The sequence below is a fragment of the Staurois parvus genome, unplaced genomic scaffold (genome assembly GCF_062004578.1).
Source record: "Staurois parvus isolate SC_StPar_1 unplaced genomic scaffold, SC_StPar_1.0 ptg000770l, whole genome shotgun sequence".
Lineage (NCBI taxonomy): Eukaryota > Metazoa > Chordata > Amphibia > Anura > Ranidae > Staurois > Staurois parvus.
This window is the reverse complement of record NW_028318566.1, coordinates 4,589-148,767: the sequence shown is the minus strand read 5'-3', so window position 1 is coordinate 148,767 and position 144,179 is coordinate 4,589. Positions and strand designations below refer to the sequence as shown.

Genomic DNA, 144,179 nt, shown 5'->3' with positions numbered 1-144,179 from the left:
GAAGTGCAGACTTTTAGTTTTAAATCAAGGGGTTGAACATAAATATCAAGTACAAATTTTAGAAACTGCAACCATTTTATACACAGTCCCTCCATTTTCAGGAGCTCAAATGTAATTGAACAAATAAATATAATCATCAACAAAATGTTCATTTTTAATATTTTGTTGAGAATCCTTTACAGGCAATGTCCGCCTGAAATCTGGAACCCATGGACATTCCCACAGACTGGGTTTCCTCCTTTCTGATGCTTTGCCAGGCTCTAACTGCAGCTGTCTTCAATTATTCTTTGTTTGTGGGTCTTTCTGCCTTTAGTTTTGCCTTCAGCAAGTGAAATGCATGCTCCATTGGGTTGAGATTAGGTGATTAACTTGGCCATTGCAGAATATTCCACTTCTTTTCCTTCAAAAGCTCCCGTGTTTCTTTTGCAGTGTGTTTTGGATCATTGCCCATCTGTACTATGAAGCGCCGTCCAATAAACCTTGCTGCATTTGGCTGAATCTGGGCTGACAATATATCTCTAAACACTGCAGAATTCATCAGGCTGCTTCTTTCTTCTGTCACATCATCAATAAACACCAATGACCCAGTATCACTGGAAGCCATGCATGCCCATGCCAACACACTACCTCCACCATGTTTTACAGATGACATTGTGTGCTTTGGATCATGAGCTGTTTCAAGCCTTCTCCACTAGTTTTTCTTCCCATCATCCTGATGCAGATTAACCTTAGTTTCATGCGTCCAAAGAATACTTTTCCAGAACTGGTCTGGCTTTTTTAGAAGTTTTTTGGCAAAGTCTAATCTGGCTTTTCTATTCTTCAGGCTTATGAATGGTTTGCACCTTGTGGTGAACCCTCTGTATTTTCTCTTGTGAAGTCTTCTCTTGATTGTAGACTTTGACAATGATACACCCACCTCCTGGAGGTCCTTCACTTGTCTAAATGTTGTGAATGGGTTTTTCTTTACTATAGAGAGGATCCTGCGATCGTCCACCGCTGTTGTCTTCTGTGGACATCAATGCCTTTTTATGTTGTTGAGGTCACCAGTGCATTCTTCTTTCCTCAGAATATACCAAACAGTTGATTTGGCCACTCCTACCGTTGCTGCTATCTCTCTGATGGATTTGTTTAGTTTTTGAAGCCTTACAATGGCTTGTTTCACTTGCATGGACAGCTCCTTTGAACATATGATATAGGTTCACAGCAATAGATTCCAAATGCAAATACCACACTTAGAATCAACTCCAGACCTTTTACCTGCTTAATTGATGAAGAAATAATGAAGGAAAAGCCCACACCTGGCCATGAAACAGCTTTTGATTCAATTGTTCAATTACTTTTGGTCCCTTGAAAAAGGGGGAATGGCTACTCTTAAGAGCTGTAATTCCTAAACCCTTCCTCCAATTTGGATGCTGTCAGCCCATATCCATTATATTACTATAGCTTGAATATGTTTTGGTAAATACCTAAAAAAATTAAAAATTGTGCCTGTATCCAAATATATATGTTTGACAAGTGTAATAATATACCTAATGATTCTGTCTGAAATCCCGTGAGCTGATAACTTCCTGCGCTCTCTGCCTCTGCTGACTAGCATTGTTTTCAGCTATCTTATTGGACTTCAGAGCACCCCCCCCCTTTTTATAGAGAATATTTGATACAGAGTATTCTATGAACCACCTGTACTAGGGTGACAACGCTAGTTTTCTATTGATACAGTACAGTGAGTGAATGTTGTCACCCTAGAACAGGAAGTGGGTTATTAGTAGGATCACCAAGTAAAAATAATGAAGTAAGGCATCATATTTAAGGACTGATGAGCTGCAATATATTACCTTTTTTTTGGGGAGGGGGTGTTAACCTTTCCTTTGTCTTTGTATCATTGCCCCTGTGTAGAAAGAATATATCAGCTTAACAGCCAGAAAGTGTTATAAAAGCTGTTTTTCTTTTCCCTCAAAATAACACAGTAACATGACCCTGTTAGGCTGTCCAAAGATGTCTTACTAGAAAGAACAGGCAGTAAGATATCTACTGGTTCTCAAATGACTTACACAGTGTCAGCACCAACCTCTCCCCAATTCAGCTAAAGGACAAATGCAGAAATTTTTTTTTCTTTTAATTGAGGGTGTTTTTTGGGGATCACTGTTTTTGGTATGCTGTTGGGTTGGATACAAATGATGTAGGCAAAATGGGCGCAGGTGGGTTTTTTTGCAAGTTAAAGAAAAAAAACAGAGCAGGTATGTTCAACGGAGAAAACTTTATTTCAGTTTATTAGTTGAATAGGAAACACTTGATTCCTGAATACAGATTTTACAGATTGTCCAGATTTTGTGTAATGAAAAAAATGTCTCCAATGATTAAAAATGCCTAATATTAGAAGACTGTTTCATTTTTTGCCTGATCGCCACAAGAAATACTTAAAATGGCATAATTGCTTGTTTTTATCAAATCCAGTCTAGCCAGCATTAGGTTGGGTATACAGTCAGGTCCATAAATATTGGGACATCGACACAATTCTAACATTTTTGGCTCTATACACGACCACAATGGATTTGAATTGAAACAAAGAAAATGTGCTTTAACTGCAGACTGTCAGCTTTAATTTGAGGGTATTTACATCCAAATCAGGTGAACGGTGTAGGAATTACAACAGTTTGCATATGTGCCTCCCACTTGTTAAGGGGCCAAAAGTAATGGGACAATTGGCTTCTCAGCTGTTCCATGGCCAAGTGTGTGTTATTCCCTCATTATCCCAATTACAAGGAGCAGATAAAAGGTCCAGAGTTAATTTCAAGTGTGCTATTTGCATTTGGAATCTGTTGCTGTCAACTCTCAAGATGAGATCCAAAGAGCTGTCACTATCAGTGAAGCAAGCCATCATTAGACTGAAAAAACAAAACAAACCCATCAGAGAGATAGCAAAAACATTAGGCGTGGCCAAAACAACTGTTTGGATTTTCTTAAAAAGAAAGAACGCACCGGTGAGCTCAGCAACACCAAAAGACCCAGCAGACCACGGAAAACAACTGTGGTGGATGACTGAAGTATTCTTTCCCTGGTGAAGAAAACACCCTTCACAACAGTTGGCCAGATCAAGAACACTCTCCAGTACGTAGGTGTATGTGTGTCAAAGTCAACAATCAAGAGAAGACTTCACCAGAGTGAATACAGAGGGTCCACCACAAGATGTAAACCATTGGTGAGCCTCAAAAACAGGAAGGCCAGATTAGAGTTTGCCAAACGACATCTAAAAAAGCCTTCACAGTTCTGGAACAACATCCTATGGACAGATGAGACCAAGATCAACTTGTACCAGAGTGATGGGAAGAGAAGAGTATGGAAAAGGAGAGGAACTGCTCATGATCCTAAGCATACCACCTCATCAGTGAAGCATGGTGGTGGTAGTGTCATGGCGTGGGCATGTATGGCTGCCAATGGAACTGGTTCTCTTGTATTTATTGATGATGTGACTGCTGACAAAAGCAGCAGGATGAATTCTGAAGTGTTTTGGGCAATATTATCTGCTCATATTCAGCCAAATGCTTCAGAACTCATTGGACACCGCTTCACAGTGCAGATGGACAATGACCCAAAGCATACTGCAAAAGCAACCAAAGAGTTTTTTAAAGGGAAAGACGTGGAATGTTATGCAATGGCCAAGTCAATCACCTGACCTGATCCGATTGAGCATGCATTTCACTTGCTGAAGACAAAATTGAAGGGAAAATGCCCCAAGAACAAGCAGGAACTGAAGACAGTTGCAGTAGAGGCCTGGCAGAGCATCACCAGGGATGAAACCCAGCGTCTGGTGATGTCTATGCATTCCAGACTTCAGGCTATAATTAACTGCAAAGGATTTGCAACCAAGTATTAAAAAGTGAAAGTTTGATTTATGATTATTATTCTGTTCCATTACTTTTGGTCCCTTAACAAGTGGGAGGCACATATGCAAACTGTTGTAATTCCTACACCGTTCACCTTATTTGGATGTAAATACCCTCAAATTAAAGCTGACAGTCTGCAGTTAAAGCACATCTTGTCCGTTTCAAATCCATTGTGGTGGTGTATAGAGCCAAAAATGTTAGAATTGTGTCGATGTCCCAATACTTATGGACCTGACTGTAGATGAGCAGATGTCTCACTTAGAACAGTGGAAGATCAGGTTGCCTTGAAGCCACAGGGCGGCACAGTGGCTTAGTGGTTAGCACATCTGCCTTGCAGTAAATGGGTCATGGGTTCAATTCCTGACCATGGTGCCTCCTGCATGGAGTTTGCATGTTCTCCCTGTGCTTGTGTGGGTTTCCTCCAGTTGCTCCGGTTTCCTCCCACACCCCAAAGACATGCTGGTAGGTTAATTGGATCCTGTCTAAATTGTCCCTAATATGTGTATGTATGAATGTGAGTTAGGGACCTTAGATTGTACACCCCTTGAGGTTTAGGGACTGATGTGAATGTTCAATATATATATGTGTAAAGCGCTGCATAGATTGAAAGCGCTATATAAGTACCTGAAATTAATAAATAAGCCAACTGCTGCTTTGCTGGGAACTTTTGTGACCTGGGTGATGGCTGTTAGCAGGGTATACATGGAGACACTTTCCTGCCCTATTCTTCCTTGACACGAACACAAAAGGTTTCCATCATGTCAGAAAATATCTCTGTGTACTAAGAAATACTTCTGACATTCAAACATCCTCCTTATTAAATGCCCCATTATAGATACTGTATGTAGTTGAATGCAATGCCACAGATTGTTAAATATATAAACTGGTTTTAGGTTTGTGGATTAAATTAGTTGGGTAAATTAACATATAGGTTATCATGTTTATTGATTACGTTTTAGCTATGTTATATAAGATTAGGTGCATTACCTAGTTTGTTAATTGTTTACTAGCACAGTTGATATGCTAATTTATTTAATCAATTTAAGTTGTTAATATCCCTTTATTATTTAATCCTGTGACTTTTTTAAATTGTCTTCCAATACAATTCAGAAAAAAACACAAAAAAGCCAGTATTTTAATAACAACACCCTTTCAACATCCTGGGGGGTCTTGTCAGCAGTGCCTGTTTTTTTGGTTTATTTGTAGTGCAGTTTCAGTGTTTTCTGTTTGGCATCCCTGGACCACTGAGAACTAGCAATGGTAGGCTGATGCAAAGGCAGGAGAGGTACCTACCCTGGGGTCTGGGATTGGGGGGTTCTGAATGTACTTACTGTTGTGGCCACTTGTGGTAATTCATTCCATGGGGCTATTCTATCAGTTTGAGAGCTAGTTGTCTCTTTCTGCTGGCACCCTGATGACGTGTCGCAAGCGCAGTGTGATGGATAATTCTCAGCACATGCGTAGTGTGGTGTTTATTGCCCAAAGCCTCCTGGGATGCCTTGACATAGGTATCCCAGAACATGCAAGCAGCTATGGCTATATCATTCTTGCCTAGAGAAAAAGGCAGAAGCTACAGCATTTTTGAAAACGGGTAAGGAGCAACATTAGATAAAGCAGTAAAGAAGAGTGAAGGTCCACTTTAATGTTTCTTTATTAAAGCATTTTGCAGAAAAAATTAATTTAATGTAAACACTCTAAAACTGCAAACTAAACCTTGCGCATGCATGTATACCAGGGGTATTACATTAAAATTCATGGAGGTCTGATCAGTAAAACTTTCTTCCAAAAGAGGTCCGAATTGCATGTTTGTGCGATGTCTCAGGTCCTTCCCATCACAACTCCATCATTTTATATCACAATCCCATTCTTATATAATTGTCCTCAGTCTCCCCGCAGTTTCCCCTTCACATTAGTGTCCACTGCCCCTTCACATCAAACCCCCCCCCCCAGCACTGCCCTCCTTTACATCACCCCCCCACAGCACAGCCCCCTTTCACATCACCCCTCCCTCCACAGTGCTGTCCCACTTCACATTACCCCCCACAGCACTGCCTCTTTACACATCACCTCCACCGCACAGCACTTGCTTTCCTTTACATCACATAACCCCCCACAGCACTGCCCTCCTTCAAATATCCTCCTACAGCACTGTCCTCCTTTCATATCACCCCTCCCTTCACAGCGCTGTCGCACTTCACATTACCCCCCACAGCACTGCCCCTTTTCACATCACCTCCCCCGCACAGCACTTGCCCTCCTTTACATCACATATCCCCCCTACAGCACTGCCCTCCTTCAAATATCCTCCCACAGCACTGTCCCCCTTCACATCCTACACCCCACAGCACTGCTTCCCTTTACATCCCCCCACAGCACTGTCCCACCTTTACATCTCTTCCCCTACAGCACTTGCCCCTCTTTACATCACCTCTCAGAACTGCCCCCCTTCACATCATGCCTGCCCCCCATAGCATAGCGTGTGAACACTTGTATTCATGGACATTGATTACCACTTGCACTTCACTCCCCTCCCCCCAATAATGTGCTTTTGTGCTCTGCCCCTTCACATCTGCCCCTCCTTCAACCCCCCCCCCCCATGCACACACAGCATTGCCTCCTTCATGTTACCCCCCCCTTCACAGCCATGTCTTCTTGCCGATGCTCTCCTTCCTATCGGAGAGCTAGAGGCACAGCTGCACTAAATGGAGGGTGGGAGCAGGAGCTGCCGGGGTTAACTTTTCATATTAACTAGCTGGTGATTGGTTGCTGTAATAGTGATGCTGGGTGCAGTTACTAAATACAAGTCATATACATGCACACAATCAACATGCAGGTACTTTTAATCAGCATTTAAACCATTACATGTTCTACGCATTGTGAAAGACCCTCTACCAAATGAATACCTGCCCTGGCACATCATAGCATTCACCCAGCACTCCAAGAAATAACAGAATCCAACTGCAATATTCTTGCACTGTCAAAATCTCCACTTTCATTATCACACGGCACACAAGAGGATATATCTTTTAGTCATTAAAATCTGCATAATAACACACACCAATAATAATGTGAGCATTACAGCATGAAATAAACACATAATTTGACAGCGTCACAGCATAGAATTAATACATTTGCTAAGCTATGCGGAAGCTGGGAGTAACAAATCCCATCGGAACCAAACTGCCCAGGGGGTCACAGAGAAGCCATAGGTGCGACCAGTCAATGAGTCCTCTGTCCACTAGGGGAGCTTCTACTGGTCTTGCCCGGACATCCGCCTTATAAACCCTTTTTCTGGAAGTGGTCCAATAGTGGCCGGCACCACACCCACCATAGGAGGGGTGGCAGAAGGGTTCCGCAAGGATAACAGTCATGTTCAACCACCATATTCGTTATCTGAAAAGTCACACTTTTGCTTCTTATCTACCCCAAAACCTCTTTTCATCTCCCCCAGACTTAAGGATTTCTAACTTAGATGTCCTTAAACAGGTTTTTATCTCCTAATGTGAGGTTACTAGATGTCACAAACACGGTTCATTCCATAAACAAGTTTTTATCTTGCTCTCAGCAGAATATCTTGTGACTCTGTTCCTTTGGTTAAGAAACGACATCAAGTCACTTCTCTTGCCCCTGACATTTGGGCAACAATACCTTATTGTAAAAATTACCAAAGAAACAAAGGGTCCAAGGCCAACACGTTTCATAGGCATTACAGTTGCTAAGACCGCCAGGGAGGTCTTGCAACCAATCACCTGCTAGTTAATCTGGAAAGTTAACTCATGCAGCTCTTGCTCTCTATCCAGTGTGGCTGTGCCTCCCATCCTTCATGCATTACTATCCTGCCTCCCGCTCTACGCTCTGCCTTGAAAATGGCAGCAACAATGGGCAGGTTTAAAGTGGCTCCTAAATGGTGCAACCGCGGGTCCAGATGGTACAGTGTCTTGGTCCAGATCTGGATCGTGGTCGGCATTTAGTGATGTCTGATGTATACTAACAAATCTGTTAGCTTTTGCATTATCTATATTTCATATTATCTATATGCCATATTGCCTAGTTTATTCATCAGGTTTAGAGGGAGGTGATGAAGGCAGTGCTACCACTTGAGAGAAGTGAGGTAATCATTCCCTCACAATACGTTTTCTGTATGAAGTTTTTTTCATGTAGCTGTCGGGGTTGGGGCAAAAGAGAATACCATAGAGTGATACTTGAGTGACAACTCTGAATCTGCTGAGGCTGGTTACATCACATCTGAGATGGTGACACCCAAAAAGCCAAAATTCTGAGGGTTTTTGGATGTCTACACATGGGGGGCTCTTAATAACATACATAAAATACATTATGTGCGCATATTCAGTGGTTTGACAGCAGGGTCACTTTAAAGTGACAGAAAGCTCTGGTTTACGTTCATTCTCAAAAACCTCACTGTAAATAAAAGCATAGCCACCTTATTTTTCTGACTCCTGAGGTAGACTAAGGGCTATGGACTAGAGACTATGGTATATGTAGTATGCGCACAGCAGTGCACTGCTCATTTCATACAAACCCTTCTGGCCCTTCTCACTCCAGTAAAAGTTATTTAGTGGCTTTAAAGCAGCCCAGATCACTTTTAAGCTGGGTGCACATAGACTGAAATTTGGCCAGTTCAGCAGGAACTGGACAAATTTAAATTTGTGGGTAGCTTTCCCCTTTCGACAGAACTTGATTATTAGATCAGCTTCTATCAAATTAACCTGCTGGAAAACCTGGTCAGCAGCTTGCAACCAATCAACTGCAGTGCTGATCAGTGTATTGTGACAGCAGAGAGTCCCCGCTGTCAAAATATAATGTACCGGCTCGGGGGGATTTCTGCATCCATCTCACTTGTCTGTATGCTGGAATCTTTGTACCCAGCTTTACTGAACAGATGAGAACTGACTGTGCAAAATGACACTAAGTTAATGGCTGCAAGTATTGCGCTTGTTATAACTAGGAAGTACAGTGTATGTATATATATATATATATATATATACACCGGACAGCATGTGGTTAAGTAGTGGATATGCATAGATTATTTTTAAAAATAAGGATATTATTTAGTGTTAGCTTAAGCAAATGTAGTGCCCTCCTCTAGATAGGCTATTAAGTAAATGTAGTTTTTGACTCAATTGTAGTGAATGGAATGGTAATTGATTGTGTAGGTCTGTTCAAGGTTTCCTGAGCTGAGAGTCTGATTACCCCCCCCCCCCCCAACCTCTGAAAGAAGTTTCCAGAGCATAGGGCTGCGAGATTCAAATGATCAGTTAAATATTTATTATGCCTCGGACAAACCCTGGTGGCTGGTGATAAATGTGCAGGAAGCCTGAACAGAGTGTTCTATCCCTCCTGGGAGGGTTCCAGGTTCTCTTGAGGCTACTGCCCCTTGAGGAAGCTCCATTAAGACAACAAGCTGCAGTGTAGACCTCAGCAGCTGCTGGGCTGAGGGCATGGGGAATATCACCTAAAGATTTCATTTGCTGGAGAGCACTGCACTGAAGCCCTGGGTCTGGAGAAGGATCTAGTTATAGTGGAATGTAATTAAAAAAAATGTGATGCACTAACTTCTCAAAATTTTAAAACATAAGCTTTAAAAATATGTAATATCAGTCCACAAAAGAACAAAATGTGAAGTTGTATTGGTCCAATCCAACATACAGTGCATCCAGAAAGATGAATGCAGTGATGTACAGAGACATCCTTGATGAAAACTTGTTCCAGAGAGCTCCAGACCTTAGACTGGGGCGACGGTTTATCTTTCAACAGGACAACGACCCTAAGCACACATCCCACAGAACAAAGGAGTGGCTACAGGGCAACTCTGTGAATGTCCTGGAGTGGCCTAGCCAGAGCCCAGACTTGAACCCAATTGAACATACCTGGAGAGATCTGAAAATGGCTGTGCACCGTCGCTCCCCATCCAACCTGATGGAGCTTGAGAGGTACTGCAAAGAAGAATTGGAGAAATTGTCCAAAAATAGGTGTGCCAAGCTTGTAGCAACATACTCAAAACATCTTAAGGCTGTAATTGGTGCTAAAGGTGCTTCAACAAAGTATTGAGCAAAGGCTGTGAATACTTATGTACATGTAGTTTTTTTTTCATTTTTTTATTTTTAATAAATTGCAAAGATTTCAAAATGAACTTCTTTCACATTGCCATTATGGAGTATTGTTTGTAGAATGTTGAGGAAAAAATTAATTTAATCTATTTTGGAATAAGGCTGTAAGATAACAAAATGTGGCAAACGTTAAGCGCTGTGAATACTTTCTGGATGCACTGTATGTTGTGCTATCATCCAACAATATCCAACGCCGTGCTTGAATTGTAGCCCCACTACCTGGCTCACCTTGAAGTTTGACCTATAAATTATAATAGGCCAAATGCACTTTTAGAAGGACTGTGTAGCCTCCAAATTTCTAATCCATGTAGTGTTCCTTCCACGTGCTATATCTTCATTGGACCTTTAGCTCCAAAACTGTGCAGAAAAAGCAAAAATATATACTGTAGTTCAACACCGTTTTAAAAAAATCGTAAATTATACACACTCAGATATGCACTCACATTAAAAGAAAATTTGCTCCAAAATGCAATAATCAAATGGTCACATTTCTCCACTGTGCAGGCTAATCCATAGTGTTTCCCATCACCAAATAGGTGCCCCATACACTCACCTTCTCCCTTGACCTATTAGGTAGGTCATGAACACTTAGGGATACTGAACGACTTCTGCTGGTCCACTGCTGGCCTTTAGTGGCTATTTCCTTGGCTCTGGCCCTTAAAGGGAACGGACTCCAGGATATCCAATGGGATTATGTGGTATATGATCAGGAGGGAAAAGAACAGATCATAGTGTAACCCCATAAAACATACACCGCTTTATTCAAGTAAATGTAAACTCACAAGGATAATAAAACAGCTAGCATGAACATAGCCATCAACCAAAATGGTTCCTCACATCGCTCGTGATGGTTTGCTCAGTACCTGGTGGAGAAATTTTCTTTTTTTCTTTTAATGTGAGTGCTAGAGATGAGCGAATCGAAGTATCCGAAGTGGAATTCGAGTCGAATATCGGAAAAATTTCGATTCGTGCCGAATCCGAAAAATAGCCTAATTCGGACGCGCGAATCGAAATTTTTCAGAAAATGGCGGCTGACATGTGCGGCGACGGAGCGGGGATGTCTGGGAAGGCGCGCAGACAAGGCGCGCTGACCCATAATGCATTCCTCAACTACATGTGATCGCATCAGCCTATCAGCAGCCAGCCAGCCAGCACTGTGTAATGGTCGAGCTATAAATAGCGGCCATTTTGGAATTCTTCATTTACCTGCAGTTATTGAACAGAGGCAGACCGCTCTGTACTAGGGACAGGGACAGAGTTAGGGCCACAGAAACGATAATTGGGGACAGAGAAAAGTTACTTAGGGACAGAGAACCATTACTCAGGGACACAGACTTGTTAATGAGGGCCACAGAATCGTTATTTAGGGACAAAGAAACGCTAGTTAGGGCCACAGAATTCATAATCAGGGACAGACAGAATTGTTACTCAGTGCCAGAGAATTGTTACTTAGGGCCACAGAAACGTTATTAGGGCCACAGAATTGTTACTCAGGGACAGACAGAATTGTTACTGAGTGCCAGAGAATTGTTACTCAGGGACAGACAGAATTGTTACTGAGTGCCAGAGAATTGTTACTTAGGGCCACAGAAACTTTAATTAGGGCCACAGAATTTTTACTCAGGGACAGACAGAATTGTTACTCAGTGCCAGAGAATTGTTACTCAGGGACAGACAGAATTGTTACTGAGTGCCAGAGAATTGTTACTTAGGGCCACAGAAACTTTACTTAGGGCCACAGAATTTTTACTCAGGGACAGACAGAATTGTTACTGAGTGCCAGAGAATTGTTACTCAGGGACAGACAGAATTGTTACTGAGTGCCAGAGAATTGTTACTTAGGGCCACAGAAACTTTACTTAGGGCCACAGAATTGTTACTCGCACAGACACAGAATTGTTACTCGCACAGACACAGAATTGTTACTGAAGGCCACAGAACTGTTACTTAGGGCCACAGAATTGTTACTCGCACAGACACAGAATTGTTACTCGCACAGACACAGAACTGTTACTGAGGGCCACAGAACTGTTACTTAGGGCCACAGAATTGTTACTCACACAGAATTGTTACTCAGGGCCACAGAACTGTTACTTAGGGACAAAGAAACGCTAGTTAGGGCCACAGAATTCATACTCAGGGACAGACAGAATTGTTACGGAGTGCCAGAGAATTGTTACTCTGGGCCACAGAAACTTTACTTAGGGCCACAGAATTTTTACTCAGGGACAGACAGAATTGTTACTGAGTGCCAGAGAATTGTTACTCAGGGACAGACAGAATTGTTACGGAGTGCCAGAGAATTGTTACTCAGGGCCACAGAAACTTTACTTAGGGCCACAGAATTTTTACTCAGGGACAGACAGAATTGTTACTGAGTGCCAGAGAATTGTTACTCAGGGACAGACAGAATTGTTACGGAGTGCCAGAGAATTGTTACTTAGGGCCACAGAAACTTTACTTAGGGCCACAGAATTGTTACTCGCACAGACACAGAATTGTTACTCGCACAGACACAGAACTGTTACTGAGGGCCACAGAAACTTTACTTAGGGACAAAGAAACGCTAGTTAGGGCCACGGAATTCATACTCAGGGACAGACAGAATTGTTACGGAGTGCCAGAGAATTGTTACTCAGGGCCACAGAAACTTTACTTAGGGCCACAGAATTTTTACTCAGGGACAGACAGAATTGTTACTGAGTGCCAGAGAATTGTTACTCAGGGACAGACAGAATTGTTACGGAGTGCCAGAGAATTGTTACTCAGGGACAGACAGAATTGTTACTGAGTGCCAGAGAATTGTTACTTAGGGCCACAGAAACTTTAATTAGGGCCACAGAATTTTTACTCAGGGACAGACAGAATTGTTACTGAGTGCCAGAGAATTGTTACTCAGGGACAGACAGAATTGTTACGGAGTGCCAGAGAATTGTTACTCAGGGACAGACAGAATTGTTACTGAGTGCCAGAGAATTGTTACTTAGGGCCACAGAAACTTTAATTAGGGCCACAGAATTTTTACTCAGGGACAGACAGAATTGTTACTGAGTGCCAGAGAATTGTTACTCAGGGACAGCCAGAATTGTTACGGAGTGCCAGAGAATTGTTACTCAGGGCCACAGAAACTTTACTTAGGGCCACAGAATTTTTACTCAGGGACAGACAGAATTGTTACTGAGTGCCAGAGAATTGTTACTCAGGGACAGACAGAATTGTTACGGAGTGCCAGAGAATTGTTACTCAGGGACAGACAGAATTGTTACTGAGTGCCAGAGAATTGTTACTTAGGGCCACAGAAACTTTAATTAGGGCCACAGAATTTTTACTCAGGGACAGACAGAATTGTTACTGAGTGCCAGAGAATTGTTACTCAGGGACAGACAGAATTGTTACCGAGTGCCAGAGAATTGTTACTCAGGGACAGACAGAATTGTTACTGAGTGCCAGAGAATTGTTACTTAGGGCCACAGAAACTTTAATTAGGGCCACAGAATTTTTACTCAGGGACAGACATAATTGTTACTGAGTGCCAGAGAATTGTTACTCAGGGACAGACAGAATTGTTACGGAGTGCCAGAGAATTGTTACTCAGGGCCACAGAAACTTTACTTAGGGCCAGAGAATTTTTACTCAGGGACAGACAGAATTGTTACTGAGTGCCAGAGAATTGTTACTCAGGGACAGACAGAATTGTTACTGAGTGCCAGATAATTGTTACTCAGGGCCCCAGAAACTTTACTTAGGGCCAGAGAATTTTTACTCAGGGACAGACAGAATTGTTACTGAGTGCCAGAGAATTTTTACTCAGGGACAGACAGAATTGTTACTGAGTGCCAGAGAATTGTTACTCAGGGACAGACAGAATTGTTACTGAGTGCCAGATAATTGTTACTCAGGGCCCCAGAAACTTTACTTAGGGCCACAGAATTTTTACTCAGGGACAGACAGAATTGTTACTGAGTGCCAGAGAATTGTTACTCAGGGACAGACAGAATTGTTACTGAGTGCCAGAGAATTGTTACTTAGGGCCACAGAAACTTTACTTAGGGCCACAGAATTGTTACTCGCACAGACACAGAATTGTTACTCGCACAGACACAGAATTGTTACTGAGGGCCACAGAACTGTTACTTGGGGCCACAGAAACGTTAATCAGGGACACAGAATTGTTACTGAGGGCCACAGAACTGTTACTTAGGGCCACAGAATTGTTACTCGCACAGACACAGAATTGTTACTCAGGGACACAGAATTGTTACTCAGGGACACATAATCGTTTAATTAAAGAGTATGTCAGACAACATGCAGAGGAGTGGCAGAGGAGGCAATGTTTTAGGAGCGAGCAGACGTGGCAGCAGAGGAAGGGGTCGAGGCAGCACTATTCGCAGCCAGAGGCCAGTGCTCCCGGTGTCATCCAGCGGTCGTGTCTCCACCGACAACCCTGCCGTCGTCGATTGGTTGGCTCGGTCGTCTTCCTCTTCCCAGGTCACCTCTGACACCTACAGCCAACGGTCGGTGGGTACGTCAGACACAACCGTTAGTTGGCATGGCCCGGGAGCAAGCCCACTGAAATCACGTGTCCTCTACCTGCCCCTGTCCTTTGGTGTTCCCTCACCAAGCGAAGTATCGCATGCTGTGGGCTCAGCCCCACTGTACAGTGAGGAAGAGCTAACAGAGGGCGGTCAGGAACGGGGGGAGACATCCGCCTTTTCAGCAGCCAGGCGAAGAAGTAGTGGCGAGGAGAGTGGCTCGGTAGCCGGTCTAGAGACAGGTCTGTCTCCTGACCCAGACGCAGCCGAGGGGGCTAGTAGTGAGGCGGAGACCCTACTTGATGATGAGGAGGTTGATCGCACTTGGCAGCCTCGTCGTCATCAGGCAATTTCTTCCGCATCATCAGGAGAAGAGGGTGGCAGCTTGGCAGCGACAAAACAGTCGGTGGGTTGCCCAGGAGACAGCAGCAGGGTCGCAGCAGTGTCAGTGGAGCCAAACGTCCACGGAGTAGAGCACCAGCTCCACTGCAGCCTACCACCACGGCCAGTGGTGCCGGTGTGCACGGAGGAAGCAGCAGTCAGCCAGTGAGGAGTATCGGGGGCAAAGTTTCCTACTCGGCGGTGTGGCAATTTTTCGTCAAGCCGCCCGAGGAAGTAAACGTAGCCGTATGTCGACTATGTGGCCAGAAAGTCAAGCGTGGCCAGGGGGCCCATGTTGGGACTACAGCGTTGCGGCAGCATATGCAGCGTCGCCATTTGGTGGCCTGGGAAAACCGTGATAAAGATACGGCGGTTCTGCCCGCCCCAGCCCCTGCTCCATCACCCGCTCCGTTACTTGCTCCGTCACCCGACGTCAATCGCCCTCCATCAGCCAGTCAAGGCTCCAACACCTCTGCTGAGGGGAGTTGTCGCTCGTTGGCATCTTCCGCTCGTTCAGATGCTCCTTCTCCTGCTACTCCTCTTCACGGATTCCGTCAGCAGTCTTTCTTGGAATCCGTTTCCAAGAGACAACAGTTTGCGAGCACGCACCCGACGGTGCAAAAGCTGAACGTCCTCCTGTCCAAGTTGCTGGTGCTGCAGTCCCTCCCTTTCCAAGTGGTGGACTCAGCACCTTTCAGAGAAATGATGGCTTGTGCCGCGCCGCGGTGGAGAGTGCCAAGCCGTCATTTCTTCGCCAAAAAGGCAGTGCCAGCCCTGCATTCACATGTAGAAGACATGGTGGGCCAGTCTTTGAGCATGTCGGTCTCTGCCAAAGTGCACGGCAGCGCCGACGTGTGGAGCTGTAACTATGGTCAGGGACAGTACATGTCATTTACGGCCCACTGGGTGAACGTGGTGCCGTCACAGCCGCACCAGCAACTTGGACAGGTCACGCCGCTTTTGCCTCCACGTTTGCACGTCCTTGGTCCGGCAAAGATGTCCGCCTCTACCACCTCTTCTTCCGCCGTGTCCTCAGCCGCCACCCCCGTGCCAAGTCCCATTACCCGACCGGCATATCACATGTGCAGGGCGCAACGGTGTCACGCTGTTCTGCACCTGGTATGCCTTGGCGAACGTAGTCACACAGGGGAGGAACTTCTGAGTGTAATAAACAGAGAAATCGACAGATGGCTGTCTCCGCGCAAACTGAAAATCGGAACCATGTTGACCGACAACGGAAAGAACATGGTGTCTGCTCTGCGTCAAGGAAGGTTGTGCCATGCGCCATGCATGGCTCACGTGTTCAATCTGGTTGTCAAGCGGTTCTTAAAATCCACCATCCCACTGCAAGACATCCTTAAAATGTCACGTAAACTTTGCATGCATTTCAGCCATTCCTACACCGCAAAGCACACCCTCCTTGAGCTGCAGCGGCAGAACGGAATTCCACAGCATCGCCTGATCTGCGACGTTGCAACAAGGTGGAATTCAACCCTACACATGTTAGACCGCCTTTACGAACAGCGAAAGGCCATCACCGATTTCCTGATGTTACAAGCGGATAAAGGTACTCCCCTGTGTAACTTCGATGTCAGCCATTGGCAGCTCATGCGTGACACCTGCCGCTTGCTCAGGCCCTTTGAGGAGGCCACGCTATTCGTGAGTCGGCAGGACTATGGGATGAACGACGTCATTCCTCTGTTGCACGTCCTTGAACAAATGCTGTTAACAATGGCTGGTCAGGGTGCGGTAGACGTGGCGCACAGATCTCAACGCCACATGACCCCTGTGGGGGCAGGACAGGAAGAAGAGGAGGAGGTAGAGGAGGACATTTGTGCTCAGGAATTATTGAGTGAAATGGGTGGTTTTTCCACTCAGCGGACAGGAGTGGAGGAGCAGGAGCATCTGGTAGAGGAGGAGGAGGAGGAGACAGAGGACCCAGACGCACCGTGGCAGTATGCTGTGGAGATGGAGGCAGGGAGTCCCTCGCATTCCTTGGCACAAATGGCCCATAGCATGCTCGGTTGCTTGCGTAGCGACAGCCGAATAATAACCATCAGACAGAGGGATGACTTTTGGCTGTCCACCTTGTTGGACCCTCGCTACCGTTCCAAAATGGTGGCCTTTTTCACACCTGCTGAGAGGGAGGCCAAAATAACGTACTATAAAAACCACCTATGTAGTCAGTTGGTCTCTGCCTTTGTGCGCCAACGTCCATCCTCAGACACTGTGGGCCCTGTGCGCTCGCGTTCCGCTGCCATGGCAGCAGGGGAGGGGTGGGGTGGTAGGAGCAGTGGCAGCTCCACCAGCAGCAGCTGCCTCAGTCTGCAGTCGATGATGAGTAGCTTTCTTCACCAGCGCAGTGAGGAAACTACTAACCAGCCGCAGCAGCAGCAGCAGCATCAGGTGGACCTGGAGCAGGACCTCAAACAACAGGCTTGGGCCTACTTGGACAGCACCCTGCCAACCGAGGTAGACAATCCCCTTGACTACTGGGCAACGAAACTTGACCTTTGGCCCCAACTAGCTGAATTTGCCCTTGAAAGGCTGTCATGCCCGGCCAGTAGCGTGGCATCGGAGCGCGTGTTTAGTGCGGCAGGAGGTATTGTAACTCCGCGGAGGACACGACTGTCCACCCAAAGTGTGGAGAGACTCACGTTTGTGAAAATGAATCAGGCGTGGATTAGTCTGGATTTCAAACCACCAGTTCCTGACACAACTGACTAAATCCGCCATGAATCATGCCTCAAACATGTGCCACTTTGAGGTCTCCTCACACACTGCTGGTGTGTAGAATTTTTTGACATAGGGTGCTGGCAGATTACGGGCCTCCCATAGCTGCTGCCAGGCCCCTAATCTGCCATAGGCCCCTATATACCGCCTCCTCATGCTGCTGCCAGGTCCAGAGTCTCTCATGGGTCCCTGTACGGCCTCCCATTGCTGCTGTCTCCATCGCCACACTCTGCCATGTGCCACTTTCAGGTCTCCTCACACACTGCTGGTGTGTAGAATTTTTTGACATAGGGTGCTGGCAGATTATGGGCCTCCCATAGCTGCTGCCAGGCCCCTAATCTGCCATAGGCCCCTATATACCGCTTCCTCATGCTGCTGCCAGGTCCAGAGTCTGTCATGGGTCCCTGTACGGCCTCCCATTGCTGCTGTCTCCATCGCCACACTCTGCCATGTGCCACTTTCAGGTCTCCTCACACACTGCTGGTGTGTAGAATTTTTTGACATAGGGTGCTGGCAGATTATGGGCCTCCTATAGCTGCTGCCAGGCCCCTAATCTGCCATAGGCCCCTATATACCGCCTCCTCATGCTGCTGCCAGGTCCAGAGTCTGTCATGGGTCCCTGTACGGCCTCCCATTGCTGCTGTCTCCATCGCCACACTCTGCCATGTGCCACTTTCAGGTCTCCTCACACACTGCTGGTGTGTAGAATTTTTTGACATAGGGTGCTGGCAGATTATGGGCCTCCCATAGCTGCTGCCAGGCCCCTAATCTGCCATAGGCCCCTATATACCGCCTCCTCATGCTGCTGCCAGGTCCAGAGTCTGTCATGGGTCCCTGTACGGCCTCCCATTGCTGCTGTCTCCATCGCCACACTCTGCCATGTGCCACTTTCAGGTCTCCTCACACACTGCTGGTGTGTAGAATTTTTTGACATAGGGTGCTGGCAGATTATGGGCCTCCCATTGCTGCTGCCAGGCCCCTAATCTGCCATAGGCCCCTATATACCGCTTCCTCATGCTGCTGCCAGGTCCAGAGTCTCTCATGGGTCCCTGTACGGCCTCCCATTGCTGCTGTCTCCATCGCCACACTCTGCCATGTGCCACTTTCAGGTCTCCTCACACACTGCTGGTGTGTAGAATTTTTTGACATAGGGTGCTGGCAGATTATGGGCCTCCCATTGCTGCTGCCAGGCCCCTAATCTGCCATAGGCCCCTATATACCGCTTCCTCATGCTGCTGCCAGGTCCAGAGTCTCTCATGGGTCCCTGTACGGCCTCCCATTGCTGCTGTCTCCATCGCCACACTCTGCCATGTGCCACTTTCAGGTCTCCTCACACACTGCTGGTGTGTAGAATTTTTTGACATAGGGTGCTGGCAGATTATGGGCCTCCTATAGCTGCTGCCAGGCCCCTAATCTGCCATAGGCCCCTATATACCGCTTCCTCATGCTGCTGCCAGGTCCAGAGTCTCTCATGGGTCCCTGTACGGCCTCCCATTGCTGCTGTCTCCATTGCCACACTCTGCCATGTGCCACTTTCAGGTCTCCTCACACACTGCTGGTGTGTAGAATTTTTTGACATAGGGTGCTGGCAGATTACGGGCCTCCCATAGCTGCTGCCAGGCCCCTAATCTGCCATAGGCCCCTATATACCGCCTCCTCATGCTGCTGCCAGGTCCAGAGTCTGTCATGGGTCCCTGTACGGCCTCCCATTGCTGCTGTCTCCATCGCCACACTCTGCCATGTGCCACTTTCAGGTCTCCTCACACACTGCTGGTGTGTAGAATTTTTTGACATAGGGTGCTGGCAGATTATGGGCCTCCCATAGCTGCTGCCAGGCCCCTAATCTGCCATGGGCCCCTATATACCGCCTCCTCATGCTGCTGCCAGGTCCAGAGTCTGTCATGGGTCCCTGTACGGCCTCCCATTGCTGCTGTCTCCATCGCCACACTCTGCCATGTGCCACTTTCAGGTCTCCTCACACACTGCTGGTGTGTAGAATTTTTTGACATAGGGTGCTGGCAGATTATGGGCCTCCCATAGCTGCTGCCAGGCCCCTAATCTGCCATAGGCCCCTATATACCGCCTCCTCATGCTGCTGCCAGGTCCAGAGTCTGTCATGGGTCCCTGTACGGCCTCCCATTGCTGCTGTCTCCATCGCCACACTCTGCCATGTGCCACTTTCAGGTCTCCTCACACACTGCTGGTGTGTAGAATTTTTTGACATAGGGTGCTGGCAGATTATGGGCCTCCCATAGCTGCTGCCAGGCCCCTAATCTGCCATAGGCCCCTATATACCGCCTCCTCATGCTGCTGCCAGGTCCAGAGTCTGTCATGGGTCCCTGTACGGCCTCCCATTGCTGCTGTCTCCATCGCCACACTCTGCCATGTGCCACTTTCAGGTCTCCTCACACACTGCTGGTGTGTAGAATTTTTTGACATAGGGTGCTGGCAGATTATGGGCCTCCCATTGCTGCTGCCAGGCCCCTAATCTGCCATAGGCCCCTATATACCGCTTCCTCATGCTGCTGCCAGGTCCAGAGTCTCTCATGGGTCCCTGTACGGCCTCCCATTGCTGCTGTCTCCATCGCCACACTCTGCCATGTGCCACTTTCAGGTCTCCTCACACACTGCTGGTGTGTAGAATTTTTTGACATAGGGTGCTGGCAGATTATGGGCCTCCTATAGCTGCTGCCAGGCCCCTAATCTGCCATAGGCCCCTATATACCGCTTCCTCATGCTGCTGCCAGGTCCAGAGTCTCTCATGGGTCCCTGTACGGCCTCCCATTGCTGCTGTCTCCATCGCCACACTCTGCCATGTGCCACTTTCAGGTCTCCTCACACACTGCTGGTGTGTAGAATTTTTTGACATAGGGTGCTGGCAGATTACGGGCCTCCCATAGCTGCTGCCGGGCCCCTAATCTGCCATAGGCCCCTGTTGTCGCTTGTTGGCATATTCCGCTCGTTCAGATGCTCCTTCTCCTGCTACTCCTCTTCACGGATTCCGTCAGCAGTCTTTCTTGGAATCCATTTCCAAGAGACAACAGTTTGCGAGCACGCACCAGACAGTGCAGAAACTGAACGTCCTCCTGTCCAAGTTGCTGCTGCCAGGCTCGTAATCTGTCATGCGCCCCTGTACCGCCTCCTCATGCTGCTGCCAGGTCCAGAGTGTGTCATGGGCCCCCGTACCGACTCCAAATGCTGCTGCCAGGCCCGTAATCTGTCATGGGCCCCTGTACCGCCTCCCCATGCTGCTGCCACGTCCAGATTGTGTCATGGGTCCCTGTACGGCCTCCCATTGCTGCTGCCAGGCCTGTAATCTGCCATGGGCCCCCGTACCGACTCCTCATGCTGCTGCCAGGCCCGTAATCTGCCATGGGCCCCTGTACCGCCTCCTCATGCTGCTGCCAGGTCCAGAGTGTCTCATGGGTCCCTGTACGGCCTCCCATTGCTGCTGTCTCTATCGCCACACTCTGCCATGTGCCACTTTCAGGTCTCCTCACACTGCTGGTGGTTTCCATTTTTGTCATAGGGTGCTGTATGGCCTCCCATTGCTGCTGCCTCCACCGCCACACTGTGGCTCCACACTCTGGTTTTGGCCCCGTGACTGGCCAAATGAGTGAAGTGTGCGGTGATTCTAAGATCGACGGCACTCATCTGCATGTCATACTGCCTGACAGTATTATTTCTCTTCCCCAGCAGACTCCAAGGGCATTTAAATTAAAGGTACAGTGTTCAGCACTAATATTAAGTCTCTCTGAAGCCTAGAAACACCCTTTTTTAAGTTAAATTCACAGCGAATATATTCGACTCGAATCGAAATTTTTCTACGAATTCGCCGAATCAGTTGAATCGAATTTTTGAATACTTCGCTCATCTCTAGTGAGTGCATATCTGAGTGTGTATAATTTACAATTTTTAAAAAATTAGGTTGCACTATGGTATATATTTTTGCTTTTTCTGCACAGTTTTGGAGCTAAGAGTCCAATGAAGATATAGCACGTGGAATGAACACTACATGGATAAGAAATTTGGAGTCTACACAGCCCTTCTGAAAGTGCATTTGGCCTATTATAATTTATATGTCAAACTTCAAGGTTAGCCAGGTAGTGGGGCTACAATTCAAGCACGGCATTGGATATTGTTGGATGATAGCACAACATATGTTGGATTGGACTGATACAACTTCACATTTTGCACTTTTGTGGACTGATATTGCATGTTTTTAAAGCTTATGTTTTCACATTTTGAGGAGTTAGTAGCGCATCACATTTTTGTTTAATTACTTAATGTAAGCGAGAGTACACTTGATCAGTAAGTGTAGCAATCTCCTCCTACCTTTATTGCATTTGGGGTGTAGCAGCGCACAAGCCTTTACTATTTGCTTTATAGTGGAACGCAACCCAAAAGGGAAGTTCCACTTTCACTTTTCCATATCCTCCCCTCCTATACTTTTAGAACCTTTTTTTTGGGAGGAGGGGGGTAGGTACCTGGTTTTGACAGGTACCCAATCCCACTTCCCAAGTGGAAGTTCACTTCCCCTCTGCTTGCAGCCTTCTGGGACTTGTCACAGATCCCAGAAGTCTGAGGGTCCATTCACAAAGTGCAGTGCGGCTTGTGCATGTGCAGTGGAAAGCTGGCTGTGAAGCCACAAGCTTTCCTAAAATGCCAGCGCCGGGGACCCAAACATCAATAAGGAGGATGAGGACAACACTAGATCCCTGGACATATAAGTGTCCTTATAATAAGACTGAAGCTCCTCTTTAATCTCCTTCACTTAGGATCTACCTGCAGATGGTGAATGGCAGGCTCCTGGGGCACTGTGAGTAAAGACCTTGCTGGAGACTATTAGTTGTGCAAATGCCAGAAGGCAACTAAGTGTAGCACACCTTTGGGTGGAACTTGGCTAGATGTATAGGTTCAGCTCCCACCTGAATTTGGTGACACCTCCGATTATACCCAGAACACTTCGACACTCTGAGAATATTTTTTATGGGTTTTATTGAAGAAGACAAACCCTGAAAAAGAACTAGCTGATTTAACACAGGTAATGTACATAAAACACAGATACCACTTTGCATAAACAGTTAGTAAGAAGTCACAATTCACTTGCCAAAGACTCCAAAAACTGACTAGTATCACACTGACTAGAGTGACATATGAGAGTGACATTGACACATGAAACAATGACTGCTAATGAGGTTTAGCAGCTTATTGACATTTGCTATAGCAGTACTATCTAGAGCAGAAATGTCCTACCCAACCACTGGCCAGTGGGATGAAACTTAAAGTCTCTCAACGTTGGGGCCCTTTAATCAATGGAAGAGAGCTCACTCTCTGCATGGGAGAGTATTTGTAATCCAGGGGTAGCAGGATAGCACAGTCTCCTTTAAGCAGAATCTTCCAGTGAACATTGCAATAGAAAAAAACAACACTTCAACAAAATCTTTACCATACGGGTGAAATCCTGATATACTGACACTTGCTCAGTATATTCAAAGCAGCAAGCTTCTGTGGGGATTTGGAACTAAAACACACTCTTCAGCCACAGCACAAGTTTTGAGGAGACAATCACCAGTATTATACAGAGACAGAGTTCTCTCATCAATCAGCAGCAGAAATAGCTAATTCTGAGCAGCTTGGGCTTTCCAAGATCTGTGTCACTCTGAGAATTAGAGATTAGGCTTTCTCATGACCATTCTCCAGAGATGGACAGCAAATGCAGCAATATCAAAATCCCCTTTCATCACAAAGTACTCACTGTTTCTGGATTGTCCACTAGATAGCATTAGACAGTAGTAGAAATCCTCTTTCTTACAGCAGCTCCAAACTCTGAGAGACACATGCACTTGAGTGGCTGTAAATCTGAGTGTCAGGCAGGACAATCCTTGGTTTGCACACTGTCCTCCTGCAACAATTCCTCTGCTACACACTCCCAGCCCAGCCCATGGGCTCTAGCAGCACAGAGAGTGAGACTCCGTGACTTTACACCAGGAGCTCTTGCTCCATGCGGTCCCCTGAAAATGTCTCCCTCCCCACATGTGCTTCTTCCTTTTTCCTCTCTCCTTTTCTCCACAGCCAATCATAAGTCCAGCTGCAACAGTGCTGCTATGGGTGGATCCTTCTCAGCTGTAGCAACAACCAATCAGAGCACAGTCCTGCTTTCCCTGTCTGTCACTCACAAAGAGAGAAAAGAAAAAAAAATGCTTTGCAACTGCTGTTCAACATTTAAAGCAACCAGCACATCTCTACATAAGAATCAAAGGTTGCTATATGGACTGCTGCTCTAAGGTCCTAGATATACTGGCCATTCCCTGCTACTTCCAGAAAAGCTGCTATCTGAAGACTAGAGAGAAGTTTGCCCTCCTATTGTTGTTACTGATTGTTTTGGAATATCATGTGATCCCACACCCCTCTCCTATTGAAATCCTTTAGCAAAAAAATCCTAAAAAAGACATCCCCTAGACCACGTGTCAAACACAAGGCCCACCGGTTAGGTCTGCTGCACAATGAAGGTTTTTACCTTCATGCATAGAATGTATGAAGATAAAAGAACCTTAAGCCTTTACAATCACTTTAATTGTTGGTGTGCATTGGACTAAGCATGTGTGACTGGCAGCCTCTGTACTATTGTGGGAGACCTCAGTGGTGTATTTAGATTTTGTGCTGCCCTAGGCAACACAAAAAGTTTGCCCCCCCCCCCCCCAATGAGAGAGCGAGAGAGTCAATAAGTGTGTGTATGTATATATGATTCTCTCTCTCTCTCTCCCTTTCTTTTGCTCTTCCCTCCCTCTCTCTTTCTCCCTCTCTCTTCCCCCATCTCTCTTCCCTCTCTCTTGCTCTCTTCCCTCTCCCCCCCTCTCTCACTCTCTTCCCTCTCTTGCTCTCTCTCCCCTCTCTCTGTCTCTCTCCCCTCGCTCTCTCTTCCCTCTCTCTCTCTCTTCCCCCTCTCTCTCTTCCCTCTCTCCTCTCTTTCCTCTCTCTCTTCCCTCCCTCTTCTCTCTTCCCTCTCTCTCCTCTCTTCCCCCTTTCTCTTTCCTCTCTCTCTTCCCTCTCTTCCCCCTTTCTATTTCCTCTCTCTCTTCCCTCTCTCGTCTCTCCCTCTCTTTTCTCTTCCCCCCCTCTGTCTTCCTTTATCGGATAATATGGGGCTGCACACACACACATATCCTCCAGGGCAGCAGAAAGGAGGGGGGGGGGAGGTGCGTGCAGTCCCATACGATCTGTCAGTGTAGGGGGGGAGGCAGGGAGATCACATAGAACACAACACAGCTCACCTCCTCCGGTTTCTTTCATCTCCACCTCTTCTCTCCCTGCTCCAGGCTGTCCCCTGGTCCTGACTCATCAGCTGCTGGAGGGAGAGGTACACAAGCATCACTCTGTAACTGCCCTCCCCCACGCCCCACCACATTGATCCTCCTGCTGTCTGGGTCACTGCAAGAGTACCGAAGGTACCCCTCTGATGTCGGCCCTGCATGGCTCTGTCCGCCGCTGCTCAAAAGGTTCCTTCTTCCGTGGGGGCGGTGCCGCCCCCCCTAAAAATTGCCGCCCTAGGCAAATGCCTTGTTTTCCTTGCGGTAGATACGCCCCTGGGATACCTGAGTACATTCTCAGCAGCCCCTACAGGGGTGATCATTACACAAATACTGGAGAATAATGACATGCTAATAGGTGGGTGTGAAAAGCTTATGACCTCTGGGTTGTTTAGCCAGAGGAGATGAAACCAAGTGGCCATAAAGAATCCCTGGTCATACAATGGAAAAGATAAAAGACAAGTGTGCATGTATGTGCTACTTTTAAATTGCAGTTTCAGAGTGTTTGCATAAAAATTGTTTTGCTTTAACATTCCTGGTTTGTTTTTTGCCTTTTTTTTATTCCCCACTTACAAAATCAACTTGGGGTAATGCTTACTAATCCTAATCAGCCCTTTAAAAGAAAAGTGTGGGCTTTTTTCCCCCAATTATACTTACCTAGGTAGATGCAGCATCAGTACGATGCTGCAGCTGTCCCCCTCTGACTCTAAGTGTGAGAATTCAGTGATCACATGACCGCTGTTCGCTAATGTCTCACCGCTGCTCTGAGAAGAGGGTGAGACTTTCAGTCACCACTCTCTGCTCTACCCCCACCCCCCGGTGAGGGGGGAGGGACCGGCTGGCTCAGGGTCTCAGCAGAGGCTGAGTCAGTTACTGCTCCAGACATTGGGGTGGATCCTACCTTTAACGTCAGGATCTTTCCCCAGCCTGGACTGGCTGAATGACATAATACCACTGTCAGCTGAAAATGGGTCACAGGAGTGCAGAATGAACTTCTCCCCTATGATTCACAGGAGAAGTACACCTAAAAGAGCTTTGGCTGTACTTCTCTTTTAACAGAAGCCTTAATGCGGCCGTAGATATCCGATTTTCTTGCCAAATTATCGGCCGATAAAAAAATCCGCCGATATTGGTACCGTTAGTGGGGAAAAATGGTGGCCGTTTTTCTTAATTTTATGAGATTTTGAAAATCGTCCAAGGTGGAAAATCCTGGGACGATTTGTTAGATCGGCCGATTTTCACGGTAATTTATGGTCAAATCGGCCGTTCTTCTGGCCGATTTGACAATAAATTGGCTATGAAGAAAAAGAAGAAATAGAAGAAATAGATTTTGCAGGAGAAGAAGAAATAGAATATCAAGAAGAAGAATAGAGGAGAAGATGAAATAGATTTTGCAGAAGAAGACGGAGAAGAAAAAAAGTTGCAACATTGTATCTATTTGTATGCATTTCGGATACAGATGTTTCTATTCAAGTACAAATAGATACAATGTTGTTTCTCTTCTTCTTCTGCATAATCTATTTCTTCTGTCAAATATAATAGCGGGTCTCTATGCAGGGACACCGCTATTATATTAATTGACGGCCGTAGATGGGAATAGAACCCGCTGAATTTATTTTTTAATTAGTGGCTACGGCAGCTGTCTGAACGACCGATTTACGACTTTTAAAAAAAAGAAATGGCTGATTGTCCCCACGTCTATGGCCTGCTTTAGGGAAACACCAGGATCTCTACAGTGCCTATGACTTGTGTAGAATGTATATGTACATGGGACACTCATCTTTCATCAGCATTGTGTTTCAGATATGTGTGTACTTTATCCTTTTAACAGTGGTTAAAATAATTAAAAAGAAGAGAAGAATGTCACTGGTCAAGTGAATGTCATTTCCAGTATATTAATACTTTCTTTATTTGCTGTAGGTGGACACAGATGATGTCATCACCAGGGATGAACAGATATTCTTGCTGTCCCAAGCAATGCGCCACTGCCAGACACAGATGTTGGCTCACAATTCCCAATGGAAACAGAATTCTTCAAATGGTTAATATTGTCTTACCTAGAAAGCCTATTCAAAGAGAAATAAGGAAATTGTTCATTCTGACCTGTGCTTCTAAAAATGCTAGTTGCTTTGCTGTCATGCTGACCCTCTTGCTTTAACACTTAAGTCAATACTTCTACATCCATTGACACATCCATTGGTACAGATAAGGATTTCTTTCTTTTGAGATCTGCATACTTATTTTGGATTAGTGACACAGGAAGTATTACAGCCATAGGGTCATGGTAACAACAATTCACTAAATGTTTTCAGAAGGAGATCAATAATGGCAGCCTCCATATTTTCTTGTGGTTTAGAATGGTAATTGAAATATGTATGTCTTTGTATACACATGTTTGTTTAGTCAGTAGTAGAGACATAGCTATACATATGTAATACATTGCTCAATGCTCAAAGAATGGCACACTCTATTTCATATCAGAAAACCCAACCTTAATTTTTCAGGCTTGATAATAGGTAATGCTTTGACTAGAAATTAGCACTGGGAAGGAGGCCATGGTTGGCCTGGCATAAGGCTTACAATTGTACCATTCATTGATTGGGAAGAATAAGAAGTCACATGAATAGTGTTTAAAGTTTTTAGTGTAGGAAATGTTAGTGAAGGTTAAAGGATAACTGTAGTTTTAACACAGTTACAGTTTACCTGTTAAATGCCCCCCCCCACCCCAACAGGCCTTCTGGCAGTTCTTTGTCTTACTCCTGTAACCTGTCTTCTCAAAGTCACCCGGCTTACCTCTTTAGAAATCTTCATTGTGCAGCCAACTGGACCTCACCATAGCAATGAATGCTGCTTCTTCTGCACATGTGTGGAAGACGAAAGTTCTGTGAGAGACATCTGCAGCACCAAAAATTATAGAGGAATGTGGACAGGTAAGTATAAGACTAGCAGGGTTTGCTGGGATGTAAATTAAAGAATAATTGTTCTAACACTACTGTTATCCACTAAAGAAACCAAGGAAACACATGCTAACCCCCATAAAATTCTATAGAGGCAAGGGCTTGCTATTAACTAAAATTAGAACTTTGGTGGTGCATGTTTGATGACCAGTGGACCAGATTATTAAATTTTTCAAGTTAATAAATTAAACTCAGTATACATATCTTATAATTTTAGGGTGTGCTCCACAATGGGATGGAATAACCTGTTGGCCGCAAGGATCTCCCAACCAGCTGGTTTCAGTTCCCTGTCCAGGACACATTTATGACTTCAACCACCAAGGTGACTATATCATAAGTAGTTGGGAACAAAGACACGGCAACCTCAACTACATCATGGCTCTTTAAGCATCCTGTTTCCCTTGTTCTGAGATAACCCTTTTTTGGCAATGATTTCAGGATTTGCTCATAGAAAATGTGGCTCTTCTGGCAAGTGGCTTCAGGCACCAGGAGTCAACAGGACCTGGGCCAACTACAGTGAGTGCCTCACATTGGTCAGTCCAGGGAGAAGGACCCAGGAGAAGGTATGAAGAAACTGCACAAAACTGGTAAAAAAATAAAATGTGTATACATCATTTGCAACAGTCAGTTAGACGTTAGATGTATTTTTAAAATTTAGCTTACAAAATAAAGTAGTTGCCTTACTAGTTGCTCATGATATATTCACCATATTCTTGACTATTTTGTACTTTAAGTAAAGTAAATTGCATCTTTCTACAGGAAGTGTTTGAGCGTTTGTGGCTAATATACACTGTAGGATATTCAGTCTCCCTGGCCACGCTTCTGATTGCCCTCTGCATACTCTGCTTCTTCAAGTAAGATCTTAGCTTATAAAACTATTAGCATTAATTTTGTAGCCACCTATATCTTTCAGTAAAAAGAACCCTTCGTGTTTCAGTCATCCAACATTAACAGCTGTTCGTGAATTGTTTGTTTTGTACTTACTTCCCATTGTGGTAGGCGCTTGCACTGTACTCGGAATTACATCCACATCCACCTCTTCACTTCATTCATCTGCCGGGCAGGGAGCATATTCCTAAAGGACGCGGTGCTCTATTCCAGGGAGGACGAAGGGGTAATAGAGGATGAAATGGGAGAGATTTCATTGGCTAAAGCATCAGAGCTCCAGTGGGTGAGTCAGTATTTTGAGTGTTTGTAAGTACCTGAAAGAAAATCTATCTAATCAGGCCCACCAACATGACTCATTACACAAGATAAAGAATACTTGGCTTCTGAGATTTGCTTCTCCCGCAGAACTTTCCAATGGAGGCCTTCTTTGGACCCACTCACCCAGACCAAGTGGTCGGAAAGGTGGTGGAGTTGGTTTGCTTCTATGCCCACTGAGCACCTTTCAAGTCCTCCATAACCCTCCCTCTCTATCCTTCTCTTCTTTCGAGACTCAGTGCATTCGGCTGTTTTCTCCCATTTCTCTGAGGATTGCAGTGATCTATCGGCCTCCTGGACCAGTGTCACGCTTTCTTGATGATTTCTCCCCTTGGCTACCCTACTTTCTCTCCTCTGAACTACCCACTATCATTCTTGGAGATTTTAACATTAATGTGAACAACCCAGCTACATCCCAACTCTTTAACCTAACCTCATCTTTTGCCTTAACACGATGCTGGGAATATATTAGACCTTGTCTTCTCCCATCGTTGCACTCCCTACAACCTCACAAACACCCCCTTTCCTCTGTCTGATCACAATCTCATCACCTTCACAGTGTCCTCATCTTTAAACACTTATCCCTCCAAGCAGCAAACAATTACCCGCAGAAACCTTCACAACTTTAACCCTTCTCTTTTCTGCTCTGCAACTGACCACCTCTATGATAGAATCTCTCCCGTCTTGCCCTGACCTGGCCACTGCTGTCTACAACAGTTCTCTTTCATCCACACTAGACTCACTTGCTCCTCTAACAACACGAAGCACCAGGCCACGACCATTACAACCTTGGCAGACTGACGACACCAGAAATCTTAGGCGACATAGTCGTGCGCTGGAGCGATTGTGTCGTAAAATCAAATCTCACTAAGCTTTCACCCTATATAAATCTGCTTTCTTAACATACAATTCCTCCCTCCATGCTGCCAAACAAGACTACTTTGTCACTCTCATCAATAGCTTGTCATCCAGTCCTCATCGTCTCTTCTCTACTTTCAACTCTCTACTTTCTCTACCTCCACCCAGTACCTCACTAACTGCTTACGAGATTGCAAATCATTTCAAAAACAAAATTGATGCAATTCGTAGGGGCATCTCCACTGCACAGACATCCATCCCACTTAGCATACCTTATACTAAAACCTCCCTCAACACTTTCCTCTTTTGACCTTGCTACTACCGAAGAGGTCACTAAGGTTTTCTCAGAATCCCATCTCACTACCTGCCTCCTGGATCCTGTCCCCTCACAACTACTATGGTCACCCTCTTCTTCCACTCTATGCTCCCTCACTCACATCTTCAATCTCTCCCTCTCTAACGGTGCCTTCCTCTCCCCTGTAAAGCATGCACACATCACTCCCATACTTAAAATGCCCTCCCTGGACCCCACCAACCTGAACAACTTAAGACCCATCTCCCTGCTCCCAATTACCTCGAAACTCTTGGAATGCTTAGTCTACAATTGCCTGAGCTCCTACCTCACTGACAACAACCTTTTTGACCCTTTACAGTCTGGCTTTCGCTCACTCCACTCCACTGAAACTGCCCAACTAAAACTCAATAATGATCTACTAACTGCTAAAACCAATGGCCACTACTCCGTACTCTTACTACTTGACCTCTCTGCGGCTTTTGATATTGCTGAACATCCCCTCCACCTCAAAAAACTCCACTCTCTTGGTCTCCGAAACTCTCTCCTGGTTCTCCTCCTACTTATCGCAGCACTCCTTCAGCGTTACCTATAACTCTGGCTCCTCCTCTCCACTCCCTCTTTCTGTAGGGGTCCCTCAAGGTTCTGTCATTGGACCCCTACTCTTCTCTATCTACACCTCCTCCCTTGGTCACTTGATAGACTCCCATGGCTTTAAGTACCATCTCTATGCTGATGACACACAAATCTATCTTTCTACTTCTCACCTCACCCCTTCAGTCTCCTCTCGCATTACTAACCTACTAAGTGACATATCGGCATGGATGTCCCTCCATGTCCTCAAACTCAATCTTTCTAATAGTGAGCTCATACTATTCCCTTCAGCCCGTGCCCCCTCCCCTGACTTCTCCATCAAGATCAATAACACAACCATCAGTCCCTTCCCTCATGCCAGGGTACTAGGTGTAATCTTAGATTCCCATCTGTCCTTTCAGCCCCAAATCCAATCGCTGTCCAAATCTTGTAGACTTCACCTCCACAACAGGCTATCCCCTCTTCAGTCTATCATGAATGCTGCTGCCAGACTCCACCTTACTAACTGTTCCATATCTGCCACCCCTCTCTGCCAATCCCTCCACTGGCTTCCCATTGCCCAATGGATAAAATTCAAAACATTAACATATATAGCCAATTATAACTCTGCCCCAAATGACATCACCAATCTTGTCTCCGAATATCACCCAAACCGTACTCTCCACTCCTCGCATGACCTCCTGCTCTCTAGCTCCCTTATCTCCTCCTCCCATGCTCATCTCCAGGACTTCTCCAGAGCTTCCCCCATCCTCTGGAACTCTCTACCCCAATTTATCAGACTATCGCCTACTCTGCTCACTTTTAGGCGATCCTGCCCTCAGCTAATAATGTAATCTTCTACTCCGCCTACCAGTCCATCCCCCACAGTTACTTCCTTTTGTACCACTAGCCCCTTTCTCCTTCACTGGTGTGTGTTGATGAGGCTGCACTTATAGGCAGCACTGATGGGCACTGATGAGGTGGCACATATAGGTAGCATTGATAGGCTGCACTTATGAGACGGCAGTGGTGGGCATTGATGAGGAGCCACTGATGATGCTGCACTGGTATGCAGTAATGATGGACACTGATAGGCGGCACTGATGGGCACTGACTGATGGCACGTATGGGCGATACTGACTGGAAGCACTGACTGATGGCACTGACTGGCGGCACTGCTGGATACTGATGGGCACAACTGCTGGGCAGCACCGATGGGTGGCACTGATGGGTGGCACTGCTGGGCACTTATTGGCGGCACTGCAGGGCACTGATCATCAGGTGCCCTGATGATCAGTGCCAATCTGCTCTGTGACAGCTGCCAGTTATCAGCAGTACTTTCCTCATGCTGTGACAGCGTGAGGAAAGTGCTGCCGGTAACCAGCAACTGTATTTACTCCGTGATTTGCTGTGTCAATGAATTTGAAAAAGAATCTAAATTTGAAATGGAAACATATTGCAATAAATACAAGTCATAAGAGTGAAATATCAAAATGATTCCTACATAGGCTTCAGAATAGAATAGGATAGAATAGAAAAGGGTAGAATAGAATAAAATAGGATAGAAAATAAAGGAATAGAATATAAGTGATAAAAAATTGTGCGCTGCCAAATAATTAAATAAATGGTGAAACAATTTTGAATATGAGCTGCTGCAAACACATAAAATGTGTGTTCGTCACATGTGAAATAATAAACCAGTGTGTAGTTCTGCACTGCTCAAACTATAACATATAAATAAATCCAAAAATCATGTAAAAAACTCAACAATATACGTCCAAAAGGAAAAGGAAGGAAAAACTCTTCAACAATGTAGGTGGGAAGAACGTATTCCTACTGGAGAGAAAGCCCACTATTCCGGTGCTGTAAGTCTGAAATGATCATGCTTGATTAGCGTCATTCAGGTCCATAGGTGACAATAAAGTTAAAGAAAACCTGTCATTGAATCTGCTGTTGCTGACCTCTTATTCTGAAAATACTAGTCTTGCTCTTATGTTAATCCATTGGCTTCTATACTTTGAGCGACTGATTTTAGCAGGCCATAGATGATTCAGTTTTCTTTCCTTCCACCACAAGTGGCAGGAAAGAAATTCACTCAATTCCCTCCTCAACACACTCAGTGTTGATGGGGAATGCCTTCTGTGGGACTATTGTGTTTTGCAGGCAGGGAGCCTTCCCTGCTGGCAGAATGCAATGATCACTGCTAGTGGCTATAGTCACCAGCAGTAATCGCACGCAAAAAATCTGACAGGTTGGTTCTACTAAAGTCAATTAATAGATTAACTTCAGTACAACCAGCCTACCCATAGATGGACTGAATCTCGGCTGGTCCTTGCTTAATCAGCCGAGATTCAATCCATCTATGGCTGGCCTTAGAACAAGTATACAGATAATAATAAACTTTATTTATTCAGCTATCTGAATACTTGTTTCAGGTTAGTGATTCCAAAAGTACTGAATCCAGGACATCAGCATAACAGACAGTTAAGTAGCAGTTTTAGGAGGAGATCGTCAATAGTATCCCTCGATGTTTCTTTTATGCCAGGTATACTTTAATTAAAGAAAATGAATGATCATTGGTAATAGTCTTTCAGGTTGTTTGGCACCCATAAAAGTAAGGGATTGATATGAGGTGCAGTTAGGGTGGTACGGGTTGGTTTGAATGCAGGATGTTTTTTGTGAGAAAAAAATACAATGCTACTGATCAATAAAATGTGGAGAAAAGGGAGTGTAAGGTTGTTGGTAGCAATCATTCAGGTGTTCTTTTTATTGCATAATAGAAAAAAGTTCTTGATTTAGTTATCTGATTGGTTGTTCAAGGGTACGCATATTTTCTGTTCTGCTGTTGAAGCTAGTCAGCCTCTTTTTTTTTTTTATTGTAGGCTGGCTGCAAGGTGACGGTGACCCTCTTCTTGTATTTCTTGGCCACTAACCACTACTGGATCCTAGTGGAAGGTCTCTATCTGCACAGCCTCATCTTCATGGCATACCTGTCTGACCGCAGCTACTTCTGGGCGCTGACAATCATTGGCTGGGGTGAGATAAGTGGTGATGTTTCCAGGGCATATACTGTATATGAAGGGGGCAAAGTGATATCTTGTAGTTTTTAATGCGGTGGATATTTTTTAAGTGATATTCTTACATCTTTTTTCTGCATGCTTCTGTTGCTTATCTGGTCATTCAGCTAGTGCAAAAACCATCCAGATTTTTTTTTTACATTTGTGTCTCTACTGGTCTTTAAGACCCTTTTGGAAAGATGCCCCCTATTTCTGATTGTCTTGGAAATTCGCTTTACCGAATTTCTCCTTACCGTGAGTACTCGCAGTTGGATGCGCAGAAATCCCCCATAAAGCTGTGCGAATCTCGCTTACCACGACTGCAGCCAAACTACACGATTCCTGCCCATCCAAATACTTTGGTTCTGTTGAATTTGTGGGTGATGGAGCTCCGTTACCCTGGAATGATCACACGACACTCTAAGGCTGGTTGCAACTCACATAAGGGCTGATTTTAGGCTCAGCTCTCTGTTTTATTAAGAATACACACATGCCCCCCACATGAATAAAGTCAATCCCTCCCACCGAACAATACAATGGGGATTGCTTATACAGAGGATGTACATTCCAATTGGAGCATAGCCTTTGCTATTATCTATCACTGGTCCTCCCCCATGAACCTTCTGAGGTCAGCAGACTTCCTCCCCTTCCCCCCTATGAGCCATCTGAGGTCATATTTCCTGTCCTACTAGCTTCTATTGGTATGTAAATTCTCTGCACAAGCACTCCCTAAAAATATCAGTCTGTACCTGGATGGGCCCGATACGATCTTTATTAAAACACATCCATCCCAGATACAGTTTCAAGTTAGTAATGGGTTGTAAGATATGCATAAGCCTACACGTGGAGTTCACACCGCTTGCGCATTGCGTTATGAAGCCCACGTGGTACCATGCTGCTGATATGTGGATACAGGCCCACGGTCTACTGACAGCAGCATTCGCATGGAATGCCGTGGTGGTATACACGCCGGTCTATAAGCGCAGATCTGCCATCTCATCCATTACCAAGCTGAGTACTGTAATACATACATTGTACATGCGCATGGCCCAATTGCAGCCTTCAGAGCTTTAATTAAGCCACACGAGAGACATATGAATAACACTCATATATGACACATTTAAAGTTCGACCAACAATACAAAATTTCCATGACATTCCCTCCTGTTTTATCATATTCTCCTCGTGTCCCTTCTTGATCTTCTTCAGCTTGATGGGTGTAGTCTCAAACTTCAAAGAGTTCCTGTAGTTGTCCCTGAGAATAAAGCTCCACGGGGTACCTGAAACAACAAGACCCGACGCAGACTCGACGCAAACAGGCTTGATTGAAGCGATGATCCTCAAGAGCGTTGGAACCTTCACTACAGGAAGGCTCTTGCAAAAACCACAAACAGACTTGTGGTATGAATAAAGCTTGTGATCCCACGGTGGTCTGGGGAGATCCAGCAACAGATTCTCAAATTGCCCCTGCAGACGGGGCCACACAAGGCTGGTCTCGACCCAGACAGTTTTCCAAATCGCAGACACAAACCATGATGAGGCTTGAAGCTTGCTTGAAGGTCTTGGAGAATGTGGTCTTCAGAGAGATAAATTAGAGGGAAGCCAGGACGTAATCTGTAGAGAAGGTGGATGGTTGGTGAGGTCTTCCTCCGATCAGTGGTTGGAGTGGGATCCCAGGAGCGGGCATGGAGATGTGGTCGTCTGCCCGAGCTTGGTTTACACGGTCGATGAGGCAACAGGAACATCTCACCGCGGCATATAAAAGGCAGATGAAAAAGAGAAGCATCAGGATATACACTCCCACTTCCTTCAACCAAGATCCGATGGAGAACAGGAAATCTCCCAATCCTCCCAAACCCTTGAACGGATTCCAACCCTCACTAGCTATAGCTCTAGCTTTTCCCTGTAGTTCACTAACTTTGTCCATATGGGCCTGGACCTTGTCATCGGTGTCTTCTATCCAAGTACAACAATCCTCTCCGATGAACTCACAGAACCCCCCTTTGGCGGCTAAAAGGTAATCAAGGGCCATCTTCTCCTGAAGCACTAAAATTCCCATCTGCCGTTGTTCTTGGGCAATTTCTCTGACAGCCTCTACGGTCTCGTTAAACATACTATCCACGATGACAGAAAAATTGTTCAGGCGCTTCATAAGTTCTATTCCCCATCCTGTCCATGAGGGGAACCAAGCCCATGCCTGGTCGCCCTCAGAGAACAGTTCCCTGCGAACTCTCCCTGCCATCCTTACCTTCTTGTGGACCATCAACTCTTCATGGTCCATCACTACATAGGATGCGGGGACTAGCTTTATGAGGGCACACGAACCTTTCGCGTTCTGGGGAAATGTTCTATAGGCTGCCGAACCACACAGAAAATAGTATGGACCTGTCAGAGCAGAGCAGGAGGAGTTCCTCGTTCGGCCTCTGGCACTGAGCAACAGTTGCACAGACTGGGGGATTGCTCCCTCAGTCTGCACATCACATCCGTCCTTCCAACACACGTGGTCTGGTCGGTCAGTGTGGTTACTCAGAAGGGAAGTCTGGTTAGTCAGATTGACAGTTATACCTCCCTCGCAGGTGGTAGTCCCAACAAACTTGTTACCTGTGCCAAAGCTGATGTTAAAGCACACCTGAGGGCTGCCTAGCTGCCCAGTTACCCATAATGGACTGACGAGGGCCCTACAGGAGCTAGAGCTAATATTGGTGCTGAAACTGATGTTACCTGCTAAAAATGTGTCATTAAGTTCTACCGACAAATGTCTACGTGGGGGCTGACCAGGGGTCCCTTGCTTTTTCATGCCGACGCGGATGTCATATAGGGCATGAACAGCGGCCATTGCGGACATGTGATGACTGGGTGGGGGCTTTGAGCATACCCAACAGTTGGTTTTGTTGGCGGTTCTGGCTAAACGCAGGTGCATTTTAAATAAAAGGTTGGGGTATCTGCCATCTTTTCCTCCGTTCACACACATGTAAGACATACAAACAAAAAGAAAAAGGAAAATGACACCCCTCATTCTCTGGTGTAGCTGAGAAGCTTCTTGCAGTGGCTTGCGTGCACCCAGTTGTCTCGTCCCTCGAGCTTGAGTGAGGTAGGTGTCGTCAGCTGGACTTGGTATGGTCCGGTGAACCGTGGCTCGAGTCCGGTTCTTTGATGTTTCTTTAGGACGACCCAATCACCTGGCTCAATAGAAAGAACACCTGTTATTGTATTTGGATCGGGGAGCGATTCGCGAACCCGATGGTGTATCTTCTGCAGCTCCCGTTGCAGAGATTGCACATAACCTGTAAGCTGTGAATGCAAAGACAACAACTGTTGAGGAAAGTACAACCCTGTTTTGGGAGGTCCCCCAAACAACACCTCGTAGGGTGACAGCCCATGTGGTTGCCGAGGGGCATTCCGGATGGAATAGGGGGCAATGGGGAGACATTCAGGCCAAGGTTTTTGGGTATCGGAAGACGTTCAACCTTACCGCTACTCTCGGGGTGATATGGGGTGTGTCGCCGCTGACTCCAGTTCCACCAAAGAGATGCAGTCGTGTCCTTTGGAAGAGAGATTAGTAGTGGACAAAGAAGACATGTTAGCAGAAGAGGTGTTAGTATTGTTAGTCGTGTTGCAAAATTCAGCACTGTCATTGCTGTCCTCCCCCCCCTTCTCATCTTCCGACACAGGAAGAAGAGAAGCTGGGTTAAGAATAGTGCATCGTTTGATAGTGAGGTTAGTAGGGGTTAGGAGGGTTTTCCCCTGAGAGGGGTACCTTGCCTTGGATGTCCTGTTTTCGCAGGACCGTTCTTGCTGCACTGGTGTCGGTGAGGCAAGGGAGGGGATATTTTAATTCCTCTAGAAAAAGATGGATCTGGGCCGACACCGATTTGTCAACTTCCTATGAGAATTCATAGGAGTTACTTACCATGGTGGTCATAGGGGCGGAGGACTCATCAGGAATGAACTGCCACCGACCTTTAGGTAATTGGGGACAGCTCCTCCTCATGTGCCCCGTTTGGTGGCACTGGAAGCACCTGGGTGGGAGCCTATCCTTCCTGTGACCCAGATCCCTTGGTTTTTCGTGTGGGGTCTGGGACATAAGAACTTTGGCCTTGTCTTGTTTTCTTCTATCCATTTCCCTCTCTATTGCCGCAAGAGTGGAAAGGATAGCAGGGATAGACATCTCATTATATTCGGGTCGGGTCAGAACCAGCCTTTCCCGAATTTTAATATTGATGCCTTCCAAAAATTTGGCCCGCAACAGAATGTGCGTCGCGGTCACCTTTACCCCTTCAGTTGGAGCATCAGGTCCAACTTCCAGATCCGCATCCAGTGCCGTCTGCTTGAGACGGCGCCAGAAGCAGGCGCTTTCCTCATTAGGACCCTGGGTGAGCTTCATCATGTCCGTAGTAGAGGTAGCACCATACATTTCTGGAAGCTTTGCCTTTAGCTGTGTACAGAACTCTTTGCCCCCTGAAGTCATCTCCTCATGCGTGGTTATAGAGCACCCTGCAATCACTGTACTGGCCACTTCCATGCCCACCTTTGCCCGTAGGATCTGTGCACAATCTGACCCGCTCATACCATAGCTGAACTGGTTTTGTCCAAACATTCGAGCAAATCCTCTCGGATTGACTCGATAGTCCGGGAGCTCAGCCAGAATAGTGCGGATCTCTGCCGGGGTGAAGGGGACATGCCAAACTACCCGTTCCCCTAAAGTCCGTTCCCCCCGTGCATTGGGAGGACCTTCAAATTGCTGCACCCTGACTGGATAGGCCTCGGTCCGGGAAGAGTGCAAGGGCTGACCCAGCATCATCGGTGGGCTTAGATTAACCACCTCGCTTACTGCACCTTCAGGTTTGAGGTCCCTCAGATCAGGGTATAGCTGGGGGGCAGGGGTCTGATCAGTGGTTCGTAGCGCTTTGATGCAATCCGCCCTGTTTTTTAACCGGGTGTCTATTCCCCTTGATTCACAGATAGTCTGCAAATCGGTTGTTGAGTAGGCTTCATAGTTGGAAACAGAAGGAGCTGGGGTGAAGCAGGGAGAAGGGAGAGGTAGAGGCAGAGGCTGAGGCATAGAGACAGAAGACACAGAAGGTATGTCAAGAGTGACGTCACTAACAGAAGAGACAGGTGCAGTTATACTTATCTCAGCCACTGTTGGTTGTTGGGGGACCCCAGCAGACCCTGATCCTGCCTGCCTTAGTAGAGTCAGCCCTGAAAGAGCTTCCTCCACCTCTGACACCGGATCCTCCTGTTTTATTCCCTCTGGAGGCCAGGTATACATCACCTGGTTCTTCCGGACAGACACCAGTTTATGTATGCCTTGCTTCCCTAATCGGATTGACCTGTGAAGCCATAGCTGTGCGATCTCTAGTTCTGACGCCTGCATCCGTGGTCCAAATTCAGAGATGAATTTTTCCCACCTCCATGCGTCAAATGTACCTTCCCGGGGAATTTCCCATCTGGTACCCTTCGACCATTTATTCCACCTTTTGAGGGGTTCTGTAGACTTCCCCCCCAAACTCACCTTCATCAGTTGTGCAGCTGTCCTTACCCTGAAGAGGGCTGGTTCCCCCTCTCTCTTCATGGACTGACTACTGCCCATCGTGACTAGTCACTGGTATATATCCCGCGTCCGGGTACCTGTTTACCCCCTGGAGCACTCGGTGGGATCCTACCGAGAGGCCTGATTCCACCACTTTCCCAGCACAGCGTAATTTATGTGATTCTTATCGATCACCCGAAGCGCATCAAGTGGCGGTCAGACTGAGAGCACACCTCCCACTCCCACAGCGCAATTTGTGTGATCCTGACCACCCGAAGTGTTTGTGGTAACCAGGATTTCCCTGGACCGCCCACTCACACAGCGTAATTTATGTGGTTCTCATCACCCACTGTGTTTGGCAGGCCACACCGCACAATGATGAAAGTGGCTTTTCTCTCCCTGCACACAGTAGCTAACACAAGTCAAAACAAAAAGAGGGGTTCTTGGATGTTACTTAGGGGTCACTGGTTGGGCAGAAACCTGCTAACTGACCTTTAGGAAATTTGTGTAAAGAAAAAAACTTTCCTAATACACACAGAAAAAAAAACTCTTTTCAACCTGAAAAACTGTTAAAAAGGACAAAGTGGATCCTTATGAAAAACACGGGACGTTTCACAGTAAAACAATTACACAGAGGTAAACCGAAAAACTGCGCCAAAAGTAACCTTGTTGCTGACTCAAAAATCACTCCTATCAGCACCGCTAAACGATCCACATTATACACGCAATCTTTACTGCAACCACCTAGAACCGTTTACACAAAAAGTCTGCTGGACGTGAAACACGCGACACAGCAGCTTAAAACAAACCCGCTTTACAATAAGGAACTACTTTTAACAGGAAAAACACAAGAAAAACATAATCACTATACAAGAAATCTATGTGCAAAAACCCAGACTACACCGCGCTCATTAAATGTGGAACACGTGAAGGGAAAATTCGCTTAATACACTTTAAATTGGCTGGCAATACGCAAATTTAAAGCTAAAAGCAAACAAATGAAACTGTAAAAAATTTGGATTAAAAACACAATATGGGTCAAATGCATATAGGAAACTTCATGCACATTGCATAGAGATTACTGCACATTTGGTAGCCAACGAAATGGCCACCAAACAAAAGGAGTCCATGTGGTTTAGTCAAGAAAATGACCCCCCACAGAGGAGCACATGGCAGATACTAGAATGACCCCCCACAGGGAAGCACATGGTAACGCTAGAATGGCCCCCCACAGGGAAGCACACGGCAGCCTCTAGCCTCAAAATTGCCTCTTACATAAAACAGACGTTTGGACAGAACATACACTGGACAATTACACAACAATATGAAGCACACATACAACACAATTTGGGCACAATCACAGAACGGACATAAAACACCAACATATCACACTAACATGCACATGTAACAGAAAGGACCCCCTGCTGCATGCTTGCTGGGAGCAGTAATACCACAAAACATTGTACAGATCACATACACACAGAGATCTTACAACAGTTAACAATTAACCTAAGCCTTTCAGCACTGTAATAATTACCTCACGTGGAGGGGGGTAGAGCAATCACCACAGTACCTACAGCCCACAAATACTTACCTAACACTATGCAACAACTTTTACCCACTAAAACATATACCCGTTTAATTTTTGGTTGGAAGATTTTTAAACTTGACCAAATCCAGCCAACCAAAACCCACCCCTCTGCTGCTCTCCGCAGAGACAAACCCTCGTCTTTCACCCACAAAATCAAGAGTTTAGGACAAAAAACGAGGTCCTTGTTAAGCGGTATTTCTTGTTAGCTAACAGAGAGCGAAATCAGCCACACGAACACGCAAAAAGCGATCCTCTTAATGGCAGAGAGACCTGAAATGTGCCGGCATACTTTTTGCTAGTTCATGATGGCCATTCCCCCCTCGTTCTAGGTTAGCTACGCAAGAATACGCGTTAGTATCCACCAGGCTCGCCAAACTGTCTTGGAAATTCGCTTTACCGAATTTCTCCTTACCGTGAGTACTCGCAGTTGGATGCGCAGAAATCCCCCATAAAGCTGTGCGAATCTCGCTTACCACGACTGCAGCCAAACTACACGATTCCTGCCCATCCAAATACTTTGGTTCTGTTGAATTTGTGGGTGATGGAGCTCCGTTACCCTGGAATGATCACACGACACTCTAAGGCTGGTTGCAACTCACATAAGGGCTGATTTTAGGCTCAGCTCTCTGTTTTATTAAGAATACACACATGCCCCCCACATGAATAAAGTCAATCCCTCCCACCGAACAATACAATGGGGATTGCTTATACAGAGGATGTACATTCCAATTGGAGCATAGCCTTTGCTATTATCTATCACTGGTCCTCCCCCATGAACCTTCTGAGGTCAGCAGACTTCCTCCCCTTCCCCCCTATGAGCCATCTGAGGTCATATTTCCTGTCCTACTAGCTTCTATTGGTATGTAAATTCTCTGCACAAGCACTCCCTAAAAATATCAGTCTGTACCTGGATGGGCCCGATACGATCTTTATTAAAACACATCCATCCCAGATACAGTTTCAAGTTAGTAATGGGTTGTAAGATATGCATAAGCCTACACGTGGAGTTCACACCGCTTGCGCATTGCGTTATGAAGCCCACGTGGTACCATGCTGCTGATATGTGGATACAGGCCCACGGTCTACTGACAGCAGCATTCGCATGGAATGCCGTGGTGGTATACACGCCGGTCTATAAGCGCAGATCTGCCATCTCATCCATTACCAAGCTGAGTACTGTAATACATACATTGTACATGCGCATGGCCCAATTGCAGCCTTCAGAGCTTTAATTAAGCCACACGAGAGACATATGAATAACACTCATATATGACACATTTAAAGTTCGACCAACAATACAAAATTTCCATGACATGATTGAAACATGTCAGGTATTAATTAATTAAGGGCCAAGCTTTCTGGTTCCCCTGCAGAAGCTTGCTGCACAATGTACACCTATAGCAAATCCATAGAGGACCGGTGCTATGCAGATGCCTGGAATATGTCCATGGGTATGTCCCCCTACTGTATATACAGTTGCAAGAAAAAGTATGTGAACCCCTTGGGATTACGTGGAGTTTTGCATGAATTGGGCATAAAATGTGTTCTGAACATCATCTAAGTCACAACAATAGAAGAACACAGTCTGCTGAACATAATACTACACAAACATTAGATGTTGCCATGGTTTAATTGCACATAACATGTAAACATTCACAGTGCAGGGAGGAAAAAGTATGTGAGCCTTTGGATTTAATAACTGATTGACCCTCCTTTGGCAGCAATAACCTCAACCAAACGTTTCCTGTAGTTGCAGATCAGACCTGCACAATGATCTGGAGTAATTTTGGACCACTCCTCTTCACAAAACTGTTTCAGTGTAGCAATACTCTTGGGATGTCTGGTGTGCCATTTTATGCCCCATTCATGCAAAACTCCACGTAATCCCAAGGGGTTCACATATTTTTTCTTGCAACTGTAGCTAAACCTGACTTTGTTTCTCTTTTTGCATTAAGTGGGAAGGGTTAGAACCTCTTACCCACATAGGTGTTAATTGATGTATGTGTCACTGTTTGGAAGATTGACCCTCTCTTTAATTCTGGTGATAATGGTAAAAAAAAGAATATTTTACAGTCAGCAGAAAAAAAGAAAAAATGAAATCTTCTGATAACAACACCAGTTCTGAACACAACTGTCTATAAAGATTAAAGGCTGTTGTGACTCCAGCACACAAAATGAAGAGAAATTTCCCCAATGGGACACGTTTACCTTTACTGAGTGATATATAGCAATTGCCATTACTATTAAAATGCTAGTTATTTGTCTATCTTTTTCAGGACTCCCTGCGGTATTTGTCTCTGTGTGGGCAAGTGTACGGGTGTCTCTAGCAGATACACAGTATGTACCATTTGTGTTGTCCCTTTTCCCTTTAAAGGAGTGCAGTTATGAGTAAAACTTGGAGACTGTCACTATTAATCTCTTCTTGAAATGATAACTGCGCAGTGCTCATGCTGATTTGCTGGATTTAATATTTCAAGCCACTGCCCTGGAATAGGTACTGTATGTAAAGATGGAATGCTGACTTTTGTCTGAGTCAGTTGATCTGAGTACTTGTTTCAGGATGGTGATTCAAAATATTAATGCCAGTGGGTCAGAACAATAGCCAGGAAACTAGCCTTTTCAAAACGAGGCAAGTGCACTGTAAAGTGGTATTAAACCCAAAAGCAAACATTTACAGTATTGTATTGCAGCTTAGATATGATGGCTGTATTCATTTTCTTTTTTAGGCTTTCTATCTTCTTTTTTTTGTCCAGTTAGCAAGTCTGCTGTTTTTCAAAAGAGCAAGCTCTCTTGCAAGATGCATTGATTTACAGGGGTTAGACAAACCATTTAACACTGACAGGGTTGCTTACAATGATCAGTTTTATTTATGTATGTAGCACCCTGCTAGTTAGAGAAGGCTGCTAGGAAAGTTTGGCTTTCCCGTAATCAACAGAGCAAGAGATTGATTACTTACGGCTGCTCAGTGTTTCACAGGCTGCTGCTCTGTTACTTCCCCCAGCAGTTGTGCAGTGCAGTGCAGCTTTAAGTAAAGCAGTCCTCAAGTTGTCCAAGTTTGCACTTCCTGGGTATCCCATGCTCTGACTCTATCCAAGTTCATCATTCCCAAATAGCAACCTAAAAGAAACCCCTACCCTGTTCTTTGGAGCCATTGGAAAAATGCAGAAAATGCGGTGTGTCTGGCTGTGTGCTGTAACGGGAAAATAGGACTTTGCGGGGGGTGCGCTACACGTAAAATCTTTATCCCAAAAGGAAAAACTGTAACTGCTCCTACAGTGTTAGGTGGAGTTCAGCTTGAATTTGTTGGTGTATCTTAATCTGATAGTACTCTAACACTCCCCTCCCCCAGACTGACAATACTGCTGTCTGCTGTGCCTCCAGTGCTCCTTCATCCAGAGGGGGGTGCTCTAATACAGGAGATGTGTTGCTGGCCAGATCACCAGGTAAAAACAGAGGGGGAAAAAAGCCTAAAAAAGAAAAAAAATGCATATATTGCATTTTTGGTTTTCAGTTTAATACTACTTTAGGAAAGGACTACAGTATGATGGAACTGCAGAATGTTGTTTTAACATGAGGATCTGCTGAAATCACTAAATACATACAGATATCACTTTCACCTTCATGTTATGAGGGAGCAACCAATATACAGCCCAGTGCTTAATGCCCTCACAAACAATGCATCAGGGCTCACCCTCTGCATCTCTGTAATTTATAACAGTAGAATACTGTAGAATAGGAGAAGATGATGTTGTATCAGAGGGGAACAGCTTTTTTCTGATTCAGACTTGTTCCACTACAAGGAGGGGTGATCACAATCACGTTTTGGTTTTCTTACATTCTTCCGCAAGTGGCTGAATATTAGAAGCTTGGGGACCTCCAACAATGACAGACTCCAAAAATGTTGCCAACTTCAGTTAGAGGACTTGGGTATTCCTTTGACCTTGCAACTTATCACTAGGTGCCACAGAAACACAGCAAAATAATTTGTTGGTATACAATGCTCATGTATTTTATGCAACAACTACATCAGTATACAGTAGAGATATATTCATCAACTAGTATATGGCAGTGTTCATATGTTTGTAGCTGCATCTATGGTACTGTAAACTCTATGTCTTTTCACTGAAATAAGTTTCCTGGTTGCAGAGAAGCAGATGAACAATTGTGGACTGTACACTGTTTGTTCTGTAGGGCTATATACAGAATTTATAACAGGTTATGAGCCCAATTTCCCAGTCATAGCCTGCTACAGCAAATAGGTGCAAGATACAGCAACAGAAAGAAGACTGCAACAGATTAAAAGAAAATGGCCAGTAACATAGCTGTAACAAAGCTTTCTTTTGCAAGCCTGACAAACCAGAACTACCAGTCTTGGGAATTCAAAATGAAAATGCTGCTAATAAGGGAAGGTATGTGGAAATGTAAAGTATAAATGAAGTCATGCCAGAACAGTCTTCAGATGAGTGGACATAGAAAGATCAGAAAGTTCAGAGCACAATCTCTCTTAGCATAAAATATGATTAAATCATACATGTATATAAGTGTGAAACTTGTAAAGAAGTGTGGGAAGGGTTACAAAAGGTGCAAAAAAGAGCTAATCGGTTAAATCGGTGAAATCAGCAATAAACGGTTTGATTAGAAAATTATGCCAAACCAAGATGATGAAAGGCAAGGATATGTAGGATTACATAAGGCCCACCCTGGAAATGGTTGAACGCCTGAGAGGTACAGGAGAAGAAATAAAAGATTTTCATGTTGCAACACTATTACTTAGTGGTTTACCAGAAAGTTATGAAACGCTTGTCACAGCACTTGATGCAAGTCCAGATGATGAACTGACATTGGAATATGATAAGGGCAAGCTTATTGGTGAGAATAAGCGTAAAACAGAAAGCATTAATAATGACGGTGCCTCTGTGGCAGAGTTTGCTTTAAAGGCGAAAAATAGGATTACAAACAGTAACCTGCAACAAAAAACACGTAACTGCTTTGTGTGCAAGAAACAAGGTCATTTAAAAGAAAATTGCAGAATCTGGAAAGCTAGAATGCAAAAACAAACTAAACTACAAAAGGCCAAATGTGTGAGGGAAGAAACTAATTTTTCTTCAGATAATGAACATGTAATCAGTCCAAAAACTGGACCTTATCTTTGCAGCCATAGTGTGTTGATTAAGGAGCTGTGAGTCACATGTCTTTATTCACTTTGACCAGAGTAAAACAAAAAGTAGAAGTATAATTGTCAATGAACCTTCAGCGTATTCAAAATTTCATGAACTAACACAAACACTTCAAACTAAAGGAAATTCCACATCAGTATCACTTGAAGATAAACAACGGAGTAACACATAGAAATTTACGCAGACAATCCAAACACTGTTTAAGAAGATACCAGGCCACAAGAGGCTTCAATCAGGAAATACACTAGAAGCAATAAAGGCATCCCAGCCAAATGCCTGTCCTATGTTGCTTGCGTAGCATTAAAACCAGAGCCAGATTCATGGGATGAGATGCAAAGACTTCCAACCCATGAGAAATAAAAGTGGATCAGATGCTTTGACAAAAAGGCTTACAAGAAACAGATTTAGAGAAGTAAGATCTGAAATAGGACTAATATAAGGAGTAGTTGTTCTAATACAATGTTCATGTATTGTATGTTACAATTACATTGGTATTCAGTAGAGATATATAATTCAACCAGTAGATGGCAGCGTTTATAAGTTTGTAACTGCATCTATACTACTGTAAACTGTATGGGGTTGGTTTACTAAGAATAAACTGAAGCAATAGATGTTAGATACCAAACTTCACCTAACTGAAACAATTAAGACCTTGCCGTGGTGAACAGAAAAGCATTTAGGAAAATTGCTTTAGTAAATGTTGAATTGGCATAGTCACGTTTACATAGTAGACAATGCTAAATTTGGTCCCTAGAGGGTGTAGGAGCATAGGACTAAGGCAAGATCCCATTTCTTTGTGTGTGTGTGTAAAAAGAATCAGTTGGCAGTTGTGATATGTTGTTTTGCTTCTTTTGATGCTAATTTGATTATTAACTCTCTTCTTTTGTAGTGTTTTTTACATGTTCTGCAAACAAATGCATTTTTGAATGAATGTTACAGAGTAATGCATGCTATTTTCTAATGTTAAACATATATCTAAAAATTACAGTAATACTCTGTTATATGCCAAATAATTTTCAATGTCTAATTCGAATTTTCTTATATCTACTTATAATTATTTATCTTTATTCTTGAATAATGGTATTACTATATACTGTACAGTATGGTTAACATCATGACTTAGTGGTTAGCACTTCTGCATAGCAGCACTAGGGTTGCTGGTTCAAATCCCAACCATGGCACTAAATGCATAGAGTTTGCATGTTCTGCCTGTGTGGGTTTCCTCCCACACTTTAAAGACATGCTGGTAGTTGTTTTGGCGCCGGTCTAAATTGTCCATAGTATATGAATGTGAGTTAGGGACTTTAGATTATAAGCTCCTAGAAAGCAGGGCCTGATGTGATCTACAATATATGTCTTTGGGGGGGGGGGGGGATTTGCTCTTCTACCCCTCTTTCCTGGCCTGCAGGACTGTATGCTCAGATAAGGGTATGTTAGTGATTTTGGAGGGAAGCCACACTTTTATTTTATTTTTTGGCCATGGGGTTCCCCTTCAAATCCATGACAGTTCTATTTCTGATTATATGACATATAATTTTTAATGTCATATTCACATTTATTTAATAATATCTGCTTATAATTATATATCTTAATTCTTGAATCATGGCACTACTATATATTCATCATAACATTAAGGGCAACATAGTAGCTTAGTAGTTAGCATATCTGCCTACCAATACTAGGGTCACTGGTTCAAATCCCAAGCATGGCACCACATGCCTGGAGTTTGCATGTTCTTCATGTGCCTGTGTGGGTTTCTAACACACACTCCAGAGACATGCTGGTAGGTTAGTTGATACTAGTATGTGGGCTCATAGAGATGTTTAATTGCATCTTCCCTAGAGTACTGCATGTTTTGTAAGTATATACTTGGTGCAAAAAAGCTGTGACTGGCATGCCTCCTCCCTGCTTTGCAGAAGGCTCTTGCAAACATAGCCAGATCCAGCAGAAGCTCCTCTTCAGCCATGATTGCAAGAAGTGAGGCAGAAGTGCTTGTTGGCACAAATAAATACACCCAATTAAAACCAGTTTGGTGTTCCTGCATTTTTGAGTTTGGTAAGTGTCACCTGCCTCCAGCTGCTGTGTTTACTTTTGTTCAAGGAACTGATATTTCTTGCTCTTTGGGTGCATGTGAACGTACTTCCACAAATGTGATGACACCATTCCGGTCTGAGAGCTGGTCCTGAGACCATTTGAGTGTGATAACTAATTTTTATGTGCGCTCATGGCTCATGCAAATAGATTTCCTTTTGTGTGCAATACATTATGAAAACTATGTCCACCATCCATGTCCCAACATTTCTGTCCACCACCCATGTGTCAGGGAATGAGAAGATCACCCCAGCGATCAAATCTGCACATGCGTAGAATCCTGACAAAACATACAGGCAGGCGGGTACTAGGACCCAGGCGCGCCTGTCACCAATGACTGCGCCGGGCAAGCACTAGGACCCAGGAGCACCTGTCAGGAGTCTGGTGGGCTATTTAAACCCGGTTCTTGCAATGCTCAATTGCAGTATGGTCTTATCTGTGTTCTTGAGAGTAGATTGTTTGTTGCCGACCCTGCCTGACCCTGATTTGCTGTCCGTCTCCTGTTCTGATCCCTGGCTTTGCCTGACCATTCTCCTGCTTAACCCCGCACGTTCTGACCTCCTGTTGACGAACCTGGCTTGTGACCCGTTTATCCCTCTGCCTGCTGATTCTGTACTACACCACCACCACTGTTACCGACCCGGCCTGCCCGACGCTGCTCTAGTTACCTCCTCACATCAGACTCTTACCCGCTATACACCTTTTACGGTGCCTCTACCACAGCTGCGTAAACCCAGGGGCCGCGACCTGGTCTCGGCCTGCTCCAAGTCCATCCCCACCATCAGGGGCCCTGGTGAACAAGCAGGTCGGAGCTTAGATTCCGCGCCTTGGGGGATTCCGGTCCGTGGAGTGCTAGAGGCTACCGCGGATTCCTGACACCATGTTTCCGCCATCTCTGTTCGCCACCCATGTGTCCGCCATCCATGTCCCCGCCATCTCTGTCCTCCATCCATGTCCCTGCCATCTCTGTCCACCATCCATGTGTTCACTTTCTCTGTCCACCATCCTTGTCCCTGCCATCTCTGTCCACCATCCATGTCCCCACCATCTCTGTCCACCATCCATTTCCCCGCCATCTCTGTCCCCCATCCATGTTCCCGCCATCTCTGTTCACCATCCATGTCCCCACCATCTCTGTCCATTATCCATGTCCCCCTGATCACATACCAATGCTCTGTTCTGCCTTTCACATATCGCCAGTGGGTTAGCTGCATCTGTGGCCAGCATATGTGTCCCCCTCACAGCATACCTCCACTCTGTTCTCCGCTAGAGTCCTTCCAGAAACGTACCCGAGCGGCAGCATCCAAGCAGGAATCCACAGAAGGCGAAGGTGGACTGTAAGCTCACAGAAGGTCTCTCTGCATTCCCTCCCGCTTTCTGTCACATAGGAGGCATGCAGAGCGGTGCTGTCCTTTTGCCTGCGATCCAGTATGGAGATGTGAGGGAATTGCAGACATGGGGGTCAATTCACTAAGAGTTAAATAATGACTGAAATAATGCAGTAAAATAACGCATCCGGTAAATCTTTTGCAAATGTGCAATTCACTAAGAATTTTGCGGTAAATAACTATTGCTGTAAAATATCTGTATTGCGGCAATGACCGCATATTTTTATGTGGTAATTTATCGCAGAGTAGCTGGTTGTTAAGGAAGCCATAATAACGGATACTCATCAGCAGTCATCGGGAGAATGAAAACAAAACATGCCAGCAATTACAAATGATGAAAAAAACAGTGTGGGGCTCCCCCCATCCATACCAGGCCCCCTGGGTCAGGTATGGATTTTAAGGCAAACCCCACACCAAAATTAAAAAACAAAATGGCCCTTAGGTCTGGTATGGATTTTGGGGGAACACCACACCAAAATAAAAACAAAAAAAAATGGTGTGTGGGTCCCCTCACAATCCTAAGGGATTTTGGGTCTGGTATGGATCTGGTTCTCCTTTATATCCATACCAGACCCCTAGGATTTGAGGGGGACCCCCTCACTGCATCTGAAAAAATACTGCACATGATATCACCAGCAAAACCCTGGTGATAAATATTGCATCTTTTTTTTTAGTTTGTTTTGTTTGTGAATTAGATTTAACAGTTTACTGCATATTTTTTTTTCAATTCTGCGTTAAATATTGCAGAAATTTTTTTTTGTATGAATTGGACATTTTATTCCCGCATGCGATGATTTATGCAAATGAGTCACGTGACAGTGTTATCTCATGTGGTAACCTTTAGTGAATTGACCCCGTGCTGCATAATCCCACACAGCACTGCACCAGACATCACACCTCCATTTTGGTGTGAGCGAGACACATAGGAAACCATGGTTTCCTGTGTGTCTTTTAGAGACATGCGGTTGTCTGTTCAGAAAACTGCAGGTCTCTGCAGATGGTGTGCCCGAGCCCTGAAAAAAGGCAGCTGTGTGATGTGCTGAAATATGCATTACACCACCCCTTACTGCAGGCTCACTGCAGCCAGAATAGACAGGTGCTGCACACTAAACCACTGAAGTTTAGTATGGCAGCTATCCGGCGCATTATGAATGGGCCATAATACTTTCATGTGTCGAAATGGAATACCCATAGACAGTAGTGGAATAGAAGGAAATGCCCATGGAGAATAAAGAACAACAAAATATGAACTAATTTGCTTGCAAATCTGAGAAATACAGCAATTTAACCTTTCCCACAGGTGTTCCTCAAGTAGAGTAGCAGATTGTAAACTTGAAATTATTTGGAATTATAGCTGTTTTCTAGGCAGTGACAAAAGGGCATGCCCATAGAGTATAATAGGAAGCAAGATGTGATTTGGAGTCAGAACCCTTCAACATATATTTGGGATTATAGCTGTTTTCTATTGAATGAAAAAGGTGATCACTGGAAGCAAGATGTGACCTGGAGTCAGAACCATTAGACATATCAAATAAATCCTTAGGAGACATACTCTCCAAATTCAGTGGTAATGGTTAAAACTGAGATTAAGCAGAATTGCCATTGTTTTATGTGGAAAGATAAAGGTGATTGACAGAAGGGAATGCCCATAGAATATAATGGGAAATAAAATCTAAACTAATTTTCAGGCAAATCTAATGGACACAGCAATTACCCTTTCCCACAGGTGTTCCTCAAGTAGAGTAGCAGACTGTAAGATTGAAATTATTTGGGATTATAGCTGTGTTCTATGCAATGACAAAGGTGATTGACAGAATGAAATGCCTATAGAGTATCATAAGAAGCAAGATGTGACTTGAAGTCAGAATGATTAGACATATCACACAAATCCGTAGCCAACATACTCTCCAAATTCAGTGGTGATGTTTAAAATTTAGATTGAACAGGATTATCAATGTTTTCTATGGAATGGCAAAGGTGAATGACAGAAGGGAATGTCCATAGAATATAATGGGAAGCAAAATATGAATTTATTTGCAGGAAAATCTGAGAAACATAGCAATTTAACCTTTCCCACAGATGTTCCCCAAGTAGAGTAGCAGATTGTAAGATTGAAATTATTTGGGATTATAGCTGTTTTCTAGGCAGTGACAAAAGGGAATGCCCATAGAGTATAATAGGAAGCAAGATGTGATTTGGAGTCAGAACCCTTCAACATACCAAATAAATGTTGATGTTCCCCATCAACATGGGGACAAGGTGCTTTGGGGGGGAGCCCCCCTGCCCCAAGGCACCCCCTATGTTGAGGGCATGTGGCCTGGAATGGTTCAGGAGTGGGGGGCACTCGCTTGAGCCCCCCCTTCCTGACCTGCCGGGCTACATACTCATATAAGGGTCTGGCACGGACCACGCTTTTTTTTTTTTATTTTGGCATGGGGGTTCCACTAGAAATATATACCAGACCAGAAGGACTTGGTATGGATGGAAGGGGGGACCCTATTTGTTTAAAAAAAAAAAAAAATTAATTGCTGGGCAATATCGGCAATTCTTTTTACATTCAGCTGTCAGCGGGAACCCCACTGACAGCTGAAACAATAAAGAATGTTTTTAGAAGATGTGTGGTATCTTACCACACACTAAGATGGGGGGAGTTCAGCCCATCACTAGTTTTTCCTACAGGTCCTATCTTGCTTCCCATTATACTCTTTGGGCATTCCTTTGTGTCATTCATCTGCCTTTCCATAGAAAACAGTTATAATCCCAAATAATTTCATTTTTACAATCTTTTTCTCTACTTGGGGAACACCTGTGGTAAAGGTTAAATTGCTATGTTTCTCAGATTTACCTACAAATAAAATCATATTCTGCTTCTATGGGCATTCCCTGCTGTCATTCACCTTTGACATTCCATAGAATACAATACTAGTAACACTTATTCTATATTTTAAACATCACCACTGAATTTGGGGAGTATGTCTGCAAAGGATTTATTTAATACATCTAATGGTTCTGACTTCAAGTAACATCTTGCTTCCCATTATACTCTATGGGCATTCCCTTTTGTTGTTCACCTTTGTAAATCCATAGAAAACAGCTATAGTCCCAAATAATTAAAATTTTAAAATCTGCTACTCAACTTGAGGAACACCAGTGGGAAAAGTTAAATTGATATGTCCATTAGATTTGCCTGCAAATTCATTTATATTTTGCTTTCTATTATATTCTATGAGCATTCCCTTCCGTTCCCCTTCTTTATTCCATAGAAAACAATGATAATCCTGCTTAATCTCAATTTTTGACATCACCAAGGAAGTTGGAGAGTATGTCAGCTAAGGATTTATTTGATGTGTCTAATGGTTCTAATGTCAAATCACATCTTGCTTTCCATTGTACTCTATGGGCATTCCATTCTGTCACCTTTGTCATTCCATTGAAAACAGCTATAATCCCACATAATTTCAATCTTAAATTCTGCTATTGTACTTGGGGAACACCTGTGGTAAAAGTTAAAATGCTATGTTTTGCTATCAGATTTGCCTTCAAATAAATTCATATTTTGGTTCCCATTATATTCTATGAGTATTCTCTTCTGTCAGTCACCTTTTTCGTTCATAGAAAACAATAATAATGCTGCTTAATCTAAATTTTTAATATCACCACTGAATTTGGACAGTGCCAATAGGAAATGCCCATAAAATATAATGGGAAGAAAAATATGAATTTATTTGCAGGCAAATCTGAGAAACACAGCAATTTAACCTTTTCCACGGGTGTTCCCCAAGTACAGTAGCAGATTGTAAATTGAAATTATTTGGGAGTATAGCTGTTTTTATGGAATGTCAGATGAATAACACAAAGGAATACCCATGGAGTATAATTGGAGGCAAGAAGTGACCTGGACTCAGAACCAGCTTCAACATACCAAATAAATCCTTAGCAGGCATACTCTCCAAGTTCAGTGGTGATGTATAACCACTTGCCCTCCTGAGAATTTACTTCCTTTCCTGACCAGGCCATTTTTTGCGATACGGCACTGCGTTATTTTAACTCACAATTGTACGGTCATGCAACGCTTCACCCAAATGAAATTTATGTTCTTTTTCCTACAAATAGAGCTTTCTTTTGGTGGTATGTGATCACCCGCACGTTTTTTATTTTTTGCAGTATACACAAAAAAAGATCAAAAACTTTGAAAAAAAACTATGTTTTTGACTTTTTTCTATTAAACATGTCCAGTAAAAAAAGTTTAAAAAATCATTGTCAAAATTTAGGACAAAATGTATTTTGCTACATGTCTTTGCTCAAAAAATCCCAATACGTGTAAATTTATTGGTTTATGTGAAAGTTATAGTGTCTACAAATGGTGGTATATATACAGTGGAATTTTTAAAAAAAATTTTTTATACTAGTAATGGCAGCGATAAGCGACTTATAGCGGGACAATGATCAGTGCTAATAAAAAGCACTAACACTGTACTAATTACGCTGAGCAGGAAGGGGTTAACATGTGGGGAGATCAAAGGGTTAACTGTGTGCTGTGTTGTGTTTTACATTATGTGTTGTGTGTGGTTTACTATGTAGACAAGCTGCTTTGTATTGCTCTGCTGTTTCTGCTGACAGGGGAGAGATCTGTGTTGTTTGCACACAGACCTCTCCCCTGTCACTGTTCCTCAGCAATCGCCGGGTGCTGGCGGAGAATCTCTGGCCAGGACCCGATGATTGACAGCTGTAACTGCCAATGGCGCACGCGCACGCCTTCTACCCGGAAATGCAAAATCATGTATATATACGTGATTTTGCACAGCCCTGTCAACCTGTAGCAGTAGTTCTGCTATAGGGCGGAGGGAAGCAGTTAAAATTGAGATGAAGTGGGAATATTATTGTTTTCCATGGAATGACAAAGGTGAATGACAGAAGGGAATGCCTATAGAGTAAAATGGGAAACAAGATGTGATTTGGAGTAAAAACTATTACGTGTAAAGAAAAAAGCGTTAGCAGACATACTCTTTAAATTTGGAGGCAATGTTTAAAACTGAGATTAAGTGGGATTATTATTGCTTTCTATGGAATGACAAGTGTGAATGACAAAAGGGAATACCCATAGAATATAATGGGAAACAAAATATTAATTTATTTGCAGACAAATCTGTGTCACATAGTAAATTACCTTTCCCATAGATGTTACCCAAATAGAGTAGCAGATTGTAAAATTGAGAATACCTTGGATTATAGATGTTTTCTGTGGAATGACAAAGGTGAATGACAGAATGGAATGCCCATAGATTATATTGGGAAGCAAGAGGTGAATTGACTTCAGAACCATTAGACATAACAAATAAATCCTTAGCAGACACACTATCCAAATTCAGTGGTGATGTTTAAAATTGAGATTTAGCAGGATTATTATTGTTTTCTATGGAATGACAAAGGTGAATGACAGCAGGGAATGCCCATAGAATATAACGGGAAGCACAATATAAACTAATTTTCAGGCAAATCTAATGGACACAGAAATGTCTCTTTTCCCACAGGTGTTCCTCAAACAGAGTAGCAGATTGTAGGTTTGAAATTATTTTGGATTATGATGGTTTTCTATGGAATGAAGATGAATGACAAAAGGGAATGCCCATAGAGTATAATAGGAAGCAAGATGTTACCTGGAGTCAGAACCATTAGACGGGACATACTAAAAGGAATGTTGCTCATTGCAGAGTAACGGACCTTAGCTGTGATGGCATATTAGTTTATTTTTGCTGGCTTTTCTGTTCCTTTAATTCACATGGTGATCCTGCCAGTAGCATACTGCCTGTCATATAGTAATAAAACATACTCTCTCTATGTATGGTGGAGCTGCATTGTTTCCCTTGGCTACTCCCCTGATGAAGACTACAAACATCTCTTCTGATCTCCATTACATAAGGAGGATGTTTTTGTAGTCCCAAGGAGATGGCATTGTTTGAGATTTCAGTCCAGTGCACACTAATTTAGTTTGATGTAAGATCAAAAGGTATTTTCTGGCCTTTCAGAAAATGTACTTGGCTGGAAAAACTAAAAACAAATGCAGCCACCACATCTAAGGACTGGTAAGCTGCAATATATTTTTGTTCTTGAATTTAGGTATCCTTTAATTATTAATTACTGTCTGATCTCCACCTTTCTCAAGGTGCTGGGACCTGAGTGCTGGCCACATGAAGTGGATTTACCAGACACCAATTCTAGCTGCAACTTTGGTAAGGAAAAACATATTCGCAGTGATAACAGGGGAAAAAAGTATGCATTCTATGCAAGTCAAATTAACAAACAATTCCGGTTTATTTCTTGTTTTTCTAAAAATATGGGGAATGACCAGCTGCTTTTTTTCTTGTGAATGCATCTTGAGATAGGGAGTGCTTCTACTCTTTATTTTCTGCAGTAATGTCCTGATGTCACTGGGAGAGATTTACTAAATTTGGTGCAGCTGTGCATAGTAGCCAATCAGCTTCTAACCTCAGTTTGTTCAATTAGGCTTTGACAATAAAACCTGGAAGCTGATTGGTTTCTATGCAAAAGTGAGCCTGATTTTGCACTCTATAGCTTTAGCCTAGGTTCACATCTGTGCTGGTGGTGATGCTACGGATTCGCACGAAAATCTGTGCAGCCGCAGCACCCGCACAGAGAATTGTGGACCCGCGGGCTGGTGCCATTAGTTCTAATGGCACGCCGCCCGCACTGGAAAACGCAACCGTACTGGGAACCGAGGTTCCCCTGTGGGCTGAGTTTTCCAAAGAAGTGCAGGGACTTTTTCCCTGCGTGTCACGGGCATGGGAGTCCATTCAAATGAATAGTCTCTTGTGCCCGTTCAAAACGCGGCCCGCACAGCCATGGAGATGTGAACTGGGGGTTAGTATTTAAATCTTATAGATAAGATCAATCTTTTTTAACCTTTTTAACCAGGAGAAACCTTTGAAATAGTTTTCAGGTCTCAGGGAACCTATGACTATAAATCCTTTCCCCCTTTCAATAAAAATCCAATTTGTGCAAAAAATACATGTAAAGTAAAGTGCCCGCCAGATATTTCAAACATATGTGCAAAAAAGTCCCAATACAGTTCAAATAAAATACAAACCGTGACTCCCCTCCTTTCAGGCGAACACTCTTTCTTGGGTGTGAGTCTCACTCACCAGATAGATATGACCCCTTAACTTAATAAGTGAGTCCTTCTGCACTTCCAATCTCCTGTACGTTTCTGAACACACCAGAATGGCAAACCCCAGAATCAGGGTTGATTGGCCACCACTCGTTCTCCTCTCCAGTTTATAGCGCCCAGGTAGTGTTTGGGAGGAGACCAGGAAGGTAGCAGGCAATAGTGTAATTCCACTTTAATTAAATCATATAAAAACACATTACATTGCGCTTACATACTTGCAGAAACACAGTGCTGTACACAGTAAGGAAGCTCTAATTCCTGTGGAACACTTCCTATGTTCCAAAGGCTGGAAATGAAACAGTGGAAGTGATGTAAGAAGCTGCACCCTACGCGTTTCATCACAGATGGTGCCATTCTACCTCACTCCACTGTTTAGGTATACTTCTAATTCTGGCAAACATTTTAACCCCTTATGTACCTGGCTGCAATTCACTACACAAGCATCGATTATATACTAATTATACTACATGTACAGTTGTGACCAAAATTATTCAACCCCCAATGCTGTAAAGGGGTTTAGGGACTATAGTGTACATTTGGAATTGTATTCAGAATCAAATCCTACAAGGACGTTGTAACTACCCAAATGCAACTAAAATGACATCAATTGTTTATGTAATACAGTAGTAAATGGTTCTTATGTGGTTTCTTCATTGCCACAATTATTCAACCCCTTAAAGACTACCACTCTGAAGAACAGAGGTTCATACAGGTGCTTTCCATCAGGTATTGAAAACACCTGTGGATGTCACCGAGCAGCAATCAAGCATAATAAGCACCAATTAGGCAGCTTTAAAATGACTGTGATACTCAGCTCCTTCTAGACATTTACTGGTGTGGTTACAAACATGGTGAAGGCAAGAGAATGGTCCAGGAAGACAAGAGAAGAGGTGATTTCTCTTCACAGGAAGGGCAATGGCTATAAGAAGATTGCAAAGATGTTAAACATACCAAGAGACACCTTAGGAAGCATCATTCGCAAATTCAAGGCAAAGGGCACTGTTGAAACGCTACCTGGTCGTGGCAGAAAGAAGATGCTGACTTCGACTGCTGTGCGCTACCTGAAGCGTAGAGTGGAGAGAAGTCCCCGTGTGACTGCTGAGGAACTGAGAAAAGATTTGTCAGATGTGGGTACAGAAGTTTCAGCCCAGACAATAAGACGCACACTGCGTAATGAAGGCCTCCGTGCCAGAACTCCCAGGCGTACCCCCTTGCTGTCTCCAAAGAATAAGAAGAGTCGACTGCAGTATGCCAAAAGCCATGTGGACAAACCACAAAAGTTGTGGGATAGTGTTCTGTGGACTGATGAAACAAAATTAGAACTGTTTGGGCCCATGGATCAACGCTATGTTTGGAGGAGGAAGAACAAGGCCTATGATGAAAAGAACACCTTGCCTACTGTGAAGCATGGTGGAGGGTCAATCATGCTTTGGGGCTGTTTTGCTTCTGCAGGTACAGGGAAGCTTCAGCGTGTGCAAGGTACCATGAATTCTCTTCAGTACCAGGAGATATTGGATGGAAACGTGATGCAGTCCGTCACACACCTGAGGCTTGGGAGACGTTGGACCTTTCAACAGGACAATGATCCCAAGCATACCTCCAAGTCCACTAGAGCATGGTTGCAGAGGAAAGGCTGGAACATTTTGGAGTGGCCATCGCAGTCACCAGACTTAAATCCGATTGAGAACCTCTGGTGGGACTTAAAGAAAGCAGTTGCAGTGCGCAAGCCTAAGAATGTGACTGAACTGGAGGCCTTTGCCCATGAAGAATGGGCGAAGATACCCGTAGATCGCTGCAAGACACTTGTGTCAAGCTATGCTTCACGTTTAAAAGCTGTTATAACTGTAAAAGGATGCTGTACTAAGTACTAAGATTGAATGTCACTTGGGGGTTGAATAAAACTGATAATGCTGTGAGCACAGAAAAGACATTTGTGGTTATTTCATTATAACTGTTATGTTATATTTGTCTGACCTACAAGTGCCTCTTTAATGTAAATGTAAGCAAGATGACTGAATGATCAAAAGCAATGTCAAACTGGCCAAAACACTCAATTTCAGTGGGGGTTGAATAATTTTGGTCACAACTGTATATGCAGATATTCCATTGCAAAACCTAATTAAATATTGATTCTCTATATAATCAATGAGAAAAAACCACTGTGTGAGAAAATAATGGTGGCTATCATTGTTCACATCTAATGAAAACTATTCTCTTACACTTTTGATCTGTATACATGTTCTTGATTAGTGGCTCAGAAGAGAACTGATGCCACTACTTCATTAGCCAGGCAAATAGCATTTTGAGAAAAATATCACCAAAGGAAATCCCTGTATATATGCTGTGTTTACTTAAAAGTGAATGCCTTCCATTTTTTCTCTTTGATGTAAAGCTTTGGGCAACACAGTTTTGGCTCCACCAGTTTTTGCAACAAAAGGCAATGCTGTACATAGATGTTCTCATTGAAGTGACATAGGTTATACTTTCAGCGTTCAGAAATGCAAACTGTCTTTCTCTTTCTAGGTCAATTTCTTCCTTTTTCTCAACATCATCAGAGTTCTGGCATCAAAACTGTGGGAGACTAAAACTGGGAAACTTGATCCACGACAGCAATATGGGTGAGTCGATGAAACATGCTCTTCTTATTTATTTAAGTAGGGAGTATACACTATCTACAGTATATATAAGTATTCATGTATATGTACCAACCTACCTATATGAGTTTGTTGGACACCCCACTCCAAAGCCATGACTCTTTTTGCAGCTGTAATTGCACACACTTTTCTGGGGGGGGGGCTTTCCACAAGATTAGGCATTATGTTGGTAGCCATTCAGCCAAAAAGAACAAATGTAAGAGATCAGGTACAGAAGATGAATTAGAAAATATGGTTTGTAGTCAGAGTTTCAGTTCTTCCCAAGGGTATTAAACAAGGTTGAGGTCAGGGCTCTGTGTACTGCTTGCTTGAGTTTCTCCAGTTAAGTCGTGTCCTTTTGGACCTGAATTTGTGCACAGGGGTACAGTCATATTGGAACAGAGAAGGGTCTTCTCCAAACTGTTTCACAGGGCTGGAGGCAAATAATTGTCTAAATCACTGTCCAAAGCCTGCCTCCTCAACATCTCCAAAATACGCCCCTTCTTAAATAATGACACCACAAAGCTTCTAATTCACTCTCTGGTCATCTCTTACCTCCACTACTGCAACTCCCTCCTCATTAGATTACCTTTACATAGGCTATCCCAGCTTCAGTCCATCATGAATGCTGCTGCAAAACTTGTCCACCTTACCAACTGCTCAGTGTCTGCTACCTCTCTCTGCCAATCTCTGTATTGGCTGCCACTCACCCAACAAATTCAATTCAAAATACTAACAATAACTTACAAAACCATCCACAACTCGGCCAACAGCTACATCACTAACCTAGTCTCAAAATACTAACCAAATCATTCTCTTCATTCCTCCCAAGACCTCCTGCTCTCTAGCTTTCTTGTCACTTCCTCCCATGCTCGCCTCCAGGACTTTTCCTGTGCCTCTCCCATCATATGGAATTCCATACCCCAATCTGTCCGGCTATCTCCTACTCTGTCCACTCTTAGGTGATCCCTGAAAACCCTTCTCTTCAGAGAAGCCTATCCTACCTCCACTTAACAACTATATTTCCACTTTCTCCATCAGCTCATCCCCCACAGGACCTCTGATTCCTCCTGTATTGAATTGTATTGTAACTGTACTGTCTGCCCTCATGTTGTAAAGCACTGGGCAAACTGTTGTCATTAAATAAATCCTGTAAATTCATAATAAAATATTTTTGTATGCTGGAAACACCTGAACTCAATCATTTGGAAAGGAGGGTGTTGTCCAAATACATTTGGCCATATAATATATGTATAGTAGTGACATACAAAATTATACTGTGCTTTACAGAGTACAAAAATAGCATTCAAATCAACCTCTGTGCCAATGAAGCTCATGGTCTACTCCCTCTACTACAGTCTTGCATCCATCAGTCATTTGAAACAGGTCAACAAACTTTCCTGTACATTTTTGAATTGTGGGAAGTAAAACAAGCACCCAGAATGAACTCCAACAAACCCTGGGAAAGCACTCAAACCCCAGGCAGCTCAAATCCAACCAAAACATATTTTTTTTTTTTTAGTTTTTGGATAGAGAGGAGAAAGGTAAGAACCTGTCAGGTTATAAATGCTGCCTGTCTCCACTGGCAAAATAGATAGCAATAACAAAATGAGAAATGTTCTAAGCCTTACACATTCCATTAAGATGTTTATACTGTTAGTGTCTCTGTTGGAGAGATTTCCACCACTTCCTGTTCAATATGGCAACCTTCAAAAAGACAAGAAGTACAGGGATATTTCTTCACTGAGGAAAAGGGCTGCACAAAAACCCAACAAAGGTTGCAGCCTTTCCTTACTCAGTCCATCGCTGTACAATGTTTTGGCTTAAGTTGGACTTAAAACCCGAGACCACCTCATCTCCATTGCCATATATAAAATGTATTTTGTCTCAGGAAAAGTTTATTTTAAGTCTGTGTAAAACACTCATCTCATGCTGCATCAACCTTTGCATTTGTTGCAATATGTCTTTTAGCAAGCATACTGTTCTGTTACATATTATTCATATATATGATGAATCTATTGTTCCAGTCATTTTACACAATGTGTACATGTTAATAAATACTTGCATCTTCTATACAGGAAACTGCTGAAGTCCACCCTGGTCCTGATGCCACTTTTTGGGGTACATTACGTCGTCTTCATGGCCATCCCATATACAGAGGTGACAGGGTTATTGTGGCAGATCCAGATGCATTACGAAATGTTCTTTAACTCTTCCCAGGTATTAGACAAAAATGTTTTCTTGATCTTAGCAATTTTTTAAAAGTATTTTTAAAGTAGACTGTGCACAAAACTGCAAGGTCCGCATATTTCCTAACCTCCACCCCTGGAATAAAAAAAATGTTAATTTAAAAAACAGATTATTGGGAAAAGACAGGAATAGAAACACTTGGCACTCGGCCTCTGGTATGGTTGCTTAGGTGAAGGTGCTGTCATTCAGCCTTCTCATGTGATCTTGTGAGCCCTAAGGGCCTCAACTACAATCAGAATGTACTTCTGTACTGACTGTGGTCGGCTTTAAAACCTAAATTGTTTTTCAAAGTTTCAGATACAGCAGGGAAAGGTCGGTGTGAACAATAGGTCATACGGCAAATTGCTAAGTCTGTGTATTGGTATTGCATTGTTCAGTGTAGCCAATGGCGCCGGTGTGAGTGAGTCCTTACTGAGTACCAAGTGTCAATGGCAAAGCATTGCATTAATTTCTGCTCTGCTTCAGGACTATGACTCCAGATGCAAAAGAGATCCTAATGGGCAGGACAATGAAGAGCTTAGTGTTGCGGGCTTAAAGCTCTGATGTCCTAGGTTCAGTTACTTTTAGGGATGATTTCCACAGCAAGTTTTTTTTGTTCCTGCACATTGGTGTGACTTTCCTTAATTTGTTTTTCACCTACATCAATCCAAGAGAGTGTGTGTATGACTGTGGTAGAGAGATCATCTTCAGGTTGATGTGGATGGCTCAATGTACTCTATGCAAAACTCGATAGACTGCTAAAAATCATTCCAATATACAGAAACACAGGAATGTTTTTGTCGCCACATGCCACATTATGTGCAATAGTGATGTGGGACCTAAAATGTTTTCCATTATATTATAAATGTTACAATATCATATTATATAAGAGCTGATTCACACTTGTGAATTATTGGCTCAGATTTCACTCAATTTCAATTGACACAGTAGTTGTTCAGCGGTTCAGGTCAGATTTACATCAGATTCAGGACAGGATCAGGTCAGGATTTTATCATGTTCACACATGTGGTTTAGAAACGGTTCCCATAGAACTCAATAGCCTGTAATCCACACCTGAACCGGACCACGCTGCTCAGAAATCATATGGGACTCTTTTTCAATCCGCACTGAATCTGCATCTCCAGTGAACCGGCACCATGGGAAGCAATATAATTGCACATGTCAAGCGGATTGGATGCGGGTCAAAGCACATTCAATCCGCATATATGTAAAGCGACACTTAAGGGTTCTTGTGCATAAATAAACAGATCCCAGGAAAATCCCACTTTGAACAACCATAGAGTGAATGTGGACTGTAGTATTTGCTTGTGTGTACTTTGAACCCCTGTTCATTACAATGGCTGCCCTAAAGGATAACATCATGTATACATATGCAACTGCTTCTCCTTTTCTACCAATCCTGACTTTTCCTATTTTCTGTTTTTAGGGGTTCTTTGTGGCCATTATCTATTGTTTCTGCAATGGAGAGGTGAGAGGCTTGTTGTGTGATGTGTTTATAGATACAATGTGTTTATTGTTGGTTTTAAGAGTGCAGTGGGTTTCAAAAGGCTACACTGCTCAAAAAAAGTAGGAACACTTTGAAAACACATCAGATCTCAATGGGGGAAAAATATCATGCGGGATATCTATACTGAAATGGACTGGGTAATGTGTTAGGAATGTTAGGATGCCCCATCGTTTGATGGAAATGAAAATTATCAACCTACAGAGGACTGAGTTCAAAGACACCCCAAAAATCAAAGTGAAAAAATTATGCAGCAGGCTAGTATATTTTGCTGAAATTTCATTGCAGCAACTCAAAATGGTATTCACTAATTTGTATGGCCCCCACGTGCTTGTATACATGCCTGACAACGTCGGGGCATGCTCTTAATGAGATGATGGATGGTGTCCTGGGTTTTTTCTCCCAGATCTGAACCAGGGCATCACTGAGCTCCTGGACAATCTGAGATGCAACCTGGCAGTGTCAGATGGACCAAAACATGATATCCCACAGGTGTTCTATTGGATTTAGGTCAGGCGAGCATGGGGCCATTCAATAGTATCAATTCCTTCATTCTCCAGGAACTGCCTGCTTACTCTCGCCACATGAGGCCGGGCATTGTTATGCACCAGGAGGAACCCAGGACCCACTGCACCAGTGTAGGGTCTGACAATGGGTTCAAGGATTTCATCCAGATATCTAATGGCAATCAGGGTGCCATTGTCTAGCCTGTAGAGGCTGTGCGTCCCTCCATGGATATGCCTACCCAAACCATCACTGACCCACCACCAAAACGGTCATGCTGAATGATGTTACAGGCAGCATAACGTTCTCCATTGCTTCTCAAGACCCTTTCACGTCTGTCACATGTGCTGAGGATGAATCTGCTCTCATCTGTGAAAAGCACAGGGTGCCAGCGGCAGACCTGCTAATTCTGTTGTTCAGTGGAAAATGCCAATTGAGCTCTATGGTGCCGGGCAGTGAGCACAGGGCTCACTAGAGGACATTGGACTCTCAGGCCACCCTCATGAAGTATGTTTCTGATTGTTTGGTCAGAGACATGCACGCCAGTGGCCTGCTGAAGGTCATTTTGTAGGGCTCTGGCAATGCTCATCCTGTTCCTCCCTGCACAAAGGAGTAGATACTGGTCCTGCTGATGGGTTAAGGACCTTCTAATTGCATGTCTCCTGGAATCTCCTCCATGCTCTTGAGACTGTGCTGGGAGACACAGCAAACCTTCTGGCAATAGCACATATTGATGTGCCATCCTGGAGAATTTGGACTGCCTGTACAACCTCTGTAGGGTCCAGGTATCACCTCATGCTACCGGTAGTGACACTGACCCTAGCCAAATGCAAAACTAGTGAAAAACAGGAGTAGGGAAAAAGATGTCAGTGGCCTCAACCTGTCAAACCATTCCTGTTTTGGGGGTTGTCTCAATGTTGTCCATCTAGTGCACCTGTTGTTAATTTCATTAGCACCAAAGCAGCTGAAACTGATTAACAACCCCCTCTATTACTTAACTGACCATATCAATATCCCAGGAGTTTAATTGACTTGATGCTATACTCTGATTAAAAAGTGTTCATTTAATGTTTTTGAGTAGTGTACTTTAAACTATCCTGGGCCTGTTCTACTGCCATAAATAGCCCCTTATTAGGCCCCTTTCATATGGAGCACACTCTGTTTTAATCAGGAGGGAATCTGTCTGCGGATTCACTGCTGATCATAGCAGTGAGGGTTGTAGACAAGTCCATGTCGCTCAGTTTATGCAGAGTTGACATGGACAAAGCTTGCTTTGCTCTGTGGGCAATCAAGTGTTAACGGCACCAGACTGCCCTCCGATCCGATTCTGCTTTTTTATTTGGCAGACCGAATCAGATTGGAGGTAGCCAGAAGTAAGTGGACACAAATCAGATTACATCCACTGGTCCATAGGGGTTGAAGGAGGGTCCGATCAGGTCGGCCTGAAAAACTAACAGGTGGACCTGACCAGAACTTTCATAAGAAAAAAAGTACCTTTTCTTTTTTTTCAAACAAATATCACCTAAGGGTCAGCAAAATTAGTAATTTCATAGCAAAATTATATTGCCAAAACCTCTCTACTCCACATTTCCTTGCCCTATTATAGCTGAGAATAACAGAAAGGGTGACTTTGCTAATCAGAGCTGACCATGACCATATACGACTTGAATTACGGCCAATTCCTGGTACCGGATAGAAAAATCTCGGCCGAACTGTTGCTGGAGCAAATCAGATGCAGTCACTGTTCTGGTTTTCTGACAGGCATGGGAGCAACGGTTGGTGGATTACATTAGGAAACAAAAGATCTTCCTCTCACCCAACCTGCAGGCCTAATAAGAGAAATCTAATCATATATGGCTAGCCTTACTGACTTCAGCCAACATCCTGAACTATGAAATGGCACCACTATATGTCATCCCTGTGTTCTCCTTTTTCAGCTGTGAGTGTCTGACACATTATTATGACAGTATATACCATGGCTTGACAAATTGCTTTGAATCTAGGAGCCAGCTAAAAAAGTTCTTGTTAGTGTAGCCTAGGTTGTCAGCATGCAGAGCAAGGCAACTTTTGGGCGAAAAGCTTCACACAATGCAATTTGCCATGCAACAATCACGGCAAAACTGCACCACATACTATGTGCCATTGAAAATAATGGCACCTGAACCTGCATTTTGTGATCGCAGTGATTCTGCTGCGATCCCAAAATGCCCCGGTGGGAATAGAGCCACCCTGGTTTACACATATGTGATTTTAGATGCGTTTTCAAGGTTAGATTTGCATGACAGGCTAGATATTATGTGTTCCTCTTGAGGTAGTTCACACAGATATGATCCACACACATTGCGTTTTGATTGCCATTACAAAAAGGGTCCTGTGTGTTCCAGACTTGCAAGTGATAGAGAAGAGTGGCATGTGGAGATAAGTGAGAGAGAGAATGAGAATGAATCGCACCTGTAATGAAAGTGAGATGTGAACCCAGGAGCCAGGATGCAATTCCTGTTCTCCATGGTGACCTGGAATTTGTTGAGCCCTGGTATATACAAAGCAGGCTATTCTGATAATAGTATTTCATTACAGAATAATGACTTTTGGAAAGTTCAACTTTTTTCTCGAAATATTGTGCAGTAAAGTGAGTCAACTTTAGGATTGTTTTCTGCAGCTTTGTGTATGATGTTCAAAGAAAAATTCCAGGCATTGGTTTGCTATACACATAATTACATTGGCCCAGCTTGGACCAATGTATCTATGTATATACCATACCAGGCCAAAGCTGGAAATCACTGAATTAGACACCGCTACTCCAGTGATCTCCATTTGCCTCTGGGTCCTGGGTGAGTGGTTGCTTTCCTGCGTTGTAAACACAGGAGGCCAGCAGCTTGGCACAGGTACCATTCAGAGAATGCTGTGCATTTGTCAAATGAATGTAAAGTGTTTTGATTGGATGAGGTGGAAAGTATGACTCAGTTGTCAACAGTCCTGAAATGTCTGGGACATTTACAAATTTTTAACAGCTGTCCTGATCAGACCTTGTCCCAGGCTGAATCCCTGAAATCAAGGTCTGTCACAGAAGACAGCTGAGCTGCTCGCTGTTCAACTTTAGTGCAGATGGCACCAAAAACACATGCTACCACGTGGGGTGGGTATTAACAGCCACATTATTAAAGCCCTGATCCCTCTCCCTACCTTTATCACCTCCCCCCAGCAGCAGAGCTGTTCAGCGGTTCTGTATTGGGGAATGTCTGACTCTGACTGAGATACCAAGAAGTCAGGTGGTGCCTGCCTCTGCCCCGTGTGATTGGTCGGGACTCCTGAGGGGGTCAACTCTTACCTTAGGAATGGATTCATAATTGTGCACACCAATCCATCCATCTTGTCAAGCCTCTGACTTAATTGGTGACATCTCCTCATCTGATCTCCATTCCGGTACACACAACCATCTCCATCTGGTACACACATTCCTTTCCATCCAGTACACACATTCCTCTCCATCCAGTCCTCTCTCCATCCTGTACACACAGTCTTCTCTCCATCCTGTACACACACAGTCCTCTCTCCACCCTTTACACACACAGTCCTCTCTCCACCCTTTACACACACAGTCCTCTCTCCATCCTGTACACACACAGTCTTCTCTCCGTCCTGTACACACACAGTCCTCTCTCCGTCCTGTACACACACAGTCTTCTCTCCGTCCTGTACACACACAGTCTTCTCTCCGTCCTGTACACACACAGTCTTCTCTCCGTCCTGTACACACACAGTCTTCTCTCCATCCTGTACACACTCAGTCTTCTCTCCATCCTGTACACACACAGTCTTCTCTCCATCCTGTACACACTCAGTCTTCTCTCCATCCTGTACACACACAGTCCTCTCTCCATCCTGTACACACACAGTCTTCTCTCCATCCTGTACACACACAGTCTTCTCTCCATCCTGTACACACTCAGTCTTCTCTCCATCCTGTACACACTCAGTCTTCTCTCCATCCTGTACACACACAGTCCTCTCTCCATCCGGTACACACAGTCCTCTCTCCATCCTGTACACACACAGTCTTCTCTCCATCCTGTACACACACAGTCTTCTCTCCATCCTGTGCACACACAGTCCTCTCTCCATCCTGTACACACACAGTCCTCTCTCCATCCGGTACACACACAGTCCTCTCTCCATCCTGTACACACACAGTCCTCTCTCCATCTGGTACACACATTCCTCTCCATCCGTTACACGTATTCCTCTCCATCCAGTCCTCTCTCCATCCGGAACACACAGTCCTCTCCGTTCAGTCATCTCCATCCAGTCACCTCTGTCCTGTACAGAGTCATCTCCATCCTGTGCACACAGCCATTCCATCCTGTACAGAGTCAACTCCATTCTGTCACCTCCATTCGGTACACACAACCACCTCCATCCGGTACACATAGTCATTTCCATCTAGTCATCTCCATTCTGTACACAGTCTTTTCCATCCAGTCCTCTCCATCCCTGTACACACAGTAATCTCCATCCTGTAAACATAGTTCTGTCTGTTCTGTCATCTCCATCCTGTACACACAGTCATTTCCATCCAGTCAACTCCATCCTGTCCACACGGTCATTTCCATCCAGTCAACTCCATCCTGTACACACGGTAATCTTCATCCTGTAAACACAGTTATCTCCGTTGTCATCTCCATCCTGTACACACAGTCATCTCCATCCTGTACAGAGTCATCCTGTACAGAGTTGTCCGGTACACAGAGCTCTCTCCATCCAGTCATCTCCATCCTGTACACAGTCAACCTATACACAGATTCATCTCCATCCTGTACAGAGTCATCCTGTACACGGTCATCTCTATCCAGTAATTTCCATCCAGTACACAATCATCTCCATCCCATTTTCATTTTGAAACTATCAAATGCAAGGGCTTACCCAGCTGGATAAAAATTAAATTTATGTAGCCCATATACTACATAATTTTAGGCAAATCTTAAAAAGGTGATTGTATAGCAATTCCACATTCAGTTTGCAGAGTGTGATTTCAGAATTATAGAACAGATTATTGTATATCCCTGCCATTTTTTCTATACATGTTGAAATTATCGTCTAGGTTAATATCAATATATATAAGGATTAATATGTGTATAAATAAAGAGTGCGCTAATTATTCACAAAAAATGCAAGGATAAATAATAGAAACAACAAATAAAATCCATAAATATAAACATAAATCCAGCCACCATAAACAGTGATAATCCAATATCAACTTAATGTCAATCTTGAAACAAACATCCATGTGCAAATCCGACACCAGATGAAATGAATACACTCACCAGAGCTATATGCTGATTAAATTATAAACCAGCATGATAGCATTTTGCTCTGGGAGCGATGATCTGCAGGATATCCCAGTAGAGCAGTGGTTCTCAACCTTCCTAATGCCGCGACCCTTTAATACAGTTCCTCATGTTGTGGTGACCCCCAACCATAAAATTATTTTCGTTGCTACTTCATAACTGTAATTTTGCAGTGAGAGGAGTAGTGCCACATCATTGGTGTCAGTGAAAGGAGTAGTGCCCCATCACTGATGTCAGTGGGAGGAATAGTGTCCCATCGTTGGTATCAGTGGGAGGAATAGTGTCCCATCACTGATGTCAGTGGGAGGAATAGTGTCCCATCGTTGGTATCAGTGGGAGGAATAGTGTCCCATCATTGGTATCAGTGGGAGGAATAGTGCCACATTGTTGGTGTCAGTGGGAGGAATAGTGCCCCATCATTGGTGTCAGTGTGGGAGGAATAGTGCCCCATCATTGGTGTCAGTGGGAGGGGGGGGAATAGTGCCCCATCATTGATACTAGTGTAGGGGGGAATTGTGCCCCATCATTGGTGTCAGTGGGGGGGGATAGTGCCCCATCGTTGGTGTCAGTGGGGGGAGGAATAGTGCCCCATCGTTGGTGTCAGTGGGGGGAGGAATAGTGCCCCATCGTTGGTGTCAGTGGGGGGAGGAATAGTGCCCCATCGTTGGTGTCAGTGGGAAGAATAGTGCCCCATCATTGGTATTAGTGACACCAATGATGGGGCACTATTCCTCCCACTGACACCAATGATACTTACTTTGCTGACTCCTGCTCCAGCCTGGGCTTGCTCCCTCCCTCTCCCATCTACAGCCAGCAAACCTGGCTGCAGCAGCACCATCTGCATGCTACAGACACTTACCTGCCAGCTGTCTTCCTTCTCCGGCCGCTCCTTCGCTCGATCTTCTTTGATCTTCGCGCTGCTGCTCGGCGCCTCCTCTCCAAGCTCCACCTCCTCGCCGGTAATTGGCCGCCTGTGTGCCTCTCCTGAGCTACAGTTCCGGCGGCCAATCACTGGCGAGGAGGCGGAGCTGTTGAGTGATCCCGGGGATGTGGCCAGATGACAGGGGCGGCATGTCATCCCATGCACACATCGCGGTCCAGGGAAATGTGGACGTATCTGCATGTAGGCGGACCCGCCTGGAGACTGATAGAGGAGCGGTGTCTCGGTTCCTAAGACCATCGGAAATATGTGTTTTCCGATGGTCTTAGGAGACCCCTGTGAAAGGGTTGTTCGACCCCCAAAGGGGTCGCGACCCACAGGTTGAGAACCGCTGCAGTAGAGGAACAGCAACCAATAGTGATCCAATCAGCACATATGGAACAGCTAAGCAGCAAATGGTCTTCCAATAACATGGGCAAAGCTCGAGGAATCAGAAGAGATATGATGGTGTAGTACCCGACGTCACGTCCAATCTGATTCATAACAGCTTTGCTTTTCTTCCTGGTGAGCTGTGATTGGCACATGGTACATGTGGCCAATCACAGCTCCCTCTACTAGGTGACTAGCTGGACACTATTATTTTGAACTGTCATAAACCTAACCCACTCATGATAGATCAAAGCAAGCACTGCATTGCAGGAGCAATAATCTTCATTGCTCCTGCAATGCTAAGTGTAAAAAATAAAAAAACAAATCCCTGATCACCCCCCCCCCCCCAGAGTAGTACAATTTTAGCATGGTAACATTGCACTATTCTGATGAAAGTACTTTTTTTAAAAAAATCGTAAAAAAAAAAGAAAACATTGAGAGAATGTATTTGTAACTACTTGCTGTCTGCCTGCAGCTGGGCAAAGTGATGTACCCTTACGGTACTTTGTTTCGGGGTTTGCGATTAGCACATTTAACCCTTTGTTTGCCCCTATCAACCCTTTGATCTCCCAGTCACCCAGCCAGTGCCATTAGTACAGTGTCCGTATATAGAATTTTTCACTGATCCCTGTATTATTGCCACTAGTGACATCAGAGAGCATCAGGGTCAGCTAGTGTTAGATTACCTGCACATGATCGCACTCACCCTATAGGTTGCTGGTCACTCCTATTACTAGAATAGTGTTTGTACGAATCAATATATTGATCATGAACAGAACTATACTTGTGCCTTCTTAGTAGAATGTTCCCAAAAATACAGTGTTAGCAGGATCAGCCCCATTCGCTACCAGACCTAGCATTTAGCCCCTCCGCTGTTTCTCACAGATTTGTGTCAATTGATTGTGGGCCAAAGCAATTTATACGCACAATATATCGCCGCCTAAATTCAACTCTTGCCAGACAATTCTCATGGAAATCTATCACGGTTTCCGATTTTAAAACGTTTTTGGGCCTAACCCTCAACATTGGCATTATAAAGAAGAATGAATTGCGGTAATATTGGTCCACAGATCTTACTCATCATATGTCCATATTCTCTGCTTCTATATACAGGTGAAACTCGAAAAATTAGAATATCGTGCAAAAGTTCATTTATTTCTGTAATGCAACTTAAAAGGTAAAACTAATATATGAGATAGACTCATTACATGCAAAGCAAGATAGTTCAAGCCGTGATTTGTCATAATTGTGATGATTATGGCTTACAGCTCATGAAAACCCCAAATCCGCAATCTCAGAAAATTAGAATATTGTGAAGAGGTGCAATATTCTAGGGTCAAAGTGTCCCACTCTAATCAGCTAATTAAGCCATAACACCTGCAAAGGGTTCCTGAGCCTATAAATGGTCTCTCAGTCTGGTTCAGTAGGAATCACAATCATGGGAAAGACTGCTGACCTGACAGTTGTGCAGAAAACCATCATTGACAGCCTCCATAAGGAGGGAAAGCCTCAAAAAGGTAATTGCAAAAGAAGTTAGATGTTCCCAAAGTGCTGTATCAAAGCACATTAATAAAACGTTATGTGGAAGGGAAAAGTGTGGAAGAAAAAGGTGCACAAGCAGCAGGGATGACCGCAGCCTGGAGAGGATTGTCAGGAAAAGGCCATTCAAAAGTCGTTGGGGACTTTCACAAGGAGTGGACTGAGGCTGGAGTCAGTGCATCAAGAGCCACCACACACAGACGGATCCTGGACATGGGCTTCAAATGTCGTATTCCTCTTGACAAGCCGCTCCTGAACAAAAAACAACGTCAGAAGCATCTTACCTGGGTTAAAGAAAAACAACCTGGTCTGTTGCTCAGTGGTCCAAAGTCCTCTTATCTGATGAGAGCAACTTTTGCATCTCATTTGGAAACCAAGGACCCAGAGTATGGAGGAAGAATGGAGAGGCACACACTGCAAGATGCTTGAAGTCCAGTGTGAAGTTTCCAAAGTCTGTGTTGATTTGGGGAGCCATGTCATCTGCTGGTGTTGGTCCATTGTGCTTCATTAAGTCCAGGGTCAACGCAGCCATCTACCAGGAGATTTTGGAGCACCTTCATGCTTCCTTCCGCAGACGAGCTTTATGGGGATGCTGACTTCATTTTTCAGCAGGATTTGGCACCTGCCCACACTGCCAAAAGCACCAAAACCTGGTTTAATGACAGTGGGATTACTGTGCTTGGTTGGCCAGCAAACTCGTCTGACCTGAACCCCATAGAGAATCTATGGGGCATTGCCAAGAGAAAGATGAGAGACATGAGACCGAACAATGCAGAAGAGCTGAAGGCCGCTATTGAAGCATCCTGGTCTTCCATAACACCTCAGCAGTGCCACAGGCTGATAGCTTCCATGCCACGCCGCATTGAGGCAGTAATTGCTGCAAAAGGGGCCCAAACCAAGTACTGAGTACATACAGTGTGGAACAGAAGTATTTGAACACCCTGCGATTTTGCAAGTTCTCCCACTTAGAAATCATGGAGGGGTCTGAAATTCACATTGTAGTGCATTCCCACTCAGAGACAGAATAAAAAAAAAAATTCAGGAAATCACATTGTATGATTTTTAAAGAATTTATTTGTCTTGCACTGCTGAACATAAGTATTTGAACACCTAAGAAACAGCAAGAATTCTGGCTCTCAAAGACCTGTTACTGTGCCTTTAAAAAGTCCACCTCTACTCATTAATCTAACTTAGTAGCACCTGTCTGAGCTCTTTAAAGACAAATGTCCACCCCACAGTCAGTCAGATGCCAACTACTACCATGGGCAAGACCAAAGAGCTGTCAAAAGACACCAGAGACAAAATTGTGGACCTCCACAAGGCTGGAAAGGGCTATGGAGCAATTGCCAAGCAGCTTGGTGAAAATAGATCAACTTTTGGAGCAATTGTTAGAAAATAAAAGAGGCTAAAGACGACTGTCAGTCTCCCTCGGACTGGGGCTCCATGCAAGATCTCACCTCGTGGGGTATCACTGATGATAAGAAAGGTGAGGAATCAGCCCAGAACTACAAGGGAGGAGCTGGTCAATGACATGAAGAGAGCTGGGACCACAGTTTCAAAGGTCACTGTCGGTAGAACACTAAGCCGTTATGGTTTCAAATCATGCATTGCACAGAAGGTTCCCCTGCTCAAGTCATCACATGTCCAGGCCCGTCTGAAGTTTGCCAATGACCATCTGGATGATCCAGAGGAGGCATGGGAGAAAGTTATGCGGTCAGAGGAGACCAAAGTAGAACTGTTTGGTCTAAACTTCACTCGTCGTGTTTGGAGGAAAAAGAAGGATGAGTTGCATCCCAAGAACACCATCCCTACTGTGAAGCATGGAGGAGGTAACATCATGCTTTGGAGGTGCTTTTCTGCAAAGGGGACAGGACGACTGCACTGTATTAAGGAGAGGATGAATGAGGCCATTTATTGTGAGATTTTGAGCAACAACCTCCTTCCCTCAGTCAGAGCATTGAAGATGGGTCATGGCTGGGTCTTCCAACGTGACAACGACCCGAAGCACACAGCCAGGATAACCAAGGAGTGGCTCCGCAAGAAGCATATCAAGGTACTGGAGTGGCCTAGCCAGTCTCCAGACCTAAATCCAATAGAACATCTTTGGAGGGAGCTGAAACTCCGTGTTGCTTAGTGACAGCCCCGAAACCTGACAGAACTAGAGGAGATCTGTGTGGAGGAGTGGACCAAAATCCCTGTTGCAGTGTGTGCAAACCTGGTCAAGAACTACAGGAAACGTTTGACCTCTGTAATTGCAAACAAAGGCTTCTGCACCAAATATTAACACTGATTTTCTCAGGTGTTCAAATACTTACAGTACATGTTTGCTTTGGGATTGTTGCCTACACCCCGAGTGCTAGCAGCTACTATATACTTATATTTATTTTCAATTAGCTCTCGCTTGCATATTCTTATTATAATTAATATTGTGACATCTTCTCAAACCTACAGTTGTGTTCAAAATAATAGCAGTCAGACATCACTAACCTGATCAATCACTGTTTTTGGTAGAAATTATATTTTTAAATGGCAAATAATTTACTAGCAGGTGTAGTAGAGTAATAGAAATCCAACAGACCCAACAGTCATGACATGCATTCTGCTGATTCTGTGTAATTGAATCACTAATTGAAAGGGACATGTTCAAAATAATAGCAGTGTGGAGTTCAATTAGTGAGGTCATTCACTCTTTGAAAAACAGGTGGAATTATTGCCCTTATTTAAAGAAGGAAGGCAGCAAATGTTGTACATGCTGGTTACAGTGCATTTCTCTCTGAAATTCTGAGGAAAATGGGTTGTTCCAGACATTGTCCAGAAGAACAGCGTACCTTGATTAAAAAGTTGATTGGAGAAGGGAAAACATTTATTTATTTATTTCAGGTACTTATATAGCACCGTCAATTTACGCAGCGCTTTACATATATTTTGTACATTCACATTCAGGTCCCTAACTCACATATTCATACATACACATACTAAGGCCAATTTAGACAGGATCCAATTCACCTACCAGCATGTCTTTGGAGTGTGGGAGGAAACCGGAGTGTGGGAGGAAACCAGAGTACCCGGAGGAAACCCATGCAGGCACAGGGAGAACATGCAAACTCCAGGCAGGTGGTGCCATGGTTGGGATTTGAACCGACGACCCTAGTACTGCCAGGCGGAAGTCCTAACCATTTAGCCACTGTGCTGCCCAAACATATAAAGAAGTGCAGAAAATTATAGGCTGCTCAGCTAAAATGACTGTAAATGCTTTAAAATGGCAACCAAAACCTGAAAGACGTGGAAGAAAGCAAAAAACTACCATTCGAATGGATAGAAGAATAGCCAAAATGGCATCAATCAGCTCCAGGAAGATCAAAGAAGGTCTAAAGTTACCTGTGAGTACTGTTACAATTAGAAGACGCCTATGTGAAGCCAAGCTATCTGCAAGAAGCCCCCGCAAAGTCCCACTGTTGAAAAAAAGACGTGCTGAAGAGGTTACAATTTGCCAAAGAGCACATTGACTGGCCTAAAGAGAAATGGCGCAACATTTTGTGGACTGATGAAAGTAAGATTGTTCTTTTGGGTCTAGTGGCCGGAGACAGTTTGTCAGGCGACCCCCAAACACTGAATTCAAGCCACAGTACACTGTGAAGACAGTGAAGCGTGGATGCGCAAGCATCATGATATGGGGATGTTTCTCATACTACAGTGTTGGGCCTATTTATCGCATACCAGGGATCATGGATCAGTTTGAATACATCAGAATACTTGAAGAGGTCATGCTGCCTTATGCTGAAGAGGAAATGCCCTTGAAATGGGTGTTCCAACAAGACAACGACCCCAAACACACCAGTAAACGTGCAACATCATGGTTCCAGACCAACAAGATTGACATTATGGAGTGGCCAGCCCAATCCCCGGATCTTAATCCAATAGAAAACTTGTGGGGTGACATCAAAAATGCAGTTTCTGAGGCAAAACCAAGAAATAGAGAAGAACTGTGGAATGTAGTCCAATCATCCTGGGCTGGAATACCTGTTCACAGGGGCCAGAAGTTGGTTGACTCCATGCAACACAGATGTACAGCAGTTCTCAGAAACAGTGCTTATACAACTAAATATTAATTAAGTGATTCAAAGGAAAGCAAAATCTTCAAACATTTTTCAGTTTATATAGTGAATGTTTGAGTTTGTAAAGAAGAATACAAACACTGCTATTTTTTTGAACAGTCTAATATTCACTTTTCTTCAATTTTTTTTAGCGGAACAACATAAATTTGATATATTTTTCTTCATGTTTTGATTTGGAATAGAATGTGTAGTGTTCCCAATGCATTTGTGTGTATGGAAATAAAAATTATTAGAAGGATTTTGAGCTTTATTCACTTTTTTCAACACTGCTATTATTTTGAACACAACTGTATATCCGTGTTCTTATGAAACTATGCACATCTTCATATTCCAATATCCATGCTCCTTCAGCAAAACACCACAATTGTGCCCTCACCTGAATAATTTGACCTCACATATAATGCTTGGTCATAATGCGCTTATGTCCTCTTAATGGACTGGGATGGTGATGAACCATGAAGAGGAATCTTCTTTCAAAATAAACAGATCACCTTCTCCACATGTCTCTTACTACTCCTTTCTCCTCCGATCGACATAAAAAATGAAAGACTATTAGTGTCTTATCTTTATAAAAACATCGATTTATTTAAAACTCAAAATGGCCACTCACATAAAAAGGTGCTGAATGGCACCACATATATTCAGCGTAATATACATAACATGGTCCAGATGGTGGGGATTCACATATTGGTTTGTTTTATTTTATGGATCCAGATGTCTCACTCATCTTGTGTTCCTTGATCCTCCAATGACCGCAAGCGTTGGGATGTCACAAGCCCATCCCCTACACGCCACAGGGTTACATGGCTTTTTTAGGGGGACAAATTCGTCACGGTGTATTATATTTAGGCACATTGATATGAATATATGTAGATGTGAGCTACTTCTCTATTGAATTGTTTTGCATTGTGCAGATGAGAATGCTCTTGTAGTACATTGCAGTGTGCTACCCAAACAATGTGTAGGTATGTTATTGTTGTTCATTACAGCTTGTTTAACCATTTGTGGACCGCCTACAGCAAATTTTACTGCGGTAGAGCGGCTCGCTGCACTGGATCATGTATATGTATGTGATCCAGCATTTCCGAGTAGGGTTCACGTGTGCCTGCCACCCAATCTGTTCTGTTATTCGCTACAGCACAAATCAGTCAGAAGGTCCTGGCCAATAATTTATGGTCGGGGCCTACTGATCGGCTTAGCAAATGACACTACAGAGCTCTGTATTTACTAAGAACACAGGGCTTTGTACATGGGAGCAGGGATGGGTCTGTTTTTCTCCCTGCAAAGCATCAAGTAGTAAAAGCAGCACATTATACACATTGCTAGGCACACAGTAACCCTTTAATTGCCCCTAGATGTAAACTCCTTCCAAGCCAGCATCATTAGTACAGTGACAGTGTATAGTATTATCACCGATCATTGTACTACTGTCACTGGAGATGTTAGTCAGTTCCAACCCAGTGTCAGATTGCCCGCTGCACACAATCACAGTCCCACTATACTTCACTGATCACTGCTATTACTAGTATAAAAAAAAAAAAAAATATATATATATAGATAGATAGATATATACACACACACACCATCGTTTGTAGGCGCTATAACTTTCACACAAACCAATTAATATACACCAAGACATTTGATTTTTTTTGGTCTTTTATTGTGTATTTAACCACTAGAGGACCGCCTGCAGTACATTTACTGCTACAAGGTGGCCCCTGTGCGCAGGATCACGTACAGTTGCAAGAAAAAGTATGTGAACCCCTTGGGATTACGTGGAGTTTTGCATGAATTGGGCATAAAATGTGCTCTGAACGTCATCTAAGTCACAACAATAGAAGAACACAGTCTGCTGAACATAATACTACACAAACATTAGATGTTCCCATGGTTTAATTGCACATAACATGTAAATATTCACAGTGCAGGGAGGAAAAAGTATGTGAGTCCCTAGCTTAATGACTTCTCCCAGAGCTAATTGGAGCCAGGAGTGAGCCAACCTTGACTCCAATCAGTGTGATGATATTGGATGTGTTGCTGACAGCTGTCCTGCCCTTAAAAAACACACACCTGTTTTGGGTTTACTGGTTTCAAGAAGCACTCTCTGATGTGAACCATGCCTCGCAGAAAAGAGCTCTCAGAAGACCTATGATCAAGAATTGTTGACTTGCATGAAGCTGGAAAGGGTTACAAAAGTATCTCCAAAAGCCTTGATGTTCATGTGTCCACGGTAAGACAGACTGTCTACAAATGGAGAAAGTTTAGCACTGTTGCTACTCTCCCTAGGCGTGGTCGTCCTGTAAAAATGACTGCAAGAGCACAGCGCAGAATGCTGCATGAGGTAAAGAAGAATACCAGAGTGTCAGCTAAAGACCTACAGAAATCTCTGGCACATGCTAACATTTTTGTTGACACATCTACAATAAGGAAAACATTAAACAAGAATGGAGTACATGGGAGGACACCACGGAGGAAGCCATTGCTGTCCAAAAAGAATATTGTAGCACGTTTGAAGTTTGCAAAAGAGCACCTGGATGTTCCACAGCACTACTGGCAGAATATACTGTGGACAGATGAAACCAAGATTGAGTTGTTTGGGAAGAACACACAACACTATGTGAGGAGAAAAAAAGGCCCAGCACACCAACATCAAAACCTCATCCCCACTGTGAAACATGGCGGAGGGAGCATCATGGTTTGGGGCTGCTTTGCTGCCTCAGGGCCTGGACGGATTGTTGTCATTGATGGGAAAATGAATTCCAGAGTTTATCAAGACATTTTGCAGGAAAACGTACGACCATCTGTCCACCAACTGAAGCTCCGCAGAGGATGGGTGATGCAACAGGACAATGACCCAAAGCATACAAGTAATTCTTCAAAACAATGGCTGCCACAGCACAGAATACGCCTTCTGGAGTGGCCCAGTCAGAGTCCTGACCTCAACCCGATTGAAATGCTGTGGCATGACCTTAAGAGAGCGATTCACACCAGACATCCCAAGAATATTTCTACACTGAAACAATTTTGTGAAGAGGAGTGGTCCAAAATGACTCCAGATCATTGTGCAGGTCTGATCTGCAACTACAGGAAATGTTTGGTTGAGGTTATTCCTGCCAAAGGAGGGTCAATCAGTTATTAAATCAAAGGTTCACATACTTTTTCCTCCCTGCACTGTGAATGTTTACATGTTATGTGCAATTAAACCATGGCAACATCTAATGTTTGTGTAGTATTATGTTCAGCAGACTGTGTTCTTCTATTGTTGTGACTTAGATGACGTTCAGAGCACATTTTATGCCCAATTCATGCAAAACTCCACGTAATCCCAAGGGGTTCACATACTTTTTCTTGCAACTGTATATAAATGATTCGCACTCCTTCTGTTTTCGCAGGCCGGGGGGGAAGCGCGTGTGCCCCCGCCGACCTGCAGGTGTCATGATTTGATCCCTGAGGGATCAATCATTCGACTTCAGCCAGTTATGTCTGGCCAAAGTCGGATGATCGGTCCCTGCCCTATCCTGTCCTTTGTTGACAGTTACAAAGTACAGGATATGATGTCAGTCTTCTCTGCCTGGACACATTTCATCCCAGAAAGAGAAGACATAGAAAACGTGAGTAAAACAGCACATTTTTACAGGTATAACACACCTAGGTCACATTTAACCCCCTGATTGCCCCCCCAGTTAACCCCTTCACTGCCCTGTCACCAGTGTCATTATTTACAGTGTACAGATTTTTTACTGATCACTGTATTAGTGTCGCTAGCGACTTCAGACAGCGTTAGCATCAGTTAGCGTCCCTCCCAGATAACGTCGGATTGCCCGTTTAGTACACCAGTACTCACATTTAACCCCTTGATTGCCAAGAACACACTCACTTACACACTAAACCTCCATTGATAGTATAGTGTCTGAACGGATCAATATCTTTGATCAGATCAGCACTATACCAACGTGCACATTAGTGTAGCGTCCCCAAAAACGCAGCGTTAACGAGATCAGCCCCGACAACTGCCAGTACCTGCGTTTAGCCCCTACATTTACCACCCCCCCTTCTCCTCCAGCAAGTGCAGTGTCAGTAGATCACTGTCACTTGATGCCTTACACACAAAACCGCAGTGTTCACAGAATCAGGGCTGATCTCTGTTAGTACTTGTCAGTACATTTTTTATAGCGGTTCAAGCAGTCTCTGACAGCCAGGCGCTCTTTTACCCGTGAGTCGCACTAGGTACCTATCAATTTAGTGGCCAAAATGTCCAACCAAAAGGTACACTAGTGAAGAGGTCTACAGGATTCTGAGCATGTCAGGTGAGAGTGAAGGGGAAGATTCACTGACAGAATCAGCCGCAGAATGCAAACCTGTAGACCGTGGTGGCACCCTGATAGATAGCTCAGACGACGTAGAAGTCCTTGCTAAGATCAAGCGTACCCGACCCCATTTCCAGGTTGCTGAGATGTTACAAACGCATGATGATGCGCTCTACCTTTTTGTGAACTGGCGAGCACCAGCGGCCTAGTACATCCTGGTCTTTTCCATACCAGCACTGCAGTATCACTTGGTGACATTGCGAGTCCCATTAGTGCAGTACAAGCTGGTGCGGTGGTAAGCACAAGTAGTGTCCCACGCCACCAAGAATTTTCACACAGGCCCATAGAGCCCATAGTGTCCTTCCACAAGTGCTTGCAAATACCGTTTGGCAGCCCACAAATTCTGCAGCACCCGTACTTCTCCCAACCCGGAATTCAGGTGGAAACAGCAAATTTAAATAGTCCCCTTGATTTTATGGAGCTGTTTTTCACAGAAGATCTGTATGCATTGATTGTGGATCAAAGCAATTTATATGCACAACAGTTTATTGCTGCCAACCCAAATTCAAACCTTGCCAGACCATTCACATGGAAACCCATTACGGTTTCCGAATTTAAAGTTTTTTTGGGTCTAACCCTCAACATGGGCATTACTAAAAAAAAGTCAATTGCGGTTGTATTGGTCCACAGACCCAATTCATCATATGCCTCTGTTCTCTGCTGCCATGGCCAGGACTAGATATGAGAATATAATGCATTTTATGCATTTCAGCGACAAAACACTCAGTCATGCTCGGGGTGACCCTGAATTTGACCGGCTCCACAAAATTTGGTCCCTCGTAAATCCCATTAACCAGAAATTTGCAGATGTCTATACTCCCCAGCAAAACATCTGATTTGATGAGTCCCTCATTAATTTTTCTGGCCGCCTTGCATTAAAACAATTTATCCCCAGCAAGCGTGCCATATATGGGGTCAAGATGTATAAGACCTGTGAAGGGGCAACAGGCTACACATCTAAGTTTAGGTAAAAGATAGTCACGTGGAGCCCCCCGGATGCCCAGACTACATGGGGAGCAGTGGCAAAATAGTTTGGGACTTGGTGTCACCCCTTTTCCAGGGGTACCACTTATACGTGGACAATTTTTATTCAAGCGTGCCACTATTTAGACATTTGTACAATTGTGGAATTGGTGCATGTGGCACTGTGCGATCTAATCACCAGGGCTTCCTGTAGCAATTGTGCATACAGAGATGGACGCGGTCACCCATCTTGCTAAGGCTCCTCCATCTTGTATCATTTCTACTCCCAAACCAGCCTCCCTCCAATTTCCCCACTCCCTCAGGAATGTGGTCTGGATGATGCCAGAGATCACAGGCTCAGCAGGAGAGCTTAATGGTTATAAATCCCACTAGCAGGTGCCTGGGTGTTTGTTAATAAATCTTACTTTCTGAAAGCGTTGAACTGTTTCTAAAGCTCTTTAATGCAAACTAAGAACCCCTGTCTCTGAAGAGCGCTACTGTGTGTTTTAAAACGTCTGCATACATCTGTCTGTGGTGACATTGTGTATACAAACAATTATTTAAACATCATAGTGTTATTGCTAATATTGCAGAGTTTCCTCTCTCTCTGTACAAAATGGAGGTGGTGGCAGTGTGAAGGGATAATTGCGTAATTAACCTGACCCAGTAACAATTGCTCCCAGGCTGCAGGTACACAGATTGTTGTCCATTAGCTGGAAAATCTTTGTCCTGGTGCAGCTGGGTGTGGCATTGTTACACATGTGACAGTGCAATTTTAGATTGACTAGTCCTTCGGTCCCAAGTTTGGTGAGAAGGGCTGGGGTCTGACGCCGCGATCGTCACACTTCCCCCAACGGCTTGTAAATACCCATTTTAGAAAGGGGGAAAAAGCCTGCTTGAGAAATGAGGAATTGCTTGCAGTGAAGTGGAAGGACCAACAGGATATTTTCGTCCTGTCTTCCATTCACGTAGATACAGCCATCCAAATTACCACGGCAACTGGTGTTGCTGAGAAGCCCCTCTGTGTCCATGATTATAACCTTAACATGAGAGGGGTGGACTTCAACAACCAGATGATGAAGCCATACTTAGTTTCCCAAAAAGCCAGACACTGGTACAAAAAAAGTGTCAGTTTATTTCAATTGGCTGTATATAATGCTTTTGTGCTTTACAAAGCAACTGGACATAGTGGATCCTTCCTAAAATTCCAGGAAGAGATCATCACAGCCCTTTTGTATCCAGAAGGTGCTGTGGCCCAAACCCCCAACCCAGATGCAGTTAGCTGGCTGCATGAGAGGCATTTTCCCCGATGCCATTCCTGGTACCTCAACCCAGAGGAACCCCCAAAAAAGATGTCTTGTCTGTAGCAGACATGGAATTAGGCGTGACTGTAAGAATTGTGCACACAGAGATGGACGCGGTCATCCATCTTGCTAAGAATCCTTCATATCTCTCTCCCTCCTTCAATCCCCCCCTCCCTCTCTATTGAGTGACACGTGGTCCCTGTGCTCTAGGGTTCAGAAGTGCACAGGCAATCAGGCACAGCGGGACAGCTTCATGGTTATAAATCCCAAACTAGCTGGTGCCCGGGTGTCTGTTAGCTTCTCAATCTGAGATATCGTAAAGCCATAAACCAGTCCTTCACTGAGCTTCAAAGACATTCCAGCTAGCTGTAAAACAGACTTGCATTTAAAAACCCACTTGTACATATAATTTTATATCTGGAGCTGGGAAATAATTACATAAAGTACAAGCATATATTCGGTTAGCTCAGTTTAATGCAAGTCGTCTGATATCTTACACCCCCTAGTTAAAATCTACAGGAGAGCAAAAAACATTATCCTATACCGTCCCAAGCAGGTATGTCATATTTAATATCTAGACGTTCAGCAGATGATTCTGCATATTAATCTACTAGTGGCTAGCCTGCTACATGCACCAAGGGTAGGTTATTGATCATGATATAAACTGGGAGGGATTTTGGTTCTAGCTTGGGTCTCCGCCTCCAACACCCTCCCCAAATGAGGTGATTGGTTCTCTGCTTCAAAGAGACACCCTGCTAGAAAAGGCTGTTATGCTTGGAGCAGAGAGTTAAGTTAAGTTGAAGAATTCTCCCTTTTAACATCGGAACAAACTTTGGGAGAACGGTACCCTTTTGTTCTGACACTAGAACGCTGCTTAAACCAAGGCTGATGGCAAGTACTTTACCGCTCTAAACTTCTTTCTGTTATCTCTTTGCTGTGTTATTGCTCTCTGTATTTATATATATATATATATATTTATAGGCTACATCTTTTTCATTAAATATTGTTATTGCACCATTTTGACCTTTTTAGTAATAAATCTTATTTTCTGAAAAGTGTTGAACTGTTTGTCAGGAATGGACTTGCCAATGGTGGTGGGACTCACCTGCCTTGTGGGCTGCAGTACCAGGGCTGGCCAGCAGGTGCTCTCAGCAACCAGAAGCTCACTCCTGCAGTCGGCCATCACCTGAGGCTGATTGCAGGAGGTGTATTTAAGGAATGGCCAGACCGCAGTCAGTGCCTTGTTGTATGTTTCCTATGAGCCCCTGTACCTGCATCCTGTCTGCTTCCTGCCTGATTCCTGATTCTGCTTTATCCTGACCCTGAATGAACTCTGCCTGTCCTGACTTCGGCTATTCCTGACCACTCTCCAGCCTGCTCCTTTGGTACCTTGTCTGCCTGATTGTTCCTGACCCGGCCCATCTGACTACGCTCTGCCTACTCCTTTGTGTCTTGTCTGCCCAATGATTCCTGACCCAGCCCGCCTGACCACTCCACCTCACCAGCCCTGACTGCTCTTATCTGTGTACATTCTGTTATCAGTTGGAGGTTTGGTTTTGTTATATTGTGCGTTATATTTGTGTATAACCCTTAATAAATTATATTGTTACACCATAATTGAGCCTGCATTTCCCTGTGTCAGTTCACACATCTCTGGTCTTACCGGGAGCCCTGACACTGTTTCTAAAGCTCTATAATGCAAACTAAGAATCCCTGTCTCTGAAGAGCACTACTGTGTGTTTTTAAACCTCTATATACCCCTGCCTGCGGTGACAGTGGTATACAGACGATTATTCCAAAATCATAGTGTTATTGCTAATATTGCCGAGTTTCCTCCTACTCTGTACAAAAAGGTGGTGGTGGCAGTGTGAAGGGTTAATTGCGTAATTAACCTGACCCAGTAACAATCGCTCTCAGGCTGCAGGTACACAGATTGTGGTCCATTAGCTGGAAAATCTGTGTGCAGGGTGCAGCTGGGCGTGGCATTGTTACACACGTGACAGTGCGGTTTTAGATTGGCTAGTCCTTCGGTCACGAGTTTGGTGAGAAGGGCTGAAGCCTGACGCCGCGATTGTCACAGTGACAGCCGCTTTTTTTGTCCTTCCTGTCCTGGTCAACCTGGCCTCTGCATCAAGGACTGCTTCTGTCGCTACCATGCACTACTGGGAGTATTAGTATAGGGTACAGCACGGCACTGTTCAGGGTACATAAATACACAGGGTCTCGAAAGATGCTAGGTTGTCAGGAAACTGGCTATCGCATTTGGAGAGACCCTACAATCTGTTTTAAAAAGTTAAAGTTTAAAAAAAAAAAATAAAGTAAAAAAAAAGTAAAAAATAAAAAAAAAATACAAAGTTCAAATTAAAAAAAAATTTAAAATTTTAATAACCAAAAATAGTTGTAGTTTTTTTGTTGTTGCTACTGTTACACTTTTACTGTTTTATTGTTACCCATTGCTGTTTTCTTTGCAGGAATGTCATTCAACTGCAGCGCTGACTTGTTTATTCTGACAGCAACAGGGTCTTCCTCTCAGAATATACATAAGTCAGTGTAGGCAGTGCTGTTGGATGAGATTTTTCATCCGCAGTTAAAAAAAAGAGCATATATGCCGAAGCATGGGGGCCTGGGGTGGCCAGTGGGTGGATGGCCCCTATGCTTCGGCATATATATTTTATAATATTTGTTGGCACATTTCATGTGTGCCCACCATTAGGAGTAGGTGGATGCAGGGAGGTATTCTAATGGTGGGCATACCACACACTTTTTCTGGCAGAGATTTCTTCTCTTTTTTTCATTCAGGCCACAGGCTGCATATAAAAAAAAAACAAAACATAGCATATACCTAACAAGGACCAGCGACGTACTGGTACATCACTGGACTTTGATTGGTTATACCAGGCATCATCCTGGCATTGTTTTATTCAGCCGCCAATGGGCTTTCATGTAAAAGCAATCCTAGTGGCTAATTAGCTGCAGGATTGCTTTTACAAGCAGCGAGGGAAGATGACCCCCTCCCCTGCTGCCTTCCACGGCCTTCTTGGGTAGTCCCGTGCCATCGTGGGGAACCTGAGAATGCAGCCGTTGTTCCTGCCAGCTGACCATAGAGCTGATTGGAGACCAGAATGGTGCCAATCATCTCTATAATCTAAGAAATCGGAAGCTACAATCATTTTATCACTTCAGTGTCACAGGATATAAACAGTGCCATTTGTAAATTGGGAAAGCATCTGATTACAACAATCTTGGTTTGATTAGATCATGTAAGAGCAGAGGCGATATCTAGAGTCTGATAGACCCCATATTTCTCAAAAAATAATATATGACAATGCCCATTGAAGTTATAGGGGATATTTGAATTCCCCATGACAACATTAAAAGTGATCAAAAAAAAAAATGAAAAGGGACAGTGTACAAATAATTAAAAAAATCAAAATAACTTTAAAAAAAAAAAAAAAAGGTACCCTCGCCCCCTCACGCACCTATGTGCGCAAGAGTTGACCCCGTGCCAGTATGTAAACAGCGGTTGCACCATGCATGTGAGGTATCGTCATGAACGTCAGATCAAGGGAAGTAATTCTAGCACTAGACCTCCTCTGTAAATCTAAAAAGGTAGCTTGTAAAGGCTTTTAAAGCATTGCCTATGGATATTAAAAATGTATGCAGTTTGTCGCCATTGCACGTCACATGCGCAGTTTTAAAGCATGTCATGTTTGGTATCTATTTACTCAGCATAGCATCATCTATGAGTTACCAAATAATGTACCAACATATTTTGTTTTTGTGCATTAAAATTAAAAAAAAAGTATTTAAAAAAAAAAAATCTGCATTTTAAAAATCGCTGTGCGAGTACTATGTGACATAAACAATTTCAGTACCCACCATTTTATTCACTACGGTGTCTGCTTTAAAAAATATATAATATATAATAATGTTTGAGGGTTCAAAGTAGTTTCCTAGCAAAAATACAGATTTTTTTCATTTGAACAAGTGTCAGAAAAGGCTTGGTCTTCAGCTGGTTAGAAGAGAGTGATTTGTGGCATAAACTTCTAATGCTGAGCATAAAATGCCTCCACCCCCCAAAATGACTCCCTTTTTTTTTTTTTTTTACACAAAATTGTCACTTAAATAATTTATTGCTCACACATGCCATGGGTATATGTGGAAACACTCCCCAAAATACATTCTGCTACTTCTCCTGAGTATGGGGGTACTACATATGAGACTTTTTGGGAGCCTAGCCACATACAGGAGCCTGAAATCCAATGACCACTTTGAAAGCCTGAAGGTGCATGACTTCCTCACTACCTATCACAGTTTCGGAGGCCCTGAAATGCCAGGATAGCACCAACCCTCCCCCCTCCCCCGAATGACCCCTTTTTGGAAAGGAGACACCCCAAGGAATTTGATAAGAAGCATTGTGAGTGTTTTGCAGATCTCATTTGTTGCCACAAGTTTTTGGAAAATGAAGAAAGAAAACAAAAACATTTTCTATTTTCTATTTTTATATTTCGAAACCTTGTGAGAAAAAATGGGACCTGCAAAATACTCACCATACCTCTTTTTAAATTCCTTGGGGTGTATACTTTCCAAAAAGGGGTCATTTTTGGGGGTTTGGTGCTATCCTGTCATTTCAGGGCCTCCAAAACTGTGATAGGTAGTAAGGTAGTGAAATGAGGAAGTTACGCACCTTCAGGCTTTCAAAGTGGTCATTGGATTCCAGGCTGCTGTATGTGGCTAGGCTCATACATGTGGTATCCCAATACTCAGTAGAAGTAGCAGAATGTATTTTGGGGTGTAATTCCACATATACCCATGGCTTGTGTGAGCAATATATAATTTAAGTGACAAGTTTGTGTCATTTTCCAAAAACTTGTGAAAAAAAATAAATCTTTCACGGACACAATACGCCTCTCAGCAGATAGCTTAGGGTGTTTGCTTTCCAAAAAGGGTTCATTTAGGGGTGTTTGTACTATCCTGGTATTTTAGCACCTCAAGAAATGTGATAGGCAGTCAGAAAGTAAAAGCTGTGTAAATTCCATTATCTATACCATAGTTTGTAGACGCTATAACTTTCACACAAAGCAATCAATATACACGTTATTGGAATTTTTGTTTACCAAAGACATGTGACAGAATACATTTTGGCCTAAATTTATGACTAACTTTGAGTTTACTATATATTTTTTATAGCAAAAAGTAAAAAATATAGTTTTTTTTCAAAATTTTAGGTCTTTTTTTGTTTATAGCGCGAAAAATAAAAAGCGCACACGTGATAAAATACCACCAAAAGAAAGCTATATTTGTGTGAAAAAAAGGACATAAAATTTGTTTGGGTACAGCAGTGCATGACTGCACAATTACCAGTTGAAATAGTGCAGCGCCGAATAGCAAAAAAAAGGCCTAGTCATTAAGGGGGTCAAATCCTCTGGAGAGAAAGCGGTTAATAAATAACATAAAACCCAGCGGTAAACAAATACCGCTATACGAAAGCTCTATTTGTGTGAAAAAAATTATATAAATGTCATTTGGGTACAGTGTTGCATAATCAAGCAATTGCCAGTTAAAGTAGCACAGTGCCAAATAGGAAAAAATGTCCTGGTCATGAAGGGAGTAAAACCTTCTGGAGCTTAAAATGATATTTAAGGCAATTAAAAAAAAACAAAAAACCCACAAATATGTTATGCTTACCTCCTCAGTGCAGTGGTTTTGCACAGATCAGCCCCAATCCTCTTCTTCTCGGGTCCCCTGTTGGTGCTTTTGGCCCCTGCCTCCTGCAAAGTGCCCCCAGAGCAAGCAGCTTCCTTTGGTGGCACCCAAACAGAATCACTCCTGAGCTGCTGCTCCAAATTTCCATTCACACACAGAGCCACGGCTCGACCCCCTCACTCCCCTCATTGGCTCACTGACTGTGATTGACAGCAGCGGACGCCAATGGCCACTTTAAGTGGTTAAAGGCCCATTCAAGGTGATTTCACGGTCTTTATGCTACATGTACACTGGCCACCTCTAAACGTAATTCTCCTGGCAGCAGAAAAACGCTAAATGCGGCAAAAAATCTGTACCTTTTTTTACCACATTTAGCACTTGGAGTTTATTAATTTCATTAGCCAGAGCCATTAAAATAAATATATACATAAGCGAGCGCCTTCCAAAACAACAGCAGCTGTACACCAAAGGCACCATATAAGACCTCCCAATAGACAATGTATAAAAAAGTGCAGCGCTAATATACAAATAGATAACAGTACGTATTAAATATGTAAACTCATATAAAAAGTTCAAAGTGACATAGTGCATATACATATAAGCCACTATGTTGTGTCTGGTAAAACGTGAGGAAAGGATTGTTACATCCAAAGGAAAGTTCAGTGAGAGGATGTGGATTGATTCTCAAACAATCTACTGCTTTCCAGGCAACACCGACTGTGTGCACGGTGAAAAATGGGGGTACAAATTACGCACTCACCAGATGCGCAATCTTTATGCGCTTTTCTGTACCATAACATAAACGACATCCATTAATGCACTGATAGCCGTAAACCCTTTGACAAAGAGCTATCGCTCGAAACGCGTCTGGGTCAGGCTTCAGCTGTTGACGCTTACACCGCCGGCACCACGAGGGGTCCCGGCGGCAACTCCATATAGGGTCAGTATCTCCATGTTATTTATACCTTGTACTTTTTGTCTGTATATGGGAATAAATGTACCCATAAGACATACTGCACTATTGGCCTCCTTTGCTTTCTTCTGAGCTCCTGCGGGAGCCAGGTTGTCTTGGAGAGTGGTGGTCATTTAAGGAGAAGGCCGATCGCAAGGTGCTGGATAAAGAAGGGGACCTGACCAGATTTGACCAGACCCTATTTGAGGGAATGGATGTCGTTTATGTTATGGTACAGAAAAGCGCATAAAGATTGCGCATCTGGTGAGTGCGTAATTTGTCCCCCCTTTTTTCACCGTGCACACAGTCGGTGTTGCCTGGAAAGCAGTAGATTGTTTGAGAATCAATCCACATCCTCTCACTGAACTTTCCTTTGGATGTAACAATCCTTTCCTCACGTTTTACCAGACACAACGTAGTGGCTTATATGTATATGCACTATGTCACTTTGAACTTTTTATATGAGTTTACATATTTAATACGTACGGTTATCTATTTGTATATTAGTGCTGCACTTTTTTATACATTAAAATAAATGCCCAAGCGCTAATTGTGGCTAGCGCTTAGACGCATTTACACGTGTTTTTGCTACATTGGCACTTTTTGGACAAATGTTCCTCTCCTGAGCAGGATTGTTCAGCATTCAGGAGAGGGACGTTTGTTGCCTCTAAACTCTGCTGCTCCTAAACTCTGATAAAAGCCTATGTACATGGACACATAGGCTTTTATTAAATTGAGTTCAGGGGCATTGGCAAAAAAATGCCAAAAGTTCCTAAACTCACGTTTAAAAGCAGCAGTGTGCATGAGGCCTTAAGGTGGTATTAAACTCAAAAGCAAAAATTTAATATAATGCAGCTTTCCCATCATTAGTCTTCTTTTTTTTTTTAGGCTTTTTTCCCTGTTTTTTTTTCACCTGGTGATCCAGCCAGTAACACACCTTCTGTACTGTAGTGCCTCCACTTTGGATAAAGGAGCACAGGGGGCGCCTGTGGACAGCAGCATTGTCATTCTGGGGGGAGGGAAGCAAATAGATGGACTAGCAGATTTAGATACACTAACAAATTGAGGCCAAACTTCCACACTACCACACCAAACTCCTGCAAACTCACACTTTATAAGCAGTTTCAGCAAATTGTTTTATTTCCTCTTTGGGGTAAAGGTTTTACATAAGTAGCTAATAAAAATAAAAGCTGATCATTGTAGGCACCCCAGCCAGAAGTAAATGGTAACTATTACATCTTCAGAACAGCTTGTTCTCTTGAAAAACAGACTTACTGACCAGATCACCAGATGGAAATAAAGAAAAGAAATGCCTAAAAAGGAAAACTAATGTAAACAACACATCCAGGAATCGGTGAGCTGCAATATAAGAAATGTTCCATATAATAATAATAATAATAATAATGTTTGCTTTTGGGTTTATTACTCCTTTAAGGAAGCATACATCAACAAATGCATAGGAGCAAGTGGAGTCTAATAGTTTATGACAAGCAGAGCATTTAAAACCAAAAACAGCAGGCTCTATCACTAACATCTCCTCTTATTATAGGTTCAGGCAGAGATTCGTAAGTTTTGGTTCCGCAGAAACTTATCCCTGGATCTGAAGCAGAAATCCCGTGTGACCAGCACTGGAGGAAGCTGTCATTATGGAGGAGTCCTGTCTCAGACCACCAACAGTGTGTGCCTGAGCATGGCAGCCAGGGGGAAACCACTGCCACTACCAGTTCACTCCACCGCCTATCTGCCAGGGTATTTCCCTGGCACCACAACCTCTGACAACAACCTTCTACAAGCCGGTAATTGCAGAGAGAACACCGAGCTCACCTGCGGAGCGGATATTCATCCCTGAGGTTTCTACTTATAGATGTCTGAACAACCTCATTTATTTTATATGGAAATGTCTGGGAACTGAAAGGACAGAGAGCTTTTATGTAAAAGCACTTAAATTGGGTCTCTACAGTGTCTATACGTGTAATATTAAAAAACGACACTTTTGTTTTAAACAAAAACACCCAGCTCCCCATCCTAGGCCCCAAAAGAAATCTAACCTTTAAACTCTCCACAAACATCATCGCATACTTACCTGTCCATAGTGGATTCTGTAGTGTTTAAAGCTTTGATGAAGAAATCCCCTCCAGTGCCGGCCATGCCTGCACAGTAGCTACCCACAGACTTGAATGGGGCCATATACCCAGCGTCTCTACTATAGGATTATGTCCATGTGTGGCCATCACTGGAGAAGAGGCCTACATCAAGGATGTAAACACAGCAGAAGGCTGCCGTCAGGGAGTGGTAGGTTTGCATCAGGATTGGGGGGGGGTTAGGTTAAATTAGTATTGTGGGGTGGGGGTGTAGCTAGGGATTCTTATAAGAAAAATGGAGTCGTACTTTAAAATTAAGGTCAGTTGGGCAGCCAGTATAAGCTGTCATAAACGGGTGATAAAAGCAGTAGAAGATGTCATCATATGCTTCTGCTTTAAAGCTTATCTATAGTTAAGATGTAAAACCATATATTTATTTCCACATTGTATTTCAATTATTTCTAGCCTATTCCCATTAATCTGAATGATCTTGAAATCTGTAAACTTACTTTGCCACGATCCCAGCACATTTACTTGAATTCTGTGACACATATTCACTTTGCCCTATGAGTAGGCACTGCTGTGTCACACATTTTACAGAGCTTGCCTTCTGAACTACAGAGGTGCTGAGAGGAGGAGTTTCAGAAGGCAGTCAGTACAGGAATCACTGCTTGCAGGTGTCAAGGTACCATGGGATATGTAGTCTTTAAAAACTGAAAGTAGGAGAGGACAAGCTACACAACATTCAGGGTATACAAGAAGTTGTCGAAAGAGATGGCGAGCAGACAGGCAAACTCACAATGTGGAAGGAGTTAGTTTATATTGGATTGTGAAAAAAATAATGACTGTTTGCTTTATCACAATGGAGACGTTATAAAATGAAAGTGTATGCTGTGACCAAAGATTTTCTTTATAAATGTGTATATAGACTGGGCTGACAAAAATGTGAATAAAGATTACTAAACAGTTACACAATTAAGGCTCCATACACACTAGTGGGTTTTTTTAAGCTCAAACAACGCTGCATAAAAAACGCTGGTAATAGTGTTTTTTGGTAGCGTTTTAACAGTACATACAGTGAGGAACAAAAGTCTTTGAACACCCTGCGATTTTGCAAGTTCTCCCACTTAGAAATCATGGAGGGGTCTGAAATTCACATTGTAGGTGCATTCCCACTCTGAGAGACAGAATTAAAAGAAAAATCAGGAAATCACATTGTATGATTTTTAAAGAATTTATTTGTCTTGCACTGCTGAACATAAGTATTTGAACACCTAAGAAACAGCAAGAATTCTGGCTCTCAAAGACCTGTTACTGTGCCTTTAAAAAGTCCACCTCTACTCATTAATCTAACTTAGTAGCACCTGTCTGAGCTCTTTAAAGACACCTGTCCACCCCACAGTCAGTCAGACGCCAACTACTACCATGGGCAAGACTAAAGAGCTGTCAAAAGACACCAGAGACAAAATTGTGGACCTCCACAAAGCTGGAAAGGGCTACGAGGCAATTGCCAAGCAGCTTGGTGAAAATAGATCAACTGTTGGAGCAATTGTTAGAAAATGGAAGAGGCTAAAGACGACTGTCAGTCTCCCTCGGACTGGGGCTCCATGCAAGATCTCACTTTGTGGGGTATCACTGATGATAAGAAAGGTGAGGAATCAGCCCAGAACTACAAAGGAGGAGCTGGTCAATGACATGAAGAGAGCTGGGACCACAGTTTCAAAAGGTCACTGTCGGTAGAACACTACGCCGTCATGGTTTCAAATCATGCATTGCACGGTAGGTTCCCCTGCTCAAGTCATCACATGTCCAGGCCCGTCTGAAGTTTGCCAATGACCATCTGGATGATCCAGAGGAAGCATGGGAGAAAGTCATGCGATCAGATGAGACCAAAATAGGACTTTTTTGTCTAAACTTCACTCGTCGTGTTTGGAGGAAAAAGAAGGATGAGTTGCATCCCAAGAACACCATGCCTACTGTGAAGCATGGGGGTGGTAACATCATGCTTTGGGGGTGCTTTTCTGCAAAGGGGACAGGACGATTGCACTGTATTAAGGAGAGGATGAATGGGGCCATTTATTGTGAGATTTAGAGCAACAACCTCCTTCCCTCAGTCAGAGCATTGAAGATGGGTCGTGGCTGGGTCTTCCAACATGACAATGACCCGAAGCACACAGCCAGGATAACCAAGGAGTGGCTCCGTAAGAAGCATATCAAGGTTCTGGAGTGGCCTAGCCAGTCTCCAGACCTAAATCCAATAGAACATCTTTGGAGGGATCTGTGTGGAGGAGTGGGCCAAAATCCCTGTTGCAGTGCGTGCAAACCTGGTCAAGAACTACAGGAAACGTTTGACCTCTGTAATTACAAACAAAGGCTTCTGTACCAAATATTAACACTGATTTTCTATGGTGTTCAAATACTTATGTTCAGCAGTGCAAGACAAATAAATTCTTTAAAAATCATAGAATGTGATTTCCTGAATTTTTTTTTTCAATTCTGTCACTGAGTGGGAATGTACCTACAATGTGAATTTCTGACCCCTCCATGATTTCTAAGTGGGAGAACTTGCAAAATCACAGGGTGTTCAAATACTTCTGTTCCTGACTGTATAGGGGGAAAAAAAAAAAAGCTTGAAAAAAAAAAAAAAAGCTGTTTTTAGCATTCACATGATTTGCTTCTAGGGGCAGAAATAAAAATGCTCATAACTAGTCTAAAGCTCCATGCACACTAGCGTTTTTAATAGCGTTTAGGACTGTTAGTATTTAATTTGCATTTTTACAGTATATGTAGAGAAAAAAAAGTGCTAGAAAAAAAAAAGCTGTTAGGAGTGTTTTAGTAGCGTTTAGCGCTTTTTTTTTGCTGGAAAAATGCTCCTAAAGACTCTACAAAAACAATTTTTTCTGCTCCTAGGTGCTGAAGCTCAACAAAATTCTGACAACCTAAAATGTGTGCATGGACACATAGGATAATACTATTTAGCTTCTGGGAAAAAATAAAAAATATGCTGATAAAAGATTCTAGGAGCTTAAAAAAATGCTAGTGTGCATACAGCCCTAAAGTGCAAACAAAAAAGAGATTTTCTTTATCTCTTCTGCTGTATACCAGAGGAACCACTTTTATCTGGGGTACACACAGTGTACAAAAAATATCTTTGCCCAAGTTGAATCTCAGGCATAGCTCACACATCTCACAATGTAACACAAGCCCTTCTATCATTGTATTGTGTCACACCTGCATTGTGTATTAGGTGTACAATATCCTTTAGGTCTTCTGACAGCCATGAAGTGCAAGGGCCTGTCTGACTGCAAATAAATTGAATGGATTGTTAAGGATTGTCTTAATTTTAGGATGTGGAAATCAGCAGATCACTATTTTATCAGCACCTGTCTTATATTGTAAACTTGCATACTTTATAGTTCATATGAAAAGCTTATTGCAAAATATTTTATACTTGCAAACCCTGTCTACTGCTGCATTTTTATAAATCAAACTGTCCATGGAAACCATTCTGTGTTGTGATTTATGAAAAAATGTGAGTGCTGTTTAGAAATATGGAATTGTAGTAATAAATGACATTCAACCTTTCTCTAGCCTAAAATGGTTCACCATATGGAATGAAAGACCACAGCTGACCACAGCTTGTCAAAGAACTGCAAAGAGTGATGCACATACAAGCTTGAACCGCTCTTTTAAACATAAAAAAAAATTAAGACGATGCTGCTCCTAACAAAAGGGGTGCAAACCTCTTTGTTAAAGTGGAACTGCACTGCATCTGAGCATCACAAACCAAAAATGTTATTTACTTCTTTAGAATATTCAAAGCACCTCCTGGCATTTCTGGCAGTGGCCATCTATAGTAAGGGCAGATGATTCATATAGCATTCACTTCCTTGAATCCATCTGCTCTAAGCTCAGGCATAGGCTGAGCTGAGAACCTTCCCCTCCTGAAGACTGCCGGGATACATGACATCATTTGCCTAGGCATGGAAACCAGGAAGTAACTGAAGAAATGTACAAAAAAAAGTTTAAAACAAGTAAATATGATAGGAAAGTATATCTATTTACTATTGCCAGCAGCATGTTGATTAAAAGAGTAAAGCTCCTTTTTAATTAGGAGTGATCAGTTTTCTGTTCTGCTGTGTCTTTGACAGGCAGCACAAAGAACATGAGAGCTGGAGCTGCACGCTCCGCCCTATTTGAATATATCCAGTGAAGTGACTCATTTCAGCTGATACACGGAGATTAAACAAATCCTGCTACATAGGTTGTACCTGTTTGCTTGCAGCAGAGCGAGGGTTCTCAAGTTACACACTGTACAGTTCAGTGAGGAGAGCTCTGAGAGCACACAGGAACTACTTGTGTGTTGGAGCTCTACAACCCACTTCACCTTTTATGTCTTGGAGTTGAGAAAACCTGTCAGACATGACTCATGAAGATAGCAGGGGAACTAGACAGCAGAGAGAAATCACACTTAGTACTTTGAATTGATGCAGTAGTGATGAAGCATAAACTATAGAAGCTTTGTTCACATTTCATGTCTGAGGTTTATAACCACTTGGCAGTGGAAGTAAAGACAAAACCTAACTCTAACTTTACTCTCAGCCACATTCTAAGCCTAGTCTATCTAGCCCTGTAAGGGAGAAAAAAAAATCGCTATACTTACCGGTTATGCAGCCTCTCTAGTCCAGGCCCATGCTAAACTGTCAGCGGCAGCTTCAGTGTGTAGGAGTGTGCAGGGGAGGCAGCTGACAGCGGGAGTCTAATAGTAAGTCTATGGGTGACGTTACTTCTCAGACATTTCCCAACTATTGTCTGTCTCCTGCACAAACAGGGCACCACTGGAGACTGAATTGGAGTGGCTGCAGAACAGGTAAGTATAGCGATATATTCTTTATAGGGCTAGATAGATTAGTCTTTGAATGTGGCTGAGAGAAGGGTTAGAGTTAGTTAGGTTTTGCTTTTACTTCAAGCATTTTTCTGCTTGTTTCCCTATGCCAGACTATGCTCAACATGCAGAATCCTATTTTAATTGTCTCTGTTCACACTTGTATGCTAAATCACCCTACGCTCTACACTCAAAAAAGCACTACCATTTTCTCTCAGCATATTCAGGTGGTTTTACGTTGCCATAGCCTTCAACGGGAGTGCCTGTAAATGTGCTTTTTTTTTTTTTTTTTTTTTTTTTACACATGAAAAACTGCTTTCTTCCTAGATAAATACTCTCTTCACCTTGCCCAGCTCAAGAAACAAATGACCCCCTTGGCACTGGTGATCAGTGGGAGGAAGGATACCCTTGGTGTCTGTGGTCAATGAGAGGAGGAATGCCCTGGTGTTTTAATCAGTGGGAGGAAGAATTCCCTGACACTCGTGTTGAGTGGGAGAAAGAATGCTCTGGCACTGGCAGTCAGCGTGAAGAATGCTCTGCCACTGGCAGTCAGGGGGAGGAAGGATGCCCTGACATCAGTGTCTATGATAAGAAGAATGTACTGGTTTTATTGGTCAGTATAAAGAAGGATGCAATGGTTCTGACAATCAGTAGAGAGAATAATAAACTGGTAACAGTGGTCAGTGAAGGGACGAATACCTTACTGGTGTTGGTCAGTGGGAGGAAGAATGCTTCAGCTTCATTGGTCAACAGGAAGAACAATGCCCCAGCGTCAACATCTATGGCAGGAATAATTATCTGGTGACGTTGTGCCAGTGGTAAGAATAATGCCCCAGTGTCAGTAGTAAGTGTGAGAAGAATGCCCCAACGTTGGTATCTGTTGGGGGAAAAATGTTTCAAGCAAATATGTGCGAGGAATATGCTCAGTGGAAACCCCTTTAGCACTGGTGTCAGCGGGAAGCCTCCATATCCCTAGCATTAGTGCTGGTGGCAAACCCACCCCCCCCCCGCAACACACTACCTCCAATACACTTAGCATTGGCATCAGTGGGGAAATACTCCAAGCTGTTACACATCTGGTTGACCTCTCACAACATCAGTGCCAGAATTATGCATTCATTGTAAGTCAGGAGATCACTTCACCCAACAATGCCAGCACAGATGTTGTGATTGTGAGCTGTCAACACTTGTCAATAGGGCACAAGCCTGGTCTGCAGAACCCCAGGATTTTAAGCAAATTCCAGAACCGTCTTGTTAGATCTTGGACTGCTGGGGGGGAGGGTATTTTGTTTAGTGAAATCAAGAGAAATCAAATTTCATTTGTAAACAAGGGATTGCAGAAGTCACTTTAGTAAGATGCAAATAATAGTTTGGTCATTAAAAAGTATAGGATGGCTTTTTCCCCCCCCAGATATACTTACCTAAGTGGATGCAGCATTGGTCTGATGCTGTATCTGTCCTCCGCCAGCTCTAAGGGTGAAAATTCAGCGATCACATGACCACTCTGTTCTCACAGCTGCTCTGAGCAAAGAGCGGTGACTGTCAGTCACTGCTGTCTGCTCTGCCCCCCCCCCCCACGTGCTTATTGGAGTACTGGGCTTTGAAGGGGGAGGGAGCAGCTGGTTCAGTCTGTCAGCGGTTCGCTGAGAACCTGACTCAGGTGCTGCTACAGACTCTGTGGTCGATCCCGACTTTGAAGTCGTGATCTTTCCCCAGCTTGGACTGGCTGAGTGACATCAGCTGACAGTGGGCTTCAGCCCACTGTCAGATGAAAACAGGTCACAGGAGTGCAGAAAGAACTGCATTCCTGTGATCCACAGGAGAAATACAGCCAAAACAGCTTAAAGCTTTTTTCATATGTAACTTTAAGCTGCGGCCCGTAGCAGTTGGAAAAGGAGACGCCTGTAGCTGTAGGTTGTATTCTTCACTTCCTTAGAGCACTGTCTGCTCTTACTGTGTTGGGTAAACAAGAAAGCTGGTATGTTACAAATCACAGCTGTGGCTGGGGATTGTTTCAGTAATCTAGTTACCATTAACCTAGTTTTATCAGCCCTGCAAGAGAGGAAATTAGAACATCAGAGAGAGTGAAGTTGACCATACATGTATGAATTAAAAGTTGGATTCCTCCATCCATGCTAACATCACAGATTGTCAGGGCTCCCGGTAAGACCAGAGATGTATGAACTGACACAGGGAAACACAGGCTCAAGTATGGTGTAACAATATCATTTATTAAAGGTATACACAAATATAAAACGCACAATATAACAAAACCAAACCTCCAACTGATAACGGAATGAACACAGACAAGAGCAGTCAGGGCTGGTGAGGTGGAGTGGTCAGGCAGGCCGGGTCAGGAACCATCGGGCAGACAAGACACAAAGGAGCAGGCAGAAGAGTGGTCAGGAATAGCCGAGGTCAGGACAGGCGGAGTTCATTCAGAGTCAGGATCAGGCAGGAAGCAGACAGGATGCAGGTACAGGGGCTCATGGGAAACATACACCAAGGCACTGACTGCAGGTCTGGCCATTCCTTAAATACACCTCCTGCAATCAGCCTCAGGTGATGGCTGACTGTAGGAGTGAGCTTCTGGTTGCTGAGAGCACCCGCTGGCCAGCCCTGGTACTGCAGCCCACACGGCAGATGAGTCCCACCACTAATGGTGAGTCCATTCCTGACACAGATGGATGATTCTCCCAGTGCTCACTGTGTTCTGACAGCTAGCTATGTTGCCTTTCACAATTCCAGAACTAATGCCTGCATCTGATTGGATGCAGGCACGTTCGGCCAACAACTTTCCACCCACCTCTTTCAACAAAAGGAAAGAAGGTTTACCTTTTTACGAAGTACAAACAGCAGAAACTTCTAGCCTAAAAATTCCAACATGTTATCTTTTGATATATTAAATTTGTCTGTAAATTGAAACGTCATTTTTAAAGTATAGTAAGTGTGAGATTTTTCTCTTGGTGTAAATTATGTGATGGGCCTCTTGAGATTCATCTTTTTTGCACAGAAGTGTCCCTGATTGGATACAGTGCAATTAGGCTTATTACACTGAGTCATGTGTGAATCTCTTCACTGCTGTTGGTCTGAATGCAACGACCAGACTGAAATGCGGAATTTTATCTAAGACAAACAGTAGGAGCGTCTAGCCTAAAACTCCAACATGTTATCTTTGATGGCATAGACTTTCTGTATTTTGAAATGTCTGAGATTTTTCTATTCCAGTAAAATATGATGGGTAGCCAAACTTGTTGGCAAAAGGACAGATGTCACAGGCTTTGAGCTTTGAATTGTCATATCTGATGTCACATGCTCAAACAGAGAAAGAAGCAAAGAAAAAAAAATAAAATGTTGTGTGGATGGATAGCAGCACATCATAACTATGCGCAGCTTGGGCCTGCAGAATGTGTCGGCTGAGGGACTGATGTCGTGGGCATTAGGCTCCGAACTACGGATCCTGTCTGATGGCACACGTTTGAGCAAAAAGACAGAAAGCGAGAAGATTGTTGCATGTCCCCTTCAATCAGAGCCTGGAGGAGAAGGTGAGGTGTTCCCTCAGAAGAGTTGGATGAATCCCATCAGCAGTAAGAAAGAAGGTGATCCTCTAGGATGGCAGTACCTTTGGAGATCCATATTTCAGAGTATGTGAATTTGTTGTGTGGATGTTGTGTTCTTATTCTATATGTATGAACTCACAGTAGCGCTTCTCTTGTTCTGTATGCTGGGTGTGATTCTCAGTATATTTTTTTTTTTTTTTTTAACCACAAGCCTATAGGGTACTTATACCCCTTTCCTGCCCAGGTCAATTTCCAGCTTTCAGTGCTGACACACTTTGAATGACAATTGCACAGTCATGCAACACTGTACCCATATGACATTTTTTTGAGACAGAGCTTTATCTTTGTGGTATTGTATTTAATCAACTCTGGGTTTTTTATTTTTTGTTAAACAAACCAAAAACCACTGAAAATGTTGAAAAAAAATAAGTTTTTTCTTAGTTTTTGTTATAAAATTTTGTAAATAAGTGATTTTTCTCCTTCACTGATCTGCGCTAATGAAGCTGCACTGATGGACACTGATAGGTGGCACTGATGGGCATTGACAGGCATCACTGATGGGCACTGAAAGGCAGCACTGATATATGGCACTGATAGGCGGCACTGACTGGCACTGTTAGGTGGCACTGACTGGCACTGATTGGCAGCACTGATAGGTGCCACTGATTGGCATTGATAGGTGGCACTGAAAGGCAGCTCAGATGGGCACTGATATGTGGCATTGATGTGCACTGGTAGGCACTGATATGTGGCATTGATGTGGCACTGATGGGCACTGGCACATGGCACTGATAAGCACTGATGTGGGACCTGTCACGTGTAGGACCAGTCACGTGTCCCACAAGACTACGGGGGGGAGGACAACTCCACGGAAGTGGGAGTGGATACCTGTCAAATTCGGGTACTTGCCCCCCCTTCCCCAAAGGTCTGCACTCTGGTCATTTCCTGTAGTGTGTCTACAGTCTCTGGTATCTCCTGTAGCGTGTCCACAGTCTCTGGTCATCTCCTGTACTGTACTATGTCTGCAGTCCATTGGTTCAGAATTTTTTCTGCCTTGTTTTCCTCCTCTAAAATCTAGGTGCGTCTTATGGTCAGGTGCGTCTTATGGAGCGAAAAATACGGTACTTTGTTGCCATGGCATGGGAATGCACAATCTTAAAGCATGTCACAGTTGGTATCTATTTACTCAGCGTAACATCAACTAAAAAATATATAATGTTTGGGGGTTCAAAGTAATTTTCTAGCAAAAAAACTGTTTTTTCATGTGAACAAAGTGTCAGAAAAGGCTTGGTCTTCAAGGGTGGGCGATGTGTGGCATAACCTTCTAATGTTGGCCCTGAAATGCCAAGATAATAGAAGCAACCCCTCCAAATGACGCGTTTGGAAAATAGACACTCCAAGGTATTTGCTAAGAGGCATGGTTAGTGTTTTGCAGATCTCAGTTGTTGCCACGTGTTTTTGGAAAACAAAAAAAGAAAACATAAAATGTATTTTTTCTTTTTCAAAACCCTGTGAGAAAAATTATATCTGTAAAATACTCCCCAGTATCAAATTCCTTGGGGTGTCTACTTTCCAAAAAGGGGTCATGGGGGGGGGGGGGGGGGGGTTGTACTATCCTGGCATTTTAGAGCCTCCGAAATTGTGATAGGTAGTGGGGAAGTGATATGAGGAAATATGCCCTTTGAAAGCCTGTAGATGGTCATTGGATTTTGGGGGCCTGTATGTAGCTAGGCTGCCAAAAAGTCTCTCACGTGGTATCCCCATACTTGGAAGAAGTAGGATAATGTGTTTTGGGGTGCTATTCCACATATAACCATGGCATGCATGAGCAATATATCATTAAAGTGACAACTATGTGTAAAAGACTCCAAAACATTTTTTGTCATGTTCCAAAAATTTATGGCCAAAAATAAAATGTTCCATGGACTCAACATACCTCTCTGCAAAATCCTTGATGTGTCTACTTTCCAAAAATGGGTCATTTGGGGGGGGGGGGGGGTTGTACTGCCCTGGCATTTTAGCACCTCAAGAAATGTGACAGGCAGTCAGAAAGAAAAAGCAGCTATGTAAAATTCCAATCAAGATCCCCTCACAACACAGTTCTCAGCCCTCTCACTTTAATGTCCCCAGCCCCTACACACACACACATCACAGCCCCCCCACATTACAGTCCTCAACTCCCCCACATCACAGTCTTCACATGCAGTCCTCAGCTCCTTTTCACATCAGCAGCCCTTTACACTGGTGTCCACAGCCCCCTTTAACTTGTGCCCCCCCCCATTCCTCACTGTTTTGCCTTACACAGACAAATCAGAGGGTGGGAGGCACAGCAGAACCGCCCTTCATCCTAGCAGCCAATCACTTGCTTGTTAACTTTGAACAGCTCCCACCCTCCATCCAGAACTGTCTTGCCTCCCACTGTTGACTGAGTATTGCAGAGCCTTGGCTGGGGGAAGAAAAGGCTCCTAAATGGCGGGACTGCAGCCGTCCAAATGGGACAGTGACGCGGTCCGCATTCAGACTGCGGTACTCCATTTAGTGATGAATGATGTAGAGAGTTTGTGCTTAACTGCTTCCCATCTGCTCTATAGCAGTAATACTGCTACAGGGCGGCACGGATGTGCAAAATCACGTATATATACACGCGATTCACGCTCCGGGGGGGCCTACAAGCGCACCCCCACCGACCCACGAGTGCCGTGATTGATCCCTGCCCTGTACCTGTTTTTACACTTACACGGGTATAGGAAATGATGCAATCTTCTCTTTCTTGGCACATTCCGTCCCAGAGAGAGAAGAATCAAGGCACAGTGAGTAAAAGCACTACACTTACATTTAGAACACATTTTAGGACACATTTAACCCCTTGATCGCTCCCCAGTTAACTCCTTCACTGCCCTGTCACCAGTGTCATTAGTACAGTGTACAGATTTTTTGCTGATCATTATTATTATTATTATACAGGATTTATATAGCGCCAACAGTTTGCTCAGCGCTTTACAATATAAATCACTGTATTAGTGTCGCCGGCTACTTCAGATAGTGTTAGCGTCAGTTAGGGTCCCTCCCAGATAGCATCAGATTGCCCGTCAATACACCAGTCATCACATTTAAAGCGGAGTTCCATCCAAAAAGGGAAGTTCCGCTCCCCATTAAGGATTGGCACCTTTCGGGAGTGGGGGGGGGGGGGGGAGAGAAAGGGTACCCAAATTTGACAAGTACCCGTTCCCACTTCTGTTGCAATCGGTTAGGCAGTTGGAAACGGAAGTTGTCCTCCTACCTTCCCTCACCGAAGTCTTATGGGACACGTGACAGGTCCCAGAACGACAGGGCAATTCAGGAAGAGCAGCGCTAATTGCGCATGCGCAGTGGGCACCCGGCTGTGAAGCCGCAAGCTGTCACAGCCAGGTGCCCACACTGAAAAAGCCGGCGCCTGGAATACAGGACGGCCGATGAAGCGGGCTGCGGCAATGCGGGATTGTGGGACAGGTGAGTTGCTGTTTTTTTAAAAGTCAGCTGCTACAGTTTTTGTAGCTGCTGGCCTTTATTTTTTTTACAGAGTGAGTGGAACTCTGCTTTAATTTCTTGATTGCCATGAACATGCTCACATACACAATAAACCTTCATTGCTAGTATAGTGTCTGAATGGATCAATATCTTTGATCAGATCAGAACCTTACCAGCATTCACATTAATATAGTGTCCCCAAAAACGCAGCATTAGTGGGATCAGCCCCGGCACCTGCATTTAGCCCCTACTCTTACCCCCCTCTCCCCCAGCAAGTGCAGTGTCAGTAGATCACTGTCACGATACACTGCACACAAAACCGCAGTGTTCACAGAATCAGGCCTGATCTCTGCTAGCACTTGCCAGTAAATTTTTTTGTAGCGGTTCAAGCAGTCCCTGACAGCCAGGTGCTCTTTTTCCCGTGAGTCACACTAGGTACCTATAAATTTAGTGGCCAAAATATCAATAGAAAGGTACTCTAGTGAAGAGGCCTACAGGATTCTGAAAATATCAGGTGAGAGCAAAGGGGAAGACTCACTAACAGAATCAGCCTCAGAATATGAACCTGTAGACAGCAGCAGCACACTGACAGATAGCTCAGACGATGGAGAAGAGGTCCCTGCTAAGGTCAGGCATACCTGACCCTGTTCCCAGGTTGCTGAGATGTTACAATCGCATGATGACTCTCATATGCAGCAGAGTGCCAGTACTAGTGTCGCTCTACTTTTTGGTGAACTGGTGAGCACCAGTGGCCTAGTACATCCTGGTCTTATACATACCAGCACTGAAGTATCATTTGGTGACGTGGAGAGTCCCATAAGTGCAGTACAAGCTGGTGTGGTGGTGAGCACCAGTAGTGTCCCACAGCCACCAAGAATTTGCACACAGGCCCGTAGAGCCCTTAGTATCCTTCCGGGTGTGCGTGCAAATCCCGATTGGCAGCCCACACATTATGCAGCACCTGTACTTCCCCCATTCACTGCCCAACCCGGAATTCAGGTGGAAACAGCAAATTTAACTACTCCCCTTGATTTTTTTGGAGCTATTTTTCATGGAAGATCAAAGCAATTTATATGCACAACAGTTTATCGCCACCAACCCAAATTCAAACCTTGCCAGACCAATTGCATGGAAACCCATTACTGTTTCCGAATGTAAAGTTTTTTTGGGCCTAACCCTCAACATGGGCATTATTAAAAATAAATTGATTGTGGTTGTATTGGTCCACAGACCCGATTCATCATATGCCCGTGTTCGATGCTGCCATGGCCAGGCACAGATATGAGAATATAATGCATTTTATGCATTTCAACGACAATACACTTTGTCGTCCTCTGGGTGACCCTGAATTTGACTGGCTCCACAAAATTCGGCCTCTCGTAAATTACCTTAATCAAAAATTTGCAGATGTCTGTACTTCCCAGCAAAACATCTGTGTTGATGAGTCCCTCGTTAGTTTTTCTGGCTGCCTTGCATTCAAACAATTTCTCCCCAGCAAGCGTGCCAGATATGGGGTCAAGATGTAGACGACCTGTGAGAGGGCAACAGGCAATACATATAAATTTTGGATTTACGAGGGAAAAGATAGTCACGTGGAGCCCCCCGGATGCCCAGACTACATGGGGAACAGTGGTAAGATAGTTTGGGACTTGGTATCATCCTTTTTTCATATGGGGTACCACTTATACATAGACAATTTTTATTCAAGCATGCCACTATTTAGGCATTTGTACAATCTTGGAATTGGCACATGTGGCACTGTGCGATCTAACCGCTGGGGCTTCCCCCAACGGCTTGTAAATACCAGTCTTAGAAAGGGGGAAAAGCCTGCTTGAGAAATGAGGAATTGCTTGCAGTGAAGTGGAAGGACAAACAGGAGGTTTTTGTCCTGTCTTCCATTCACGCAGACACGAACATCCAAATTGCCATGGTACCTGGTGTTGTTGAGAAGCCCCTCTGTGTCCACGACTATAACTTTAACATGGGAGGGGTGGACTTAAATGACCAGATCATTATTATTATTATTATACAGTATTTATAAAGCGCTAATAGTTCACTCAGTGCTGTACATTACAAAGGGGGACAGAACATGTGACAGAACAACAATACAATGCAAAACATGAGGGGATCGAGGGCCCTGCTCTTTCGAGCTTACAATCTAGGAGGGAGGGGATGGTAGCACAGGAGGAGATAGCTGTGGGGGATGGGGTGGTAGGAAGAGTGGAGAAGGTTGGCAAGTTAGCAGGGGGTGGGGTATGCTTCCCTGAAGAGGTGGGTTTTCAGGGTGCACCTAAAGGAGAGGAGAGTAGGTGATAATCTGATAGGTTGGGGCAGGGAAGTCCTGAGGATGGGTGACACCCTGGAGAAGTCCTGGAGGTGGGTATGGGAGGAGGAGACCAGGGAACTAGAGAGAAGGAGGTCTTGTGAGGAGCGGAGTGTGCGTGCTGGGTGGTACTTGGATATTAGGTCGGTGATGTAATTTGGGGCAGTATGGTGGACGGCTTTGTACCTCAGTGTTAGGATTTTGAATTTGATCCGTTGCGCAATCGGAAGCCAGTGGAGGGATTGGCAGAGGGGGGAGGCGGAAATGGAGTGGTTGGAAAGGTGAATGAGTCTGGCAGCCGTATTCAGGGGGGTCAATCCAGGAGGACAAGTGGTAATGCTAGTGAAAAGTCTCAAGTATGTCACATGAAGTGAAGTGAGGTGACATGAAGGCTGGACTACAGGAGCAGGGCACAGGCTCTGTGGTATCCCCTCAAATGCTGCATTGTGTGGAAGAAGTCTAAGTACAGTTAAAGTATAACTAAATGCAAAACTTTGCTGTTTAGTTTTGGATTCAATGATTGTTTGTTTTTATTGCTCTCTGTACCCCCATTTCAATTTACCCTATTTGTCCTGATTACCATTGTCATTGAATGTGAAAGTAAAAGAGAATCCCAAATTCTGGGGTGTCCCCAGAAAAGTAATAAAGGGGAAATCTTTCAATGGGGACACTAGTTCTGGTGACCTTAGGGTCTACAAGGAATTCCCTTAATTTGCAGGGATTAATTCTCACTTCCTGTTTGGCTAGGGGACAGGAAGTGAAGGGAAATCTCCACAAGGGGACACAGATGGTGAAAAAAAATCTGACAGGGGTTTTAGCCTTCCCTTGCTCTATCCACAGGGAAAAAAAACAAAAAAATGGAAAATTGTATCATACTTACCGTAATTTTCCTTTCCTGATGCCAATCCATGGCAGCATACATGTCATATCTCCACCCCTATACCCACCCACAGGACCTGTGTATATCTATAAAAGTCAGACTGAGAGCAAACTTCCCCATTCTTCGTACAATCAAGATCAAACAAGGGAGGGTTTGTATGCTGCCATGGATTGGCGTCTGGAAAGGAAAATTATGGTAAGTACAATTTTCCATTTTCCTGACACCAACATGACAGCATACATGTGATAAATAACTAGCTAAACAGGGAGGGCTAAACTGTATAATCAAACTGCATTAAAATGGACATGGAAGCCTAGGCTACCATTCTGTTGAAGTCCATTGATGTATAAACCCCTGGATCTTCCCTGTAGCGCCTGAGGCATGTGCACTGTGGTAACTAGCCTGCTGCTTTGCAATAGTCTTCATAGACACTTTGCATGCGCTGCCCCGAATGTAGAGATGGACCTGGCTGAATAAGCCTCTACCGCTTCTGAAGGCTTTTGCCTGGCTGCACAATGATTTCATGATAACCGACACTCCAAGATGACAACGTTTATTGCAGCTTCCTCCTCTGAATTTGCCTGATGGAAACACAAACAGCCTCCCAGAGGATTTAAACTAGGAAGCAGCTTGAAGGTAGGCATCTTAGATACCTGGTACATCCAGCTTGTGTAGGTTAGGTACCATCTGTGCCAGAAAGGATGGAATCACCAATTTGTAAGATGAAAACTGAAGCCACCTAGGGACAAAAGTGCTCGAGGGGCATAGGCCCCAACTTGCTCAGAAGAAAGAAGATGCAGGACTCTGTAGCTTGAACGCTTGCAGGTCTAAAACTCTGCCCCCTGAAGTTATCGAGACTGCTTCGAGTCCTACTGAAGACTCCTTTCTATTGGTGCAAACAGAGACCTGGCAAGGAAATCCAGTGCCAGAATAAAATCCCACAGGAGAAATGTATTTTCTCCTCAGGGCAAAGTCTCAGGACCAACCTCCTGAAACGCTCCCCTGGCAGATCACACGCTCATATTCCCTGATGAAGCTGAAATGGCTGAAATTTGATCCCTTGCAGAACTAGGCTGAGCCCAAAATCCAGATCTGTGTGAGGAAATTATAGCAACTGGGTGACCACTGGGTTGCTAGGATCAAAATCCTGCTCAGCTGCAAAGAAAGAACTTGTTCCAGAGTTCGGAGTAAATGGCATTTGTTCGCATCCTTCCTGAAACCCTGCAGGATCTACCACTGAAAGAGGATAGCCCTAATCCTTCCCTCTCAATTTCTAATCCATCCTGGGCCAGGTGTTGAGGAAACACTGGTAGCTGAAGTGCTTGGTCCAGACTGCAGTTCCATGGCTAGGGTAAAACCTAGACCTGCAGGCTAATTGGGCATGTGTGTTATCACAGTGAAACTCTCAGACAACAGCCCCCCCTGGAACTTCATGACCAAAGGCAGAGGAAAATAATTTGCAAGGCAGCTATTCTTTGGCTGAGTAAGCGTCCACTTCCTCCACCAACAGGTGAGGGTAGCATGAAAGGCACCTTGTTAAAGGATGGTGATGCAAACAGGATCAACTGAGGGAGGCCCCATACTTGAGTAATATGGGCAAGATCTTTTCGATTACAGACCCAATCGAACCAAAAACACCTGGCGCCACAACCCCTTTTGGCATTCTGGGAGCCGCAGCCTCTGAAGATTACATTCAGTCATGGATATGATAGTTCTACTTCCATTGGAATCTGCTGTTGAGTTTCCTTTATTTCTAAATGCATGAAACTGCTGCTGTGTTAACATCATGAAAAATAACCAGGCAAGTCTGAATGAGAGGCGACAGCGCACATAGTAACTGCAGGTGGCGATCCACCCTGTAGCACAGGCATCAAAGGTGACAATAGTCTGAGATAATGAACCTACCATATGGGATTGAGTGATCCCCTGTCACACTCATTCCCAGAGACTCCTGCACATCTGAGGAGAAGCACTTTGAATCAGCTGAAATGCTGACTTCTGTATTGCAAAAAGGAAATTCTTTGGAATGTGCAGAGAATCCAGTGTGTCCAGAGTAGCATAGGCATGCAAGCGATCGTTTCCAGGACACCCCCTGAATTGGGAAGCTTGACAAAAACTGACAGATAAAAACTTCCAAAAGGAGGCTCCCTGCTCCTTGGCCTATTCTGAGTATGAGCAGAAAAGTACTTACTTGAGCATTGAACTGGGCTTCCATACTGATGACTAGATGGGCCTGCTCCCACTGTTTTAACACCTCCAATCCTGCCAAAACTTCTCAGGCTGGCCGGATGAAAACCGATTTTGAACTAGTACAGTGGGGATCGAAAGTTTGGGCACCCCAGCTAAAAATTTGTATTAATGTGCATAGAGAAGCCAAGGAAAGATGGAAAAATCTCCAAAAGGCATCAAATTACAGATTAGACATTCTTATAATATGTCAACAAAAGTTAGATTTTATTTCCATCATTTACACTGTCAAAATAACAGAAAACAAAAAAATGGTGTCTGCAAAAGTTTGGGCACCCTGCATTGTGCCTCTGAATGCCAAAGGTAGGTTTCGCCCCCCCCCGTTGGGCCCAAGAGACTGTTCTCTGCAAGAAAGAAATCCATACATGCACACCAGCTTCCAAAGAACAGTCTAATCTATTCATAATATTCCTCCTTATATATGATAAATTGTAACAGAGAATCATAGAATAGAATTTTACTGGATACTTGTCAAGGCTGTGTACGTGAACAATTTAGGTTTCTCAAACCTTGAATCAGTTACAAGTAACCAACAGTTATTTTCCCATGGGACAGAAGTAATTGACTTTTAACTATATCATAGCAGAACCAAATGCTGTTAGTACAAAGAAATAACTGGATACGTTCCCTGCCTCTACCAAGGCTAAGCTAAGATTAAAAAACAAAAGAATGTGTGAGCACAGTTCTGTAACGCATAACTGACACAGCATATTTTCATTAACTCATTCTGGGTATAATATAAAACAATTAATCAACATGGAGTACAAGATATAAAATGGAGGGGGAAAACAAAATGACAGACAAAAAGGACATACATTTCCCTTCAATCCCCTCTTAAATCATTATTTACACATATGATTTTTCCTTTGCATATACTTATATTACACGGTTTCTTTGCAACTTTTCCTTGTATTTTGCTAGATAGCTGTGTTACTCTTTAGACTTTGGATTCAATAGGGCAGTTTGTTCTTGGATCTCTTCCTCATACATATCTATACCTTTGTTCATAAGCCTCTTTATAGAGGGAACCACACAACACACTATCAAGGCTATGAGTATCAAAGTTATCACAATAATCACTCCTATCTGTGCTAATACTTGTTTCCATCCCTTGAGCCACCCAAAATATTGATCCCATGGATCTGTGATCCCTGAATTACTTTTCAACTCTTCTGACAGATCACAGTTTTTTTATAGCCATAGTGACCTTGCCATTTGGCCCCGTGTTGTCTGGGATGTAGGTACAGCAAGTACCGGTTCCTTTTACCATTGCACACACACCACCCTTTTCTGCAAGCATCATATCTAAGGCCATACGATTTTGGAAGGTCATGGCGGAGTCAGCCTGCAACTGTTCCGCTATCTCCTTCAATGCGTCCCTGGTGTAGTTGACAAACCTCTGCTGATTGTAATATATACAATTTATCCAATCAACATTCTTGATGGTGATGGTTGGAATGATTGACTCAAAACCCGCTTTGACCTGGTCCCTGGCTTTAAACTCATCCGGGACCCCTCTTGGAACCCCTATGGCGTCTATATAAACATGTGGGTCAAAACTACCCATCGGGGCCTGCCCCCTTGTGCCTCTGGGTGCCTCCTACTATATCTCCAGGGATCTCAGAAGGAATTTCACTAAAGATATGCAGGGCCATAATAGCTTTGGCCAAAGCACACTCACCAGACCACTCCTTCTCCAATCTAGACCTGATCTTACCATCACCACAAATCCAGTAGATATCACCTAAAGATTGTGTCTGATTCTGTAAAAGCCTAGATGAAATGTTGCTGTGTGTGTGACAAAAACCTTTTGTAAAATTTTCCAAACTTCTCTTTCTTGCGCTATTCCTTTGTAACAAGTGTAATTTCCGGGGTATATTTGCAAACCTTCCCCAAGTTTTGGGGTTTTAGTGATGTGGCAGTGCGGTATCCTGCCACGGTGGAAATCACGATGGAGACCCAGTATTCTCAACCATACAGGTTGAGGGGCTCCAGGCAGTTCTCATAATGCAGAGGAAACTGGTTTATCAGTTTCCTCTTTGGTTTGTAAAGCCTGTTTTGGGACCTGTAGCCTGGAGATTTCCTAGAGATTTGGGAGGGATGAAATCTCCAATCCTGGGCCCATATTTTGAGAGCAGCCAGCATGATGATTGCACAGGTGTGTGCAGGCCTTTTTGTGGAGGCCAGGTCATGATTTTGGCCTCCACCCCGAAAGATAGGAGTAAGGAGGACTCCACCCCGGCAGATGGGAGGTCTCTGCCTTGGAGTCAGGTAGAAGCCAGACTAGCTGGGTGCTAGTGGCCAGCTGTGTGTGAGAGCCATATTTTGGGAAGAGTCTGCAGGAGACATACTTAAAACTGCATACAAGCCAGGAGGCTGAATACTGTTTAATTTGCTTGATGGTGGATACCCCTGCGTGGGAAGCATTTTTGTTTATGGAACTTTTCCTTTAAATAAAATTGGGCAAAAAGGCCCTTAAAAAGAAGCGAGTTGCTGTGTGCTTTGAAGAGCTCTACCATTTTGAAGCGAGTTCCCACAGTGACTATAGGATACTTTGCTTTCCATGCTTCACAGGAAGCATTTTTGTTATGTGTTCCTGTAAAAAGACTTGGAAAACATTCTTCAACATCTTCAGGAAGGTTTAGTGGCACTGTTCCCACATGGGGCCTGGCTGCTCCACAGACATAACAATTAGACTTGTTGTGCTGCAGGGCACTGTACCTCATCCATTCTAACCAAAGATTTACATCTAAAAATCCTGTCTCAGCTGTCACGGTATCTTCGAAAGAAGGATCAGCGATGGCAATTATATCCTTAAAACTACTGATGTGTGGCTTCAGGGGATTGTAATCATTGTTATTATACATGTCTTGTATCTTAAATTGTCCCCTTGTGCCCGATATACCCCCTCCCCAGTATAACCCAAATACATACATTCCCGAATCACTAGGGCTGGGATTTTCTATGGTAAGCGTATATTTGGCATTGGGCTTGGATAAGAGTCATTTATTTATGAGGGATTTTCCGTTCTTGTCCTTATTTATGGCCGTGTCAGGTTTGTATCCCCAGTCAGTTCCTATGTTGCATCCCACTGCTCCCCAATAATCACAGTTACTCCCCCAATAATCATCAGTTACACAGATGTAACCTATTCCCTCCCTCTTGTGCACCCTTTTCCTGCTACTCTCTTCATCCCCTCTTTCTGTGAGGTCTACATAGGTGAAGGACAAGGTAGCAACATGGGTGTTAGAAGAGTCGAACCACAATGTAGTAATCTTCCCCTCTCTGGTAATAGCAACCTGTGGTTTCTGTGCTGGTATATTGGTTTCTCTTTTGATCCTAGTGTAAATTGGGTGTGCGTTTTCTGAGGTATTGTTATCGTTGTTGTGAACCGTGTGTGTATTTTCTGAGATATTCTGGTTCTCCTTGTAGCCACATATGACCTGAGCAGCGCCCAGGTCTTCTGGGGACTATATGCAGTTAGCCACTATCCATATTGGGGTAAACACAAAAATGTAATCAGTCCCAGCAGAATCCATAGTTTGCCAGAGTCCTTGGCTAATAGAATGTTCATCTTGATTATTTTCAGAGACTTTGTTACCGACTTCACTCACTCTTCGAGGATTTGTATCACCTGCTTCACCTCATTTAATAGGCAGCACCTTATCCTGGTCCTCTCCTGTGCCTGTGTCTTTGGCCACCTTGATTCTTTACACCCGGCTGGCATGGATCCAAGCTTGCTGATTCTCCTACTAGGACAGCGGTCCTAGTCACTGCGATCACTCTGGTCTCTGGTCCGAATGGGTATCCGGCCTTCTTGTTCTGGGCTAGCTGCTTGACCACTATGATATCACCAACCTGGAAAGGATGTGTAGGGACCTGTGAAGAAAAAGGAGAGGTGCGAGCAACATTTCTTTCAATCATATTCAAAGTTTCAATCAATTTACGGACATACTCTTCCCTAATCTGATCCAAATCTCCTGCCTCTAGGGTTAAAGGTGATCTAGCCCAGGGGGTAGGGAATGGTCATCCTATTAGAGTTTCAAAAGGTGAATATCCTGTGGTTTTGCTAGGTGTCATCCTAATCTCTGCAAGGATAACGGGAGCATCTTTGTCCAATTTGCAAAAGAGCCTCCAGTTGCTTTCCTTAGTCTATCCTTTATGGTACTGTTCATTCTTTCTACTATCTTTGAACTTTGTGGATAATAAAGAATGTAAAATTTCCATTCTATCCTAAGAGCTTTTACCAGGGCCTGACATACTTTAAATGCAAAAGCTGGGCCATTGTCTGAGCTGATTTATAACAAACACCCCCATCTAGGAATAATTTCCTGTGTGAAAATACGGATAACTGTCTGGGCATCTTCCTTCGTAGTCTTATAAGCTTCTACCCACCTAGAAAACACATCTAAAATCACCAAAAGATATTCTTGTTTCTTTCCTATCTTTGGCATGTGTGTAAAATCAACTTGAAGGTGTGTGAAAGGAGTGGTAGGGTATTGTAGATGCTCATGTTTAGACTTATTTGGTATGTTTGGATTATTACAGATACAAACAATGCATCTGGATACAAGGGCCTTCACTAATTTGGGGAGACCTGCAATGTAAAAATCTTGTAATAAAATTTCACAGGTGTTTTTCCAGCCCGTGTCCTACTCCGTGGTATTGTTCTATGATTAGGGGAGCACTGGCTGCAGGGATGCATGGCTTCCCCTCTTTGAGAAAGAGACCTCTCTCATCTTTTAATAAATCCTCCCCCTTTAATCCTAACAGAGCATTAAAAATGGGAACAGGGCCTGAGGTGGCTGACGCATATTTGATGGTGAGATTAGGGTTGGATAAAAGAATGACCTCATAGCCGCTCAGCCTCTGGGAAAACATGTACTGAGTGTGTATATTTTTTAGCAAAATAGCTACATTATGTGTAGTGTGCAATGTTGTAGGGTGTCCTAAGGTGAATGACATGGACATCTCAACTGCCATCGCGCAAGATGCTAATGCTCTGAGACACGCAGGCATGCCTTGGACCTGAACTGGCACATTTTTGAGAAAAAAACTACAGGGCGAAGTCTGCCTCCGTGTTCCTGGGCAAGTACACCGGCCATGGTCTTACAATTGTCCCTTACATACACATGAAACATTTTACATAGTTAGGGAGGCCGAGGCGAGGGGCGGTTACCATTGCATTTTTTAAATACATATAAGCATCAACCACGTCATCTGACCATTTAACAATTTCTGACATTTCCTGGGTTGTGGCTTGTCTCAACAAATTGTCATAGTAGGAACAGTCAGGTATCCACTGGCGACAGTAACCAATGGCTCCAAGAAAGGAGAGCATGTCTTTCTTGGTTTGTGGGCGGGCAAGACCCAAAAGAGCCACAGCTCTCTTTGCACTGACTTTCCTTTCCCCCTTTGTAAGCACAAAACCCAGATATTCAACACTTGATTTACACCATTGTAGTTTTTTCTTTGACACTTTGTTTCCACCTTCAAAAAAATATTTCAACAAATTCTCCCCATCCCTCAAGCCGGCTCCCTTAGTGGGACGTCAGAGGCAGATGTCATCCGCGTACTGCAGCAGGACTGACCCATGGTCCGGTGTCCACTCCCTCAGAGTGGCCTGGAGGACAATTGAGTAGACTACAGGGAAATCTACAAAACCCTGAGGCATTTTACACCAGGTTATCTGGCGGTTCCAAAAACAGAAACCAAAAGTGGGCTGTGTCTCTGCGTCAACAGGGACGCTAAAAAATGCATTTGCTAAGTCAATTACTGAAAACCATTCAGCATCAGACGGTATGGCTGTAAGAAGAGATGGCACATCAGGCACCACTGGGTGGTACCAACCAGTGAGTCAATCAGTCTAATGTCTTCCTGTGTGAAATTCCTGTCTTTACATGTCTTCTTTAAATATGCCAATGTCCCCCCCAGTGTAGTAGTGGGCTTGGGACAGTGTTTAGTGATACGGTCAATATCCTCTACTTCCAAACACTTGATTATTAATGTATCTCCTACAGTGAGAAATGGATATTGCTTGGTCTGTGTCGCCACCTTGTGTCTGTTTCTACCTGCCGGTCCGAGGCTAGGGCCTTTTATCATATCCATATGAAAGGTGTCATTATCTCCTGTTCTCGGGAATGGATTTGCCCATTGTTCCAGTCCATCCTGCTAAATTATCCACCCATGGATTTATGAAATAATAATTAGTCCCTCAAATCCGTGCTACAAAATCTTTACATGTCTCCCCTGGTTCGGGACAAGGTGTGTTTTTACTCTTAACTTGTCCCATTCTGTCTAAGGAATTCCAGTAAGAATAGGAGAAAAGAGAGAGAGAATGATTCACAGTGCTCGACTGCCACCTGAAGTTTCAATTCAGATGCGTCTTCCCAAAATGTGAATCTAGTCACTTGAGTGCTGTCTTGGATCGAGTGATCTGTGACCAATTATCACTCTCATCACAAAGAATATAGAAAGACAGAGAGAGAGAGAATACACAACTTTTCCTACTCTGTACCCTGAAAAGGACACTCTATATAATAATATTCTTTGTCTCTAACCTGTCTTTTAAATTCTTCTACTGTGAGTCCCTCCTGAAATTTTACTGGACAATGTAAATTTACCCTATCTGTATTTTAGGACTACCTTGATAAAAAAAGAGTCATTTTCCTAACTTATGTTTATATGAATAAAAAATAGTCCGCATACACATTCAGGACAAATCATTTGCAAAACATTTTAATCCGTAACTACCGGTCCATACACTTACCACCTGGACATCGGTGTCACACAACAAATTATCTTATACTTTACATGACAGAAAGATAAGCAACAGAATTTTGGCAGCCCAAACCCACCAGTGTCAATATTTTCTTATTTCCTGGACAAACAATGTCCCTGGACATCCAATGTCCTTAAAGTACTTCCCAAAAGTACATATACATTATTTTCTGGACATCCAATGTTCTCAAAGTACTTGCCAAAAGTACATACACATTTTCTGGACATCCAGTGTCCTTAAAGTACTTCCCAAAAGTACTTATGCCGGCCGGCAATCTTTTACACTATACCCTTTCATTAAAACATACTTCCAAAGTATGTGGGCATCGGAACTCAGCCACAGCCTAGTCACAGTAAATATCAGAAAATATAAATCAAATACTTACCGGATAGGATAACCCTCCGATCCCTGGATGAGCCCCCAAACAAAGGGATATGTGCCTCTAATGACCACTGGTAGGTTTCAGCCCCCCCGTTGGGCCCAAGAGACTGTTTTCTGCAAGAAAGAAATGCACACCAGCTTCCAAAGAACAGTCTAATCTTTATTCATAATATTTCTCCTTATATATGATAAATTGTAACAGAAAATCATAGAATAGAATTTTACTGGATACTTGTCAAGGCTGTGTACGTGAACAATTTAGGTTTCTCAAACCTTGAATCAGTTACAAGTAACCAACAGTTATTTTCTCATGGGACAGAAGTAATTGACTTTTAACTATATCATAGCAGAAACAAATGCTGTTAGTACAAAGAAATACCTGGTCACTTTCCCTGCCTCTACCAAGGCTAAGCTAAGATAAAAACAAAAGAATGTGTGAGCACAGTTCTGTAACACATAACTGACACAGCATATTTTCATTAACTCATTCTGGGTATAATATAAAACAATTAACATGGAGTACAAGATATAAAAGGGAGTTGCAAAACAAAATGACAGACAAAAAGGACATACATTTACCTTCAGGTAGCAATTTGAAAAGGGCATTGATACAATACTAAGGTATCGAGTTTGCGTTGGTGAGTAGCGAAGAAAGTAATATGATGAAGTGGTAGATAAGAAGTTTGTGTGTAGATAGGGTAAAAGTAATAGCTAGTGAGAATTATGTATTCCAGGTTAGTTTTGATGTCGTGATTTGTCAGTAAATGATGTGGAATAGTAAGGTGTACGTAGATGTCATCTGATGCCCATCAATAATATGTCCAAAAGAACAGAAAGAGGGGGGAATTGTCAAAGAGTTTGGGGGTTGGGAGTAGGGGAAGATGATAAAGGGGAAGTAGAATAGGAAGAGAGAAAATAGGAGAGGGGGTAAAACGTGAACAGATTTGGCAATCAGCGTTGAGGAGAATGTGGGAGAATGGTAATAAGATGGTGTGGCAGCTGGAGTTAAGGAACATAAAGAAGTAGAAAGAATTTTACCCGGGGGCCTAGGTAGACTGGAGAGAGATGAAAGACTGAGGGGGAAGCATAACAGGGAGAGGAAAATCCGTGAGTAGTAGTGAGTAGCTGGTGACCAGCAAGTAGTAATCACCAGTCAATAACTACGGGTTCCACCATGCGTAATGTGGAGAAAGTGTCACCCTCCAATTGCCTGATGTGGGTCTGTGTTGTGGTGATAATGCCGAGCGTGTATATAAGCCTAAGTCAAAAGAGTGATTAAATAAGTAAAGGGTCAAGATAAAGTTGAAGTGAGGAAGAAGAGGGAGTAAATGGGAGAAGAGAAGATCCTTGACAATAAATCATTGTACATGACTAACTTAGTAGTTAAAACTTTAGTCGGCTAGATAGTAGTCCCGAATCCACCGGCTTCGTGGGGGTGGTTTCATTGGATGGGTTAGAAGGTTGGAATTCTGAGTAAAGAAGGCCTGCTCCTGTACAGATAGGGATCCTGTAATATAGGAGTTCCATTTTTGGAAATAATGAGATTCTTTTGAAGTAGTCGGGGAGGTGATTAGGTTGAGTCTATCCAGCTGTAGAAGAGAGTTGAGCTCTTGTTTGATGTCCGTCATAGTTGGAGGGCAGTTGGAGACCCATTTTCGGAGCATGACCCATCTTGCTATTAGGAGGCATGTGGATATCCAAGATTTGTTGTTTCTAAAGGAGGACATTTGTGAGGAGAAAAGACCAATGACTGGCTGTTCCATAAAGCCGAAGAGTAGCGGAAGAGGGTGGATGGGTAGTCAGAATGTGGTGATGACGAATATGAAATTGACCACTTGCTTCCAGAATGTGGAAATAGCAGGGCAGAGCCAGAATCTGTTGTATTGAAGGTTTTTGAGTTTTGCATAAAGGGCAGGTAGAAAATGCCGGGTAAGTTTTGGAGTAGACAGGGCATGTAGGCACGGTGTAGAATCTTCAGCTGTTGTTCACACCAGAATTCGTTGGTATTGAAGGCACACGTGGAGTTGAAGCCTAATAATAATTGGTCTGCTGTAAATGCGTTATTGAAATCTTTGACCCAGGATTTCACGACATTAAGTGTCTCGAAAGGTTTGGCATATAGAAAGTTCAGCGGTCTGTATATGTTTGAGATGTTATATTTTCGAGAGTTCGCCAAGACATCAATAAATGTCGACTGAAATCTAGATTTAGTGGGTGCAATGGAGTTGACAAAGTTCCTTACTTGGAGCATATAGAAGAAATGGTGCGCTGGAAGTCCATAGGTTTGTAGAACACTATTAAGAGATTTTGGGGAACCCGTAGAGGTGTCGTATAGTTGTTGTTGTACCAACGTTCGGTTTTGAGCTCGCCAAGTGTCATAAGCATCGTGGGATTGGGGAGGAGGAAAGGAAGGGTTATAGTGAATAGGAAGAAACCGTGAGAGCCACGGAAAAAACCCTAGTTTACACCTGACTTCCCTCCATGCAATAAGGGTATCGCGGATGAGTCGGTTATGTTTTAGGTGGGGTGGCAGAAAGTTGACATTGGAGTGTAATAAAGCTGAGAGATCATAGGGATGTGCTAGTGCAGATTCCAGGTGGTAACTGGAATAGTTGGAAGATTGGGTGAGCCAGTCGAGGAACTATACGGAGCAGACATGAGAGATTATAAATTCGAACGTTCGGGAGGTTGGAGCCTCCCTCGCATCTTGGTAGGAACAATTTAGCAAGTGCTATGCGGGGACGTTTGCCTTTCCATAAGAACATTGCTTTTGCCTGATTCAGCCTCGCTGTGTTTAAGGAGCAGAGGTATGGTTTGTAGTGGGTAGAGAAGTTTCGGGAAACTTACCATCTTAAAAAGGTGAGATCTGCCCAGGAGGGAAAGCGGTAAGTCCTTCCACATCTCCAGCTCTCCAATAATGTTATTGATCGTGGGCTTGTAATTTAGCTTATATAAGGATGAAGCTAGTTTCCCTATCTTTATGCCTAAATAGGTGATATATTTGACACTATATCTTAACATATTCTATAGCCATAGGAGTAAGGAAAGGGGCCATGAATTGTACATCTTAAAACTATACAATCACCATTCAGTAGTCCGACACCCAGCTCCTCCCATGCATTACATCACGCCCCTCGTTGCTTCATCAGGGAAATGAGCAGGGTGTAAAGTATACATATTTATACTAGAATTGAATATCTTTAAATTGCGGTGGCCATTTTCTTGTAGTCCATCATACTATACAGCAGCCATGGTTTGGTGGATAACTACTGCGGCCATTTTGTTGTACTCTGTTATGCAATACTATACGGTGGCCATTTTGTTGTAGTCCATTATACTATACAGAGGCCATGGTTTGGTCGCTATCTACGGTGGCCATTTTGTTGTAGACCTTCATACAATACTATACGGCAGGAATTTTGTTGTAGTCCATCATAAAATACTATATGGCGGCCATGGTTTGGTGGTTAACTATGGCAGCCATTTTGTTGTAGTCCGTCATACAATACTATACGGTGGCCATGATTTTGTGGATAATTACGGTGGCCATTTTGTTGTAGTCCATCATACTATACGGCGGCCATAATTTAGTGGATAACTACGCCGGCCATTTTGTTGTCCGTCATACAATACTATACGACGGCCATTGCTTGGAGGATAACTACGGAAGCCATTTTGTTGTAGTCCATCATACAATACTACATGGTGGACATTTTGTTGTAGTCCATCATACTATTCGGCTGCCATGGTTTGCTGGATAACTACGGCGGCCATTTAGTTGTGGATTAGCTACAATAGAACTCCTATACAGCCGTAATTTGTTAGAGCTTTCCGACAGCAAGTCCTACAATATGAAGGAAAACAGTATTTGCCACCAAAACCTAACAAGCTTATAAATACCTGTTCCTACAGCATAAAGCTAAATCAAGACAATGTAGAATGCCCTAAATTTTGGAGATGGTAGCTAGAGGATTCAGAGAAGGGATGAGTAGGTACTCAGGTGCAGCTGTGCATGGTAGCCAATCAACTTCTACTTGTTCATTTAATCTTTAGCAATAAAACCTGGATTGGTTCTAATGCAGTTGCATGCAATTTTGCACCCTCGGGTTTTAATAAATAACCCCCACTATTTAAAAAATGTAAAAATCCAAAATGTAGATGATAGGACTGAGTAGATGAGGCCAGCCCAAACAAGAGGTGCATTTGAAAAGCTGATAAAAAACAGGAATGAGGGGCCTGCTCTGGCAAGGGACCGATGTCGTGGGTTTTAACTTCCAGTTTATTAATACTGTCTAATGGCGCACGTTCGAGCATAAAGACATCAAGCGAGATGGTGGTTGCATGCCCCCCCCCCCTACATCAGAGCCTGAGGGAGAAGGTGAGCTTTTCCCTCATAATAGAAAGCTGAATCTCCTCAAAAAAAAACTTTAGTGCTAGGAACTGTGCAAAGTAGATATGTGGAAAACCATTGGGTTGTGTAAATTTGCAGATTAAAATGTCATTTTTGTGGTATAGTAAATGTAAGATATTTTTCTCTCAGGCTAAAATATGTGACAGGCCTCTTGAGATTCATCTTTTTTGCACAGAAGTGTCCCTGATTGGATACAGTGCAGTTAGGCTTATTACACTGAGTCATGTGTGAATCTCTTCACATCAGTTTGTCTGAATGCAATGGCACGGTTGTGAAATGGGGAAGAAGTTTTACCCTTTTACGGAAGACAAACAGTAGGAGCGTCTAGCCTAAAACTCCAGCATGTCTTCATTGATGACTTAGATTTTTCTGTATATTGAAATGTCTCTTTCAATGTATAGGAAATGTGAGATTTTTTCTTTCCGGTAAAATATGCCATGAGCAGCCAATCTTATTGGCAGCTTGACAGATGTTGCAGGCTTTGGTTTCTGAAATATCAGTCATATCTGAAGTCGCATGCTCAAGCAGAATGAGATATTAGAAGACAGAAAAATGTTGTGTGGATAGTTAGCAGCACTTCATTACAATTGTGCGCAGCTTTGGCCTGCTGAATGTGTCGGCTGAGGGACCAATGTCATGGGGTTGAAGCTCCAATTTATTGATCCTTTCTAATGGCGCACGTTCGAGCATAAAGACAGAAAGCAAGAAGATTGCTGATGCCCACTTCATGAGAGCCTGGAGGAGAAGGCGAAGTGTTCCCTCAGAGCTGGATGAATTGTCTCAGTGCAAAAATAAGAAGGTGATCCCCTACGAATGGTAGGAGCATTTTAAATCCATATTTTGTGGGAATGTGGGGCTATTGTGTTCTTATTGCATATGTCTAGGCGCTCTGCACAGTAAATAGCACTTCTCTTGTTCAGTATGCTGGGAGTGACTCTCAGTATATGATCATTTTAAACTCCACCCAGGCCTGTCCCCAGTCCATGCTGAAAAAGGAGGAGTGTTTAGTGCAGGGCCAGAACCCAGCCCAGTAAAAAAAAATCTCTTTAGTGGTATGGACTGTACAAAGAAAATATATATTAAGTCGTTGGGTCCTGTAAATTTGTCTGTAGATTGAAATGTCATTTTTGATGTATAGTAAATGTGAGATTTTTCTCTCAGGGTAAAATATGTGATGGACCTCTTGAGATTCATCTTTTTTTGCACAGAAGTGTCCCTGATTGGATACAGTGCAGTTAGACTTTTTACACTAACTCGTGTGAATGTCTTCACATCAGTTTGTCTGAATGCAATGGCACAACTGTGAAATGGGGAAGAAGTTTTACCCTTTTACGGAAGACAAGACAGTAGGAGCGTCTAGCCTAAAACTCCAACATGTCATCTTTTGATGACTTAGATTTGTCTGTATATTGAAATGTCTTTTTCAATGTATAGGAATTGTGAGATTTTTTCTTTCCAGTAAAATATGTGATGAGCAGCCAATCCTGTCGGCAGATTGACAGATGTCGCAGACTTTGATTTCCGAACTGTCATATCTGAAGTCGCATGCTCAAGCAGAAAGATAGAAAACAGAAAAATGTTGTGTAGGTGGTTAGCAGCACTTCATTATAATTGTGCGCAGCTTCGGCCTGCTGAATACGTGGGCTGAGGGACCAATGTCGTGGGGTTTAAGCTCCAATTTATTGATCCTGTCTGATGGCGCACATTTGAACATAAAGACAGAAAGCAAGAAGATTGTTGCATGCCTCCTTCATGAGAGCCTGGAGGAGAAGGTGAGGTGTTCCCTCAGAGCTGAATGAATTGTCTCAGTGCAAAAATTTGAAGATGATCCTCTACGAATGGTAGGAGAATTTGAAATCCATAATTTGCGGGAATGTTGGGCTATTGTGTTCCTATTCCATATATGTCTAGGTTCTGCACAGTAAGTAGCACTTTTCTAGTTCAGTATGCTGGGAGTGACTCTCAGTATCACTGCTCTTCATGTGCTCCACCTGGCCTTGTGTGAAGTTTGCAACTACACCATGTCCCAATCAAAGCCCTGACAAAACAGGGCTCAGGACAGAGGGAACGATTAGTAAAAAGCAGCACACATTACACATATTTCCCTTGCCAAGGCCTGGTCACGAGCCCATGCTGCGAAAGGAAGGAGGAGGGTTGGGAACTGGTTTAGCCCTGTAAAAACCACATTTTAAGCTGGCAGGAAAAAGTTCACTGCTCCTGGGACTGAACAAGTGTGCCTAGCTGAAGCTGCAACAGGGTAGCATGGACAATGAGACTGCTCATCACATATGTCCACAGTTTGACCTATGCCATGACTCACCCACCACCAATGCGAACACGTCTTGGATGAAGGTCGAATAACCAGCCAGAGGATGACTCTCCTGCCGCTACAGTCCGTAGGTTTGTAGAACACTATTAAGAGGTTTTGGGGAACCCGTAGAGGTGTTGTATAGTTGTTGTACCAACGTTAGGTTTTGAGCTCGCCACGCGTCATAAGCATCCTAGGATTGTGGAGAAGGAAGGGAAGGCTTATGGTGAATAGGAAGAAAACATGAGAGCTATGGAGAAACCCCTAGTTTACACCTGACTTCCCTCCATGCAATAAGGGTATCGCGGATGAGTCGGTTATGTTTTAGGTGGGGTGGCAGAAAGTTGACATTGGAGTGTAATAAGGCTGAGAGATCATAGGGATGTGCTAGTGCAGATTCCAGGTGGTAATTGGAATAGTTGGCAGATTGGGTGAGCCAGTTGAGGCCTATACGGAGCAGACATGAGAGATTATAAACTCGAACGTTCGGGAGGTTGGAGCCTCCCTCGCATCTTGGTAGGAACAATTTAGCAAGTGCTATGCGGGGATATTTGCCTTTCCATAAGAACGTTGCTATTGCCCGATTCAGCCTCGCTGGGTTTAAGGAGAAGAGGTATGGTTTGTAGTGGGTAGAGAATACGCCCACAGTTCGACCTATGCCATGGCTCACCCACCACCAATGCAAACACGTCTTGGATGAAGGTCGAATAACCAGCCAGAGCATGACTCTAACGCTACAAAAAACAGGGCAATTGTTTGTAACTCTGCCATGGCCGGTCCCAAGCCCGTGCTGCAAAAAGAGGAAGGTGGGTATTGGGAAAGCAAACCAGCCCTATAAAAACCATTTGCGGAGCAGTTGGGAAAGTTCAGTGACACTGAGGTGATGATCCGTCGGGGGGAGGTTCAGTGGCACTGCAGCAATGAAGACCTCTGTGAGCGCGGTTGGTTCTGAGAGCAATGGCCCAGACCCCATTCTATAACACTTGGAAGTTGCTCATTGGGGTGTAGAGCTGGTTCAAAGGTTGCGCGTGAGGGTTGTGTGCAAGCACATGTAAAGTGCAGGGGAACTCTGCGCTCCCCTCCGAAACTGGAAGATTGCTTTACCACTGCTCTTCATGTGCTCCACCTGGCCTTGTGTGAAGTCTGCAACTACACCATGTCCAAGTCAAAGCCCTGACAAAACAGGGCTCAGGACAGAGGGAACGATTAGTAAAAAGCAGCACACATTACACATATTCCCCTTGCCAAGGCCTGGTCACGAGCCCATGCTGTGAAAGGAAGAAGGGGGGTTGGGAGCTGGTTTAGCCCTGTAAAAACCACATATTTTAAGCCTGCAGGAAAAAGTTCACTGTTCCTGGGACTGGACAAGTGTGCCTAGCTGAAGCTGCAACAGAGTAGCATGGACAATGAGACTGCTCATCACATACGCCCACAGTTCGACCTATGCCATGGCTCACCCACCACCAATGCGGACACGTCTTGGATGAAGGTCGAATAACCAGCCAGAGGATGATACTCCTGCCGCTACAAAAAACAGGGCAATTTTTTTTTTTTTTTAACTCTGCCATGGCCGGTCCTATGCCCGTGCTGCGAAAAGAGGAAGGTTGGGTATTGGGAAAGCAAACCAGCCCTCTTAAAACCATTTGCGGAGCAGTTGGAAAAGTTCAGTGACACTGAGGTGATGATCCGTCTGGGGGAGGTTCAGTGGCACTGCAGCAATGAAGACCTCTGTGAGCGCGGTTGGTTCTGAGCGCAATGGCCCACACCCCATTCCATAACACTTGCTCTCTATCACAAACAAGCTTCTAAAGGGAAATGTTACCATGTCAAAGCTGGTGCTCATCACCAGCACTCTGCTGCAAACATATACAATTATATTAATGCAATGTCACATCCGTCAAGTAAGCAATGATGTGACATTGCACTAAGAAAAATATAAAAAACGAGTGCGCTGTACACTAAAAAAAAAATCATAAACAATAAATCAAATGAATACTGCTACATAAATATTGTGCATAAATTAATTGAAATGATATAAGTCCACATTCATATATACTGTATAAAATAATTAAAAGTCCCAAAATCCAATAACAGTGCTGTGTGCTAAAGAAATCCTCCAACGGAAAGTGCATCGATGTCCACAAATGCTTGACACAAGAAAAAAAAATCAGCCTCAGACACTTTGATCTCCAATCAAGAGATCAAATGAGCAGCTGGTGTTCAGATCCCACACTGACACCCTAGTTAGCTGTATCAAGAAGATGAATGGACAACTGCAGGTTTACTTGAATGAATCCATCACATAAAGGCAGTTTAAACATTTCAAATTCCTGCGGTGTCAGACCACTGGCCAGAACGAGGTGACGTCACAAAAAGCTCCGCCCGATGCGCGTTTCTCCAGTTTACACTGACTATATACCTTATCTATGCAAGTGCAATACTTTAATAAATTCTTTGCTGCTTTATCGGGTCGCGCTATGACTTTTCTTCTTCTGTTTTAAACCTTTCCTTGCATGATGTGCAGAGCTGTCTGATGTGATGGATTTGTTCAAGTGAACCTGCAGTTGTCCATTTATCTCCTTGATACAGCCAACTAGGGTGTCAGTGTGGGATCTGAACACCATATGCTCCTTTGATCTCCAATCAAGAGATCAAAGTGTCTGGTAAGAGGCTTTTTTTTTTTTCTTTTGTTTCAAGCATTTGTGGACACCTATGCACTTTCCATTGGAGGATTTCTTTAGCACACAGCACTGTGTATTGGATTTTGGGACTTTTTAATTATTTAATATATGAGAATGTGGACTTCTATCATTTCAATTAATGCATTTTTTTATGTAGCAGTATTCATTTGATTTATTATGGTTTATGATTTTTTAGTGTACAGCGTACTTTTTTTTATATGCTTTGTATTTTCTGGTGTTCAGGGAAAGAGTAGCAGCAGTTCACTAATTTTTTCAGAATATATATTTTTTTTCACACATTTATTCACATTGTATTGTCTGGGGTGAAGCGCAGGTTTTTTCCCCCCTTTTTCTGTCTTACATTAAGAAAAGTGTGTGTATGCTTGCAACAGACTGCAAACTCAAGTGAAATGATGAGACCCCACCTGCAAAGCACCATATCATCAGATTCAATATGCTAAAAATGGAAATTTCTGGATTTCGGACAATTATTCACCAAACATAATAGAAATTAGTCCTTCTGTCTGATTCCGATGGCTGGCAGTAAATTTTATAGTTTACTGGTTTTACTTTGTATGCACCATACTGATGTTGTATGACTTGTTAGTACGTTTCTGCTGTCATTAAAAAAAAAAAAAACTAGTTGATGGTTCCATTTATTCCTGGTTCCTCAGATGCCCTTAACTGATGACTCCATCCATACACTGTGTAAGAGGAATTTGTCCCAATTCCCCTCTACTCCCACCTTCATTTGAGATCTGATCTTTTAACATTTTTGGTCTTCCCTACACAATACATGTTACACCCACAAAGTAGTAAGACTACCCCTCAAGTTTCACAGTTTCGCAAAATTATTGCTCTATACTAACTCAAGAGTTTAGTAATTCAGGTCCCTGTCTGTATATTTTGGCACTGAAAGGTTTCTTTATATTTTTATGACTGTTCTATTTACTAGACATCAACCTATTCTTTAGTGACTTTGCCCTACTATACACCATCTCCTGCTATAAATTTAGTAAATCTGGGATCCTCTTACAAGACCCTGCAAAGTTTTCGTAGTATCTCAAAAAGATCTTTTGTTGATTGCAGCATGTGGTGATCAAACTAATTTTTTCAGCCTTATGTTTTACCTATTTTGTGTCATTATTTGCCTATTATATTCAGCTTTGTCTTTGTAGCCTCACCTCTTCAACCAGCTTTGTTGTTGGATACTACACATGAGAAAGCATTTCCAAACAGACCAGACAAATTCATACCATTATGTTTATTAGAATGACAATGGAACTGTGAACATTGAACAGCCACAGCAATTGAGCCTTTTGTGCAGTATTCACAATCATTCTCATAAACTGCAAGACTCAAACATACCCCATTAATTTGCTAAAATAAAACTACATAAAAAGTATAAAATTTTTTTTACAACAGATAAAAAAAAAAAAACCATGTCATATTTCACAAAGCAAGGGAGACCTGCCTTTCAAGCTATGGGATTAATCAGATTTAAAAATATAGAATTCCTTTAGGATTCCGAAAATGCATTATAATCACAGCTTAATGTGCTACAAGCCTGAGAATCCCAAATTCTGACGATCTGAACCACCTAAAACCCTCAGAAGTGGCAAATACATACATTTAAATAATATTTTTAAAATAAAGTATGAACACAGTTGTCCTCTAGCTCCTCTGGCATGATGCCATTGACAACATATAAACACACAATGGCTTTACAGTTCTCCTTTGCTGTGCAGCTGCAAAACAAAAACAAAACTATGTTATATTTTGATATTACCTTGAAACTACGACCTAACTCTCAACTTCCAATCAAAGGCCAGTTTTTGCAACTGTGCACAGTGAAAAAGGCATAACACAGAATGAAAGACGTTGTAAACAATTCATTTTTTTTTAACCACAAGCCTACAGGGCCTTATACCCCCTTCCTGCCAAGACCAATTTCCAGCGCTGTCACACTTTGAATGACAATTGAGCGGTCATGCAACACTGTACCCATATGAAATTTCTATCATTTTTTTGTGACAGATAGAGCTTTATTTTGGTTGTATTTAATAAACTCTGGGTTTTTTATTTTTTCTTAAACCAAAAACCACTGAAAAAAAAAGTTTTAGTTTTTGTTATAAAATTTTGTAAATAAGCGATTTATCTCCTTCACCGATGTGCGTTAATGAGGCTGCAGTGATGGACACTGATAGGCTGCACTGATGAGGAAGCACTGATAGGTGGCACTGATGGGCATTGACAGGCATCACTGATGGGCACTGAAAGGCAGCACTGACATACAGTTGTGGCCAAAATTATTCAACCCCCAATGCTGTAAAGGGGTTTAGGGACTATAGTGTACATTTGGAATTGTATTCAGAATCAAATCCTACAAGGATGTTGTAACTACCCAAATGCAACTAAAATGACATCAATTGTTTATGTAATACAGTAGTAAATGGTTCTTATGTGGTTTCTTCATTGCCACAATTATTCAACCCCTTAAAGACTACCACTCTGAAGAACAGAGGTTCATACAGGTGCTTTCCATCAGGTATTGAAAACACCTGTGGATGTCACCGAGCAGCAATCAAGCATAATAAGCACCAATTAGGCAGCTTTAAAATGACTGTGATACTCAGCTCCTTCTAGACATTTACTGGTGTGGTTACAAACATGGTGAAGGCAAGAGAATGGTCCAGGAAGACAAGAGAAGAGGTGATTTCTCTTCACAGGAAGGGCAATGGCTATAAGAAGATTGCAAAGATGTTAAACATACCAAGAGACACCTTAGGAAGCATCATTCGCAAATTCAAGGCAAAGGGCACTGTTGAAACGCTACCTGGTCGTGGCAGAAAGAAGATGCTGACTTCGACTGCTGTGCGCTACCTGAAGCGTAGAGTGGAGAGAAGTCCCCGTGTGACTGCTGAGGAACTGAGAAAAGATTTGTCAGATGTGGGTACAGAAGTTTCAGCCCAGACAATAAGACGCACACTGCGTAATGAAGGCCTCCGTGCCAGAACTCCCAGGCGTACCCCCTTGCTGTCTCCAAAGAATAAGAAGAGTCGACTGCAGTATGCCAAAAGCCATGTGGACAAACCACAAAAGTTGTGGGATAGTGTTCTGTGGACTGATGAAACAAAATTAGAACTGTTTGGGCCCATGGATCAACGCTATGTTTGGAGGAGGAAGAACAAGGCCTATGATGAAAAGAACACCTTGCCTACTGTGAAGCATGGTGGAGGGTCAATCATGCTTTGGGGCTGTTTTGCTTCTGCAGGTACAGGGAAGCTTCAGCGTGTGCAAGGTACCATGAATTCTCTTCAGTACCAGGAGATATTGGATGGAAACGTGATGCAGTCCGTCACACACCTGAGGCTTGGGAGACGTTGGACCTTTCAACAGGACAATGATCCCAAGCATACCTCCAAGTCCACTAGAGCATGGTTGCAGAGGAAAGGCTGGAACATTTTGGAGTGGCCATCGCAGTCACCAGACTTAAATCCGATTGAGAACCTCTGGTGGGACTTAAAGAAAGCAGTTGCAGTGCGCAAGCCTAAGAATGTGACTGAACTGGAGGCCTTTGCCCATGAAGAATGGGCGAAGATACCCGTAGATCGCTGCAAGACACTTGTGTCAAGCTATGCTTCACGTTTAAAAGCTGTTATAACTGTAAAAGGATGCTGTACTAAGTACTAAGATTGAATGTCACTTGGGGGTTGAATAAAACTGATAATGCTGTGAGCACAGAAAAGACATTTGTGGTTATTTCATTATAACTGTTATGTTATATTTGTCTGACCTACAAGTGCCTCTTTAATGTAAATGTAAGCAAGATGACTGAATGATCAAAAGCAATGTCAAACTGGCCAAAACACTCAATTTCAGTGGGGGTTGAATAATTTTGGCCACAACTGTATGGCACTGACTGGGTGACACTGAAAGGCAGCTCAGATGGGCACTGTGGCATTGATATGGCACTGATGGGCACTGACACAAGGCACTGATGGACACTGACAGGTGGGACTTCTGGGGCTACACTGATCATCAGTGCCCTGATGATCAGTGTACATGTTCCCTCCACGGAATGCAGATTACCAGCTTTCCTCTCCTCTCGCGCTGTCAGCGTGACAGCGCGAGAGGAGAGAAATGCCGATAACCGGCATTTCCCTGTTTACATGTGATCAGCTGTGATTGGACACAGCTGATCACATGACCGAGCCGACATCTTCGGCTCTTTCTGTGGATCGGTGATCCGCTGTGTCCGAGTGACACTGCGCACCGCCGATCTCCGTGCACTCCCTGAGCCGCGCATGCGTGGTGAGAATGGGAGGACGTCATATGCCGTCCTCCCAGAATGAGAGAACCACCTTGCGTCCGTCATTTTACTATATGGTGGGTGGGAGGTGGTTAAAATCATAAATATGGCATACTCTGTGCAATACCATAGCACAAAGCAGGAGAGTGGACTCAAACCTCCTCTTCTGGGGTCTCCTGCGGGCACTCCCTGCTCCTCCACTTCTCTGTGCACCCTCGCATGCCTATTATAGGGACACACCAGCGGGCTTGTTCCTGAGGCAGGCTGTGTGTCCATTGATGCACAGAGCGGGGCTCAGCTCCCTCCCCCACAGGATTTGATTGACAGCAGCAGAAACCAATGACTCCTGCTGCTGTCTCCATTTCCTGTAAGGAGAGAGTGGAGAGCACCACTGCAGACAGGCACAGTGCTAGATAGAAATAGAACTCAGGTAAGTATTTAGGAAGGTTGGGGGGGACTGCTACAAAAACTGGGACATTTTTCCCGCTAATGCAGGGAATGCATTAAAGTACAATATGACTGCATACACATTCTAAAAACACTGGTGGGTATCCCAATCTCAAGGAAACCAGCTATCAGTGCATTTAAACGTGAAACAGCACACATACTTTTAGCTGATCATATCTATAAAAGTTTATTAAACTGGCATTAACTCATGTGGACATTCATATAAAAATGTATTATGCATTTGCTCAGTAAGGAATCATGCACACAGAAGCATTTGTCATTAGGCCATGCCGATGAGCCATTTGTTTTTCACCCACACCCCACACCCCCACCTCAACTGTTCTCCTTTGGCTGCAGAGACAGCGGCCAGGGTTGTACACATGCTAAAGCAGCGATGCTTTGCAGCCACAGTAGGAACTATACCCTGTAGTGTTTGGCAGGCATTGCAACCTTCAAAAAGTGACCTATTCAGGTGGATGAGGCTGCCCTGCAACCCTGTGAATTGCACGCCATTTGCAGTATGGTGGTACTGTATTTAGGGGGGCTAAAACAGGCAGCGAGGAGGCGACATATCCATTGTTTGTCAAATATCTCTGAAGAGCGATCCAGGCACAGATTGTTTATTTTTTTTTTTTTTATAAAGAAGTGGCAGTCCTTACCACTTTTGTAAATGAGCCCTAAAAAAGCAGTCCCACTAGCTTAGAAAAGTAGATCTACTTGTACAGGACTAGGGGTCAGGATTAAAAGAAACGTACAGACATACATACGTATAAAAAACATACATACACTTATACATTTTTTTTTTTTTTTTACTGACCCCCATTTGTCCCCCCTTAAGCTGCAATAGGCAACAGATGGTGTGGTCACAATACTTCACATCCGCGGCATAGTCTACTTGAAGTGTAGCCATCAACAGGCAGTAAATCCGTTGAACACGACACACTCAGGCAAATAGGGAAGCATTGTAAACACCCCTTAACTGCTTTTGTTGACAAAAATGGGGTTAAAACAGGTGGTGAGGAGGTGTCACATTGCTTCCTCACTACCGGTCAGTGGTCTCTGAACAGAAAACCAAATGCAGAGCGTGCTTCAGAGGAAAGGGGGATTTAAACGTGTGTCTAAACCCTAGTTCGCACTGGATTAGACTTTGAAGTCACATGATTGATCAAGCTCCCACTGTGCCATTTAGAGTTCTGTCAGTCCCAGCCCTGTAAAGGATACAGGGATACAACCAGAGTTAATCCAAACTGCACATCAGCCCAGTAGGAGCAACCTTTCTCAACCAAGATGCCGCAGGACCCCTGACCAACGCAGATGGCACCCTGGTTGAGAAAAGCAGATTTAGGCATTCAGGGACATATTCCTTGAACACAAAGTTTGCTTCTGGTTCTTACACTGTAGAGACAAATGCATACATATGCATGAGCCTTAAAAGCACAGCGATTTTCTTGAATATGACATCTGGGAAGTGTTTGAGGCTTTCACTACAAGACCGACCACATTGCGCTCTTCTATCCTTGACATCACTAGCTTGGTTTGCCACTGTTTGCTGTGATTGCAAAGCACCATCCCCTTTACAAAGGATCTGTGAGTGACAGTGAGCCACAGGCACAGTTTTCTCTATAAGGAGCACCAGAATTCCCTGTAGTCACCACTATCTCTACAGGCACATTGCTATACACAGCCTCTATTTATAATATTTGCTGGCTATTCCCATGTTAACATACAACATACTGCTCCGGCACTAAACCCCACAGGATAGCCCCCTATCTGGTCTGCAGAATCTTTCCATATTCCCTTACCAGTGTTTTCTTCAAAAAATGAAACATTTTCAGTTTTTTCACATTTATGTTGCCATTAATTTGGCTTTAGTTATTCCCAAACCAAATCAGTCATACTGTTGTTCTTGCTACATATCAGTGTATGCTGGCATGAGTGTTTAAAAAAAATAAAGTTATTTACCAGTAGATTTCATATGTTGGCATATAGTACAGGACAGGAACGTAGACCATGGATTATATGCCGCTACCTTCAGGAGATTGGACACTGGCAAATGCTTTGCTGCGAATGCCTCTATTGCACCCTGATATAACCACACCCAAGTAATGAGATTCATGTTTTGTAGCAAGCAATAAGGAGAAAAAGGATAGAGGGGAGAGACCCGAGTCCTGTAGTGTACAAGACATGGACTGCAATGGTGAGACAAAATTCCCATTATCTTAATTGTACAGTAAAGGAAACCATGGGTAATGGGACATCCCCAAGCAAAAAACGGAGGGTAGTCTACAACACAAAAAAAAAAGAAAAAAAAAAAAAAAAAAAAGTGAACAGACCAGAAACACCTTGGTCAACAGGCTGAAGCACCTTGCAGCCGAAGGCAGCATCCCCAGAGGCCCAAGCCACCCTGTAAAACTCAGCTTTGCAAGCCTGTGGACACTAATACTTGCTGCTCAAAAAAAAAACAAAAAACACACAATGTCAGATCTTAGGCCCTGATACGAAAGGGAGGAACCTGTTGTTTGAGGGTGTAGGGCCTGGAAATAAGCAACCTGAGTCACTTAGCAATAGTGGAAGAAGAAGCAGATGTTCCTTCTTGAGACCTTTAGGGAGGGCCCACCTAGAAGGAGAAAGGGTTCTGGGTCTCTGGACCACATTATCAAAATGTAAGATGAGAAAATGCTCTTTACAAGAACTTGGAGACACACCTGATGGAAGTAATGGCCACCTTACTCGTGAAATCCAAATGGGATATTCTGAATAAGTTCAAAGGGAGATTTTTGAAGAATCAGAAGTACCAGATTCACATTCCAAGGCGATATGGGAGGCCAGAGTGGGAGATAACATAAGCAACTGCTGCAATGCAGATTGGGGGGAAGGCCACGATGCTCAGAATGTAATATTCCCGGGGCGGAGCCTGAACATGGCGGAGTAGGAGAGCACGATGTAAGTGCTCTCCGACAGACTCCGCTTCCAGCCACCCCAAGCGCCCTCCTAGTGGAAGATACCGGGAACCTACCTAAGTGAGGGGGAACTCGGTGGATGAATGCCGGCTCTGTGAGCGGGGAACAAGAGAGCGCTTCCCGGGTTTCCTGAGACGTGCTGGCGGAGATCCAGGACGGAGCATCGGGTTACCGGGGAGACGGAGTGACGCAGCGTGGCCACGTGGTCATCCGCGAAGGAGCTCTGGGAGGAGAAGAGGCCGGCCGGCGTCCTGAGGGGAGAGGGAGACGCCGGTCCGTTCCCTTGCTCGTTTTCCCAGCTTGAGTCCTAGTTTGCCTTGCTGCCGAAGCCCTACGGATGGCCATGTAAGATAAGAGAATCTGGAGGAATTCCCCCAAGGAATAGATAGGATGAGGAATATCAGACAACTGTAGCCTGGAGCTGCCTCACAGCTGAACTGAGAGGAGGGTGAGTGAGAATGGTCTAGGCTAGCTACATATTGGACTGTGTTATATAAATAAACATTGTGTAAAGGAGAAAAGGGGGATTCCCAGGGGATATGAAGGTGTGGAAGAGGAAAAAGGATTAACTGGCCCAAGAAGTGGAAAGGAAAGTGTAAAAGGACAAACAGTAGATCACGTTTGTGTACTTAGTACATATTCTTAATACTTACTCACCCTGGGCTTTTAGAAGAGAAGAAGTCTCACAGAAGACATGAAGAATAAAAGCGCAAGGGGAAGCTGGCTCAAAGGGTCCCAGACGGGTACGATAAAAAAATATACGTCCCAGGGGAATGCGACCCCAGAAAGGTCTCAAGGTGGAAGTGAAAAAGAGGAAATGGAAATGAGCCTCGAAAGTAGCCCTAGATTATCGCTGGGTCTGAATAGTAGCAGGCAACAAATGACAGAAAATATAGAGAGGAAAGATCCTGAAAATGACTTACAAGTACCGAATAAAAGAGAAATAACAGAAATGTTTAAAAACCTGGAAAAAAAGTTCTAAAGCAAGAAATGACAAGCATACGGCAGGATCTGGGGCATTTGTTACTGAGAATGGAAGAAACTGAGGAAAAAGTAAAAAATCATAGCCAAAACATCTCAGACTTAGAAAAAAGGACTGCTACGATTAGGAACACGCAGAAAAAATTGTTGTATAAGATGGAAGTACAAGATAACAGGGATAGGAGAAGCAATCTTAGGATACGAGGAATCCCAGAATCCTTTAAAAGGGGGAGAACTGCAAGAAATAGTATGTAAAATTTTAAACTCTATTATGGACAGATCTGAAACAGAGGTAGTTAAATTGGATGGAGTATATAGAATAGGAAGATTCCACCAAGGAAATGAGAAGGAAAAACCAAGGAGACGTAATTGTTCAACTGTCCAAGTATGAGGATAAGGAAGAGATTTGGAGAAGGATTAAAAGGAAAAACAATTATTAAGTACAGAGAAATAAATATTCAGATTTTTGCAGATTTATCGCCTGAGACTCTGTGGAGAAGGAGATCATTGAAACCCCTGTTAGAGCAGATGAAAGAACAGAATGTACATTATAGATGGGGCAACCCAGCGTGTTTAATCGGTTGGAAGAATGGTGTCACAGCTTATTTGAGATTTCCAGAGGATTTGAGAGACTTTTGTGAAAGACTGGAATTGCATAGAACAGTGATTAATGGGTGGGAAGAAGAGGGAGAAATAGGGGTTGGGGGAAAGGAGGATTGGCAGACTGTTGGGAGGGGGAGGTAGAGAGGGGACGTTTTTTTTTTTTTTGTCTTCTCTCTCTCTCTCCTCTTCGGTCTCCTCTCTTCTTCCTCCTTCTGATGTTTCCTTTGAAGATCCGCGCTTCTTTCGTTTTTTTCTCTCTCCCCAGATGTACCGTAAAAATTATAGTTTAATAGAAAATAAATGGATAGAGGGAGGGAAATTGGGGGGGGGGGGGGGGGTTGGAGGGAAGGGGGGGCCGTTCATGGGATGAGTTCAGCCCCAGGATTAAATCAATGGTGGGTTTTGACCAACAAATGATTAGTAGGCAAATTAGGGGCCAAAATTGGGAAATGAGTAGGGGGGTGGTAAGGGGGTGGGTATAGGGAGAAGAGGGAGGAGTGTGGGATGGGAGGGGAGTAATAGGGAAGGGGGGGTGGGGAATATTAAAGTTAACACTCTGCATAAGGAAGGGAAGTATAAGGGAATTGAGGGTGGAAGAGAGGAAATTGAAGAGAAAAAAAAGAAACAAGAAGTATGGAAGATGTACGGTTTATAACATATAATGTGAATGGGTTGAATTGTCCTGGGAAAAGATTTAAGTTGTTCAGGGAGATGCAACACAGAGAAACTTCGGTAGTCTCTTTGCAGGAGACACATTTTGAGATTAAATCAAATATTAAGTTGAGATCTAGAAATTACTCAACATGGTTTTATGCAGATTCCCCAATTAAGAGAGCTAAGGGGGCAGCAATAGGGTTTGCGAAAAACATAAGGTTTGAGCTGGAGGAGAGAGAAATAGATCCTGAGGGGAGATTTTTGTTTTTGAGAGGCCGACTGCAAGAGATGGAATGTACATTTGCGAATATTTATTGCCAAATAAGAGCCCGGAGTTATATTTGAAAGGTGTTTTGAGAAAATTGATGGCCTTCAGAAAGGGGAGCTTGATAGTGGCGGGGGGACTTGCATTTTTGTATGGATCCAAAAATGGATACGACCTCTTCTGTGCAGCGAGAGGGAGGTAGGTCTCTGAGAATTTTAAAGAAGGTGATGCATGAGTGCCAAGTGGTAGACATTTAGAGAATAATGCATGGGAAAGAGAGAGACTACACCTTCTTCTCTAATGTACATGAGATGTACTCGAGATTAGATTATATAATGGTCGACCATCAACTCACTGAAATGGTGGCTAAAGTAGAGATAGAGGCAATGTCTCTCTCAGACCATGCCCCTGCTGCATTGAAGATAGGCGGTTGACAGGTGGTATAGGATGGAGGCTGAATGAGGCTCTCCTCCTGGACCAGGAGATTGATCAGACGATTGGGGAAGAGATTGAAAGATTTTTTTCAGGAAAATGAGACAGGGGAAGTGTCGGTGGCTACAGTGTGGGAGTCCCGTAAGGCCTATATAAGAGGTATATTGATCGCGTCCGGGGCAAAAAAGAAAAGGGAAAGAAGGGAGAAACTTACTGGGCTGTTAAAAGAAATATTTGACCTGGAGCAGTTACATAAAAATAGAACAAAAGAGATAAGACAGAAGGTAATAAAAAAGAAAGAAGAATTAGAGACACTGATGGAAGAAGAGAGGAGAAGAGCTTTTAATAAAGTGCCAAGTGAGAGGTATAGATGGGGAGATAGACCAGGAAAATATTTAATGAGAGCCTTGAGGAAAAAGAAAAACAGGAATTATATAGAAAAAATAAGAAACCCTAAGGGAGAAATGGTCTATTCGACTAAAGAGATCGCTAGGGTGTTTAAGGAATATTCTAGCAAGCTGTATAATATTACCCCCCAGGATTCAGTAAATAAAAGTGGAAATATGAGTAGAGAAAAAAGAAGGGTATATTTAAAAAAACGCAGGACTATCGAAGCTAAGCAAAGAACAACTTAATTCCCTTGATTTAGAAATTACGCAGGAGGAAATAAAAATAGCATTAAAAAGTACCATGACGGGGAAAAGCACAGGCCCAGATGGTTATACTGTGAGGTATTATAAAAAATACAGCGAACTGTTAATACCTAAATTGAAGAAATATATGAACGCCCTGGGTGGGGAGATGGAGATGAGGCAAGAATCTTTACAGGCCCTTGTGGTGCTTATCCAAAAGGAAGGGAAGGATGCTTCTCAGTGTTCTATTTATAGACCAATTTCACTTTTGAACACAGACACTAAATTATATGCCAAGGTTTTAGCAAAAAGGATGAAAGATTTAATGCCGGAGTGGATCCAAGGGGACCAGGTGGGATTTGTACCGGGGAGAGAGGGTAGAGACAATGGGTTGAGAACTCTGTTGCTTATTCAGAAAGCTAGGAAGGGGAAGGCTCCGATGGTGGTGCTTTCAATCGATGCGGAAAAGGCATAGAGTAGACTGGAGCTTTATGATGGACACTCTGGAGACATTAGGACTGGGAGTCAGAATGAGAGAGTGGATAGGTAAATTGTACAGAGAGCCCTCCGCGGTTATTTTGGTTAACAGAGAGAGGTCGGAACCTATTGGGATGGCAAATGGAAAAAGACAGGGATGCCCACTGTCCCCATTGTTATATGTATTGACATTGGAACCTTTACTGCCAACAATTAGGAAAAATATAGATATAAAAGGAATACAGATAGGAGGAAATGAACATAAAGTGGCTGCCTTTGCGGACGACCTGCTATTCTAGGTGGTAAACCCCAGGATAACACTCCCAAATTTAATGAAGAGTAAAGGAGTATGGGAAATTAGCAAATTTAAAAATCAACCCAACAAAAACTGAGATCTAAAATGTAAATCTACCAAATAGTGAAAAAGAAAAGATACAAAAAGAATTCCCTTTTATATGGAAAGATAGAGAGATAAAATATTTAGGGGTTAAACTCACTGCTTCATATACGGATTTGTAGCAGATAAATATAAATATATATCTCACTTTTAAATGAGATTAGGGAGGAACTAAAGAAATTGGGAGGAGGTAACCCGTCTTGCATGGGGCGCAAAAATCAGATAAAAATGGTGATAGTACCTAAAATCCTATACAAATTCCAGATGATCCCAATTAAACTTTCGGAGGTTTTTTTAAGGTGATTAAAAAGATGCTAATAAGATATATTTGGAAAAATAAAAATCCCAGGATATCTTATGATCTGTTGAGTAGAAATAAAGAGAAGGGAGGATTGGGAGTGCCAGATTTTAAGAGGTATTATAGAGCAGCACTTCTTGCAAGAATTTATGACTGGACACACAACCCAGAGGGGAAAATGTGGGTTAAAATTGAAAACGAATTAAGTGGAGTTAATTTGAGTAAAATCATATGGGTCCCAGCACAATATAGAGGATTAAGAGATACCACGAGTGTTTATACATTAAATGTTTTAAAGGTTTGGGATAAATTGCATAAGCTCATGAAATGGGATTTTAATTCACAATTAATGTCACTAAGGAACACAGAGTATTTTCCTCCAGGTAGGGAGGAAGCCACAGGAAAATGGTTTAAAAAGGAGGATATCATGGAAGGGCAGGAATTGAGAACACTTAAGGATTTGAAAAAGGATAAAAGGGAACTTTGTATTAAGATAGACGAGTGGAGATACCACCAATTAAAACACTTTGTTAGGAGTCTTCCGAAACCTTTGAGATCGAGAAAAGATTGGAACTTGTTTGAGAGGTTGTTGGAGTCACGTGGGGATGGGATGCGGGGCACGGCAAAAGTTTATAAGATTGTCACTGAGTTAGATATACACACAAAACCAATGTATATAGTAAAATTGGAAAGGGAGTTGGGGATAGAGATCGATGAAGACAAACAGAGAAAAATATACAAACAAAATGTAAGCATGAGAGTGGTGGAGGTTAATTATAAGTGTTTAACAAGATGGCACATTGCACCGAATGTTGAATATAAGATGTGTGGAGAGAATACATCAGAGTGTTGGCGGGGGTGTGGAAAGATTGGGCACTCCCACAATATGTGATATATCACGCCTAAGATCCAAGGTGAAAAATATGAAGCAGTAGAGTGGGATAGGTGGAAGTACCTCTTACTAAGGAAAAGATGCTATGGAGAAATGCAGAGTGGGGGGGGGGGGGGTGTTTCTATTTAGGGGGGGTGGGGGTAGGTTGCTGGGTGGGTGGGGGAATCGGATTGGGGGGGTAAGGGAATAACGATAGAAAGGGGTAAAAGGAATAATTTTGTATGGTATATGTGAGTAATGATGGAATATGTATTTTATATGGAAAATGAATAATTAAAAAAAAAAAAAAAAAGAGAATGTAATATTCCCAGGGGTTGAGGTGTCTGCTCTCGCACCAGACAAAGTAGGCCTTCCAGGTGCGATGGTAGATCCTACTAGAGGTAGAATTTCTCATCTTGTGCAAGGTGGGAATGAATTGGTCACCAATACCAGTTGGTCAGTTTAAGATATAAGACCGGCCAAGTAGATCCCATTTGTTTGGCTCTGAGGAAGAGGGATTGCCCTCAAAATGCATAAGCCAGTGCGGATCCCTGGACGGCGTTCACCTGGTGTGTTCATCCTTCCCGGGTCCTACCCCTCATTGCAACTGTAGATACACCATCCCTTTAGGCTGTTTTCAAACTTTGGTTTGTGAGTACATTTAAAATTTTATTAGTTCAAAATAAATTCCCTTGGGATACTGCACTAGGTGCACCTACTGTTATTGTTTACCTTATTCACGCTGCCGCCCAGCCACTGTATAAAAACGGTGGCAGGGCGGCACGGCTGGGCAAAAGCACGTTTTAAAATGTGCTGTTTCAAAACAGGTAGGGGGCGCGCAGCCGCACTACCTTCACCACCGATTTCAGCAGTGGGTGTCAGTCGCCGGGTCACAGCCGGTTATCAGCTGTGTCCCGGCGATTTGCAGCAATCAGTGACAGAGAGCAGGGCTGCAGTAGCTCTGCTTTCTGTCACTTCCCTGACAGTTCCTGACACACAGACCAGGAGAAATGAGTTTCTCTGTCCCGATCTGCTGTCTCCCTGCAGTACACCCCCCCGCCCCCTAGTAAAACACTCCCCTCACACAGTTAACCCTTTCAGTGCAAAAAAAAATTAATCCCTTCCTCCCCAGTGCCATTAGTACAGTGTCAGGGTTTTTTTTTTTTTTTTTGGCACTGATCACTGTATTGGTGTCACTGGGAATGTCAGTGACCCCAAGTCAGTTCCCCCCCAGTGTCAGAATGTCCGCCGCAGTCCCGCCATAAGTCGCTGATCGCCGCCATAAGTCACTGATCGCCGCATTAGTATAAAAAAAAATTTAAAATCCCAGTATCTTTACCGTCATTTGTAAACGCTATAACTTTCACGTTATCCAATTAATTTACACGTATTGGGTTTTTTTTTTAGCAAAGACATGTCGCAGAATGCATTTTGGCTGAAATTTATGACGAAATTTGATTTATTTTTTTTTTACTGGACATGTTTAATAGCAAAAAGTACAAAATATTGTTTTTTTTTCCTCAAAATTGTCAGCCTTGTTTTTATAGCGCAAAAAATAAAAAACGCACAGGTGATCAAATACCACCGAAAGAAAGCTCTATTTGTGTGAAAAAAAGGACATAAATTTCATTTATGTACCGTATTGCATGACCGCGCAACTGTCCGTTAAACTAGCGCAGCGCGTATAGCAAAACAACTGCATAAATTGCAGTATCTATACCATAGTTTGTAGACGCTATAACGTTCACACAAAGCAATCAATATACACTTATTGGGATTTTTTTTACCAAAAACATGTAGCAGAATACATTTTGGCCTAAATTTATAACTAGTTTTGAGTTTACTATATATTTTTTATAGCTGAAAGTAAAAAATATCATTGTTCTTCAAAATGTTTGGTCTTTTTTTGTTTATTGCGTGAAAAATAAAAAGCGCACAGGTGATCAAATACCACCGAAAGAAAGCTCTATTTGTGTGAAAAAAAGGACATAAGTTTTGTTTGGGTGCAGCGTTGCATGACCGCGCAATTATCAGTTGAATTAGTGCAGCGCAGAGTAGCAAAAAGAGGCCTGGTCATTAAGGGGGGTAAATCCTCAGGAGTACAAGTGGTTAAAAGGGTTTTATAGGGTTTGGGTGTTCTAGGAATGGACCATGGCCCTGTGGCTAACTACACTCACACCATGTGCCAAAGTAAGTGCTGAACGCAGAATCCAGTGCCCAAACCTGCTGTTGCTGGATCTGGGTACCATGCCCAAGATGTACTTCAATGGTAATCTATCAAGATCCAACTGCTTATCGTCTCAGGGCTTGCCAGCAGTTTCAGGATCAAAATGTAATTTAAGGTCGTAGTGACAAATAAAGATTTGTTTATAAAACTCCATAGGAAAAATATGTTTCTATGGTCACTAGCAAAAAACTGGAGTCCCACAGAGTGGGTGGGATTATAGAACAGCGAAAAAGGGGGCGTTCCCAGCAAAGCTTTTGCCAGTATTCAATCATCTGAAGGTAGGGAAATATAACCCATAGTCTATAACCTGCTGCCCTATGTTGTACGAAAACTAAAAAAAACTAAAGTTATCAAAGATGCAAGCTTTTGGGGCAACTTGGATCCCTTCTTCAGGCTTTATATGACTGTTTAAATTGAATAAAGCGTGGAGATAAGATTTAAGGAATCCTAAAAGCTTGCATCAATAACCTAAGTCAACAAATTCAAGATTTTTTTACAAGAAGACTAGTACGCGGCAATAGGAAAGCTTTTATGGGCTAGGTAAGGGGCTGTCCTGTGAAGTCCAGAGGCAGAGCTGTATGCTGATATAAGGATGAACCAAAAGGGGAAAGTTACATTAAGTATCTAAAAACATTTTTCCTTAGTAGAAAGGATCTGTACCAATGTATCAAAACCCTAATTATAATAAACAACATCAGCAGTGAGGACTTTACTTAAAGTCTTAGGTAATACACTGTTGGTACCTTGGTTATTAGGCATCTTCATACAGACGTCTTCGGCTTATGTTTTCCTCTATAAAAAAAATTAAAAAAAATAAAAAATTTATTTGGGTAGTTCAAAGAACAGTTCTTTCTATATTTTCACTTTCTTTCTACATTTTCCAAAACAAGGACGTTCTGAAAAAGGGGTAACTTTTCAAAAAATTCAAAATGCTAGAACATACATTTATGTACATGAATACCCATTCACCCCTCTCCATTGCAATGTGTTGTAGGAACGTGTGTTTTATTGCATTATGTGCAATAAAGTGCTTTAGCACATTGTTTTCAATGGCAACCACCTCAAATGCCCTGAGATGTGCTGTATTGCAAAGAACTCATGCCCAATTTTTGGTCTCTTCTGCTATGTTGTCAGCCTGTTCAAATAAATGGTCAGCCTTTATGCAACCCACCAAGAAGGACCAGTGTGAATGGTCCCAAAGACAAAGACAAAAGAAATTATAAACCATGTCCTAGCAAAATGAGATTTTCAAAAGCTGAAGAATCCATTTAATAACGGAATCTGTGTAACATTCCAGGCTCCATGAACTCTAGCTTGTTTTTAAGCTTCTGGCAGCTAGTTATGAGCTGTTTTTCTCTGCCTCTAGAAACAAATAGTGTTATCCTATGTGTCCATGCACATGTTGAGGGCATGTGGCCTGGTATGGATTTGGGGGGGGGGGGCACGTCTATTTTTAAAATTGTAGCATATCCATATTAGACCCCAAGGGCCTGATATGATTTGGGGTTGGGGGGGGGGGCACACTCATATTCTCTGTAATTATAATTGCTGGCAATTCTTTTGTTTCTTTCGTTTTTTAGTCTGCATTTTTCCAGCTCCTAGTGTACATGGAGCATTAAAAGGCAAAAAAAAAAAATTAACCCTCCCCCCCGGTGTATGTGATGTTTAACACAGGACTGCACACAGGGAGAAGAGAAGCTACATGTGCTTTAAAAGTCTGCTCATTTTAAATAGAATCCGTCATATACTGCATGTGTAAACTTCACCAGTTTATCTAAGGAAATCTAAGGCCACCAAAAGGTCTATATTGGGAAGCAATATTGGGAAGTCTGTATAGCAAAGGGTGCTTAATATACATGTAGCTGATAAAGTAGTACAGGTGGTGTTTTCCACTGCAGATAATGTGATTTTTTGAAATGCCTCCCATAAGGATATATTTCAGACAGACAACCATACCTTCTTCTTAGGTTTAGACAGGCTGATTCCAGAATCTGCTGACTCTACAACTGCTGCTGCAATACTTTCAGCTTTTTGCTTTCCTTCTTGGTTTTTCTTTTCCTCCTTGGTTTTTGTTTCTGAAAGGAAATACAAATATGTTTATAGATCACTTCTAAGAGAGAAATTGAACTATAGCTTTGGAAAATAAGGACCAGTGTTATAAACATTACTTGACCAACTTACATTTTATCTGAACTGGAGAGAAGCAACCAAATAAAGAAAATGGGAATGAGTCTTACCCAGGAACATCCCAGGACAGCAGAAAATGCAGCAATGGCTTCACCCATCAGATAGGGTAGCTTGGGCAACAGATATGACATGCAATGGTCAGACCAAAAGAGCAAACCATGCACAGAGGAGGCCTTGCTTTAATGGACCAAAAAGGTGGAAATATTAATAAATGGCAATGTGCTTTCATGAAAGATACAATAACCTGTCCCAGAAAAACATCAATCTCACAAAAAGTTGGTTTCCAGCCTGAACCTCTCAAACAAGTCCAAAAGTAAAATGATGCTTGTTGTGACCTTGTTGAGACAATGGATCACAGACAGAATATTCAAAGGAAATACAAGGGGAACAAAACTGTATAGTGCCAGTGAGTAAGAAGGGCTTTCCTTCTCCACACAACATGAATGTTTTTTCTTGGAACCAGAATAAACAAAAGATTGAGGGGTATAATTTGTGTGAGGGCGTTTTAAACTCTTCCAAATTCTTCACTGCTTGAACTTCCTATCAGGTGGGTGAGGCCAGTTTCTCCAGCTATTGCCATGACAACCTTTACTTGTCCTGTCACTGGTTTTCTTCGTAGTCTTAAACCTACACTATATTGCCAAATGTATTGCTACATCCCTCCAAATCATTGTATGTAGGTGTTCCAATCACCTCCATGGCCACAGGCGTATAAAATCAAGCACCTAGGCATGCAGACTGCTCCTACAAACTTTTGTGAAAGAATGGGTCGCCCTCAGGAGCTCAGTGAATTCAAGAATTGTATCGTTATAGGTTGCCACCTGTGCAATCCGTGAAATGTCCTCGCTACTAAATATTCCAAGTTCACCTGTTAGTGGTATTATAACAAAACGGAAGAAACTGGGAACAACAGCAACTCAGCTATGAAGTGGTAGGCCACGTAAAATGATAGAGCTGGGGTCAGCACACACTGAAGCGCACAGTGCGCAGAAGTCGCCAACTGTCTGCAGAGTCAATAGCTAAAGACC

General features: G+C 43.4%; 1 protein-coding gene and 1 long non-coding RNA gene across 2 annotated transcripts; one reads left to right on the top strand and one right to left on the bottom strand.

Annotated features, from left to right (window-relative positions):
• Window positions 1-26,898: 26,898 nt before the first annotated feature.
• LOC149444799 (parathyroid hormone/parathyroid hormone-related peptide receptor-like) lies at window positions 26,899-91,649 on the top strand. Its single transcript, XM_089654495.1, has 12 exons — window positions 26,899-27,009; window positions 28,143-28,247; window positions 28,364-28,488; window positions 28,685-28,779; window positions 28,925-29,096; window positions 33,734-33,887; window positions 43,307-43,367; window positions 55,850-55,916; window positions 59,396-59,490; window positions 61,584-61,725; window positions 63,182-63,223; window positions 90,913-91,649. Exons 1-12 carry the CDS (start codon window positions 26,946-26,948, stop codon window positions 91,210-91,212), a joined length of 1,422 nt encoding a protein of 473 aa, XP_089510621.1. The 5' UTR covers window positions 26,899-26,945; the 3' UTR covers window positions 91,213-91,649.
• Window positions 91,650-126,657: 35,008 nt separating this feature from the next.
• On the bottom strand, window positions 126,658-143,042 carry LOC149444798 (uncharacterized). Its single transcript, XR_016306521.1, has 3 exons — window positions 142,921-143,042; window positions 141,708-141,756; window positions 126,658-127,156 (listed from the first exon to the last, which is right to left on the bottom strand). It is a non-coding gene; the product is annotated as an uncharacterized LOC149444798 (long non-coding RNA).
• Between the last annotated feature and the right edge of the window lie 1,137 nt (window positions 143,043-144,179).

What these genes read in the sequence shown, in the direction of transcription:
- LOC149444799 (XM_089654495.1), top strand. Translation starts at nt 26,946, where the DNA reads ATGCGCCACTGCCAGACACAGATGTTGGCTCACAATTCCCAATGGAAA. An exon ending in GTGTCTCTAGCAGATACACA is followed by an intron (nt 43,368 to 55,849) that starts GTATGTACCATT and finishes ACCTTTCTCAAG; the next exon opens with GTGCTGGGACCTGAGTGCTG. An exon ending in CAATTCTAGCTGCAACTTTG is followed by an intron (nt 55,917 to 59,395) that starts GTAAGGAAAAAC and finishes TTCTCTTTCTAG; the next exon opens with GTCAATTTCTTCCTTTTTCT.